At 47.6% G+C, this 140,046-nt stretch overlaps 2 protein-coding genes across 2 annotated transcripts; one reads left to right on the forward strand and one right to left on the reverse strand.

The window, feature by feature from the left end:
• Positions 1-29,913: 29,913 nt before the first annotated feature.
• LOC119466640 (uncharacterized) lies at positions 29,914-119,265 on the reverse strand. The gene is made up of 11 exons (XM_037727158.2): positions 119,163-119,265; positions 99,135-99,278; positions 96,918-97,125; positions 83,186-83,292; positions 77,729-77,928; positions 65,874-66,042; positions 50,405-50,576; positions 40,355-40,455; positions 37,634-37,778; positions 34,547-34,819; positions 29,914-30,214 (listed from the first exon to the last, which is right to left on the reverse strand). Exons 1-11 carry the CDS (start codon positions 119,169-119,171, stop codon positions 30,075-30,077), a joined length of 1,668 nt encoding a protein of 555 aa, XP_037583086.1. The 5' UTR covers positions 119,172-119,265; the 3' UTR covers positions 29,914-30,074.
• LOC125940634 (uncharacterized) lies at positions 55,484-56,895 on the forward strand. Its single transcript, XM_049657039.1, is given in 2 exon segments — positions 55,484-55,786; positions 55,789-56,895. Coding segments are annotated over 2 exon segments (1,248 nt in total). The 5' UTR covers positions 55,484-55,584; the 3' UTR covers positions 56,835-56,895.
• Positions 119,266-140,046: the final 20,781 nt, after the last annotated feature.

Below are 140,046 nucleotides of genomic sequence, written 5' to 3' on the forward strand. Positions count from 1 at the left end.
GTGCACCCGACTCGCCTTCAGCGTTTTTACATCAACTGTGTGAACACGTAGCTTCATTTAAAAATGGAAAATATATTTTGGCTGGGGACTTTAATCTGCCAGGTGTTGACTGGAATCAGCCGTTTTCTAATCGTGAAATGAGCTCGCATGTCGCATACCTGACTGATATAATGCTTACGGCTGACGTCCAACAAGTAGTTGATCAGCCTACCCGCATTCATGGCAACTGCGCTTCCACGCTTGACCTTATTTTTATCAGCCGTTGTATTAAGGATTACTCTGTGTCTGTGCAGCCTGGTCTATCCGATCATGAAATGGTGCTTCTTTCATGCTCTCTTGGGGCGTGCAAAACCCAGCCTCTTGTTTCTATAATGACCAAGGACTTTTCGCGGGCAAACGATGAAAGTGTCCTTGACTTTCTTGACTTTCACATTGGTAGCTTTCAAGGCACAGATGCTGCTGATCTTTGGGAACGGTTTAAACATTTGTGCAGTTACAGCCTTGAAAACTTTGTTCCAAACAAAATTAAGAAAACACACCGTAAAACCCTTGGATTACAAGACATATATTACAGATAAAAAGAAAAATTAAAAGGCTTAAACGACAGTGCGCCAGCAAGAGCACAGTACAGAATAATCAGAAAATTCTAAACCAAGATATCAGTAGCGCGAAGCAGCACTACTTTAATCACACACTGCCTGGTTTCATTTCTGGTTCACCACAAAAGTTCTGGCAATTTCTTTCGAAAAGTAAGAAGTCGATCGACCGCATTGTACAGGATGACGTTGTCATCGTTGATAAACAAGACATTGCTGAAAAGTTCAATGCCTATTTTTACGGTGTCTTTTCCAACCCTACTGAACCCTTACACCAGAATCATGTCAGTTATGACGAAACAAATCTTGTATCATTATCCGGTGTTATATCAATGTTACTAAACCTTAAGGCAAAAGCATCGCCTGGCCCTGACAATATACCCAATCTTTTTCTTCGCCGATATGCTGAAATGCTTGCTCCATATCTAGTAGTTATTTTTAACAAATCATTGACGACAGCTATCATTCCTGAGGACTGGAGAACGGCAAGAATTGTACCAGTGTTAAAAAGGGCGACTCTGCATTGCTAACAAATTATAGACCGATATCTTTAACCTCGTCTTGCTGTAAGCTCCTTGAACATATTATCGCAACTTATATTACGAAATTTCTTAATGATAACAGTGTACTGTCTCCATTTCAGCATGGTTTTAGGAAAGGTCTTTCCACAGTAACTCAACTAACCACAGTCATACATAATTTTGCCTCTATTCTAGATAAATCAGGCCAGGTAGACGTAATATTTTTAGATTTTAGGAAGGCTTTTGATCTTGTTTGCCACACAAAACTAATTTTAAAGTTAAAAACCATGGGACTACCAGAGTTCATCGTTGCTTGGGTTTCCGCATACCTTGCAAACCGCACACAGTTTGTAAGTATTGACAATAATTTTTCACGACATTTGCCTGTTAGCTCAGGAGTCCCACAAGGAAGCGTACTAGGCCCGCTTTTGTTTCTCATATATATCAACGACATTGTCCAGGTCATGAATGAACCAGTTCAGATTAGACTTTTTGCAGATGATTGCTTACTTTTTGAAGAAATTAAATCTTCGGATGATCAGGCCTTGCTGAATACCAACCTGCAAAACATACATGCATGGTGTCAAGAGTGGGAAATGCAACTTAACGCTGACAAAACGGTTTTCATGAATATGAGTAGAAAAAGAAACATTTTACCTTTTTCGTATAGTCTCCCTTCACAACAGCTAACGAAGGTCCCTCACTACAAATACCTCGGCGTCACAATAACTAGTACACTCAGTTGGAATACCCATATTTCGAACATTTGCACATCCGCCTTCCGTAAACTATGCTTTTTGCGACATAAGTTAAAACACACACCACCTGATGTCAAACTACTCGCATATTCATCCCTTATAAGACCAAAACTTGAATACGCATCCATTGTCTGGGACCCTCATACGAAAAAGAATGTCGAAGCATTGGAGATGATCCAACGAAAATCAGTTAGATTTATTTATTCTAAATACCGCCAATCTGACTCTCCGACTCAACTAATGAATCTTTATGGCATAAAATCATTGCAATTACGAAGAAAAATTGACAGAATAAAATTTCTCTTTCATTTGAAGAGTCGCCATTTGCTACTCCCCCCTGAGCCATACGTGACACCACTGGTGTCACGAACTACAAGGCATCGACATGAAGAATCACTAACCCCATACAGCACCAAAACTAACCTATTCAAGTTTTCATTTTTCCCGCGCACAATTAACGAGTGGAACTCGCTGCCAATATCATCAGTGCAAAGTATAAAAATGATTGAAAGTCTTCAGGATTGATGTTGATTATTTCACTTATACTCCTTTTTGTGTGAATATTGAGATATTCAAGGTATTATTACTTTCGTACTTTCCTGTACAAATTAAACACTGTATGACCTACACTGTATGTAAATGTGACTATGTATTGCCTTCACGTCTACACTTTTGCCCCTCCTGCTAGGGCCCAAGTCGGGCCTGCAGTATTTTGTAAATAAAATAAAAATAAATAAAAAAACTGCTACAATAAACGGCTAAAATTTCTGCGATTTTAAAAGCCAACGAACAGTCATACGTTTGCATAATTACGAGCTTATGTACCTGAAAGAATAGAGCTTTTTACTTGCATTTATTTGCTGCTTCGCTATCTAAAGGACAAACTTCTCTCGGCGGGGAAGTTGAGCGAAGCGGTCAATGACTTCGGACACGTTGATGTCGACGTCTCTGTGGGTGTATAGAAGCACCAGTCTAACCATGCGTTCCACAGACATTGTAGAGCGCAAGTAATGTTTTAGTAAACTCTTGTAAAAAAATATTCTCTCTGCGCTGGCAGTGGTCACTGGAAGGGTGACTAGAATCTGGAACGGTTTGTACACATTTACATAGAACCTGCAGTCGCAATGAGAGATGGGCGTCTATTCCGGTGCTAAAACCTAAAACACTCCCTCGATGTCGTTGGCATCCTTGTTTAGGTACTTTGAACAAACAGTAGGCTGTTCGTTTCCAGCAATATACGTCGTTTCGCCAGGAAGTATGGAGAAGCAGCCTGCTTATGCAACTAGGCTTTCTTTGATAATTTCGCCACAAATTCCTATAATTTGGTTTTGTGCATCTGGGCTTAAATACGAGGCATTACTGGGGCAACTTTCGAAATGGTTCTTCAGATATGTATCTCCACAATCAGCTCGCATGCGAAGAAGCGCTCTGAAAATACCCGTATTTTCAGGGGGCCTATGCTTGAATCCATAGGGCCACTGTCCCTGTGGCCAATGAGAGCCAGACCTTGTAGCCCGCAAAAAGAATTTCCTCAATAATAGGACATTTCCTTTCGCCTGTTTTCTCAAATTGTACTTTAACTGCCCTGGTCCAGCTGATCGATCACATTGGGCACGCGTCCTGAAAATGTTTGGAGAAAATTATCAGCTTCTAGCTCACAGTCACGGTAATATTTACTATTTTCGTGTGTGTGGAAGATTGCAAGCGCGTGCTTTCATTTCTGGAACGGCTTGGACATGAGGGCTCCAGTGCACGCATGTTGGTCCAAGTTTATAACAGCATTAACCCCATAAAGTTCCAGAATTAAAAATCTTTTGAAGCACGCCTTTGGAAATGTCAGTGCACCTTTCGCGTCAAAAGTTTATGAGAACTTTACACCCATAAAATTTCGGAATTGAAATCCATGCACTCCGTAGATTCCGCGGCCGCTGCGAGATGCCGGAACGCGCCCGCTCGCTATCGAAAAGCCCTTGAAAGTTTGTGCTCGGATGGGGCTCCTTGCGTTACGTGACCCCAGGTGCCACGAAATCCACCACAGGTGCCACGAAATCCAGCCCGAGTTCGCAATGTTCGTGCCGAAATGACTTCGAGCATGAAAAAGACATTGTAGACAGAATGCAGAATGATTGAACATAGCTTGCCTACACGAACATGTCGCAGCCTATGACACTAGGACACCTGAACAATGGAACATTGTGCACTCAAGAACGAATTATGGTCAACAAATGCTTCGACATACACTTCCGACTTTACTCAATAACCTCGCCTTACGAGAAACAGACCTTCTGTCCTGATGCAGCCTGCACAACTACTTTCAGTCAAACTAATCCGTGTTGTTTAATGAGTTTGTTCATATGCAATACTGTATGACTTTCCCCCCTTTATTTGCTTTAGTTTATGCTGCACTGAATATAGTGCTATGTTATGTTTTTTTTCCTATTTTCGTATAATAAGATTTTCTTTATGTAATGTATAATGCTCATGTATAAGCTCAATATTTCCTTGTTAATGCAGACTACTTGTTTTTCTAATTGTTAAAGTGTATTACTACCTGTTTCGTATACACATGTTTTTTTTAATTGACACCTTCCCATCTGTTTACTCACATGTGAGCGCCCGCCGCCCTCTGTTGCCTTGGATGGGTTTTTGGGCTGGTCAAGTTGCCTGCGTGCAACTTTTTATCCAGAACCCCACCATGTCATTCTTTTCTTGGGAAGTAAGTTATTATTATTATTATTATTATTATTATTATTATTATTATTATTATTATTATTATTCCCGGCGTCGGTGGTAGTTTTGGTCGGCGGAGCATGCCGGCACGAAAAAATTTCGGGGGGGGGGGGGGCTGAAGCCCCATCAGCCCCCCCCCCCCCTGGCTACGCGCCTGGTTGGTGGTTTTCAAGGATTTGACAATTCACTTCACAGATCCTCACAGATCCTTGGAACTTGACTCGGGTTGGGGTCGCTTCCCGTTTCTGCTGCACTGGTGAAACTTCCTCCAGCTGAGGAGCAGTGGTGCGTTGCTTGTACAAACTTCCCTCCCTTCTAGGATGGAGTTGCGGTAGTGATTTCGAGGGCGTCATTCCCACTGTGGTCATGACGCTGCAGTCGTGTTCCGCTCTGTATCCACAATTGCAGGATAAGGGACAGTACCGCGATGTCTAGCTTGCTCACTGGTGTTCCAGCTTCCTGAGAGGCTCCAGTGTTCCTGAGCGGCTTCCAATGACGTGGGGTTATCTGCTCGTATCCCAAATGTACATGGGAGTGGCACGCTGCTCATGATAAGCGTACAGCTGTTATCCTATATCGCTCAGTCTTCTATGTTGTGTCTCAAAGTGCTGGGCTTGATGTGATCGCAATGTTGTCGTACTAACTTGTTAGGACCTTTAATAAGCCGCAATCTGTGCCCTAGCTTTCTCAAAACTGTTCCCTCCGTCCAGATAGAGTTCCCGCCGAAGTTTCAAAAGAAAACTGCTTGTCCGACAGTGAGTGCTTTCTACACTGTGTCCCTGTGGCAGTTTGTATAGGTTTTGTTCTTGCTTTGGGCTGAATGTGCAGCTGGTGTTTGACCGCGGTGTGAAAGGAACAGTGTGAAAGGGTTAAGTGGCCTTAGCTCTTGCTTTATGTCTACTGGTTGTTCTACTCATTGGTTGCTAACCACGTGCCACTTGTGCTCTCGGCCTTGGCAAAGACAGCATAGCTTTGTTGCATTGGTGGACAAAAGCAGCTGCTTTAAAAAAAATTAAAGATGCCTTTTATCAGTTTTGCTGCTTTTGTGGTATGAAAGTTTAATAGGCCATGACTGGATGCTGTGTAAATGACAGTGAGGGAGAATATTAAAAAATAAATATTAAGAAAATAGGACTGCTTCATTTTTGTAACATGCATTTGTGAGCCTCGACTTGCTTAGAGCATGCATGGCAGAAAACCAAGAGGGTTGACTCCTATTAGAAGAAAGGGGACTGTAGCAGCGATCCAAATTCCCTTCTGTTAGTCAGTTATTTTAATGTTCGCTTCCTGTATACTACGCATTTTTTTCGGTTTGTTTTTTCATGGTGCCGTCAACTGTGTCTTGCACACTAGCACAAAGGGAACTTTTACTGCAAGTATGTATGGTTGTAATACTAAGTCATGCACGTCTTAGCACTGCGCTTCACTTGGTGGCTATTGTGCACAGTGCTAGGAAGTGACATTGTCATTTTACAAGCACTTTTTTCCTATGCATTTGCTTTTGTGCAATGTGGTCAAACTTTTTCATGTCTGTAATCAACAAGGAACATGTATGGCATAAATCTATGCTGTTCCAGCAGCAAACATTTGGGCAGTGTTGTGTGATGCTTTCTACAGCTGCTTCTACGTGTAGCAGTCTTTTACATTGAGACCCTGGTGTAATTAACCTATGATGCACCAATAAAGTGATTGATTTATTATATGACAAAAAATGAAATTAAATTTTTATTCATTCCTACAAGAGGGGGAATATCCATACACAAAAAAGATATGTGTAAAATAGTTTGAATGCACTGCTACCGTACACGCAGAGTGGGCACGACAGCTACGCTCGAAGTGAAAGTTAAGCATAATACAATCTCCCTGCGGTAATCGACTTGCACGGAAGGAAACATTGATACGCTTCCGATAACATCGAGCGCGCATACGATCAGCTGTTTTAGCTGAGCGCTTGCTGTCTGCCCCGCTCAGAGCGGCATATGCTAGCAAATGCCACACAACCGCTTAGCGGGGACGATATAATTGCGCTTGCGCACGACGCTCATACCGGCAGCGGAACGAAGACCGCATCCCTCGCTCCGCTACAAAGCCGACTGAGCGGAGCGTGATAGCGTGTCCAAGGTAAAATTGGCGTGTCTACTTGGCCTCTTCGTCGTTTTGCAGCCGAGTTGATAGCGCGTCGCTCGCGTCTCGGCAAGACGCGCTTATGAAATGCGAAATCTACGCAGTTCACTGCAGTATCTCAGAGCGTAAAGTCTTAGTGGCGCGGATAAAACCCCTATATTTATAAAAGTAGCGCCATTCTTAGATCTTGCCGCCACCGCGCTCACCCCGGCGCTTCCTCCTCGCCCTCTCTTAGCCGCCTCCTGTCGCCCCAGCCTCCTCCGCTCCCCCATTGGCCAATCCGTGTCACGTGGAAGTTCGCGTCGCGCTTTTGTATATTAACACGAAAGTGTTTTATGCCGGGGTCCACCAAGACTTCACTGACGTATTTCCGTCACGGAAATACGTCATAGAACATAATACAAAGAAAGAAACCAGAAGAAAAAGTTCCACAAACATGCAAAATTTGGAAATCGAACCCACGACCTCTCGGTCCGCGACGATAGATCGCCGAGCGTTTAACCCATTGCGCCACAAACGCATTTGCAGAGAGCTACACAGACGCGCCTTATATATCTAACACTCCTCCGTGTACCCGCGCTCTTGCTCGGGGCGGTGCCGCCGCCTACGAGCAGAAAAGAGAAGTACTGCATTATGACACTAACGCGCACCGACAGTGAACGCTTCGGTGGTCTCAGCACTACGACGCCTCGATGCCAGCATTCGAAGGGACGCTGGCATCAAGAAGCACTACCAACGCCACCTAGGTGGCGTTCACCGTACTCAGCACAGCGGAGCGTGGCCTCCGCAATTAGCTCTGAAAATGTTTCTGAAGTTGATCGCGGAGGCTGCAATTACGACGCGCTGTACGCGCTGATTTGACTCGGTGACGATTCACTTACGTGCTTTGTCTTGCGCGTTGTATTAGTGTGTCAGTTACGTGCTTCGTCTTTCGCGTTGTGCTAGCGTGTGCAGCGTAGTGCAGCTTCCATATGCACGACGGTTGCTCATGGTCATCGACGTTGGTAGTCGTGATGGAGGAGACGTGCCACCAGGCGTCAGCGTGGGTGCATCAACGCCTAAGGGCGCTTTAGCCACAAAACACCAATAGACATTATATATCAATGTGCAATAAACATTACACTACTTCTGTGAAGACACGTTTCACTTTCGTGTTCTATACCGATTCCTATATAAGAGGGATCAACCACATTTTTTTTTCTTTCCAGCGCGCTCCGACTGCCATTCTCGGGCCTGTGCGACGAAAGTGCTGTACGCACAAACGGATCAAACGTGTTAGGGACAAGAACTTCGTTGTGATGGCATGCTGCTGCGCCTTAAGTAGCCGCAACCGACAAGGCGAGGGCAAAAGGCTTTTTTTGTTTACCATCCGGCGTGCGCAAACGCTTGCTGCACACTTGATATTTGCGCCGTCTAGCATCGTCGCGTTGCTACTTCCAAAACGGCATTATTAAGACCAGTTACTGACTGACGAAGCAAAATCGCGCCTCAAAAACGTCTCCGCAGGGCGCGATCGAAGTTTTCCTAGGATTCCCTCTGGTAGCGCGTTAGCTGTTGTCTGCCACGGCAGGCCCGACGCAGGCGGCGCCACTGTCGATATCGCGCCTCGATCGCGCTGGTCGCGCCGAGCGCGATAGTGGAACGGAGGAGGAGGGAAGTGGATGGCGCTACTTTTTATATATAGGGGTTTTAGGCGCGGAGCGTAAGCAGCGCTCTTTACCGGTGCTCGCATATAGTTGCCGCGCGCGTAGCTCAAATCTTCTGAAATACGCCGGCATGCAGGCCAACTGAGAAGGCAACTTTGGCCATGTGCGCATGCACCCGTAGACTCGCTCTTGCCTTCACGCAGCTGACACGCGTGGACGACTGTTTTCAGCGTTTACAAATAATGCCGGAGCCATGCAGAAGAGAGGGCTTCCTTGGCAACTCATCGCGACATCTTTCCTTCTTCATTGATGGCTCACCATACCAATCTAATTGCATCGATCTTTCATGAAGATACACTTTATCGAATACATGTGGTTTGGTGTCGCCTCGTGCCTTAATAAATGCGTGCATTAGCTAACACGCGTCGACGCCGCGACGCATTTCGCAGTGCCCATCTAATCGCGGGCGCCATATTGGCGCTCTGTCGTTAGTGTCGATCTGCTAGTCAATCATGCACACAGCATTGCTGTCGGTGTTGTAAGGCAGCAAACAGGCTTGCTGTCGTTGCAAACAGCATTGCTGTCGATGTCGGAAGGCAGCAAACAGGAATGCTGCCGTTGCAAACAGCATTGCTGTCGGTGTCGGAAGGCAGCAAACAGGCATGCTGTCGTTGCAAATAGCATTGCTGTCGGTGTCGGAAGGCTGCAAACAGACATGCTGTCGTTGCAAACAGCATTGCTGTCGGTGTCGGAAGGCAGCAAACAGGAATTCTGTCGTTGCAAACAAGAATCTTGTCGTTGCCGACAAGAATGCTGTCGTTCCGACAAGAACGCTTTGACGGATTTTTTGACTGGGAAGCAAATGCGTATTGTCCCTAGTAACTCGCTTACTCTCGTGGACCGCCACGAAACATTCAGCTTCGACCATTCGTTCGCTATCGGTGTAATATACCGTCAGTTATTGTGCGTATATAGTGCGCATATATTTAAGTGTTCGCCCATTCACTTATTCTTGACACGTTGGCGAAAGAGTGGGTGCAAGTGTCCGTGCTGGTTGGGGTAGATGTGTGTAGATACTGTGCGCGAAACCTCGTACGACAGAATGCGGCGCTACTCCCGTTATCATTGTTTAACGAGCGGTACTCACTTTTGCAGATGTACCGGGGCTGAAGCGCTTTCTTTGAAGGTTAGCAACACAACGCTGGAGGATGAGCAAATTTGTGTATCCTCGACAAAAGCCGTTTATCTGGAAGTGCCGGGAACATGTACGGGCAGTTGCAGCAGCGGTCCGCGAACTTGGCCTCACATTTTCATTGCATTCCTTAATATGCCACTCACTATTTTTGCAGCCAACTGCTGCACACGCCTTCAATCAACATGATTCAAACCAGCATGATTGGAGCACAGTGCGTTAGCGAAAAATCAGTTGCATTTCCGACAGCTAATTGCACAGAAGCAAGGTAGAAGCGGTAATGGTTTCGTATTCGTGCGCGGTCGCTGAGGAGACGTATGGCGCACCGCCGTAAGCGCCATCTCGTTTCTCTAGAACAAACTGCTCCGCGAAAAGGGTCAATAGCTGTCATGACAATTTTTAAAACGTCCTCCCACGAGTTTGCGTCTCCGAACGCATTAATTGATTAATTGCGACCACTTTACGTAGAAAGCATCTTCGTTCTTGCGAAAGTGCTTGCGCTGTGTGTGCTAAGCCGCTGTGTGTGCAGAGCCGGTGTGTCGCCAGAGCAGATACTCGCACTAGGTTACTCTACTCGCACTCGCGGCACCCGAGTTGTTTGGCTGCCTCGCTCGCCGCGCTGGCGCGCTCCGCTCAGCAAGCTTTCTAGCGGAAAGGAGGCGCCCCTCCGCTCACACGCTCGCGCCTAAGCGTGCGGTGCATGCGCGCTGCACCCGCGCTCGCTGGCAATGCGGAGCGGAGAGAAGAAAACATTCTGCTAAAACTGTCTATTACTGTAAAGCGAGCGTAGGCAGCGCAGGCGCCGCTAGCTGATAGCTTTCTTCCCCCTCTTTGGACGCTCTCACGACCGCCGGCGACGCAGACGCGTAGCAACTGGCGCCATCTTGTGCAATCTGCACCAACTAGCGATGCTCTCCGTGGCTTTCGTTTGCAATCGGTAGAGTACCAACTTAATCTCGCGCACGCCAGAGAGTGAGGCTGCCGGACGCACATGGTCTTCGTTCATGCGCGAGGCACGGGGAGGAGGCGACGGTGACGAGAGGGGGGGGGGGGAGGGTGCGTTCTGCTTACGCGGCTGCAGCTCACGGAGCTATCTTGAAAGCGATCTGCGACGTGGCCGAAGGGTGCGCCCGCGGGTGCCTCATCTTCAAAGCAATCTGCGATGGGCCAAAGTGCATTCACCGAGTGCCCGTAGCGTCTTATGCGCTGCGCTTTCGACGTTTTGTTCGCGTTGAAGCGAGAGCCAGCGTGAAGGTCAATTTGCTCGCTGCCGCTAACACGCTTTCTCACTCCAGCGTTCTCACGAGCTCCCGCGGTCATGGATGCGAGATGTGTTCATGTTTACCTGTGCGCGCATGACGCCGTGCTTGTTTATATAGTTGGTAAGCGAATATTTACAACTTTATACGGTCGTTAAAACTACTATCCTTATTTCGTATAGCTGTCTATTAATTTGCAAACGCAGGAAGGAATTAAGGAAGGAAAATAAGAGGTGAAGGGCAGAGAGGTTAACCAGGTTAAGTGTCCGGTTGTCTACTCTGCACAGGGGGATGGGGTAAGAGCAGAAAAGATTAGAAAACATGAGAAGAATAAAAAGAAGAAAAAAAAACAAAAAAAAACACATCAGTCCGCACAATTCTATAGTTTCTCACGAAGTCCTGTTTCTTTTAAAATGCGTACTAGCGCTTTTAAAGCAGTTCGTTCCGACGTCGGCTGGGACCGATTTTTGGCAGCAGTGACAGTGGTGTACGCACGTTTTTTACAAGCATCCACTGCATTTTCCAGAACGTGACAATGAGGGATATCGAGACCTACCGAGCACTGCTGAACGGCTGCGGAAACCACTATCTTATTGACGCATGCGAAAGAGCACGACGACGGACCACAAGCGACGACTGGCGGACGAGGCTTCAACTGGACACGGCGTCTGGTCCTCATATATCCGGCACCGCCCCACGGATCGGCATTTTGGCAGCAGTGACAGCGGTGTACGCACGTTTTTTACAAGCATCCACTGCATTTTCCAGAACGTGACAATGAGGGATATCGAGACCTACCGAGCACTGCTGAACGGCTGCGGAAACCACTATCTTATCGACGCATGCGAAAGAGCACGACGACTGATCACAAGCGACGACTGGCGGACGAGGCTTCAACTGGCCACGGCGTCTGGTTCTCATATATCCGGCACCGCCCCACGGATCGGAATTTTGGCAGCAGTGACAGAGGTGTACGGCTGTACGCACGTTTTTTTACAAGCATGCACTGCATTTTCCAGGTTGGTGCACATGTTTTTGCATTGATCTGGCATAGCTAGTATAAATTTAGCCGCTGTCGCTGCTGCCCTGTGCCCATTTGGTTTTCCTGTGTTTTTTTTTTCTTTTTCTTATTTTGGGTTTTTGTTGTACCTATCATGTCAAAAGAGTTCGCAAAGCTGTTGCAAGATTTTAAAGAAGAAATGAGAGCCGAGTGGAAAAGCACAAAAGATGATGTCGAACGAAGCATGCGCACAGACGAGCGAAAAATGCGTGCAGAATTTGAGGAAATAAAATCGAGCTTGAATTATGTTAGTACAAGTCTCGATGATGCGACCCGTCGACTTCACTTTGTTTTGAACAAGAACAAAGGTATTAAGAAAGAAAATGATGCTCTCAAGCTTAGGATTCAAGCTCTCGAAAAAGATCTTGCAAACAGTCAAATCAGCATGTTAAAATCGGAGCAATACTCGAGAAATCGAAACATTGAAATCAAGGGAATTGTAAAGGCAGATAATGAGAACCTTGCGCAGCTCCTGATGAAAGTTGGCGTAGCTATCGGAGAACCCATATCGGCCTGTGACGTCGATGTGTGCCACAGGGTGCAGACTAAAGATAAAGATAAACCAAACATCCTTGTCCAGTTTCAACGTCTCGAAAAACGTGACAAGGTTCTCAAGGTCGCTCGAAAAAAGAAGATAACGAATGCTACCATCGGATTGCACAACGACGCTCCAATCTATATAAATGAGCACTTGTGCCCGGCAATGAAAAGCATCCTGGGGATGGCAATTTCCCGAAAGTGCGAAAACGGTTGGAAGTTTGTTTGGACAAGGAACGGGAACGTCTTTGCCCGTCGCACGGAGACGTCACCAATCATTGCTATCTGTCGGGAAAGTGATGTCGAAAAAATTAGCAGCAGTTAACAATTGTAGTTTCAGAAGCATTCGATGATGTCTATTCGCAACGTGATGTCGGCTAGTTATATTGCCCCTGAGGACATTCAGAACGTTGTGAAATCGAGAGCAAACGTCATTAAGTTGTTCAAAGTGATGCACTTAAACGCACGGTCACTCGAACCAAAAAAAGATGTCACTTTGCTGTTGGAATCATGTGGCATAAACTTTGACCTTTTAATGTTCACGGAAACGTGGTATACTAGTGAGTCAGAACATTTGATGCTGCCGGGGTTCAACCATTTTTTTTTTCAAACCACACGGAGAGTAGAGGGGGTGGCATTGCCATTCTAACAACGCACGAGTTTTGTGAAGTCATTGAATAATATAGCCTTATCACAAAAAACTACGAAGCCTTATGTATCAAGAAGGGTACAAATGTATTCGCCGTTCTGTATCGCCCTCCTAGCGGTTCTTTGGCTGATTTCCTAAAATTTATTGATCGTCTTTTGTCCCATGCAAATGCTAAGAATTATATGCTTACTGTCGGGGGGGATTTAGTGCAGATGTCTTAAAGAACACAGTTACAAGTAATAAATTTTTATCAGTGCTTGAGTGAAACTCATTTAAAAATGTCATTACTATGCCAACACGTGTTACTGAATCAACAATGTCATTGCTGGACATGTTTGTTACCAATTCTATCGCAGAAGAAACAATTTCATAGGTGCAAAGTTGCGACTTAAGCGATCACTTGCCTATATTTATTTTCCTAAAAATGCACACTAACCCGCCGTACGTGAAACCAGAGGAATCCACGTACCGCTCAGTGACACCTGCAACATTGGAGCACTTTAGGCACCGTATCAAGCAATTGGATTGGAATGATATTTTGGCTGATGGAGATGCAAACAACGCGTATAATAACTTTATAAGAACCTTTAAAGAACTTTACTTTGAATCGTTTCCTCTTAAGACATATCACAGACCAAGGAAATCGCCGAAACCATGGATAACAAACTACCTACAGCGACAGATAAACCATAAAAATAAACTTTACCAGCAGTTCGTTAAAACACGTAATGCGGACTTATGGACTGAATACAAGAGTGTTAGAAATAAGTTGAATAAAGAAAAAGAAAGCGCGAAAAGAGACTACTACTACCACATATTTGATCCACAACGTCCAGAGCGACGTAATACCATGTGGAAAAAAACTGAACGAAATACTGAGTAAAGGAGCCACTCCCACTAAAATCGATAATCTGGAAATAGACTGAAAAGCGTTGAACGGAATTGAGCTCGCAGAACAATTTAATGATTTCTTCGAGAAAATAGGAAATACCAGCCACAGCGCAGAAACAACAACCGGCATAAATACGATACCAAACACGCTTTTTCTTAAACCAACTTCCAGTTCTGAAGTAATTACACTATTCAGTACAATAAAAAATAGTCGCAGCTGTGATCCTGACGGTTTATAAATGCGACCAATAAAGTATGTATTAGACGTCATAGCAGAAGTACTAACACATATCTATAACTTGGTGTTATCAACAGGTACTTTTGCTACACTCATGCAACTAGCAAAAGTTACCGCAATATACAAAACAGGAGATAAAAACAATTTAAGCAATTATCGGCCAATATCTGTACTCCCCATTTTCTCGAAATGTCTTGAAAAAATAATGAACGATAGAATTGATATCTTCTCGAGAAAGTACAATCTTATTACCGAGTGTCAATATGGTTTCAGAAAGAAACGTTCCACTGAAAGTGCTCTATTAGCACAGAAAGAATCATATTATAAAAATATCGAAAATAGTCTTTTAACACTTGCATTATATTTAGACTTCAGTAAGGCCTTTGATCGCGTAAGTCATAAGTTGTTATTACATAAATTAAAATGCTATGGATTTAGAGGAATCTCACTAAAACTTATCCAGTCGTATTTGAGTGCGCGATCTCAGTATGTTGAAATAAATGGCTTTAAATCGCGCACACAACCAATTGAAACCGGGGTGCCACAAGGCAGCATTCTAGGGTCTGTATTATTTTTATTTTACATCAACGACATAATCAACATTGATGAAGATTGTAAATTTTATGCTGATGATTGCACACTATTTTTTACTGGGAAAAAGTTAGGTACTCTCGAGGCGCTAGCAGTAAACAACTGTTATAAGCTTCGCGATTGGTGTACTGAAAAGAATTTAACGCTAAGTGAAACAAAAACAAAATGTGTCCTTTTTCGAGCCCTTGGCACATCCCTACAGCTACCTAACCAAATTACCCTAGGCCCATACAAAATTACAGTTACCAAATCAATTAAGACGCTTAGAATAATTTTTAATGAACATGTATCCTGGAATGAGCAAATAGATAAGGTTAGTTTAAAGCTGAGGCGCGTGGTTGGTGCCTTAAATTGTTGTCGATGTCGTTTGCCTCTTTCCATAAAGCGACTTATTTATCAAGCTCTCTTCCATGCCCACTTGAACTACTGTGCTTTAATATGGGGAAACACTACATTAACGAATTTGAATAAGCTAAAAACACTTCAGAAATGAGCTATTAGGGCAATAGAGAACATACCATACCTTGAACACACCAGACATCTTTTTGTTCAACATAAAATTGTTATGGAGAACGATATATACAAATGCAGGCTGCTACAATCCTACATTAGTGCAAATCGCGGGAAGCTTGACACACTTCTTACACTTGCAAATCTTGAACATACTCAAAGTATTTACTTCCGTCGATATAAACCCCGCTGGAAAACTCCATTCTCACGCACTATTTACGGAACGCAAAGGCTTAGCCACACATTACCAAGCATTCTTAACGCATATGAACAGAAAGACATCGATATCAAAACACTAAACCCCACCAATGTAATTAGTTTGTTTTTGTAACAGCGCATTCCTTAAATTGTATTGCTTTATATAATTATTTTTCACTAAGCATAGAACTACGATGCCATTTGTCTTCTCTTGCTTTATTATGTGCGAAAATGATGCTATATGTACTATTAATATTTTTCGTACTAGTGTATAATAATTACTTGTTTTCGCTTGTGCATTTATCCTGCTACTTTATTTATTCACTTTTGCTTCTATAATTATTCGCTTTTTGCTTGTATATTAACCCTGTCATTGCTCCTCCAAGGTGGACGGCGCTTAGTCAAGCTGCAGTATCCGCAGCTTTTTCGCCGTCTCCCCCTTTTTCACTGGTGTTTTTGTTCTGGTGAAAAATAAACAATGACTGACTGATTGACTGACTGACCAGGGACCAAAAATTGTGGCTTCCGTAAGGGGACGGCTGTCTATCTGGTTCTGAGGACTTTCCTTTGTACACTAAAACGATGACAATCACACAGAAGATGTGCTATCGTCTCTTTGCACCCGCAAGTTTCACAATCTGGACTTGTGGCCATTCCGATAAGGTAGGAGTACGCGTTGGGGAAAGCTACTCCAAGTCTTAGGCGACAAATGAGAGTTACCTCCCGTCGTGGTAAGCCATGTGGAAGGCGGAGCTTCAGATTAGGATCCGGGGAACAGAGGCGCTGGTTTTTAAAGTCCGTTGAATTCAAGTGGGCTAACGTAAGCTCGTGAGCAAACGCACGGAGCTTTCGTGCTGCGTCTGTTCTGGACAGAGGGATAGCGACGCAATCGGTACTGGTATGTGAAGATCGAGCGGCTGCGTCCGCTTGCTCGTTTCTGAAAATACCACAGTGACTTGGTAGCCATTGAAAGACGATGTCATGTCCTTTGTCAACTGCCTGATGGTAAATTTCGCGTGTGTCCGCGATTGCTTGGCAACGAAGCATCAATTGCTATCGCAATCGATGCTTCGCCTTTCGGGCGAAACTGACACTTTTTTTCTGAAGTAACTACTGCAGTCAATATTTAATGTAATACATAAATGGAAAGCAAAACGAATGCACTTTTGACTCATAAAAGATTAATTAACGGGGTCTATGTCATAAAAAGATATAAATTGGTAAATATAAAGTTGTGCGATAAAATTGAACAAAGTTTGTAAAGACACACTTCTGTCTACTAAGAAAAAAACATCACGAACATTATGAGACATACAAAATGTATTGCCGTCTATTAGGCACTATCTCCAAAAAAATTAATATTTTTCATCCAACAGGTATTCTGCTACAAAAATTTAACTGCGAGCACTGCAGTTGGGCGTGCCGGGCTGCGGCCGCCGATGTTCCAGGCTGGTTGGCGTCGTCGTCACTTTCAGACTCAAAGTCCGACGAAAAGTTAGCGTCCTCTTACTCACTGCTATTCGACGTATCGACAAAATGAGCCACAGAGACAGCGGAATCTCGAAATATGCGATCTCCCGAAGCGCGCGCGCCCTTTCCGGAGCCGGATATTCTTGCGTTCTGATCTGACGATCGCTAAACTTCGGAGTGCGTTGAAAAATCACCGCCTGGCGGGGAAAAAGCGAACTGATAGAAGACAAAAATATGGTTTCTCCTCTTTCACGTTCCATGGCGCAGTGAGTCCATAGCGCAAAGTCTCGAGAGCGGCGTTTGAAACCATCGATAGCGGGCAGCCATTTTTTCGTTCTCCTTTGACGATCGCGAAACATCGGAGCGTGTTTAAACATCACCGCCTCCCGGGTAAAAAGCCAACTGCTTAGAAATCTAAAATATGGTTCTCCTACTTCACGTCCTATAGCGCAGTATGACCGTGAGAAGCGCGGAAGATCTTGAAAGCGGCGTTTCAAACAATTGATAGAGAGCTGATGATGCCCAATGGGCGCAGTACGGAAAGAGCTAAGCTTCGCCTTTAAGAGTGGATTGCGACAGCATTGAAAGATCCCTGGCTGCTTATCGGGCTTTTTTTTCGTATATTCAAATTACAATCCGACGCTATCACGCCTGTAGGTTGTGGTTAAGTGGTACTTTACGATTTTTCAGACGGATTTTACTTTGAGAAATTCCATTTTCGTTCACCAACACCTTACGTCACGTGAAGGGCCCACCCGGTCGGGGTGGTTCTAGATGATGTGGTTCGGCATGATTATTTCCCACAGACGCCGATGCTTACGCCGACACCGACGCCGGATTTTCTGCGACACGGAGCCCTTAACGCCATCGCGTTAATACACGGAGGCCTGACAACTTGTCAGTTCTAGGCTTTTCAATCTCGTTTCCTTCTGTAATCCCTTTTGTAAGCTGATTCTTGCTTCGGCCAACAATTCTGCAGGTGTAAAACAACAATGACAGCCCCAAGTCTTAGAATGCATCGCAAGAAACCCACCAGCCACTTTTGTAACTTTTTTTTCATTTTAAGAGTGCTCTCGCAACAGATTGATCAGGCAACGACCAGACCACCCAACATAACAGCGACCACATGACGAGGTTATCGTTGTATAATATTGTATACTTCGCACTTGCAGAATAAAGAAAGTAAAAAATGCTTGTGGTAACCGCTGAAGTGCAGTTAGGAGGCTGTCAGGAGGCGTATTGTTAGGAACAGAAAAGTAATGTCAGCTGGATTCCCGTAAGTACTACTAGAATTTGAGAGCTCATTTATTTGCGGCTCCTTTGAGTACTTGCTCAAAAAGGAATTAATGAGTTTCCATTATTGGATTGTGTTACTTCCAGCTTGATTGGTTTTGTCATCGTAGTACTTTTGTCTGGCATCCTTTAATAATTTTATTTCTAAAATTTTAAATTATGAGGTTTTTACGTGCGAAAACCACGATCTCATTATGACGTATGCCGTAGTGGGGGAATCCGGAAACTTGGACCACCTGGGGTTCTTTAACGTGCACCTAAATCTAAGTACACGGGTGTTTTCGCATATCGCCCCCATCGAAATGCGGCCGCCGTGGCCGGGAGACGATCCCGCGACCTCGTGCTTAGTTGCTTAACACTACAGCCACTAAGCAACCACGGCGGTTCCTTTAATAATTTATTTGAGTTGTCAGCACATTGAGATATTGCTGATAAGAAAGCTTAAAATGCTAGCTGTTCAAATACGAAATTGCTAGCTGATTCAAATACGAAATTGAATCAATCGAAGTTTGTTAAATACAGATTTTTGGAAGGTGCAGGCTTTGGTGAAGCGGTTGTCAAACGCTGAAAATAGGGATAGTGATCTGTAAGGTTGGGTGCACTTACGTGAAAGTCATCGCATTATATGTAGCCAGAGAAAGTGTGATCGCTGAGTGTATTTAAGTCACATGTGACACACCTTCTCGGCACTGTATGTAGCTTTTGATAACCAAAAACTGCGTAGCCATTTGAGTACTCAACAGAGTTAAGGTTGAATTCATCTGGATGTCTAATATTTATGTCCTCCATAATTACAACGTTTTGTATTTCGCGTGATATCTCGTCTAAACTTTGTATAGCTCAAAATTCTGAGGAGGAAGATAACTGCGAGCGATATATGAAAACTGAAATGCTTTTTTTTTACATCGGATGGTCTTGATGCTTCATCGATTTTGAATCCGAACCGCTTCAGTGTTGTCAGCTAGGAGGGTGAAGTCATCCCGGCATTTGTATTGTAATGAATATAATATAAAAATAGCAGATGCAGCCCGGCTGTTTGAATGTCGATGCATTTATCGAGGCGTGTAATGCATCATCAGGCCATGCAAGTTCCTATCATCGAATGATTACAGTGCAACCGAACAACGAAGGCCAAATAACATATGGCTTGCTACAATGCATGCAAATGAGTGATCTACGGTTAATGCAGTGAGGTTTGGAAGTGTAAAGGACGAACCTAGCGAAATGGGATGTGCAAGCAACAAAAAATACACAAGTCAACCCCAGAGGAATGAGATGGCAGGTACGTGGTATCTCAAGTAGGGGTAGCCAATATCTTCAGTAGACGGCATTGCATTGTGGTCAATCCTTTAATTCCAGATAAATTGGCTGAAGGTCGATCAGGCGAATTTCGTTAGAAATTCGAGTATTTAATCCGCAAAAACATCAAATCATATGACCTTCAGCACCGGGCGCGGGGTAAACCATCTGCCGTACGAACGAAATATCGGCGCGAAGCGTAACGGTGCGCCAACCGCAGCGAGGTTACGTAAGCTGTAAAACAATTATAATGAAAAAAAAATGAACGTGTCAGCCAGCGGGTGAAGGAACGAGCACGAAAGAACGAGCAAGGGAGTCAGCGAAAGAACGAGATTGAATGAATGAACTGGCCCGCTCCGAGGGAGTGGGCAAGGCATCAGCAGCAGATTGCCAGGTTCGGCAAAGAAATGTTGAACAGTGTCGGCACCCCTACCCTGATTAAATGCATTAACTCAACCTCTCGTCCCTGCGACGAATATTGGTGTCGAGCGGCCAAAAACGACGCCAGTTCTTGAAGCTGTTGCTGAAGTAACTGCGACAATTCAGACGTTTGAAAAAATGACCGTCGAAATGTGAAATTGTAGCGTAGCTTTATACGTGTTTTTATTTCATGATATATTCGGGCAAATTTTTTGAGACCGATATGACCGCACCGACTGGCAGTGAGCCATAGCCGTCAGCGCCTTGGCAGAGGAAGGGGGGAACTCCGGTATGATGAGCTGCATCGGAGCGTGTTGAAGACGACGACGACAAACGCGCGATCAGTGGCACGAGCGCGGTTGCCGAGGGAAGCCGACAGTGAAGAACGGGCGCTTAAGAAATGCGCCCTAAGTCCCAGTGCCCACAGCGGGCATGATCGGGCGTGACTCCATTCATCGGAGTCGGTGCGTGTGCGGGAGAGTATTCCCGCGGGAAGCTATAAAATGTGACCATCGCGAACAACAGCGACGTAACCTGTCATCTGCAATTGTACAGTTTAGCCCACGACGACAGTTGTGTACTTTATGTATTGGTGGCATAACAGCGAATTTTACGCCTAAATGAACAGAAAGTCCTACATAGCGGTAGCACTGCGAAAATATGAACCCAATTGTTCGCGCCGTGTTTCGCCGTCTGCGATACGCTATTAACACGCGCAAGTTCCCAAGCGGCGAGGGCTCCCACCATCACATATTTGCTAATGATAACTAGCAACACAAAATTTCGCACCTACCTGACAAAAGGCTCAACGAGGGTGGAGAATCGCCTCAATAATTCAAATTCCTTCTTCCTGTTGGAGTACTATTGCGCCGCATAGGGGCGAGAACAAAAAAAAAAAGGCGCATGAGAAACACGGCGCTCCTTGTTTTGTCATGTGCACGGCATACAAAAAACCGCACTATTTCATGTGCCTTCTCGTGTCCTCGTCTGTATGAACTACAAAATGCCACGCAAACAAGCATGCATTGTAACACAATTTCTTTTATCGTCTTGGCGCAATCGGCTATATGGTGCATCGGCACTCTGGCAGTTCTGCCTGCCACGCTGTCACATCTTGCCGGCCCTCTGACGGCAGCAGAGCAAATTTGGCGAGCTTCGCTCCGCTGCCCCTAGGGCGACGATGAAGAAGTGACGTAAAATTACTGAAAGCTGGGCGAGTTGCTAGCTATTCATTATGAAACTGCAGCAAACGAGGTAACACACAAGTGCTAGCGCTTGTGTGTTACCTTTGCCTTGAGTCCTCGTTTGTTGTGTGTGCGCTGCAGTTCCATAATGAAAGAAGTGACGTATTACATCGGAAACTTGGTCTCAAAACGGTTTCGAAACGGGAAAGATATAACTAGTATTTTGAATACGACTTGTAAACGTAATAAGAAAACCAGAATGAATCCGTCTGCTCGGAAATGCCTCTAAAACGGCCAAACAGGTAAGAAATCTGCTTATCCCAGTGTATTCCTTAAAACGACGTTTTTACGACCTTGTGCGCTACCAGGATAATTGTGTACGAATGCATGTGCAGAAGCCCCAACCCCGTAGCTTTAACTTCTTAGCCAAGAAATGGTTTCCGCGACTATAGCAGACTCGCGAAAGACAGTGCTAAGTACGTGGCCGGATGTAAAGTGGAGCGCGTTGACGAGCTATCGCTCATGTTACGCGATGTCATGAAAGCGCCAGTTTGGAAGAGCTCATTCGCTTTAGTGCGAGAGAAGTATGCGTGCAGTCAATAGCTTCAATAAAGAAAAGAGAATTCAAACCTAATGGTTAGAGCAACAAGCTCATGTGCTGGCAGACTGATGTTCGATACCCACCATGCATCCGTCATGTATTTGTTTTTATTTACCAGCTGACCATATGCACTTTTGATGCTTAGGGGGTGTTGGTGATGGTGGTCCTGCCCTTTGTATTGGCCGTGTCCACGGTGGTAGAATAGGAGAGGTGGCCAAACGAGCGCGACAAGCGCGTTGCCGAACCTCTCGAGTTTCTACAGCGGTTGCCAGGTGGCGAGAGGGGTTTTATAGGCTCAAAGGCGCGCATCGCAAGCTTTCGCTGTGCTGTAAAAGATCGGTTATTATCGCAAATGTGTGGCTTGAAAACGTTGTTTCTGGTTTCAATAGCTTGTAGAGGTTGTCTGTCGGCCTGGCCCACAAAAATGAGAGTATCAGGATCTATGGAGCATAAAAATTTCTAATCGGCGCGGGTAATCTCGACAAGACTGACAAAAAGCGCCAATGGCAAGGGACGCGCGTTTATTTTTTTTATTTTTATTTGTACATACTGCAGCCCTATCGGGCTATGGCAGGAGTAGGTGTGAAAAACAGAGGGATGATAAATAATAAATAATAAAGGCAATACAAACAATACAAACCAAAACTATTCAATGGCCGCCAAGAATAAGTTTAAAGGAAGAGAACGAGTAGGACCAGGCAAACAATTCCAGTATTCAATTACACAGGGAAATAAACTGTATTTAAAAGTGTCCGTACGGGCAAAATAAGGCGCAACATTTAGGTGATAGTAACTTCTAGTATTCGCTGGTTTTAAGGAGTTAGGTAATTATCTGAAGCTATGCGGCAAGAGGAGTTAATAATGCAATGCAAAAACTTCAGTGATTCCGTGCGTCGGTGATCTGAGAGCGGTTGTAAGCCTAGGGATGAAAGAGCTGCAGAAGGTGAAAAATCCCTGTCGTACCTACGGCGTATGAAGCGGATCGCTTTCTTTTGGATGGCCTCAATCTGATTAATGTGGCATTGTTTCTGTGAATTCCAGACAGGAGAAGCATACTCTAGTATAGGCCGGATTAGCGATTTATACATGAGTAGTTTAGTATCCCTTGGGGCTGTGGTCAATGTGTGGCGCAGATAGCCTAACTTTTTCAATGCCTTTGAGGGTATTAAATCTATGTGCTTCGACCAAGACATACTTGGTGTGAAAACCAAGTTGTCTGGAAGTGCCAAAAATCTTGCCGGTTAGTGTACAATGTAAAAGAATATTTGCTTTTCAGGTCATTGTGGGTAGCATTGAGCTTATGGGCGTAGTTGATTTGTGATCGCCTGGCTGTAACTAAAGTTCACTGTTGCGCGGTCACCAATTGTTTAATTACTGTTCAGCTACCTTCACGTGCCGTTCAGGCGCCTTCAGCAGTAGCGTCAGATGGCGAGTGTAAACGTGCATGCGCCTACGAAATGCTGGAGGCTGTAAACGACGGGAGTAGACGCCGTTCTATCTAGACAGAGCGGCGCCGCCGCGCCTTCGTGTTCGCGGCCGACCTTGGCCGGCCACTCTGAGCAACAACGAACAGAAACGACGTGAAACACGCCCGTTGTAGACGCGGCGCAGTGGACTTCACGTGGGATGCACACTGCAGACAGATCGCGCACGCTGAAGCTTCTACAAGGATTATCCCGGTGGCTCAGAAAACGTCGATGAAATTCGCTTTTTAAATCAGCCGGTCCTCCCAGTAATTCATTCTTTCAGTGAACTGCTACCCAACATTTTTCATTGATAATAATATTACCAATCGAGTGCGTTACACCAACAGTAGTTTTGAACTGACAGTAAATACTGTTTCTGCATAGTCGTATATGCTAATGAAGGAGTGTTTCGCAATATTGTAATGAAGAAGAGGAAACCAATGTACTCGATCGTGAACATATAAAAAAGATATTCGTTTCAAGCGTGGTTCATTGGTCAGTGACCCATTAGTCACCATATAGTTCTCGGAACAAATCTGTATCCGGCAAAATAAAGAAATAAAATAATCCAATAAACAAGGAATAAACGACGCGTCTGAAGTCACGCTGCATGCGTAAATGCGCGCGACAAGTTCGTTTTAAGCTACGATAACTATTCAGTGGTATTGAAGGCCTCCCCGGTGTACGACAGTACGACACGAAGCTTTTTCTAAAATGTCGGAGGCATAAACATACCGTTTGAAAGCTCGCGACACCCGCCGGCTACGTACTTGCAAGTACGGCGGGGCGGAGAAGTGAGCCGAAACAACCCCTGCTGCCGGGTCACGCAAAGCCGCGGCAACTCGAGAGCCGTCGCGTCATGCGCGGCGCATTGGCGGAGCGGCGCCGTTTGGCCACCTCTGCGATTCTACCACCGTGGCCGTGTCCAAACCGGCGTGACCACATAAATAAAGCACACACGCTCACACACAAACGGAAAAATCTTTTCGCGAACTTCAAAAAAAAAAAAAAAACAATATGCCAGCCCTTCCTCTGGGATGGAGATGGAAGACCAGCGAAGCTGTACTATAGCGGGAATTATGTATTTCCAATTATGACTATTAAGATGTGATGGTGTGATTGGTTATTTCAAGTATTAAAGAATGAGAAATATATATGGTCCGGTGGTTTTCATTCATTTAGTGACCACAGGGACCATGGCCTCATGGTGGCTACTGTACACCGCCATAGGGTGTACAGCAAAGGTTGGCACGTTCTTCAACACGTCATAAATGCCGCGCGCGTTCGGTGCGAACGCGGGCAATACGCCGCCACCGTCGACAACTGTTCTGGGCGTTGTTTGTGGGACCGCACACAATCGCTATCAAAACGCTGGCGTGAGCAAGCGTGCCAGCAGCAGCGGGCCAAGGTTCATGCGGTCTATCGCTTCAACGGAAACTGAGCGGCGAAAGCACAGCGCATACAAAGGTACGAGCCGTGTTGTAGATCTCTTTCAAGATACGGTGCGCGCGACCACCTGGCGCTAGGCAAAGTACAAGTTGTTCGCAGAGCAGAATCCGCAACCCGTCACTCCAGCGCTGCCTTCCCGCTGTCCCGCTTTCGCGTGGGAGATTGAGTCGGCAGTTCCCCGTCGCTCGTTGCGTTGTTCCTCCGAACGAACGGCACGCGGCCGGGCCATGGCGAGCCGTAAGGGCTCATGATAGCGCTAGAGCGATGTTACGGAGCGATGTCTACCTGACGGAACAGCTACACGCCGTTGTCGACACTGTTTTGGGAGAGGCGGGCGAGAGCCCAGAGTCTGCGGCACTGGCGGCAGAGGCTGGCAGGGCTGCGCGTATGCGCCGCAGTGGGAGAGCGGGTACGCACACGCACAGTCTAGGGTGCCTCGATGCCCTCCTCGCCCACCGCTCCCCTGCCACTGGGAAGTCGCGTTTGCTCTCCGCCGTGCGTTGTCTACCCGTGAAAGCGCACGTCCCTCGCCCTCGCGCGCTTTCGCTCGCACATACAGCATACGGCCAATGAGATTTTTTCTACATCCGGAAGCAACCATCGAAGAGTGAGCCCTTAACAGCTTCGCTGCAAAATATGTTCGCATAGTCATCAGCGCAGCGCTCCATGCTGCCACTAAAGCTCGAGGCGTTTTTTATTCACCTCCACAGTCCCGACCTCCTCCTTCTTGAAACTATGAGCGGTAGGCAGCGCCTGTGTGCCGGTTGGTGGAAAGATGCCACCGTACTCCAGTACCACGTGACACAGTGTCTCATCGGACTTCCCACAGAGAGCGCACGTTGTAGAAACCACCTCAGTGAAGCGCGCTCTCCAAAGGCGTTTGCGCAGCACCCCAGCTCTCGCCTCCGCGCTTCCCTTCGAGTTGTCGTAGAAGCACTCGGTGAGGATTTCGAGCTTCTCACTCCGATACAACTCAGGGGCGACTTTTCTTCTGCGGCTTTCCGCAACGCAGCTGCCTCTCTTTGTCGCACCTGGAGCCGTGTTCCCTTGCCCATTGGGTCCCTCGGCTTCTACGCCGCCTCCTCCAGACAGATCGTCGGTAACCCAAAACGCCGACGCAGTGCAGCCCTCCTTCTCGTCCATTTCGTCGACTTGTCGGCGAGAATGGTGTGAACCATTACCTGTCATGTGACATTCTCCCCCGGAAGCCTCAGTAGCCGATTCTCGTATGTCGCCTTTGTCACCGCCTCTCTAGCCGTGAAGGAGGACCATCCCATCTCCCCCTCTATCGCCCCCACGGATGTGAGCCTGTGCACTCCCGCACAAGCCTGCCTATCTCCCTCTGGCGCCTTTCCAGGATCTCCCGCACTCCCGAGGAGAGGCATAGTACGGCATTAGCGTAGCTATGCCCCGGCACTGCTACCATCTTCCACAGCGCTCGCATCTCCTCATATCTACTATATGACCACAATGACCTTTGGCGCAGAACTCCCTTATGCCTGGCTGTTTTGCCTCTCATGTCTCTCTCATATGCCGAGAGGTAGTCTGAGCTCGTTATCAGTCGGATGCCCGAATATTTTGTGCTGGTGCTCCTGAGGATTGGGTTGCCCTGTAGGCTCCATGTTGTGTCGAGACACGCATCTTGTGCCCCCCCCCCCCCCAACCAACACCACACACTTTGCGGCGCTGAACCTCAGTCCCAGTCCCGTCATCTTTCTACCACATAAGTCTAACAGCTTTTGCAGCTCCTCCGGAGAGCCAGCAAGGAGTGCAAAATCGTCGACGTACACCAGCGCTGGGATCCGCCTCTGCACCAGCTGCCCGCTTTCCCTGTGCCTGAAAGTGAAAACACAATCCAAGGCCGCGAGACGTTGGACCACCCCTGCAACATATACCATAAACAGGAGTGGGGACAGCGAACAACCGTGCCGGAGGCCTCGAGGCATTTCTACCTGTGCAATCTTATGGCCATCCCACTCCAGCTCTGCCACCACATCGCTGTAGATGGCCTGAAGCAGTACGCGATCCTCGTCATGCAGGCCTATCCCTGCCATTATCCTCCAGAGGATCTCTCGGTCCACATAATCATAGGTCTTAGTCATATCCAGGAAAGCCACATACAATGAGCCCCCTGCCTGGAGCGCCAGCTCAATGCTTTGCGTGATGACAAAGAGGCTGTCCTCTATACAACGTCCCTACCGGAAACCCATCTGAAGCTCTCCAAGGATTTCCGTGGCCTCCACCCACCGCTGGAGTCGTGCCTTCACCACTCGCATGGTGACTCGATATAGGACCGGGGTTAGGGCGATCAGTCTGTAGCTTGTGAGGTCTCGTTTATCACCTGACCCTTTGTACAGAGGTCTCAGCTTGCTTCTCTTCCAATCCCCGGGTACCTCCGCTGATCCCAGCGCCTTCGCCACAAACTCTTGGACCCTCGCCTGTCCTTTGGGCCTCAGCGTCTTGCTCAGTCTCATCGGCATCCCGTCGCACCCTGCTGCTGTCCCTGCGTCCACTCTGCTCACCGCACTCAAAATTCTCTCTCAGTTGGTGCCTACCGTAGATCGGCATCGGCTTGTTCCCCAGGTGTAAGCATCAGATACGAGCCAGCCATGTCTTCAGACAGGGTGTCCGGAGCGTCCTGCCGTTGCAGTGATTGCAGTCACTCCTCCAGCAATGGGATACATTCCTCCCCTATCACTTCCTCCCCGTCCGGTGACCCCCACAGTGTCACTTGTGATATCTGCGGGTTCGACTTCTGTATGTATCGCCAGAAGCGCTGTGGTGCCTGCCTTCCTGCCTCCTGCAAATCATCCTTGAACTTCCTGTTCATGCTCCAAACATGTCCATGTATCAGCACAGCTGCATCCTGTTTCAGCCTCCTCTAGGTCTCCCAGGCAACCAGAACCGCTTCTGGATCCCCGTATTTGCTCAGATGCCTGTGGGCACGGCTCGTTTCTTGCTTTCACTGTATAGCTTCTGCCACTTCTCTGCTCCACCATGGCTTAATTCCACGCCGACCTCGCGTCCGCTAAGCCCACTGCCTCATGACCCCTTTCATTCCTGATACCACGTGATCGTAGGATTCGAGCATATCGGCCTTCGTTTCCAGCTTGGCTGCCATCTCTGGTAGGGCCTTTTCATTTGGGCGAGTCACAGCCACAAAGAGTTGCTGTCGCTTGCGCTGAAAACCGGTTTGGAACACCAGGCGTAATCGGTTGTGGTCACTTGCCAAATTGCCTGCTCCACGTTAATCTACCACCATATTGTTGAGGCCTCCGTACATTAGTTCGGTCATGAGGCAGTAATCTATGCAGGACCGGCGATCCCACGTGGACCAGGTTGTTGCCCCACAGCACTTCTCCGTCAAATTAGTGATCACTAGTCCAGCCGATTCCGCCAGCTCCAGGAACAGCCTATCATTGGCATCTGTGCAGCCGTCCAGGTTCTCCACATGTGCATTGAAGTCCCCCACTACTATGATCTCTGCCCTCTAGCGAAAGTCCTCTATTTCCTTGGTGAGACAGCGGCATACCTCCGCATTTTTCTCTTTCTGTCCGGTAGTCCACATGTACAAAATGGCCACGACGACGACCTGTGTACCCGCTATGTTTCCGGCCAACCACAGATGCTCAAACATCCTTCCCGCAGCCTCGTCCATCGCTGTGTGGTTTACCACATGCACCCAATTCCACCTCCTCGGCCCTCACTGCCCTATCTGTTGCACCCCTCCCAGACGAAACCGGATTCACATGGCGGAACCTCCTGGTCGCGTAGGTGACTCTCCACGCCTGCGATCAGTGCAAACTTTTCCTCCCGCATTGTTTTCTTGAGTTCTCCCCATTTTTGCTCCGTCCGGCCACCTTGCCTATTGACGAATTCCACCAATACAACGCTCGCCCTGGTTGACTTCGTTCTTTCGAGGTCCCCTGTATTTCCGGCGTCCCTGGGATACAGCCCCCCTCAGTTTTCTCTGGACTGCTAGAGTTCTGTCGTCCGGACTCCATTCCTTCTTCTGTATCTCTGTTGTGCCTACAAGTGCTTGAGATTCATGGACTTTCTTCCCCTTCTTTGCTTCCACTGCTCTTCGACCATGTGGACTAAGGCTTGGCTGAGAGTCTCCATCATCGAGTTGGCTTGCTGAAAGCCCCTCCAATTTCCTCTCCAGTGCCTTCCCAGTGGCAGCACCTCTAAAGAAGCACACAACATTCGTCCAAGGCGTTTTCCCAGCTCCTGTGCCATGTTCTCCTTGTACATCATGTGGTCCGGCACATTTCCTGAAACCAGTTCGTGGGCACAAACTCAACCCATGGGCCCAATTCATTACACATAGTTCTCAGGCTTTCATGCCACTGTCTGCAGATGCAGAGAAGCTGGTCCATGCCCCTCCGGAGTGCTGGCACGGCATAAACAATAAACCGATGATTTGGAGCCCTCTCTTTCCACAGGTGCAAGTGAGCGCGTAGTGCCGCTAATGTTCTGTCTGGCACTGTGTTGTCCATCACGTACTTTTGACCTGCATGTAATACCGCCATGGCTTCTGATGTTCACCACACGTCCGGGGATTCTTCTACTGCCGCAACCACATCCTTCATATTGGTGACCGTCTCCGCTCTCAATTGCAGGTTCCGGTTCCAACTGACCATCTTCAGCAACGTTCGCTTCATTTGGACGGCGTTGCCCTCTCCGAACACAAATACGCGCCGCCTGTTTTTTTCTGCCGAGTCTCCCTCGGACTGCTGTCCGCTGTGCTCTCAGGTCTGACCATCTCTCTCCGGTTTCTTTCCTCCCCACTGTGGCGTTCTTAGGCTTACTCCTCACTGTTTTGCCCTGCTGTGCGCCGATATGCGTGTCCAATTGCCTCTCGTCCCATTGTACCAGCCCTGCCGTGACATCGGGTGTACTCCTTAGCCTGCCGCCGTGTGTGTGCTCTTCACCGCGCGACTATCCCCACCGCAGCTTCCGTCGCTGCACTGCACCTGTCCTCTCTCGCAGGCCGTCGTGAGCAGTACCACCAGAGCTTCTCCTGGCGGCTTCTGCGCCTCCGTGAATGTGTGATGACACCGCGTCACCTCTTCCAACTTCTCCTTCAGGTGCTCCCGTTTACACGAGGAGTGGCTGGGACAGTGTGGCCCCTCAGATGTTGCCGTTGCAAGCAGCATGGATGTAAACTATTATCGCCTTGACCTCGGTTCGTCAATTCATACAAATAAAAAAATTTGCACGCACACATATTTCCACAATATAAAAGTCAGGCTGTTTATAATATTTATTTTTATGTAGGTTACATCGTCAAACCCAACAGATATCTCGTCATCCAAAGTTTGAAGATGGGACAAGCACAGCTAATGAGCCTCATTGCATGACTCAGCCTTCCCGGCATTGTTTTCCGAGTTCAAGGTACGGTTGCAGCCTCTTTCCGCTGTAGGTATGTATCTCTCAACTGGCGTCGGTGCGGCTTTCCTGTCTCGGTCTGTGGTATGGCATCCACGAACTCAATTCCGCCATGCAGTTGCTTGTGAGGTGCCACCAGACCTGCGAACAGCGAGTGCGAGCGGTCAACTGCGGAAAAGGTACGTCCGCGCGCAGCTGTCCGCATTGCAGTAATCAGCGGCGTCCTTTAGGATGTGGCCTATCCATCAACCATGTGCTATTTCCGATATTTCTAGTATGTGGCTTGGAAGTAAGTGCTCCTTATCCAACAAAATGTACGGTGCACCTAAATACCTCCACGTAGTATCGTGTAGAAATAATGAACAAAATATCTAGATATGCAGATAGCCCATACTACGCGGTGAAGCTCTGCATATAGCGGATAAATTGAAATACCTCGGCGTCACACTGACCGATAGAATAGGCTAGTCAACATTTGTAATCGTAGGTAAAAGCGGAGCAGTTTCATTCTGTTTTTCTTCCAGCGAAATTTCATACGTGCTGTATAGCAATAAAAAGCCATACATATCCAATGCACATGTTCGATTCAATTTTACGCGATGGTTTCGTGAAACGGTGACTAAAAGGTTAAAAGATTAGGTTCAGAGCAAGCATTTGCCTTTATTTTCATCCAATTCAACGTGCAATATCATGTGATGTTTGTGTTCATGATGATGTTTATTTTAGGCACTACAGCGCTTACTATAAATGGATGGAGAAATCGAATCACAGTTGATAAGGATGAAGAATGTGAAACGTCAGCGTAGCGATGTAAACAAGACGAAGGTAATGTTGCTTGTCTATGGAAGAATGATGCGGATAGCTTAAAGCACAAAGAAATACGACACATATGTACATAAACGTAAGACTTGTATAACCATGCGGCCTCATTTCGATGGGGGTGAAATGCTAGAATACCCGTGTACTTAGATTTAGGTGCACAAATAAAGAACCCCAGTTGACCCAAATTATTTCAGAGTCCCCCACTACGGCGTGCCTCATAATCAGATCGTGGTTTTGGCACGTAATACCCCATAACTTTAATTCCGTCACAAGGCCCCATAACCATTCTTGTCAGGAATGGGAACATACGTCTGTGGTCCCGGAATAGGGTGGTCCAAATATCAAAATAGTTAATGAACTCAAAGGAGTTGATATCCAACGCCTCCTTTGAGTTCATCAAATATTTTTATATTGGGTTATTCATCGGTTATTTCATCAAGAGGTTGTCTTGATCTAATGATACCTATGAGCCGACATCACATACATTTTTGCTATTTATAAACATGGGCTCTGGACGACTTTCGGTTTCTGACACTGACGTAGCCCACAAATTTTAACAGAAGAAATTGAATGGCGAGTAGCAGCACTGTGTTAAAAGAGAAGCACGCCGATTTTCAACACTTTGCTGCTGTACATAACCACAGTTTTAGAAATAAGAATAGCTGTAACATATACAAAATGTACCGGTATAATTCTTGCGGTATTATGGGCCTTCCTATCATCTAGAAACGTATTTTGTGCTCAGTACGCACAAAATTGCGTGTACTGCGCGAGAAGATGCATCATTACGTTTTACAATGATTTTGAGCATCACGACGCCAGGGGCGAGGTTTTGTAACCATGCACGGCCCGACACATCACTTTCGCGCACCAATATTGTAATATAAAGTAGCTCAGTCGACTTCTCAAGTATATTTGATAAGTGTATTAGCTAATTAGGACTAATTATGCAATTAGGCGGAAGGACAAAAAATCATGCGCCATTCCTCTTCTGTGACGGTGGGATACCAGCGAAGCAGTTTGGCACACGAAGCAGTTTGGCACAAGACATAGAGGTGACACAGATTTTAGATCATAGGTATGAGGCAATTTTATCTCTTGAGCGGCGACGGCGGTCATCCCGAAATAAGCAGACGCTCACACACTTATTTTTTTATCAGCGGTCTTGATTGGCGGCATACATTCGCGTGGAAGACTACCGCCACCCCGGGGAACCGCAGGAAACCAGACACGCGCGACGGACACGCAAGCGCTTGGACACGCAAACTGGGCACGCGCGACGGACACGCAAACTGGGCACGCAAGCGCTTGGAACGATGAAGAGATGGCAGTGCGAGCGTGCACATGGCCGACGCGATTCGCACAGTGGCACATCTTTAAGAAGCACATATTATCTACCCGAGAGTCTACTGATCTTGAAAATGGTGCCTATTGATAACTAATCTACTGAAAATGCATATCCTAGTGATGAGACGTATAAGCTTTTTCATAGGAGGAAGCGATTTTGCATCAAAATCGGCAGCTGAGTTTTTACACACGCAGATCTGTTGACGGACATAGAAAAAATGCATAGAACCCTAGTCATTGACAGCTTCGCTGTAATAATCTGAGTATCCCCAAGCGATGGCAGACAAGATTACATTGGTTCTGTCCAGATACATGGCATTTCCATATTTTTCAAATTTTGTTCAAGTTGCGTGGGACACCCTGTATACATGGTACGCTCTTCCCGCACCGCCGGGTCGGCGGCGCGACGTAGACGCTTGCTCGCCGCGTCGCGGGACGTTCTTTTTCTCGGGACAACGAGTAGGCGGCGCGACGCCGATGGTCACACTCCCGCCACTGCCCTTGGCGTCATTCCTCGTAAAATCGCTGTTCTTCTGGCGTACGCAGCCCTCGCGGCCGTCCCTCCCATAGCGAAGGTGGGGCTAAAATGAGCCCACCACTTTATCTGCCCGAACGGAATGACATTGCCTCAGGGAAGTTGGCGTTAGCGTTTCCGAGCCGTGCACCACCGTTGTCGGGTACCCGGAGCGCAAGTCAGAGCTGACGTTTGGCCTCAACATCGCGCTCCCGCAACTCGGGGTCGGCGGCTCTTCGCTGACGTTTCGACTGGTCTTCAGAAGCCCTCACGCTAGAATAGGCACGTCGACGACAAGCCCTTTCCCGAGCGCGTTCGCGGCACCGTTGCTCAAACGCAGCCTGCTCCTTGGCGGAACGCACCACCGCCCGGGCCTTCCCATGCGGACATCAAAGTTGATCTGAAGTGAGGGAAGCCTGGCGGAGCACGCGTCAACCCCCTTTCCATCCCTTTCCTTCCCCTCTACACACCAAACGACCGTGATTGGTCACGAGCGTCACGTGATCCGGCGCCGGCACAGCTTTCCCCACACCTGCCTTTCTTTCTTGCTTTCCTTCATTCATTTTTCTCTGTTTTTCTTTCTTGCCGCTGCCTAACACCCGCATACACCTGGCTCATCCCCGCATATGCAATGCGGGTTTGCGCCACCCGTCAGTTTTTGCGTCACTACAACACCACTGAATCTTCTGAGCCAATACAAGTTTCGCTTGAAAAACTACAACGTAGTCGTCTTGGCAAGGGAAGCTTTTAGCAACATGATCATAGCAAAAAAGCCGTTTTTCTTATTGTGTCGATGTAATAAGAAAAACGGCTTTTTGTTTTTTAATTGTTTACAAATAAAAATGGTTAGCTACTTTCAAAAGTACACTGAGGGCTCATGGGCATAAGTAACTCGTGGACCATAAGGCAAACTTCAAAATAAGTAAAGGCCTGGAAAACATCACTAAGAGCTTCCTTTGCCTTGCCTCACCACGCCGCATTTAGCGTAAGCGACATAGGTGCACAATTTATTGGCACTTGTAATGCTGTTAGTTATTAATGTTTTGTGGGGTTTTTTTCAAATACAAGCCTGGTTGGAGCTCTCGCAACTATTGAGTCAGCACAAATTAGGATTCATAATATACTGTGCAAAACTGCGGTCATTGCCAACGTACTGCGCGAAGATTCCCAAATTGTATACCATAGGGTCTTCATCATCAACCTATTTTATGTCCACTGCAAGATGAAGGCTGCGGTCTCCACTTACCCTAGTCTTGCGCTACTTGATTTAAACTTTCAAGTTCCAATTTCCTAACTTCATCGCCCCACCTATTTTTCTTCCCTTCCCTTGGCACCCATTCTGTAACTCCACTGGCTATCTACCCTACGCATTACATGGCCTGCCGAGCTGCGTTTTATTTTTCCCCTAATGCCAACAAGATTAGTCATAAGTTATCGATAGTGTAATTTGTTCAGTTGCCTATAAAGTTCACAGGTATACATGCCTTCACTCGTGTTAGTTATAATGGATTCCGTAGTTTCACACTTGTTATGGTGCTAATATGTACTGTTTGTATTTCAGTTTCTAAGAGCGTAAGCAAGTGCGCTTAAGGTACCAAACTGAAATTATTCCCGAGCTTTCAAAAGAGCATTGACACCACGTAAAATGTATTTCCACAAGAACTGTATGTCCAAGTTAAATTTTACCAGTACCTGAAAGTAGATATTTACGATGATACGGCGATAAAAATGCAAAATGGCTCCACGTTTCTTCTTTAATTTCGGTACGCTGTGTTTAATTGTTGGCCCACCTTTCATGTAAGCAGCGAGAGCCGCTTTCTTAGCTTCTTCCTCTTGTTTGGTGGCAGGTCGCTGTCCTTCCTCGAGCACCACGAACGCCCTGGGCGCTTCGCCGTACTCGGGGTGCGGCACGCCAGCAACCGCGGCCTGCGTTACATCCGGGTGCTCCTGGAGCAGTTCCTCAAGCTCTGCTGGGGCCACCTGTTGGTCCATGCACCTGACAATGTCCTTGATCCTGTCCAACACGTAAAGCTCGCCGCGCGATGTGTAGTAGCCCGTGTCGCCTACGAAGGCAGCCACCAAAATAGAGCATGCTGAATTTGTAACTCATTACCATTGACCAAACACTGTTTCGTAGGGAATTTTAGGTCCACCAATGCACCGAACCGCCCTGTCCCGACTCATGTGTTTGAGCGTACTCAGCTATGGGAAGTAGGTCGAGAAAAATAAAATGAACTGCCAAAGGTAGGAGGCGTAGAGGAAGAGGAGGTGATTGAACATGTACTGTACATGACCTGGTCCGAATGAAACCAGAAATAAGTAACAGTCGGGCTCGGGCTCCTCGACATTTCAACATATAAACGAATACCGCCATTTCCAAAGCCACCTCTCATGCAATGCTTTGTTACAGGCCCCTTCATTTACCCTAATTATATATGCACCGAATAACTGACCTGTATTTATTAACAGGCAGAACAGCTGCAGAACGCAATAGAGAAAGAGAAAGCGGGAGACTAGCGCCATTTATGCCAGCTGCCGCGTTTATGGTATGAACCAATTTATGTGCTATAGAGTAGGACTGCTTTGAAATAATATAAAACTTTGTTTTTCCTTCTAGTGACTTAAAAACGGTTTTATACCGATAACCAGGAAGCTCCTTGAAATTCTATCTCACATGCCAGCCGTGCATTGATATGTCTATTGTACTGATCACGTAGCATTTTCTGGTATTATTTTTCAAAATTAAAAATTACTGCTACTTCGCGGTTCTGTTAAAGCTTCAAAATAGTAGTAATAAAACTGTGGTGTGATTTGCTTCACTTGGTTCACTGTAACTACGCAATACTACTTTTTTGCATTGGACCATTTACTAGCCAACTGGCTATCGTTCCAAATATATTTATTCTAAGCACTTAAAATGTGTAAATAAAGCATCTTCAAGCAATAAAGCTTCACGAGGTCAGTCATGCTGCTATTTGATCACAGATAAGCCTTCTTATGCTCATGCTCCTATCATAAATATTGGTTTCGCATAATGTTGGTTCGACCCCAACACATCGAATCATCAAAACACGCGAAGCTGCCGAACAAACTAGACAAGCTACGAGTAAACGCTGGTGTTTCAAACCTTACAATGAAGAAACGCAGATACAAGCCGCGTCATTTAGGATTGAGATCCCTGTCAGTTGAAGCGTATTCTTCTCATATATTACTGCAAGTTCGAGCTAATATCATAATTAGGCAGCTAAAAAATAACACTCGCTAAGAGGAAGCTTTAGCTCGAGCCCAACTTCGACGCGGCCAATTCAAATGGATGTAAACCCCAGAAACGCTTTTCTGAGATAACCCCTCGGCCAATTCTAATGAAATTTGTTGCATTTTAGAAATAACATTAAATTCTAGTGAGTGTAACAAGCGGACTTTCGATTTAGGGCCTCAATGTTTTAAAATAATTTTCAAAAATCGGAAAGTTCGAAACAAATAGGGGAGGAAGTTTACAAATTATTATGTCTGCATCAAAGATAGACATCGCGGTTCATTAAACGACAATCATGAGCTCATTCAAAGCGGACACATCTTATATGCCAATTTTTACCTTACGTGAATTTATTACGTTGTGTACACGGATTCTGCAAAAGCTGTATTTCATATTACTAGATTTTCGAAATTCATCTGCAACACAGTAATTTTATCTACTTAAGATGTACTATTAGCTGCAATTATTAGAATTGTGATATCAAAATTTATTGCTGAGTTATAAAATGGTAAATTTCATAGTTTCGTTTTCTCAAAATGTTTGATAATTGTCAATTTTTAATAAAAACGTTGACGCCTAAATCAAAAATTTGAAAGTAATGGTCACTAGATTTTAAAGTTTTATTTTAAATGCACCAAACATCATCAAATTTGGTGCAGTGGTTGCCGAGAAAAACGAATTCTCCTTTTACATGTCTTGAGATAGCAGCACCCGAGATAAAGCTTCTTCTCAAGTGCGGATCGAGTACGTACGTGTGTCTGAATTCTTAAAGGAACGTGATTTCAGGCAGCCTTAGTTGACTGAGCGTAATATTTTTAGCTATACCAACGAAAGCTCGCTATAATGCTTTGAGCACTACACGGGCCTTCAAAAAGTAATGGGAATGCTTGTGGTGCTAAAATGTATAGTTTGGGGACAAGACAGCGCATCACGTGAGCGCTTGCTCCCATTCCCTATTGACCCTTTTGTGCCTTTTTTTCAGAAATTAGCTCCTGGTATAAAGGCGTTCTTGACAAGCACAGAGAATGCTTCCCTGGCTACCAACAAATATATTGCGCTTATGGCGTGTGAGATGCGAGACATGACGTATGAGTAGTTGCGGTAGGATGTCTGCGGAAAACAGGCGTACACGTGCTGTAATGGCCAAGCCAGGAAAGTAGTCCTCAAGGCTCAGAGGAGCCCCACTGTGGAGAAAGAGGCTCTGTTGAATTATGATGCATCATTTATAATAAACTGACACTACAGATTACAGGAAAATCACGTATGATTCGACATCGTATATTGTGATAAACTTCATGCTCTTCCAGGATGCTGAAATACCACCATCACATTAACGCGTTTCAAACTATTTAGCACAGGGCATATAAGATCATAATTGCTCTCATGCACCCTACGGTTCAGCAATATGGAATGCGCAGAAACTGTACTACTGTATATTATTTTGACAGTATTGTGCTCACGTGATTAGACCTCGGCGAAAAGAATAGCGTTAATTGGCTCATGTCCTCTCGACAGTTGGTCACTTCATGTTCCTTTAATTCGGTGTTTTTTACTGCGAACTGACTCGTCATTCGCCCCGCAATTGCTGTGCACCATAATTCTTAACTGCCCAGCCACTTGCCTGTTCTGACAAATCCTTCGTCGTCGAAGACAGAAGCGGTAGCTTCAGGCGCATCGAGATAGCCTTTGAAGCAAGTGGGCCCCTTGACGCAGATCTCGCCGCACTCCTCAGGGCCGAGCTTCTTTCCCGTGTGTACGTCCACCACCTGGAGGGAAAATACATAACAGCAAATGTTCAGTTTCTAGACACAATCGAAGCAGGGGCGCTTGTGGGCGTTCTGTGTTCTGGGAGTATATTGAACTGAGCTAGTTGTTACCGATTTGTTTCCAAATACAGCTTCCAGCAGACGACAAAACACAGACAAAACGCGGGGACAAAACTGACACACAAGCGCTGACTAGCAGCTGCTCTCACATCCTGCTTTTTTTAATCATCTCAGTGTCGTCTTTTGTTCGCTATGTACTAGGTAAATGATTCTGTCTCCTGACTAGTGCATAGCGTGCATGTCATGGGCTTGAACGAAGCTCCACCTGAGTTTCATCGATGTTCCTTGCAGATCACTTATTAAACAGTGAAGAACATGAAATTCAGCACCACCTTACCGCGCCAGTAATCTACCCGTCAGCCGCTTCATTGCATTATCATTATCATATTCATCGTCATCTTGTTTACTTCCAATGCAGTATGAAGGCCTCTCCCAGCGATCTCTATTACCCTAGTTTAGCGCGGGCTCACTGTATCCTGTGCCTGCAAATTTGCACATTTATTCGAACTACGTAGTTCTTATTTATATTCAAGTGTACTGACCTTATCTTGTCATTCATTCTGCAGCCATAGTATAGCAGCGATTACCCACCCTATGCATAACGTAGCCTGCCTAGCTCCTTTTATATCTATTTGATGCACGTCAAAATATGGGCTACACCCAATTGGTGTCCTATCCACACCACTGTTTTCATTTTTCGTTTCATCGCTCGTTGCGTTGTCAAGCTTCTTTGTTATCCTACCAGTACAGAGACCTAGAATTACAGAGTGCGCGAAACGACCTCCCAAATAGTAAAGCAAAAAGGGAGTAACAGGAGTAATGCCATTTGGCTTGCTGCAACTGCTAACACACACGCTACCATTGTGCAGAGGTAGAATGCTTTCTTGCCACTCAAAAGACCCAGGTTTGAGTCTCATCATAGTGTATTTTTAGGGGCGAAGCTCCTGAGGGTCGAACCTTGTCCCCCGTCGCGCCGTTGTAGCCACGCTGGTACTCACTGCTCCCACTGGAGGCGCAGCTGTGCTCTCATTTGATTTGAATGGCGCCCACTAGATGGCGCGGCGGCGCTCGCTCCACTCGCTTTTGGCGCGCTTATTTTCTGTTTCGCCGGTCGACACTCAATGCGCTGTTCAAGGGAAACATCGTCACGTACATCGAGAAGGCCATGCTGCAATATGAAACTCAATACAAACACGGCCCCTTCGTGCTCACCAGAGACCTTAACGTGGACATCATGAACGACGACTGGTCGATCCAACACATGATGTTCTGCCACGATCCCTGGTGCATTTCATATGAATACAAACGTCCCACCACCATCAGGGGAACTTGTATAGACATCACCTTCTCGAACTTTAGAATACATCCAATTCACGATCCCTTGGCTTTGTACATTACGGAACACAATGCCGTTATACTCAAAGGGAAACGTTCTCCTGAGCTTAACGTCATATATGACTAAAACAGAATCGGGGGAAGCCCCTCCTTGTGGTCCGTAAAGCTCTTGAACAAAAACATTATCTACCCCATGTGTAAATAATGAAACATTGTGTATATAGTATATCAATATCTAAATAACAAAACATTGTGTATATACTGTGTATATAATCACACCCAACCCCGGTGTTTCTGTGTCACATATTTGTATGATGATCGAGTGGGCTAAATCTACAGCGGATTCACGGTCATGCACTTCGTGGATATGGCGATCATTTTTTATTTCTGTGTACATTTATCATTGTAACCTTGTACTGCTGCTTGATACTTGCTTCCGTTGCTACGTCGTTCCAGAAAAAGTCGAGCACTAACTGTAGAAAAAACACCAAAACAAAGATTTTTTTGCACCAAACGCATGACTGCACGTGGAGCCATCATTGCACTGTCTTTGCTGCCACTGGTCATCGCCATTATCTGTCGTAGTCACCAATTTGCAGTGGCATATATAAAGTTTATATTATTGGCCGAGCATTTTCATTTTCTTGATACGAAATGTATTTGTAATGTTACAAACAAAGCACTTTGTGAAGGCCGAATATGTGACAACATCCAGGTGCATACTTCGGTGGCGTAGTTATCGGTGCCACTACTTTTCTATAACTAGATGATTGGCTCCTGTCCACAGAGGTAATAAAAATTAAACACGGGCAACAGCAGCCTTTTTTCAAATACATTCCACGCGCATGCTGTTTGCATACCACTATTTTCTTTCGAAAGTAAAATAGCTGAAGTATCCTTTCTGTTCCACCACTACTAATAATAAGTGCGTGACATACCTTTAAGTGATCATGGCCTTTGCAGTTACAAACGTTGCATGTATTCAAATTTTCTTGTCAGAGTTTGACGAATGCCCTTAAAATAATTATGATTTACATTTCACCGTTCACTAGCCCAATATTAACCAAATATTGTGGCATTCACAAAAAAATACTACATGAGTAAGGCTGATACTCATTCTGTAAGAAAATCACTGCAATGACGTTTTAAGCATAGTAATACTTTTTGTCCATTTCATTTACCTTAATGCTCACGTAAGGCATAGGGATTCCGGCCGTCTTGAAGTCATGGCATTGCCCTCGTGTGTGGGCAATGGCACAGCAAGCTTCCGTGAGGCCGTAACCTGTGCAGTCCAGGATATGGGGAAACATTAGAAGCGTGAACATTGCTTTGAGAACTGTTACTGTGACTGCTTATCGCACTCACATAAAGAATCGCAGAAATGTTCGACGTTGTTACGTGCTTGTAACACAAGAAGTCGAAAGCCTGCTGCACATTTGGTAATAGATGACTTTACACAATTGGGGTTAGACTTCTTTGTCATACACATTGGTAATGAATTAAGTTATACAATCGGGGCTTGACTTCTTGCAAGACATAACGAGCCGCAATGGGAAGTACACATGGGGCACTCAGGGCGACCTCCTGAATGCCACATATGAACACTTAACGTAGTACCTAAAGTGCAGCATGTTAGTGCCCGCACTAGGCCACACCTTTAGTCAGCGAGATGGCTGCGACGTGACGTGTGCAATCACGCACGTTCTAGGCACACCAGAACCGCGGAGCAGCCGTGGCTTCTATTATAACAAACGGTGTTGCCAAGGGGTACAGAGGTTGCACAATTCGGATTATTGTTCATAAAATGGTGGGAGAGCGCGTAGCAGTGCACCGCTCAGTGCGGAATGGATTTCCCCTCTCGTCACTACTTTTTTGCTTGTATATTGAGTCATTTCGTCTAAACGTAATCAAAAGCATCAGCATTAGAGGTTTCCGTCCGCACGCGACTGAAGTACGGCTGCTCGCATACGCTGACAATGTTGCTGTATTCTGTTCGAACCAAGAAAGCGTTCTTAGAGTTGTGAACACTTCAAAACATTTTTTAGAGTCAGCGGCAGCACTATAAACTAAGCAAAGAGCTTGGGGCTCTGGCATGGCTACTGGCTATCAACCCCAAGTATTTTCGCTAATATTTCTTCGGTCACTACTCCAGTTAAAAGCTTAGGTGTACCTTTGCAGCATTATAAAGACAGTGAGGTATTGACGTGAGGAAGTGGCCACAGTGCGGGAAAGCTCCGAGCGTTTTAAAGGCTTCAAACTATCTATAGGTGCACGCGCCACCATTTACAACTTGTTCCTCATTAGCATGCTGTGGTACGTGCTGCAAGTACTAAATTTCTCGCGTGTTATCATTCAGAAATTACATCGCGTTCTTGCTGTTTTTGTCAGGAGATCAACGTGGGAAAGAACGAAACGAAAAATTATATTTAGACTTGTCCGCCTAGAAGGACTTGGCGTGTCACATCTGTATCTCGGAAAGCTCGTGAATCGTTTCATGTTTTTCCGCAATGTTACTGACCCCTTTTTAGGAACTATGTGTCAAATGAGGTTAGGTACATAGGTGCCAAACTTAGTTTTGCGGTCGGAGTTTGTGTCAGGTAGCATTTCTGGTTATATGAGAGAAGTGTACCTTTCGTGTCGTATTTTACAAGCCCATTTCTCGCTCGAATAGCTCTGTGGCGTGTCTCGCAAAAACTACAAAGACTTATGTGATCGGCTTCTTCCCATTGCCATCTATAGAACCCAATACAATGCTCGCCCAGGTCAACAAGTCTTAAAAAGTGCAAAAAACATGCCTATTAGAGGAGGTGTTAAAAGTTTCTTTTTCAAACTACGTACTAATACGTTATATGTACAGACGTATGCGAAAGAAAAAGGAATGTTCTTATCTTGGGGCACTCGTTGTTTTATTTGTAGGAAACCTGAGACACTTTAACACGTTTTTCTGGACTGTTGGGGAGGTTACTTCTTTTGGGATATTCTTCAAATAAGCAAGCTATCTTTCCCACCTTCTGAATTATCGCCGTCGGCGCTGTTACACAGGCGAGTCATTTCTTTCATAAAAATGGTGATGTTCTCTTTAGGCAGCTACACTTCGGCTGCAAAAAAACTTCAGCCATTTCTCATTAGACAAAGATTGTTAAGGTTGTAATGAAGAAGAGTGACCTGTGCCTCAGCAGCATCGCCACCGGCATGAGCTCGTGGTTGCTGTCCTTGGCCGAACGCTTGTGACTGCTACCCGTTCGCCTGCATCCGTTGCTATTAAACCTCTTAGCAAGTGGTGGAGGTGCGGGGTAGAGTGCGACTCCGCAGTTCCAGGGTGGTCGAAACCCATCATGCCCGAGGACGCAAGCGGCACTCCTCCAACCCCTCCACCGGCGCCGCCCACCCTGGTTTGTGCCGGCGCCTTGCATCTGCGAGATCCCCCTATCTTCTCCGGCACAGATGAAAAAGACGTTGAAGATTGGATCTCCTCATACGAGCGAGTGAGTGCCAATAACCATTGGGACGATGCTACCAAGTTGAGAACCGTAGAATTCTATCTCTCGGACGTTGCGAAACTATGGTTTCTCAACCATGAAGGCGACCTCACTACGTGGTTGGTCTTCAAGACCATGTTTACCCAAGTTTTCGGTCGGCCAGCAGTACGAAAGCTCCGTGCAGAACACCGTTTGCGCACACGATCCCAAGAGAGCGGAGAGAATTTCACGAGCTACATTGAGGACATTCTTGACCTTTGCAAACGGGTGAACGCGTCGATGTCGGAGGAGGAGAAGATCAAACATATAATGAAGGGTATTGAGGACGACGCATTCCAAATGTTATTATCGAAGAGTCCTCGCACTGTCGTTGAAGTGATCGAATTGTGTCAGAGTTACGACGAGTTGCGCAGGCAACGGCTTCACACCAGACGTCCCCCTGCGCCCGCCGACTCTGTGTCCAGCCTTGGTGTCAGCGACGACCATGCTGCCCTGTTTCTGAAGATTCAGGAATTCGTTCGCGCAGAGGTTGCTCGCCAGCTATCTTTGATGTCTTGCGTCCCGGAACCACCACCCGCTTTGGCACCTACGATCCGCGACTTCATCCAGGAGCAAGTTTCGCAAGCCATTCCTCCAGCACGTGATCCGACGCCAGTCAATGCACCTCTCACGTACGCAGAAGCAGTTGCCCGACCTCGCCCACAAACGCTCTCGCCGCCCGCTATGCATCGACCACCGACCTTTTCGCCGCATCCTATGCCGTTACCAGATCGACAGCATTTTCCGACTTCTCCTCCACGAGTCGGAGCTTACCCCCAACAATGGCGCACCTTCGATGACCGTCCAATATGTTTTGCTTGTGGTGGTGCTGGTCATGTGGCGCGCCATTGCCGTCGTCGCATGCTTCCTTTCCCGAACATCTGGCGAGCGCCACCGTTCCCCGCTCAATTTTCATCGTCGCCTTCCAGCCTTCCTACCTCTTCATTTTGTCCTGATCGCTCACCCGCGCCTACCCGCCGCTCACCATCTCCACGTCGTCGCTCGCTTTCTCCGATGCGTCGCCGTGCCGGACCCACCGAGCAGGAAAACTGAAGGCCGCAGTTCCCGAGGCACGAACTGCGTCTACGTCGAAATGCTCAAGTCCTCGTCCCTCTCCAGCCAACGTAATTGAAGTGTATGTCGAAGGAGTCGCCGTCCTGGCACTTGTTGATACAGGAGCCGCAGTATCTGTAATTTCTGCCAAACTCTGTCGCATACTAAAAAAAGTTCTGACGCCTTTATCCGACCTCTCCCTTCGAACCGCAACCGCTGAAAACATTACGCCTCTCGCTGCATGTACTGCTCGAGTCTTCATTCGAGGAGTTCTGTATACCGTCGAATTCGTCGTCCTGCCCTCGTGTTCCCATGACATTATATTAGGCTGGGACTTCCTTGCAAATAATAACGCCGTTATTGACTGTTGCCACGCCGAACTTGAACTTTCTGCGCTTCACGATTTTGAGACAATCGACGACCACCCTTCTAGTGATAAACTTTTTGTGTCCGAAGACAATGCCGTTCCTCCGTGCTCTTCCCTGCTTGTCCCTGTGTCGTGCGCCGCTATTTCTGAGGGCACTGTTCTCTTTACGCCCTCTAAAGTGTTCCTTCGCCGCAAATGCTCTCCGCTGCCCTTTGCTCTCCTTACTCTTCGCAGTGGCGCCACGAAGATGCTCGTCGACAATCCCACGGCGTGCCCTTTACCTTTATTTCATGGCGAATGCCTAGGCCTTGTTCAGCCGGTCGACACCTTTTGCATCTTTGACGCTCCTGCGGCTTCTACTCCTACAGACCTTAGCGCACTTTCTTGTGACCCTGCGGTTGATCAGTCCCTGCGCGACGCTTTCAACCGCTCCATCGACGATGAAACGTCATCTTCACAAAGAAGCCAGCTGCTCGCTCTGCTTCAGAAGTTCCGCGCCTCTTTTGACAGCCCTGCTTCCGGTTTGGGTCGCACATCAACCGTTTTTCACCAGATAGATACCGGCAGTCATGCACCTCTACGGCAACGCCCTTATCGGGTATCCGCCTCGGAGCGCCGTGTAATTGATGACCAGGTAGATGACATGCTCAAGCGCGGGGTTGTACAGCCTTCGAACAGTCCCTGGGCGTCACCGGTCGTTCTTGTTAAGAAAAAGGATGGCTCTATTCGGTTCTGCGTCGACTACCGACGCCTGAACAAGATAACGCGCAAGGACGTTTACCCGTTACCGCGCATCGACGACGCCCTCGACTGTTTGCAGGGAGCGGAGTTCTTTTCTTCGCTGGATTTACGTTCCGGATACTGGCAAGTCCCTATGGCACCATCTGATCAGCATAAAACAGCATTTGTGACGCCTGACGGATTATATGAATTTACCGTGATGCCTTTCGGCCTGTGTAACGCTCCAGCCACTTTTGAGAGGATGATGGACAATATTTTGCGCGGCCTCAAATGGAACACATGTCTCTGCTACCTGGACGACGTCGTTGTCTTTTCCGCTGATTTCCATGCACATCTCAGCCGTCTCGAGCACGTTCTGAAATGTCTCACTGACGCGGGACTTCAACTCAACTTAAAAAAATGTCGTTTTGGTGCCCGAAAGCTCACCATTCTTGGCCATGTTGTCTCGCGAGACGGCATTCTTCCGGACCCAGCCAAGCTCCGCGCCGTCTCTGACTTTCCAAAACCGAAGAAGTTAAAGGAGCTTCGAAGTTTCGTTGGTTTATGCTCGTATTTCCGACGTTTCATTCGAAATTTCGCATCCATAATTGCACCCCTGACAGACCTTCTAAGCGGCAACAACGAACTTTCAGCTTGGTCGCCCGCCTGCGATGACGCCTTCACGAAATTACGCCGCCCGCTAACCTCGCCACCTATCCTCCGCCACTTCGACCCTGCCGCCCCCACCGAGGTCCACACCGATGCCAGCGGCGTAGGACTCGGTGCCGTGCTCGCGCAACGGAAGGCGGGGTTCGATGAATATGTCGTCGCCTACGCGAGCCGAACTCTGACAAAAGCCGAGGCTAATTACTCGGTTACAGAGAAAGAGTGTTTAGCCATTATTTGGGCCCTTGGGAAATTCCGCCCTTATTTGTATGGTCACACTTTCGACGTCATCACTGACCACCACGCCCTTTGTTGGCTGTCCACCCTCAAGGACCCCTCTGGCCGACTTGCTCGCTGGGCCCTTAAGCTACAGGAGTACGACATCCGCGTTCTTTACCGTTCTGGCCGCAAACACACGGACACTGACGCCCTTTCTCGCTCACCGGTCGCAGCTGACAACGCTTGCCTATCCGCCCTTGAGCCCGCATTTGAATCACATGCACTGCACAACATGCTGTCGGAGCAGCGCAAGGATCCCTGGATCAGTGCTCTCATCATCATCCTTTCTGATCCATCCACCTCTTCACCATCTCGCGCTCTTCGCCGCCAGGCTACCCACTTCTGCATTCGCGATGGCCTTCTTTATCGTCGTAATTACCTTTCTGACGGACGCAAGTGGCTTCTTGTGATACCCCGACATCTCCGTGACCTTATCTGCGACGCTTTCCACGCCGACCCACAGTGCGCGCATGCCGGCCTCTTCAAGACTTACGCTCGACTACGCCTCCGATTTTATTGGCGCGGCATGTATAACTACGTGCGAAAGTTCGTTCGCTCCTGTACTCAGTGCCAACGCCGAAAATTACCTCCCGGACAAGTCTACCCGTCACAACCCCTTCCCTGCCCTAGTCGTCCCTTTGATCGTGTTGGTATTGACATATACGGACCGCTACCATCCACTCCAGCAGGGAACCGCTGGATTATTGTTGCCGTGGATCACTTGACCCGTTATGCTGAAACCGCCGCTCTGCCGACTGCCACCGCCCGCGACGTTGCATCGTTTCTGTTAGACCATTTCGTTCTGCGCCACGGTGCCCCTCGCGAACTTCTGAGCGATAGAGGCCGAGCCTTTCTTGCCGATGCTTTGAAGGCACTACTCGACGAATGCCGAATCATTCACCGCACAAGTACAGCGTACCATCCGCAAACTAACGGCATGACAGAACGCTTCAACCGTACTCTTGGTGATATGCTATCAATGTACGTCGCCTCTGATCATTCAAATTGGGACCAAGTTCTCCCTTTCGTCACGTATGCGTACAATACTGCGGCCCAAGCAACTACTGGATTTTCCCCGTACTTTCTCCTATATGGCCGAGAACCATCTAATACGTTCGATACAATTCTTTCATATAAACCTGATGCGTCCGAAAGTACTCCGCTGTCTGAAGCTGCTCGACATGCTGAGGAATGCCGCCAGCTTGCCCGCTCTTTTTCCACCGAGGACCAGTGGCAGCAGCAATCCGTCAACCAGCCGACCGTTCTGCACCTACATTTTCCCCTGGCTCTCTGGTCTGGCTTCGGGTACCCGCTACCACACCCGGCCACTCTGCAAAACTTGTCGCGAAATACCTCGGACCCTACCGCGTTCTGGAGCAAACGTCATCCGTCAATTACCTCGTGGAGCCCCTCAAGCCACCGACAGACCTGCGCAATCGCGGCCGCGAACTTGTCCACGTCTGTCGCATTAAGCCGTACTACGACCCACTAGTAGTGTCTTCGCCTTAAGCCGCCAGGATGGCGCCTTTTTCGGCGGAGGGCGATTGTAATGAAGAAGAGTGACCTGTGCCTCAGCAGCATCGCCACCGGCATGAGCTCGTGGTTGCTGTCCTTGGCCGAACGCTTGTGACTGCTACCCGTTCGCCTGCATCCGTTGCTATTAAACCTCTTAGCAAGGTGTTTATGCTGCTTCATCGAGACAGCTCCCACGTCGTAGCGCAGACTTCCGGTTGTCACACCAAGTTATGGTGATTTCTTACAAGGAGAAGTGTACTTGGCGTAAATTGTCCGCATATTTCTAGTTTTTTGAAGGTTGAGACCCTTTGGAAGTTAAAAACGTCACAGGCCTGCGCGGCACACGCAGCACAGTCACAGTGTAAGCTGGTGGAGCGGCTCAAGAGTAGCTCCAATTTGGGCACCACGCACAACAGGGTCTTTGCGGCAGTCTGTTCACCTCGTTTTGGCGAGAACGATATGAACTGCCCCCCCCCCCCCCGGCGTCGACGGCGAGCTGCGGCTTATAATGCTCTCTTCACAGCAATCTGCTGAGTCCGATCAAGCCTTACAACTGAACATACATGTCGGGCACGCTACGTTTGCAGGCATCTTAACTAGATGGAGCCACCATACTAGCGGAGGCTGTGGATGTCGTTTTTTACAGAGTTTCTCACTATATTACCTAGAGGGAAAACTGGCGCTGCTGTGCTGTGGTATTCTTGGGAATACCGGTATATTGTGACTTCGGAGTGGCAGAAAGCCTTGAAGACGCGCCTGGCTAGCACCGTTCCGTCTGTCACAATAATTTATTTTCTGCTAAAACAGCATGCAAAAAGCTGCTTTAGCTTTATGATTACACAAAAGCATGTATTCCTTAATTTTGAGCACTTGCTATTGGATGTACAATTATATGAAACGTAAAAAGTATCACCCGGCCGCTAAAATTGGAGGGCAGACGACAAGATTATCGCTCGCTTCGGAACAACTTGTCTGTTCTTGCCTTTCTTCGCTTGGTTCTGAATTGTAGTTCAGTAAACTTTATTGAGAGATGTAATATGGGTGAATGAAAGAATTTTATGTAGATTTTATTTTAAGAACGCGTTATGTGTGTAGCCACATCCACGTTTTAGACGAAGCCTCGTATAACACCAGCCAACACAAGCCTCACAGACACATATCCCGTCATTCCCATGACGGCACATCGCTCTTTAAGAAACTCGCGTAGACGGTGGCGCCAGATTACCCTCTAGGTGTCAGAGTTAGAAACTCTATGTTTTTTTATTGCGCGCCTGGTGTGGCGGGTATCGCGTCGTCTGCGCCTGCGCACGATGCGTTTGCAGGCACCTTAACTAGATGGCGCCACCATACTGGCGGAGGCTCGGATCGTCTGCGCCTGCTTTAAAGGGCATTTTCCGGCTCCCGATAGGAAGCGCTTGCGTGGCTCAGTGGTAGAGTATCTGGCTCCCACTCAGCGGGCGTGGGCTTGATCCCGGCGGGAACCGAGTGCTTTTTTCGCATTTCCGGTGATAGCGGTTAGGTTCGCCGGACGCTGTCGGCGGAGGCGGAAGCGGCGGCGGACACCATCGCGAACCGAAACGGCTATTCGAGTGAGCCCAAAACATCTTCCGCTGTAAAACATTATCGCATTTTATGCGCCAAAACCACGATCTCATTATGAGGCACGCCGTATCTTGCCCCCATGGAAATGTGGCCGCCGTGGCCGGGATTCAATCCCGCGACCTCGTGCTCAGCATCTCAACATCATAGCCACTCAGAAACCACCGTGGGATTTTGTTCGATAGTGTGGAAGTTGATTTGGCCGCGAGCTTCATGTTTTTCGGAGATAAAAGGCCGTGCTCCCGCGCGAATCTTTGTATCCTATGGCTAGCTGGCTCATCCGTGTCGACGTGGGCATTGTCTTGGGGGTTTGGGCTTGCTTCACGCCTTTTCAGAGGTGTTCAGAACATGAACGCAGCAGCACTCCACCAGATGTCATGCTGTCCTGAAGGTTAAAAACATAACTTCAAAAAATTTCGTATTTACCCACTTTACTAGGTAAACATGAGCTCAGTACGGCAAACAGCTCACAAAGCAAAACGAATGTGGCTTGCATAGTCATCGATCGTCGAAAATCTGACCTACGTCAAGAGCGCCGGCTTCTTATACATAACTCATCGCACATTCCAGGATAACGGCCGGTGCTTGTCTTCTGTAGAGAACGAGCAGCATTATTCGCTCATCGCATGCAATTCGATTAAGCAAAGATTCTTTCGCCATAGAATCAGCGACAACATTCGAAAATGTACAGACATATGAATGTGCATCTTTCAACGAGCGATAACATTGTAACATTTGTTATCCTGTGAAAAGTGGCCACCAGAAAACCGTAAACAATATACTTGGGTAATATTGCTGGCTTCAGTGGTCAGTGCAAGATCCAAGAGAGCTTTCCACCGGGCTAGCAAGGAAACTATTTGGCTTAATGCAAGATAAGCGCAGACGTGAAGAATGTTTTGGAATTTAGCTTTGATTGTAATACCTTCAGCTAAGCGCGTCCGCTGTTTAATTCTAAAGTAATTAAAACCACTCACAGGCATGATAGGTGAACATAATTTTTTGTTCTAGATGGCAGATACAAAATTATGGACACGCAAAGCGCCATGTAGCAATGTAGAATGGCCTTCACTCACGTCATGTCTTGTGTATCGCGTGCGCGGAAATTGCAGGTTTGCTCGGTTTTTGCAGCAATAAATAAGTTGGGAGTCGGCACTGTATGTCTGGGCGCGTGTGTGTGCTTCTAGTTGTATGTTCAACATGCCCAAGAAAAGATTTATTAAAAATTAGAGGTGAGCTTGGCATGTGCTTGGCACTAAGGCTAGCGAGTCATCTAGTTTTCCTATGGACTATCCTTTATAAATGTACCATATTTCCCTTTCTGGAGCAGGAAGGCGCTGTGGGTCTCTCGGTGGTAGTTGCCAATTTTTTTCTTTCTTTCTGTCATGTCTTTCTGCCAGCTATTTCTTTCTTTCTGTCATGGTCTTTGCCCATGAAGACCTAATAATTCTCGCTGCGCCGAGTCTAAGAAGCAAGAGTCAAGCATGAGGGCCACGCCTCTGAGATGCTGAGCTCACCGTGAATTATCAGGCAGCCTTGGAACACCTGGCCGAGTTGCCTGAGCACCTGCTGTGGAATGGAGCTTCCGGCGATGTACACTGCTCGCAAACTGCTCACGTCGAGGGTGGGTGGCAGGCCCCGCTGAACGATGTGCAGGCCGTGCGTCGGGTATAGTATCAGCGTGGTCACCTGTAAGAAATATCATGAGGAGGCTTGTTGTAATTTAAATCAAACCCTGCAAGGTAATTTATGGAATCGCGAGATTTTACCCTTAGGTATGTTGGGAAACTGGGCGGGCAGGTTGATGTTCACTATAACGACAGCGCAAATGGAAAAGTGACAGCGATAATAAAAACACACAGGACAAGCGCTGAAATACCAACTGTTGTTAGTTCAGCGCTTGGCCTATGGGTTTCTGTTCTCTGTGTCACCTTCCCATTTGCGCTGCCGTTATAATTTCAGTAGATGGCCGGATCACGCTGGGGCTGCGATTGCCACTCGACGGTGCTCCTAGATGAAGCTTACGTGTTCGGCGTTCCATAATACTGTCTATCGGTGCTGTAGCGAATGTTTTAACTAGCAAAGAGAAACGCGAGGCATCGCAGATGAGTTGGCCTGCCATGAGGATTATCCAACGTCAGAACAGATGTGGCAGCAAAATGTCTGATTTTTAACATCTTGTGTGCACAACAAATAACACGCATTCATCTTCGACATGTCACTAAAACTGGGTAACACTTTCTTGGGCACATAGCTACTACTTTCGCACACGCTTTTGGAGAGCCGTCTGAGGAATTTCTGCACCATTCATTGCGCAAGGGCCGCAGGTGATTCCTGATAAATTTTTGGCTTGGACACTTTCTGCCTTACGAGTCCTATTTTACGCGTTCATTCCCAGTATCAGCACCAAGAAAACCATGGCTGGTGTCGTAATTCTACATGTCGTCATGGGTCATATCCCCAAGGAAAGCGCGGGTCTGACACATATGTTCACTGATTACTCTTACTCTTGACCGAGTTCATCGCGTGGTTTTTACGTATTGTCTTCTGGTCAGCACATCATTTGTTGTCTAATGTTTAACAGAAACCACGGCAGCTGAGTTTTATCTACAAAATAAGCCGTTCTGCACATGCTTTGGCAATCATCAGGGGCATTGGACATCTTCACAGAAACAAAAGGGGCCCTACATGATACAGTATACTACAAAATATTACGGACCATGAAATCTGCTAAAAAGCTGAATATCACCGCAGCCTCACAGCGCAGCCAGGTATTTGCATTTCGGGCGTCGACTATAATATGCTAACACCATTCTCATATGCACACTTACTGGCTACTCCTGCAGGCTACTTGGGAATTGAACGTTTTCTGAGATGGCGTGGGCCGTAAACATTCGTGGTTGACTATACAAGTTAGGAAATTTGCAGGCTCAAGTTGGAATCAGCTATAGCGCAAGACAGGGGTAATTTGAGATCGCGGCGAGAGGCCTTCTTCCTGCAGTGGATATAAATGTAGGCTGCTGCGGATGATGCTGATACATGCACCATGAGCTGAGCTAATAACCATTAACCCGGGGCATTGGTTACGCTCATCATATAGCCACTGTGGCTAGTCCCACTGTAATATTCTAGTTTCTAATTGATTGCTGGAAACTACCATATGTTAAAGAAGAGCGGACCTAACCGCTTGGAGACGCCTATATTTAAGAAAGTGGAGACGGATATGTTTACAAAAACTGGCTAATCAGCACCGCTTACGAAAGACAATTGCGTAAACGTTGAGTCTTTCGCTCCATCCCTGTCAATTTTTGCCATAAAATCACTATTTTCACATCAGCCTACCTGCAACCATAAGACAATGCATTATTGGCTTCGCCTGAAGGCTGTATCAAACAATACCTAAATGTGCTGTCTTCGACGGACCACCAATCCTTATTTTGATAAATGTGGTACATTATGAGCACAGGAACACATTTTGTTGCATTGGGCAGGTTACACGGGGGAGATAGGACAAGTTATTTCAGTAGAGTGGTGTCGGCTACCTGAAATTCACTAGATCTAGGAAGAATACTGGGTCTTCTGTCTTCTCCATCAAGGCAACGTCATAGTATCTATTTTATTCTTTTCATTCCTTCAAGATATTTACAGGAATATTGAAGCTCTAACCTGATTACATCAAAACCATAATCGTCAGCTCGGCCGTACATATCATGATCGCATATTTTGTTGCCTTTTTCCCCCTCCCCCCCTCTTCCTCTAAAATCTTTCTGAGCCTGATCCCTATGCATGGTAGCATGCAGGCACTTACACATATAACAGTGGAATTATCTGTATTTCATTAGAGAACTCTTCCTTCCAGGCTATGATACAATTGCGTATGGCTCATTGAATGTGAACCATGTTGGTCCGCGAAGTGCAGCCACCGAAGAAACAGGCAAGCACGCTTAGTAGTTGGCCCGCTAAGCGTAGCCACTGAAGAAGTAGGCCAAGCACACCTAGTCTTGAAGAACTCACATGTTTATTGCGTCTGAACCAGAACACCGACTACCGCGGCCCCTTATCACTTGCCCGCTAGGCATGGCGTGGTAGCAACACGAAAGGGCAGCGCTGCTTGGGGGTGCTGCATTCCGCCAACTAAACATTGTATCAGGCTATAAAAGCCGCGTCTATCGCAGCTGGATTAACCAAGAAACAAAAAACCACGTGCTACACAACATCTGTTTTATTTGCCTCTCCGATAAAGAGTTAAGCTGCTTGCTATGCCGTTTCTAATTCTATTTAATGTTCTTATTTTATTTGGTCGTAGGTGCTCCATCATCCATCATTCTTGGGGGCTCTGCGTTCCGGTAACTTAACATTGTATCACTCCTCCCCTCTTAAGATACATGCTACGGGGAGTACTTGATAACAGGTTTTCGAGTTCTTGTGCTACGCCGCTACTTTGGAGTTCAACTTGCAGCCATGGCAGGGTTGTCCACGGCACAGCTACTTCCAGATACACTTCCAGGCGATTGTTCCTCATGTAGCACGTCGGGTGCAGCTGGGAGATGTATGTCTGGTTCGTTCTCATGAAGCACATCCGGGATAGCTGGAGAATGGATGAGCGGCTGCTCCAGTTGAGGAAAAGCTTCTGCGCTAGCAGGACGAAATGGCACTGTCTGTGCAAGGCGCAAATGGTCATTGTGTAGGTTCCATGTCGAACCGTCTTGACAAAGGAAATGGGCCGACGGTGGATTGACGTCCAAAACACTGGCAGGTACCCATGGTGCACCTGTGCGGAAGTTTGTTGCATACACTTCATCTCCTGGTTGGAGTAATGGTGCCTGCCGTGACCCTCTGTCAGCATTCAACTTCTGTTTCAGTTGTTTTAAGAGCACCGATGCGTGTAGACTAGGCCGCAGGACATCCAACGGAGTCTTGAACACTCTCCCCATTAGGAGCTCATGTGGTGGCCGACCAGGTACTTCATGTGGGGTTGTCCGATAATGAAATAAGAACCTTGAAATCGGTGTTTTGAAATCGCAAGAGCCAGACTTCTTAAGTTTGTTCTTTACGGTCTGTACCACTCGTACTGTTGCACCGTTGAGGCGGGGTGATACGGTGGTACAAGCATGCGGCGTATTCCGTTTCGAGTTAGGTACTCTGCACTGGCCAACACAGGGCCATTGTCAGAGACTATTACGTCGATCAGGGAGGCCGTGCTGAGCGAATGCAATTCTCAAGGCAGAAATGGTAGCTTCTGCAGATGTGGATGACACAGGGAAAACTTCTATCCCCTTCCAGAAAGCATCCACGATGACTAAGAACGTGTGTCCAAGAAATGGTCCCCCAAAATCAATGTGAAGCCGTGACCAGGGTCGGTGCGGAAACGGCCATGGTATCCGTTGGACCGGCTGCGCAGCCCGTTGTTGATTGAGCCTGGCACGTAGCGCAGCTTTTCACACTGTTGGCAATCTCATTGTCTATGCCTGGTCCCCAGACATAGCTGCTGGCAATCATTTTGCTTTGTTCAATACCAGGGTGTCTGGCGTCAAGTATCCAAGTACTTGGGCCTGCAGTGATTTTGGAACCACGACGCTTGATCCCCATAGTAAGCAGCCTTCATGGAGACTGAGTTCTGTTGAAAGGGTTCTACTCTGGCCCAGCTGGGAGGCTCTCTCCTTTCAATAAAGAATGCACCACGTGACCCAGAACCGGATCGTTCCTGGTGGCTCGTGCCACCACAGAAGGTGCAAGAAGTTGTGCATAGGTCTCCTCCAACATGAAAATCTCGGTAGGGTCAGGCAGTGCGCTGCTGTCGTTCGGTAGTGGCAGTCTCCTAAAAGCATCAGCATGGCCAAGTTCTCTTCCAGGCTTGTATACAAGGGCGTACTTCTACGCGGATAGCTTGAGCGCCCACCTGACCAATCTTGGTGATGCTTGCACAGGGACAGGCTTGTTGGCACCCAGCAGTCCGAGAAGTGGCTTGTGGTCAGTGTATACTTCAAACGGTATGCCCCACAAGTACTGGTGGAACCGATCTATACCAAACACGAGTGCCAGGTCCTCCCTGCCAAGTTGACCATAGTTTCGTTCTGCTTTTGACAAGCTCCGTGAGACAAAAGCGATGGGATGTTCTCGGCCATCAGCATCTTCGTGCGCCAGAACTGCACCTATGCCAAAAGGTGACGCGTCACAGCTGAGACACACAGGCCTGTCAGGGCGGAAATGCACGAGAATTAGAGCTGAGGTCACCAGGTTCTTGCCAAGGAGGTTTTAAAAAATTACTGGAGTGGCAGCCCCCGCAGTTTCTTACCAGCACAGGTGAAGCCACAGTTTGCCTATACTTCTTCTCTGAAAGAGGACCGTGACAGCTGAAATCTGCCAGGAGCTCACGTTCTTTTGATCAGTTATTGCAAATCCTAGGCTAATTTGAAATTTAAAGCTCGAAACTTTCGCCTAAAATATTACCTTTGGCTGTGTATTATTATAATGATGTGCCACAAAATTTGAAAATAACTTAAGGATTTGCTCTGAAACCAGTGACAGAAAGGAAGATGTCCAATGATATCTGCACGGCTAAAATATCCACCTAAAAACAGAACGGAGTGGGAAGAAAGTGCTTCGGAAGATCTCGTTTTTTCTCGGCGCATCTTTTCATACGTGTCATCAGCCTGGGCACCACGCATTGCGTCGTGGTTGCTTAGGTGAAGCAGTCATGGACAGGCCAGCGCCCGTGCAACGCCCTACGAAAGCCCAGTGCTTTCTCTTCAATGTGCCCGTTTCAACGCCGGTTGACGCCATCATCGACTCCGTCGAAGAAGTCGTAGGTGCCGGAGGTTTGCAGTATCTGCAACATCACGGCGGCAACAAGTTCTTGGCAGCTGTCCGGTCCGCGGCTCAGGCAGCCAAGATGGCGGCAAAGGCTCTCTGCTACTCGCCAACAAGATCGTACCGCTGGAACGCATGGGCACTCCAGTGGTTTATGTGACGGTGTATCGTCTTCCACCCTGTGTCAGTGACGACGTCCTGACTGCTGCACTAGCACCGTATGGGAAGTGCCGAGGCATTTCCGATGTTGTTTTCAAGGACAGGACGGACATCAGCAATGGCAGCCGACTGGTCAAGCTCGAGATGGTAAAACCTCCACCGAATTTCATCACGGTGACTGGCTTTCGGGTAATGCTGGAATACAAAGGAATGAAGAGAGTGTGCTCCAAGTGCGGCGAAGAAGGTCATTTTGGAGCCTCCTGCACGTCATCTCGATGCGCCCGATGTGCCATTTTCGGCCATCCCACTGCAACGTGCAATGCACCATGCAGACGTTGCAATGGCGAGCACGCCACTGTTGACTGCGTGCAACCACGTTCGTATGCTGCTGCGGTGGCAACAGCAACGCCCGCACAACCAGCTCTGGAGGACAACGCACCTGAAGGAACAGCGCAGACGCAAACCACCGATCAACCAGGAGAAGAAGAAAGTGCACCAGAGGTGCCGACGCCAGCGTCCGCCGGTGCGAGCGACGCAGCGTCTTCTCCCTCTACTGACGCGGAGAGCAACGAGACGCTACCTGCCATAATGTCGTCGTCGGCAACGGAAGATGACGAGGAGCCTGCGTTAGACGCCCCGCTTACGCGATCACAGCGAGAACGGCTTCTTACATGTGCTACAACACCGAACGCTGGCGAGGACGCAGATGGACGCCATCTCGGCATCTCCGAAGTCTCGGCCGGTCCGTCGAGGATCACGCCGGTTGTCAAGACAACGACAGCGCTTGCAAGTAGTACCAGTGCGGCGGTGAAAGAGAGACGCACGCGCTCGCAAACGGCGTCTGAAGACGCCAAAAGAATTCTGTCTTCAGAGAGTTCTACGTCATCAGAACCAACTTCGACACCCTCCAAGAAATGCAAGAAAATGCCACGAGACACCACTACCATGGACGTTGTCTCCGATTCGGAGACGTACTAACGATGGCGCCTTACACCGCTCCTGCTGCCCGTAAGGGCTGCTTTTCCTCTACTCCCCACTACGAAGCTGACCCAGCGTTCACGGAACGATGCTTGGCGCAGAAATCGCGTTCCCGTCCCTGTGCGAGACTCTGCAACCTTGGTATTTTAGGAATCAGCTTGCTTCCGACTAACCTGTGTGAGGAACATAATCAGTGCCTGTTTCACGTTCGCTGCTGTGATGCTCCTATGCTCTTTTTTACTTGGCCGCGTTCTGGCTGTTGCAACGATGTACGACGCCCATTCAGTGCGCAACTTACCTATGGTAAGCCATTTGCCTTAGTCGATTTTGTACGCAACTTACTCATTCACCATGTATTTGCACATAATGACACTTAACGCACATCGATTTCGTAGCAGAGACAAACACAGAGAAGTAATTCATTTTGCCCGCGAGAAAAAAGTCGATTTCGTCTTTCTTCAGGAGTGTAACTTAAGGAACAAGCAGGAAGTTAAAAAGTTTTGTGATGAATTTTCTGTAAAAGCATATTTTTCATATAGCCCTGGGCGATGTCGAGGTGTAGGAGTTGTTGTTTTTCGTAGGGTGCTTCTACACGGTAGTCACCGCCTATTTGATTTAGAAGGTCGTGTGATCGCTTTTGATTTCTTTTGGGGCGAGAGGAAAGTTCGGGCATTGAATGTCTATGGGCCCGCCGTACGTCAAGATCGCAATGACTTCTTTGCTAGACTCTCCCCTTTTTTGTTAGACAACCATCCATTTTTCATGGTTGGCGATTTTAATTGTGTGATCGACCCTATGCGCGACTCGCGAGGGCCAAGGCAAAACGCTTCCAATGCGCATGCAGCTGAATTATCTCGTATAGTGAAAGAATACAATTTATCAGATGCCTGGGTACACATGCATGGCGAAAATTTTGGCGCCACATGGCAGCAAAGGCAAACGCAATGTCGTCTAGATCGAATGTATTTCCCCCCTGAATTAACATCGCAAATTGTCCAATGCAGCATCCTCGATCTTCCTGCAGACGCAGGATACATTTCAGATCATCGAGCTTTCACTGTCGTGCAGAACCTCGAAGGAAGGCCAGGTGAACGCACCGATATGTGGAAACTAGACATTGCTTCTTTGCGTGACCAGATGACTCTAAGCGAACTCAAAACCGCAATAGCTACATCAGTAAGCGATTATGAATGTAATATCAAAGCGTGGGATACTTTAAAAGAAAGGTGGAGGTCGGCATGCATAGCAGCTAGCAGGAAACAAAAAAGAAAAGAGACTGAGCAGCTTTGTGAGTGCCCGAGAAGGATAAGAATAGTACGAGATGGTGGCTCCCAAACACAGCTAATGTACGAGTACCTAGATCACCAACGCGAACGATACCATAGGCTTATGAGCTGGTACTCTCGTACCTCTGCAAAGGCGTGGATGACAAACAGGCCAATTTCTGATCCTGAGGTACTGCGGCTGGCTCGTACGTCCAGCAGGAGGCAAAATGGCAGCTCATATATTGAAAAAGTTATAATAGAGGATGGCACAGAGAGCGGTGCGAGACGAGATATCGAAAGAATATTTTGGAACTGGTTCTCAGACGCATTTTCATCGGAAAATATTTACAATGCCCAACTTTTAGGTGAAGAAATATATGATTTTTGTAATAATCTACCCCACGTGGACTACACAGAAGGCAAGAATTTATTGTCTCCAACAAATTCGCAAGAAGTTTTTGATGTTATCCGATCTATGAACAGTGGATCAACACCCGGTACAGATGGCTTACCAGTCGAATTTTACCGGTCCTGCTGTACAGAAGTAAGCACGGCCTTGGTATCTCTTCTTAACGGAATTCTTGCACGGGAAGGTATTTCTAAATCGTTTAATCGGGGCCGCGTGATACTCTTGCCAAAGCCAGACTCCAACCTTGCCGAACCCTCATCCTGGAGGCCCATAACGCTGCTCAACACAGACTATAAGATAATCACAACCCTTCTTGTAAATCGCATGAAGGTATTATTGCCTAAAATAGTCAGTGTGCATCAAACATGTTCCGTGCCTGGTCGGAGTATATTTTCATCTCTCCACTTAACACGTGATATCATACAATACACAACAGCACGTCAAGCTTCAGGTGTATTGGTAAGTTTAGACCAAGCCAAAGCGTTCGACCGCTTAGAACACCTGTACTTATTTGAGGTGTTACGATGCTGTAAGTTTCCCGAAGAGTTTGTAGATATCTTGCGGATGTTGTATTCGGGAACAACAGCCGAGATACTACTTAACAGCACTTTAACTCCTAGGTTTGATGTGACAAGGGGATTGCGGCAGGGCTGTCCTTTGTCACCTCTATTGTTTGTGCTTGCGATTGACCCATTGTTAAGGCGTTTTAGCAAGAGCTCGCTTATAAGGCGTCTTCCTATGCCGGGCAATGGGTGCATAAAAGTGTCAGCGTATGCGGATGACATTACTTTGTTCTTACGGGATGGGGACAGTCTTGTAGATGTATTTCGTATTTATAATCAGTATGCATCATTGTCAGGGGGTAAAATAAATATGAGGAAATGCGAAGCATTAAATTTAGGACGCAGTGCAATAACATTACCAGGAAATATTAAACAGACCGAGCATGTGCAAATATTAGGCATAAAATTTTCTACAAGTGGTGTTTCACCTCACACGTGGAGAGACATTATCAGCTGTATTAAAGCACAGTCGGAAGCAGTGACTGCGTCGCCACTGCCGCTAGCAGAAAGGGCTTTCTTTATTAAGAATGTATTGTGCAGTAAACTGTGGTTTGCTGCAAGAGTGGCTCTTCCGCCGTCACCAACAGTACGTGTAGTAAACAAAATTATTTTCTCATGGTTTTGGCTAAACAAGACACAATACGTAGCACAACAATTTTTGCGTCTTCCGAAAGCCAGCGGAGGATGGAGCTTGCCGTGTATAGTTACATTTGGTAGACTGCTGTGCACTAAGAGTACATGTGAGCTACTTGATGATGATGAGTACCCAGGTAGGCCACTTCTCCTTTATTGGCTGGGTCATTACCGTCGAACGCTCATGCCACAAAATTCAGGCAACTTGCTTCCGACAGCGGTAACGCCAGCACCGCAGTATGCGGCGGCTGCGCGCTTACAGAGCCAGCTTGTGCAAGTAAGGAATACAAAGTGGCGTACGACACCAGTTTCAAGGCTTTGTGAAATGTTGTGTGAGACGGCTGTGCCTTCAGGGACAGCTACTACAAGCACATGGACAGCCGTTTCCTCACCTTATTTGCATTCTAAAGTGAAGGATTTTCACTGGCAATATCAGTGGGGTATTCTACCTACAAGAGACAGGCTTGAACGCTGGAATATGGTAGCGAATGATTTATGCATACATTGCGCACAAACAGAAACCAACACGCATGTAGTAAAGGAGTGCGTTGTAGCGCGCACCTTCTGGAAGCTGGTTGGAAGATTATTTGGAATATCCATCGTGCGGGCACCACGGCGGCGAGATCGGTTTGCGAGTCTCGTCTACTACAGCGTTAGCTACGTTTTGTGGTGCTTCCGCAACATTGCAGAACGATCCCGGCAGCCAAATAGAGCAATGTACCCCAGAGTGCGCAAACTAAGGGTGATAATAGGGGGTCATCTTGAAGAACAGCTCTTCAAGCTCGGTGAAGCCGAGTTTCTTCGCCGCTGGTCTACGCGGTACCTAACCGTGTCTCGAGGCAAAGTTTTGCTGCAGCCAGAATAATGCCCAAACTTTGTTTGCCTGAGTAGAAACTGTACCAGTCTGTGCTTCGGATGTCATTCATGAATCCGAGGCTGACATTTATGATTTTGCATGTACACTGTCGTAGTGTTTGTGATGTGTGGCAAAGTTAATGTCAAGCAGACGCAATTTACTGTTTTGTTTGCTCATCTGTTCTGTTTATATGAAGTAGGATGTATTGCATGTGTGGTACGTTATATTGCATTGTATACGTTCATACAACAGTTGTACGCGTGCCTACGGGTAAATAAATTTCCTTGTCAGCTATTTCCTAACGTTATTGCTTGCCTGTGGTAAGATGGCGGCGGTCCGGCTTCACTTTTGAGACGGCAGCTCCAATCCAGCATTTTTTAAAACCTCCTTGGTTCTTGCAGGCTGTAAATGCATCCTGCTTATCTTGCCCCCACTCCCAATTTTTTCCATCACAAAGAAGAGAGTGCAGGGAGAAATAAGTGCAGAAAGATTAGGCAAAAAAGCCCGATAGAAATAGACAAGTCCCAAGAAACGCTGAAGTTCTTTGACGTCTTTTGGCACAGGGGCATGCAGAATAGCAACCACTTTGTCGACGTTCGGGGAAAGGCCTTCCTTGCTGATGATGTGCCCAAGATACTCCACTTGTGGATCGAAGAAATGACCTTTTGAGGCCAGATTCTTGAAGCTTGCGAAGCACAGCACGAAGGTTGTTGAAATGCTCAGCATCATTAGCACCTGTGACGAGTATGTCGTCGAAATAGGCGGCAACATGTGGTAGCCCTCTCAGCAAGTTTTCCATCTCACGTTGAAATATAGCAGGAGCTGACCACACTCCAAATGGCAAGCGGGTGTATTGAAACAACCCCATGTGTGTCGCAATTGTGACGTGCTCTCTGGAGGCCTCATCAAGCACTAGAGCACTGCACGGGCCGATTTTTGCGGCCCGGGCCCGGCCCGGGCCCGTTTTTACATTGGGCGGCCCGCCCGAGCCCGATCAAAACTTTTATGGCGAAACCCGAGCCCGGCCCGGGCCCGGAAGTAATCTACGTTACCCGCCCGGCCCGGCCCGCCACCCCTTTACCTTAAGCCCGAGCCCGGCCCGAGCCTCACTCGAAACCGGCCCGAACCCGGACCGAGAGCGAGAAATACAAGTTTTGCAGAGTTGAGAAGCCCGAGAATAACTCGCAGAAAGCAAGAGCCCGGCCCGGGCCCGCGTCAAAAAACCCGAGCCCGGCCCGGGCCCGGGTCAAATAGCACACGCCGTGCCCGAGCCCGGCCCGAGCCCGTGAAAAAACTCCTCTACCCGGGCCGGCCCGGCCCACGGGCCGGGCCGGGCCCGGGATTTCGGGTAAGCCCGAGCCCGTGCAGTGCTCTATCAAGCACTACTTGCTGATACGCGTCACGCAGATCCAATTTGCTGAATTTCTCACCCCCTGCAAGGACAGTCCACAGGTCCGGATGGAATTGGATATTTGTCCAGTGTCGCTAATGGGTTGATGGTGACACGAAAATCTCCACAGATTATGATGCACCCATTATTTTTTTACCACATGAACAATAGGTGCAGCGCACCTTGATGTTTTCACTGGAACAAGGATGGAATCTCTTCTTAATCGTTGTATTTCATGTGTGACTCCATCTGTCAAGGCATATGGCAGAAGGCATGGATTGAAGAAACGGATTGGGGCATCAGAAGGAACATGCAATGACGCTTTAGCACCTTTGAACGTACCAAGACCTTCTTCGAACACCTCTGCAAAGTCTTGGACTGGGTTTTTGACGTCAGAAAGTGCATGTGCACTTCATCATTGGAGAGGCCAGTGCCCAGCTCGCGCATCCAGTTGCTTCCTAGCAGAGTAGGTGAACTGTCGCCGGTCAGAAAAATGGGTAGGTCAGCCTCCTTGCCAGGAAACTTCACAAGGACATCAACCTTGCCTTCAACTTTTTACAGTTCCCCGTTATAGCTTCGCAGAAACACTTGCGACGGCTGCACATTAACTGAAGGCAGAACCTGTAGAAGCGGCGACTTTGCAATGATGGAGACGCTTGCCCCCGTGTTCACTTCCATGCGGAGTGGCTTGCCGCAAACGTCAACGGTGACGGTGATGGGCGGAGGCGGTTTGGCGTAGTTAATTTGCCATATGTCGTAGACTTCTGAAGGCGAAGCTGTAGCGGCATCTCCATCTTTTACAGTGTGCACGCGAAGGCGGTTGCTTGGCGACTGCGAACTTCGTTCAGTGGACGAACGCTGCTTGTGCGGACTGCTGCTTCGGGCTTGGTTGTCCTTTCGTTTCGTGTTGCAAACTTTCGCCAGATGACCCAGTTTGTGGCAGTAACTGCAGACGATGTTCATATGCTTGCATTCGGATGCAAGGTGTCCACCCCGCAGCGATAGCAGGTGACGGCCACGGAGCCTGACGAGACTCGGAGGGTCGAAAAGGCGCCGTCAGGGTTAGCTTGTGCCATCTCCCCGGCATCCTATTTTGCTCCTTCCATTGGTAGGGCTGTCTGCACGGCATCCTGGAATGTGAGGTCCGCTTTTTCCAGCAATCTTGTTTGAACGTCTGCGTTGTTCACACCACGCACAATGCGGTCGCGCATCGTGTTTTCTAGTTCGGCACCGAAGTTTCAATGCTCAGAGAGGCTTTTCAGCACAGCAATGAACTCGCTGATAGATTTGCCTTCCGCGCGAACGCGGGAGTTGAAACGGAAACGCTGCACGACTGCAGACGGCTTCGGGCAATAGTCGTTTCCAAGAACCAAAAGAATCTGTTCAAGGGTTTTGTCACCCGGCTTGTCAGGTTTTACCAAGTTGCGAAGTAACGCATACGTCTTCTGCCCGCAACAACTGATAAATACGGACGTTTGCTTGTCTTCGGCGATATCGTTCGCCGCGAAAAATGCTTCGAGTCTGTCCACATAGCAGGGCCAGATGTTTCCTACCCCCTCGAATGGTTCGAGACTGCCGAAATTTGGCATGTTGATCAGGTGGACGAGCCGTCCGGGAACACAGACTCACTTGAACCTGCCGTGCAGGAACGCCGACTAACTTGGAACTTTTCACCTCGTCGCCAGATGATACAACTGCGTATGGCTCATTGAAGGTGAACCATGTTGGTCTGCGAAGTGCAGCCACCGAAGAAACTGGCAAAACATGCCTAGTAGTTGGCCAGCTAAGCGCAGCCACTGAAGAAGCAGGCCAAGCACTCCTGGTCTTGAAGAACTCACATGTTTATTGCGTCTGAATGAGAACGCCGACTACCGCGGCCACTTATCACTAGCCCGCTAGGCATGGCGCGGTAGCAACACGAAAGGGCAGCGCTGCTTGGGGGTGCTGCATTCCGGCTACTTAAACATTGTATCAGGCTATAAAAGCCTCGTGTATCGCAGCTGGATTAACGAAGAAAGAAAAAACCACATGCTACACAACATCCGTTTTATTTGCCTCTCCGATAAAGAGTTAAGCTGTTTGCTACGCCGTTTCTAATTCTATTAAATGTTCTTATTTTATTTGGTCGTAGGTGCTCCATCATCCAGGAGCCCGAGTACTATGCGAGGATGGCGCTTACTGGAGGGGGGTACATATATGCACTGTTTCAAATTCAGGTTATATTTGCAATTTTTACAATGATTTCTACCTCATTCAAATCGATACTGAAGGTTACTTTATCGTACTCCAACCGACATGTTGGGTTCTTTACATGGGCCAATTCCAAAGGATGCGCACTGGGTGGACTGGGCCAATCCCAAAGGCTGTGAAAAGTAGGTACTTACTTACCACAATGTGGACGGTTGAAGTAAAGAATCATTTTTTATTTATATATTTATTTACATATTTAGTTATTTACTTTTTATTTTTAGTTATTTATTTATTGAGCATTTTGAGACGTAAAGTACAGATGATTGTAATGACCGACATTCCACATATTGCAGTTTAATTTAGACATTGGAGATTTCCGTTGGTCGACAGTGACGATACTCGGGAGGATCTCTGAGCTCATTGTGGCACTCTATACAAATTTTGGTCGTCCACAAACAGACACCTACATGTTACCTCGTCTGCACTCATGCTTCTCTTGAATGTCATTCCTCTGTCTTTTTCACAATCCTATGCATCACTTTGACATGCCGATTCACAATAAACGTCGCCTTTGGAGCCAAAAAAAAACTATTCTCGTCAAGGCAGAAATAATGAATTGTGCTCTGACATTAGGGGCACTAATGTTCAACAACACGGCTTATCTATGGAGAGGAGCTGCCAACGGGACTACGACAAATGTGAAAGAGTGATAAAATAACGCACTATTATTACCACCACGCTGCCAAGAACGGCACTCGATACACCAATTCCACACTGCCTTCGCCGTTGCGTTTGTTCGCACCATGCTTGTGTGAAGGTGATAAACGATAGCTAAACACTGTTTTGATACGAGTAGTCACCGAGCACTCACTCTCCTAACTGGTAGCTCCAGGAGCTTGCGTTGCTTTGACATTCTTTGCTTTCATCAAAATACTGCAGACTTTTTTGCAATAATGTAACTTTTATATGGTGTTGTTTCTGCTGCCATGGTCATGCTGGCATGATCTGACACTGAATATTTCGTAATTTCATACTTTTCTGGAAGCGGAACACGAACTAGCAATACAGTTGCGCTTAATCATGACGAGTGAAAGGGCTCTATTGTGCACACGAGGAAGAAAATGCAGTAATATTTCACTCTTGCTTTGCTTAGTATCTGCGAAGCACTGGTACGGTGAAGTTATTAACTTATCATAGCATATATAACCCAATAACGAAGATGCGCTGCTCTCACCAACGTCACAAGATGATGAATAAGAGAGCGTGTTGACGTTAAAGAGAGCTTAATGGAGTTAAGTGAACTCGGTCGCCAAAAAAAATCATACGCTATTCATTGGTACAGTTTCATATCACAAGGTAGATTGAAATAAGTGGCGAAAGAGCTGAAACCGTTTAACCGGTGAAGTGCAACTTAGCCCTTAAACCCTGTAACTATAGTTGATGTGCTTTCACGTTCAACGGTTTCAACTAGAGAAGTGCAGAAGCCGGAAACTGCAGTAGAAGCGCATTCACATACCGCGTTTTTGCTAGGTAAATTTTGTTCGCTGGTCGGTAAATGCCAAATAAATGGGTCAGAAGTTGAAAATAGCTTGAAGACTGGGAAGTATATTCGACAAGATGTGAGACTATGAGACCCACAAATAAAAAAAACATGAAAATCTTTTGATACGGCTACAGTTATGAATTATTCCATTAGCGTTCTATCTTCCCGCGAATACAACAATCTTTCTCACCTTGTATTTTGCAATGGGTGCAAGCACTGAGCCCAGGTCCTTGGCGGCCACCAGTACAAGTTGAACGTGGTGGGTGAGCATTGTGAAGAGAAGCCACAGAGGGGCGGCGTGCATCAGCGGCAAGTACCCTAGGAATATGTCTCCCTTGCCGAATCCTTCATTCTTGTAGCTGCATGCGAAGAGCATTGACAAGGGTATGAAATTGAGCGCACGACTGTATCGACAATTGCTCGAGAATTTCCGCAATGTTCTTACGCTTTATGGCATGCATTCATGCAGACTATACTCAGAATAGAAAATAAACATTACGAATACTTGTAATCAGGCCCAAAAATTTCAGGACACAATATGCGGCATTGCAACTGGAAGTAGCGCACCCCACAGCTCTCTAAAAATTTTGAATAGGGAAACTTGTGATGTTAATATAGTTGGTGAGCTTATATAGACTGATCTACATTCATGTGTAACGGAAAAAGTCCTTTCCAAGTGGCCGAATTCACAAAAGTGGATAACACAAGTGCTGCAGCTAAGCTTCCTAGGTATGAATAACTGGTCTCGGTAAATAAATAGTTATGGCAAGAAGCCGTCAGAACTGGAAGGCACAATATAATTCAGTGAAAAAGAATGCGCACATTTTCTTTGTTGCATATGCATCACTAAAACAATTCTCTACCATCGATCAATACTGCCGCTGTTGATATACGTTAAATACTGTGCACTGAGGCAGAACTGGCGTATGTACCACTTGAAAGAGCGTAAGATTGGGAGAGTTGGTATTCCATGTCTTGTACTTAATAGCGCATAAAAAGGGGACGAGGCACAGATGGACGACGCGGACACAGCGCTAACTTCCAACAATCGTTTATTCTACGAAGCACTTCACATATATATAGTTAACAGATAGCAGCGCACGCAAGCGCATAAGTACTGGTTTTTTAACACATGACGGTAACGTGGCATGTGTAATAGAAAAGATGAGATCGAAGATGAAACAGGTAAAAAAACGATTAAAAAAGATTTAAAAAAAATTTTTTCTTGTAGCGACAGATTAGGATGCTATCTTCATCACGCCGCCCTCTGTACCTTGTTTAAAAAATCTAATTCGTTTTTCGAAAGATCAATTGAAGGCGTGCTAACACAAGCATCCCCCAAACTAGCGATCTTCGCCGCTTCAATGATCTCACGTGTTGTTTGCATTGGGCTTCTTTCTATCGCTGTGCACTGCTTATAAATGGGACTGCACCCATGCTTTCTACAGTGGAAAGCCAGATGGCCCACTCCTCCAGTTCGCACGTTATTTGCGTGTTCACGCAGCCTATCATTTATACACCTTCCTGTTTGGCCGATGTATTTTTTGCCACATGACAAGGGTAGTTCATACACGATATTGTTCTCACAATGAACATGGCTTTCCTTGTGCTTTGTCTGGCAACGGGGTTTTCCAGAACCACAATAACTGGCCTTGCACAAGTTGGACAGCTTGTTTGGCGCTGAAAAGATGACGCTTACATTTGCGTTGTTGCCAATCTTTTTCAGCCTGTGTGAGATATCGTGGATGTACGGTATTATTGAGCGTTTCTGCTTCCTTTGAACGATGTCCGGAGAAGCGAACTGCTCATTTTGCCCGCGCTTCACGGTCTTAAGGAGGCCTTCGGCCACCGCTGTGATAATATACTGCGGAAAACCAGCCTGTTTGAGGCGTTCCTCTTGCGCAAGGAAACTGGAAAAACACTTATGAGGGCATGAGCGGCGAAGCGCATTCATTAGGGTAGACTTTGCGATGCCTCTTTTAACCAACTTAGAGTGGCCTGAAGAAAATGGCAGTAGTGGCTTGTTCGCCCTTGGTTCATATGCCCAGCACACTTGGTCTCCCTCAAAAAACATTCTTATGTCGAGGAATCGTAAAGTACCGTTTTGAGGCATTTCATGCGTGATAGTGAGCGGGTGCAAACACTTATCAAAAAGGTCTAGCACTTGCGTAAACATCAGGAAAAACCCTCCCGCTTGAACTTGAATCAAGAAGTACAAGGTAGTCGTCAACATACCTATATACCTTCTTTACATTTGGGTTATCTAATCTGGCATCCAGTGTCCTGTTTACACGAGCAAGATAAAGGTCACTTAAAATTGGCGCAATACAGGAACCAATGCAAATTCCTTGTTTTTGGAGATAAAAATTTCCATCCCACTTGAGAACGTTCTCCAAGTGGGATTTTAATAAGTGTTTGCACCCGCTCACTATCACGCATGAAATGCCTCAAAACGGTACTTTACGATTCCTCGACATAAGAATGTTTTTTGAGGGAGACCAAGTGTGCTGGGCATATGAACCAAGGGCGAACAAGCCACTACTGCCATTTTCGTCAGGCCACTCTAAGTTGGTTAAAAGAGGCATCGCAAAGTCTACCCTAATGAATGCGCTTCGCCGCTCATGCCCTCATAAGTGTTTTTCCAGTTTCCTTGCGCAAGAGGAACGCCTCAAACAGGCTGGTTTTCCGCAGTATATTATCAAAGCGGTGTCCGAAGGCCTCCTTAAGACCGTGAAGCGCGGGCAAAATGAGCAGTTCGCTTCTCCGGATATCGTTCAAAGGAAGCAGATACGCTCAATAATACCGTACATCCACGATATCTCACATAGGCTGAAAAAGATTGGCAACAACGCAAATGTAAGCGTCATCTTTTCAGCGCCAAACAAGCTGTCCAACTTGTGCAAGGCCAGCTATTGTGGTTCTGGAAAACCCCGTTGCCAGACAAAGCACAAGGAAAGCCATGTTCATTGTGAGAACAATATCGTGTATGAACTACCCTTGTCATGTGGCAAAAAATACATCGGCCAAACAGGAAGGTGTATAAATGATAGGCTGCGTGAACACGCAAATAACGTGCGAACTGGAGGAGTGGGCCATCTGGCTTTCCACTGTAGAAAGCATGGGTGCAGTCCCATTTATAAGCAGTGCACAGCGATAGGAAGAAGCCCAATGCAAACAACACGTGAGATCATTGAAGCGGCGAAGATCGCTAGTTTGGGGGATGCTTGTGTTAGCGCGCCTTCAATTGATCTTTCGAAAAAAGAATTAGATTTTTTAAACAAGGTACAGAGGGTGGCGTGATGAAGATAGCATCCTAATCTGTCGCTACAAGAAAAAAATTTTTTAAATCTTTTTTAATCGTTTTTTCACCTTTTTCATCTTCGATCTCATCTTTTCCATTACACATGCCACGTTACCGTCATGTGTTAAAAAACCAGTACTTATGTGCTTGCGTGCGCTGCTATCTGTTAACTATATATATGTGAAGTGCTTCGTAGAATAAACGATTGTTGGAAGTTAGCGCTGTGTCCGCGTCGTCCATCTGTGCCTCGTCCCCTTTTTATGCGCTATTAAGTACAAGGTATGTACCACTGTTCGCCTCGTATATACCACACACCCCGGGACAGTATAATGGACATTGTATCGGTTGTACTTCAGAGTGACATTATTGTACAATACACTAGTGAGAATTTGTAAGTACCATTTGTTTCATGAAAAAATGTGACCCGATGCCGAAGGCTGTGCTGTATAACGCAGGTTCTTAAAGTACTACCTGTCACGAGGGAAAAAAATCCTGGAAGCTGGCTGGTGACGCACGCGTAAGACGTCCAAATGGTGACTTTGGCACGACAGAAGCATGCGTGCCTTTGTGGCCTGGTGGTTAGAGCTTGGGCTGCTGTGCTGCATGACAGGGTCGATCCCACCGTAGGTCACACCGCTCTTTATAGCTTATAGGCTGCCAAACTGAAGTTTATCGCGACAAGCCAGCGCCACTGCTTTTCCTAGCGAAGAGCCGCGTCACCATCTATCAGCGCGGGTACAATAAACTGGCGACCATTGGAAATGCCAAAGTTTGCCGTTTTCCCGAAGCCTTGCTCTCATTCGCGGGGACAATGTTGCTTAGCCATAGCTCAGTCATGACGATATCCTCGGGACGATGAGAATATCGCTGCAGCCCTACTTCGACGCATTAAGCGGCGGCTGATTGGCGTGTGCGAGGTACATTGTGCGTTCTCGTGTTTGTTTGAAAACGTGCGTCGACTGTTTCGACAAGCATCTTGAACGGTAACACTTATTTAGTTGGAAATTGCTAGTAGTTGAGCGTTTATTCCGGGCTTAAGATTGGGTAGCCCATCTGTCAAAAGAATCCGCACAGTACTGTATGACATATTCAAAGCGCGAAATCAGTTCAGTTCAATGCAATTTTATTAATAAGTATATTAGTACAAGAACAGTACTATACAGGAAGGGGTCCTAAAGTAAAAACTGCAGGCGGGAACCCTTACAATAAATTACATATCGAGCAATAAAACGAACCTAGCATTGCATAGGTGAAAAATTAATAAGCACATGATTAATTGAGGAGAGGAGAGCAGCGGCTGTTTGAATCGCTTTCACTGTCGGTCATTCTTTAATACCGCTGCAACCCGGCGCTTTTAGTTGCGATCAAGTCGGAAGCCGAGCAATTTTCTGGACTGCAATCAAGAATGGTCGCTGCCACACGGTCCAACACTCCAGATCAATATTTAGCAGCCAAAAAGCTCGAAATAAACGCTAACAGTGAGAGACGAGTGCTCACTGTTATCTTTTGTTTTGAGTGTTTTTTTGTGTTGCTAAGCATCACGTTAAGTAAACACCAACTCGCCCAAGAAGTTATTCCGGATAGAGTTCGTTGAGATCAGTCAGCGTGACGGCGCTTACGACAGTCTACGACCGCGATCTACTCGGTTCAGATCGTGAAACATCGTGGTCGAAAGTGCCCGTGTAGAAGCCCTATCTAGATTAGACTAGATCGCTATCCAAAGTACCTGTGTGACACTGGTAGTAATTCGTCATGAGTTTCGGGACCTCAGTGAAGTCGCCGTCGTTGTGTCGCGCGACTCGATGGCAAACGCTTCTCCCTTGGTACTTGTAAGGCGTCCGCCAGAATTTCTTAACACTTTATTACTACGTGACAAATTATTTGCCTCTTTGTTTTTAAGATTGTGATCGCATCACATCACTCGCTCCACCTGCACGATGCTGCCTCTGCTGCCGGCGCTCAGCGGTGGCGGAAGATGAGGCTACGAGCCCCAGTGTCTCATATAATAATAGGCGCCGGTTACCCGCGAGAGCCCCCTCGACTGAGTACACGACACAGATAAAGACTGGGCATGCAAAAGCAAACAATGGCGACTTATTTGACTCAACAACATCAGTAGTTCACGCTTGTCTCCTCTATTTCAGCCAGGAAATAAGTAAGATTTCACGGGTTGCTGTAGGCCCTTCGGGTTTTCAAGGCTGTTTTGGCACTGAACGGCAGGCTCGTGCGAACAGGCGCTCGAGAGGCAAAACCTTGCAGGCCATACTCCCGTACACAACACGTTGACGCGACACGCGCGCTGGCTACTTACGTGGGTCAGCAGCGTTCATAGCACTGCCTGGCCCAGGTTTGGGAGTCTATAGGTGGATTGCATCCACTTTAGAGGCATCAAGTTTCTTTAACGAAAAATATAAACTCATCCGGAAAGCCATGCAGTCAAACGCCCCATCTCTAAGCGCCAGGTGTCCCGAGAACACAGAAGTCTGAGCGTGTTGCGCACACGGGTGATCACCTCACATTGTAAGTCGCATACATCGCATGCCTCGAAACTTAGCGGTGCTAACTTCTGGCCTTTCTTATCATCAGCCCCTCCCGGCTGGCCGATACCGGCGATAATGTAACCGAACGCAACTCGGACCACTGACGAAGCGAGAAAAGAATGAGAGCAGATTCTTGTCAATATTCTGACCAAGCATTATTGTTTCCTTGCCAAAAGAATGTGAAATCAAGACAAATTTTGCAGCATTTTCTGACCGTACGGTTTGACATACGGCTGACTACTGAAAATAAGTACATGCAATTCTCATGCAGGCTCTGCATATGCGGTCTGGGACACTTACCATCCACAATAAACCGTTAGTAGCCTGTAGGACCCGCCGGGGTTGCTTAGTGGCATTGGTGTTGAGCTGTTAAGCACCGGGTCGCGGGAATGAATCGCGGCCACGGCGGCCGCATTTAGACGGGGACGAATTGCGAAAACACACGTGTACTTAGATTTAAGTGCACGCTAAAACACCAGGTGGCTCAAATTATTCTGGAGTTCTCCACTACGGTGTTCTTCATGATCCGATCGTGGTTTTGCCACGTAAACCCCATAATTTATTATTTTTATTTAGTGTGTAGGTTAGTTTGTCGGTATCCCTGTACTTCATAGCACTTTCTCTCTTGTGGCTTTGCCGCTGGGCACGACGCCGTGGTGGAGCAAATCAAGTCAACTTCACAGGGTCTTCAGGTGCCAGTTTCCGGGTCAAGGTCACAGAAGGAGGAAGTGTCGCCCCAGCCCCAAGTTCCAGGAGAGAGACTTCGTTCAGCCAATTTATATTGTTAGCAAGAGAGCAGACCCACGCGGGAAGTATAGCTTGCGTGTCCATGGGTAAATGTGATGTTAGGCTGATGGAGAAGGGGTCAGAGGGAAGGAAATAACAAGCTGTGCTGTCGGGTGAAAGAGATTGGGTGAGCCGGTTGTCTAAATAATATAGTGGTTCTGACAATTACACTGCTACAAGTTGACTTCGATGGTTAAATGGAATCACGTTAGATGTCATATGAATCCTGCCATGAAGCGGGACACTCATTAGGGTAGTTAGAATTTTAATACAGGTTAAGGCCGAAAAGCTGGTGTCCATAGAGTCAGCCACCTTTAAGAAGCGTGGCAGTGCAGTTCCTCGATGCAATATCTGTACCACTGCAAGTTGCATGAAAATATTTGGTTTCTTGTTCATATTCTAGGATGCCAGATTGATTATGATTTGTTTACACTCTCTCAAATGAACTGTTTTGTGTATTTGCTGACGCAATAGAGAATCAGGGAGAGTAAATAGAGTAAATGCGTCAAATTGACGGCTGCGGAGACAGTTTCTGCAAGAACACGCCACGGCAGGCACAACAAAACAAAACGCCACGTTCGAGAATTAGGTTCGTTGTTACACTGAGCGGCCCGCAACGTGCCAGTGCGCGTTCCGAAGGGCCTCAATAAAATTTTTCTATTAGACAGCCAATGAACGAAGGCCTCTTCTTTCTCTTAACGTTGGAAAGGCAAACAAAAAGCCCTTAGTGAAAGGCAGTTGTGCATAAACACAGAAACACTGTTACCTTACAGATCGGCTGAAGAGATAGGGAGCGATATCCAACAAAATACATTGTTTTGATATCATCATGTATTGTGATTGCTCATCGCCACCTGCTTTGGTGGCCAGAAGACATGGTTTAATTGTTCTTGAAGAGAACACAGATGGTGGGGTAAAAAGGCTGCATGGTCAATTTGAAATGCCTCACTTTCTAAAATTCATGCGTGCTTTACTCCGACATGTATGCTCGTAAAATTACTTCCGTTACACAACAATGCTTTATACATTCTTCAATGTCAGACGCCGTCGGACAATTCGTAGTGCGACGCTTGCGTATTGCGAAGGTGGTGCGTTAAACCCCAACCGCGGCAAGTTGTTCTCCCGGCCAAGTTCATTCCCATTTCGCTTATCACCTCTACACTTAAAGTGAAAACTGCCAATACTCCCTGTGATCACTAATTGGCTTAATCTTTTGTTGGCTTAGTAGGGTTGCGATTAACGTAAAGTGATTGTGACTAACCTCCATTCCGCTTCTTCTGGTTCATCTGTCTCTTAACTTCAGTCGGATTTACATTTTGTTTGGTAACAGTGATCTTCTTTTCTAAAATACGAGAGCGAATCAGAGTTTCCTTCTCCCATTTTTTATTAGCCAGAATAACGTACATACAGGTAATTGCAAATATACGTACTGCTCTACGTACCTTACACTTTGCTTTTATATAGTCCCCACAGCGGTTCACACATTTGTCCCATCGCAGCACTAAATTTAGTGAATGCTGTCCTCAGTCAGCGACGCACGTGGCCTCCCCGAAAGCTCATTGTCATTCAAGTCTTCACGACCTTTTGCGAACTCACAACACCACCACCTAACACTTCTCATGATCACCATCAGCCTATTTGTCCATTGCAGGACAAAGGCCTCTCCCTGCGATCCCCAATTACCCCTGTATTGCGCTAGCTGATTCCAACTTGCACCTGGGAATTTCCTAACTTCATCACTCCACCTAGTTTTTTGGCGTCCTCGATTGCGCTTCCCTTCTCTTCGCACCCATTCTGTAACTCTATTGGTCCACCGGTTACACATCCTACGCATTACATGGCCTGCCCAGTTCCATTTCTTTCTCTTAATGTCAGCTAGAATACCGGTTATCCCTTGCTTGCTCTCTAATACACACCGCTCTCTTCCTGCCTCTTAGCGTTAGGCCTAACATTTTTCATTCCATCGCTATTTGTGCGGTGCGTAACTTGTTCTCGAGCTGATTTGTTCACCTCTAAGTCTCTGCCCCAAATGTTAGCACCGGTAGAATGCAACGACTCTACACTTTTCTTTTCAGCGATAGTGGTAAGCTCCCAGTCAGGATTTCCTAATACCTGCCCATCCACGCAGAAATTTCCTTCTCATGATCAGGGTCCCCTGTGAGTAACTGACCTAGATAAACGTAGTCCTTCACAGACTCTAGGAGGTGACTGGTGATCCTGAACTTTTGTTCCCTTGCCATTCTATTGAACATTATCTTTGTATTCTGCATATTATTATTCAATCACACTCTTACACTTTCTAGGTTAAGGTCCTCAACCATTTGTCGTGGTTTGTCCCCATTGTTGCTGAATAGGACAATGTCATCTGCAAACCGAAGGTTACTGAGATATTTGCCGTTGATTCTCACTCCTAACCCTTCCCAGTCTAAGAGCTGGAATACTTCTATGCATGCAGTGAATAGCATTGGAGAGATTGTGTCTCCTTGCCTGACCCCTTTCTTTGATAGGTAAACTGCTACTTTTCTTCTGGAGAACCACGGTAGCTGGGGAATCACTGTAGATATTTGCCAAGATATCCATGTATGCCTCCTGTACTCCTTAATTACGCAATGCCTCTATGACTGCTGGTATCTGTACTGAATCAAAGGCCTTTTGATAATGTATGAAAGCCATATAGAGAGGTTGACTGCACTTCGTAGATTTCTCGATTACCTGATTGATGACATGGATATGATACGTCGTAGAATATTGTCACGTAGTACTGACAGTGAACACATGTATACGTGTCAATATCCCTTCCTGAAGTCCGCCTGTTCTCTTGGTTGACTGGAGTTAAGTGTTGCCCTGACTTTATTGGAAATTATCTTGGTGAATATTTTATACGACACTGAAAGGAAGCAATGGGCCCATAATTCTTCACTTCTTTGACACCCCCTTCTTATGGATTAGTATAATATTGGCGGTCTTCCAGATCTCTGGTACACTTAGTCGTCAGGCATTGCGTATAAAGGGCCGGAAGCTTTTCAAGCATAATACCTCCTTCATCTTTGATCAAATCGACTGTTATTCCATCTTCCCCAACAGCTTTTCCCCTGGTCATGTCTTTCAATGCCCTTCTAACTTCATCGCTAGTTATAGAAGGAGCCTCTGTATCCGGTTCATCACTACTTCGAATGAGAGTAGCTTGGCTGTTCTGGGTCAGTACAGAATTCTATAGCTGCTTTTAGTGTGTCAAAGGAATTGCGGATGATATTACCCTGCTTATGTTTCACTGTATACATCTTGTCCTTGTCCTATGCTAAGTTTTCTTCTCACTGATTTCATGTCGTGTTCATATTTTGCTGGTACCTCAATTTTTTCCATGTTATATTTTCGAATATCCCTTCTTGTTGATCAGTTTTGACAGTTCAGCGAATTCTCTTTGATTTCTCGAGTTTGACACTTTCATGTTTCGTAGTTTCTTTATAAGGTCCTTTGATACTTGGGAGAGCTTACCTACTGGCTGCCTTGGTGCCTTGCCTCCCACTTCAATTGCTGCTTCTAAAATGAGCCTAGGTACAGTTTAATTCATTACCTCTATGCTGTCGTCATCAGCCTGTTATAAGCTGCATATTTGTTTGCGTGCACCAGCCTCAATTGGTCTGCCTTTACCCTTGCTGCGTCTAGGTTGACCTGTTTCTTCTTAACTGTTTTTATTCTTTCTCTCTTCAAATTAAGAGAAATCCCAGACCTCACTAACCTATGGTCACTTCACTTTACCCTACCTAACACTTACCTACCTACCTACCTACCTACCTACCTACCTACCTACCTACCTACCTACCTACCTACCTACCTACCTACCTACCTACCTAACATCGGCAGAGAGTATGAAATGTATTTCATTACTTGTTTCTCATGTTAGGGCTTTTCCAGGTTCACTTCCTGTTACCGCGTTTCCTGAAGAAGGTATTCATTATACAGAGCCCATTCCTTTCCGCGAATTCTACCAACATCTCACCTCTAGTGTTCCTAGAACCGATGCCGTAGTTCCCAATTGCTTGCTCACGTCTGCTTTTGCATTTAAGTCGGCTATGACTGCAGTATGCTGAGCTTGCAATTTTCTCAGTGCTAATTCAACATCTTCATAAAACTGTTCTATTTCTTCATCACCGCGACTGGAGGTTCGACGTAGGCTTATACTACTTTCATTCTATACCTCCTGTTCAGCTTCATTACGACGACTGCTAGCTTATCACTAATGCTGTAGAAGGCATCAATGTTACCCGCTATGGCCTTATGAACTAGAAATCCTACCCAGAATTCGCTTATCTATAAGACCTCTGTAGCAGAAGACGGGGCTTTGCACTCTATAAGCCTCACCAGTTTCTAACATCATTAAGGCCAATAATATCCCAGGCAATGCGTGTTAATTCTTCAAATAGCCCTGCTAAGCTAGCTTCAGCTCGATAGAGTGTGCATGTTGAATGTTGCCAGGTTCAGTTTCCAGTGGCGGCCTGTCCTGACCCCGAGATTTTTAGCACCCTCTGCCGCGTTGCAGGTCTGACCGCCGCCTTGAGCAGGCGCGCCGCAGCCGCTGAGGACTGAGGGCCATGCGATAATTGTAAGAATCATGAGGGAGGTAGCGGCCGAATACTGTACCAGGGAGGCCAATTCCTGTTATGTTAAGTTAGTGACTTTGTTGAAGCTTAGTGGCCTTCCTAATTTGGTTGCACCTGGACTAGTATAGCCCCACTAGCTCTTGGCGATATTTTTACCGCTGTCAGGCGCCACTCCATGCCTGAAAATGTAGTGGACTGGAGGAGGTTTCGAACTTACGATCTTCAGATGAGAAGCCGGGTGTTCTACCTTCTCATAGCGAGAGACATACGTTGGCTGCATTTCCTTGTAAATTTCAATGGGCGTTCGGCCCTTGATCTATAGAAAACGAATCGCACTTCGTTGCTCGATCGTTTTTTTCTGCCGGCATCTTCAACAAATGAAACCAGCGCCGTACCGCGCTACTCGTAGATAAGGACGGGCCAGTCCAAGAAAGGTCCACTGCGGGGAATAGATGTGTTGACTTCGCATTTACAGCCGTAATTTGGCTAAAATAATTAGGGGCGAAGACTTTCTGATTCGCCTTCGTATAAAGCTACATGTATGAATGTGCTACGGCTGTTACTTCTGCTATGCAGCCTATAGTCTTGTGACTGCCTGTGTTTGGCTTGCAGTGTCGGCAACCGCATTCTGAGAAAAGATGTAAATAGTTCGGACGTTCTAGTGCACGGAAAAAGAAACCTAGGGGACGGGTTTATTCATTGTCCCTGACATCCCTAAGTCCATAGAATATCCATGCCTGCGCGGATGTTACAAACTCACGTGTATTTTTAAAGTCATACCAGTGACAAATCTTTTGCTGAGTGCACGAGTTCTCACCCAAAAGTCACAAGTTCTGCGATGAAGTTGCGATGACTTATGAGGCCAGCCTTAGGTAAACCGGTAGACCCACTGGAGTGGAACACAATGACAACGTCCTCTGGGTCAGCGGGCACTGGTCGCTTGAAAAGGTTCCGAGGAGTCTCCCTAAGCTTCGCGATGTTCGCCATGCCTTCACGCTCACCAGCTGTCACCAGGGCCTGCACTCCACGAAAACGATGAGATACCGGTTTTAGTCAAATAGAGAAGCTTAACTTGGATAGTATGACACTTCAATATCTTCGCTGGTTACATCTAGTACAGAGTCTCACTCTACAAGAGTGAGATTCCTTTGCAGAGTCTCACTCTACATGTGAGGCTCTGCAAAATATAATATCGCCTGAATTGTTGATGTCACTTCTTTTTCCATTATTGTAAAACGTCTTGTTACTATCAATCCCAAGTTTCCCTCTTGTTTGTTTTTTGTTTCATACGCTCATTAGTGTTTTTGTATTCCTTCCTATGTTGTAGTTTTGAACGGTACTTACTGCTTAAAATCAGTTTTGGAAGCTATGTTACTCCTACACATCCAAATAAAGTTTATATATATATATATATATATATATATATATATATATATATATATATATACATACATACATGTCACTCCTACCTCATCGTTGCAACTCGTCGTGAGAAGTACAGCGTTTCACGGCTTGAAGATGTGGCTTTAAAAAAGGTAAAATATAAAGCACTCACCGAAGTATCACAGTTAAGAGAGCATAGATAGCCGACCTAGGAATTCAGCTGCAACGGCCTCTAACGTTGCACATTTTCAGGCAATGTTTTTTCAGACTATTTGTAATAAGTAAATTCATTGCAATATTGTGCTTAGCTTGGCACAAAAATATTGGATGTGTTTGAAACTAATAAACTATATCTTTTGGCATTTCCTTCTTTCTCTGAAGAACATTTCTGAAAATCTTTATGCAGACAAATAGCTGTACTGAAACTGCACTTCTCGTCCAAAAGGAAATATTCTGGAACATTTCGAAAATACGACCATGACATTAGGTATCTTCTTAGACTTCAGCAAGGCCTTTGATCGAGTCAACCATCAAATACTACTGGATAAATTAGAACGCTATGGTTTTAGAGGAACGGCCTTGCAACTAATCCAAAGCTATTTAAACTCTCGCCTTCAATACGCCGAAATAAACAAACAGAAATTCGGGCTGATGCCCCTTGAGTCGGGAGTTCCTCAGGGAAGTATACGGGGACCGATATTCTTCCTTTTTTACATAAATGATATCGTACAAATTTATAATAAATGCCAATACCTTATATATGCAGACGATTGCTCAGTCCTTATAGATGGCATCAATATGAAGGAAATAGTACCTAAGGCTACGGCCTTCTGTCAGCTACTTTACCTGTGGTGTAAAATAAATCAGCTTAACCAAAATGAATCAAAAACGAAGTGCGTCCTGTTTCGTCCACTGGGAACTGCGGAAACAGTAACTGGATTCATAACCCTAGGTCCTTACGAAATCACCATTGAAAAGTCGGTAAAATTACTCGGAGTCATTTTTACGGAGCACATGTCTTGGAATGAGCACACAAAAAACCTACTAACGAAGTTAAGCAAAGCTGCTGGTGTGCTAAGTCGTTGTCGCCACATACTTCCAGCGAATGTGAAAAGGGCTTTAAATTGCGCCTTGTTGAATTCCCACTTGTATTACTGCGTATCATTCTGGGGAAACACCACACTTACAAACCTACACAAACTTACAATAATGCAGAAAAAGGCAGTGCGGTGCATACATAACGCCTCGTTTCTAGAACATACAGATCCTCTATTTCGTAAGCATAGAATAATAAAGGCGGGCAAAATGTACCTCCACAAATTAGTACTAATATATAAAAATGCTCAACTTGGCAAAATTGAAAAGCTTTTAGACCTAGCAAATTTAAAAGAAAACATAGCGTTGTACCCTTTTAGGTACAAGCCACCTTTTGAAATTCCTTTCTCCCGTACACATTATGGCACAGAAAGGATTCGACACAGAATGCCACTTACATTGAACGAATACTATGCAGGAGATATAGACATACTAACACGTACTAACAAAAAAGGAAATATTTGATCTTTCTGTACTTCCTAGTATCTAGTATCTTGAATAGATCTTTCTTGATTTACTTATGCTAAAACGTTTGAATAATGTTTATGGTGATATCTTATACCTGTCCTCATGTAGTATCTCTTTGTATTTTGTTTTCAATACTTCATATTATGCTGCTCGTACATTCTCTAAGACGGTTGATCTTCATTTAAAGCTGCAAAAGAAAAATGAAAAACTTCTCTGTATGCTCATTTCCTGCATGCATATTGGCTGCTGTACGGGTGGCAAGAGCTCAGTCAAGCTGCGACAAAGCAGCTTTTTTTCTTGCCACCTATTTTCGTTGTATCGTGTACATGAAAGACGGAAATAAACTGATTGATTGACATACCCCATGTCAATCGTCACCTAAAATAATGTAGTTCCTTCACCAAAGCGGTTCTCTGTAACGATACCTATCACTCAGAAGTAAAATGGATGCAATTTAGGTTAGCATAATGTTCAATAACCCTAAGCTTAACGTTTGTGCTCTACTCCTTGCTACCGCCGTACAAAAATGGGAAAAATAGGACGCGTCCTCAAACGTGGATGTCGTGAGTAAAGGGGATAGTCAAAAAAAGGTTAGATACAAAGGGCACAAATTTTAAATCATTTCCGTATGCAAAGCTTTTAATAGTTCTGATGACAAAACATTTCATTTCCTTCAGTAGGTGGCACAAGTATTTCTCAACAATTCACACAAGAGAAAGCTTATTCGGAAAATGGAGCGGTTGCAGAGGAAATGTTCGTTTTCTCAGCAAAAGTGGTGTTTTGAGAAAACGTGATTTAAACTTGTAATTTCGGACAAGTTTGCGTAAAATTCTCCTGTTGCGTAATTTTCGCGGTTGTTTTCTTCTGGTCTCGTTTAATTATTATTTATTTCACTCGCCTTGATCTTCCGCCTTTTTTGGTGTTGTCTAGCTGTGTTACAAAGAATGAGGCAACACCACATTGCAGCACCCTTCCTTAAACAACCTGGCCGAAAAAAAAAAGCTTTCTCGTTCTCATCTCATACGAATATGCTTAAGGATCCTTCAACCTTTTTTTCTTTCTTTCTTCGTCGTAGTTGGTGAATTGGTGTAGGGCGTACGCGTTTCAATTCACGCTCTTCCCCTGAGTCCTCCTCGACGAGGGAGCGCTTCGTCGACGAGTCATCTGCCGACGTCGACACTAAGCCGAAAACCTCGACATCAGACTAACTGCCGCTACTTGTTGCAGAATCACTATCCATGCTGCTGCGACAGTACATACACAGAAGCTGAAGGCAAACTGAGACGGCGGGCGAGGGCGCGCTCCTTTTGTAGATGCTACGTCTGCGGCCACATGTTTACCGCGCCGACTATTCAAATCCGCTTTCCTTCTCCCTTTCGAGTCGGGGCTTCCCCTTCTGCTGCGGGGATTTCCCTCTCCTTCGCCGCGACTGCTGGCGGTTGCTGCGGCGAAGTGGAGCGCGCGTGGAGTGTTGCAGTGGAAGGCGTCGGCACCGGCGTCAATTCCGGTGGGAAAGGTCACGTGCTTTCCGGGCACGGCTTTGGCTGACGCCTTTTGCGGACGCCAGCCGGGTGCGCGTTTTCGCCAACATAGCCAAGAAACGCTTTCGCGTTAAAAGGATTATTTTACAGCGAAGCTGTAATCGGAGAGGTTCCAGGAGATCGCGTCCGGTGACAAATGGATGTGGATCAACAATTTCAGACGCGTTGCGCCACCTTGTGGCTGCGTATAAAAATGGCGGGATCGTAACAAAACTTTGCACCACGCCGCGCTTTTCGCAGGACCTTATGTTTGCTTCTTCATTACTTGACGTAGCTCACCCTGGCGGCCACATGAGCGCGTCAGCCTAGCACGTGCGCTGCGATTGGCGTATCGGTCTTTAAGAAAAATACGTTGTAATCTCTCCTATATCGTGTGTAGGTTTTTGTCGGTGCGTTAGCGGACATCGCTCTGGAGGGTCGCGCCCCTTGCGGTGCCGGCTGAAAGTTACATCGCTCCAAAGCGTACCTTCACCTTGTGACGCCCACTGAAATATTCGGGGTTTTCGTATGACGTCGCGTAGCTTCTGCCCCGGCGGCCACGCGCGTGTCGCGCTAGTACGCGCGCCGCGATTGGGCAGTCGCACTCTAAAATAAAACTTAGTCTCTCTTCTACAATCGTGTGCACCTTTGTATGTGAAGTTTGCGTTTAGTGCCGTTGTACATCGCTCCGGAGCATAGCCCCACCTTGCGGCGTGGGCTGAAACGTACATCGCTTCAAAGCGTAGCGCTACCTTGTAGCGCCCACTGAAATCACCGGGGTTTCGCGGAGAAAAGTGATTGAGCGCGGCGGCGAGGGAAAGAGACCACCGACGAGTAGCGGGCCGCGGACGCCAAGCGCAAGCGAGCTGCCCGCCTCGACAGCGAGGCGGAAAGAAATACGAACCATCCAGGTGGCTCTGATCCCGCAAACTTGGGACGTTTCACCGGAGCAACGGTCAATCACCACATACACAGCTTCTCTGGTCAGCCATGTTCTTATAGCGGAATGACACTGAATTTTTGTCATTGTTACCATCGCTGTAACTAATTGCATTGTAACCAACGGTTCTTACAAGCGTCGTTCTTGGGCCTTCACATAAAATCAAGTGCTTGCGCGGGAACAATCGCGACAATTATGGTGCCTTTGGGGTGTAAACTTAACAAGTGAAAACCTAAGCGAACTACAGGCACTATATTTGTTACCGATTATACAAGTAAACGTATTGATACATTTTAAATCTAGAATAACAAAGTAAACGGCACAGCCCGTTGCCCAAACTTGTTTGGGGAGAAGGTAGGGTCAGGGCGGAGCGACGTTCATGGCGCCATACTTAAGTACCTCCCGGTGCGCATCTGACGATGCCACTTGGTGCAAGTATTTGTCAAGGATGCTGTCATATTTTGGCGTTGATATTTAAAAAAATTGAATTTTCAGTCAAGTTGGCTATCTAGCCCCCTTACGGAATAAAATTTTATGCTCACGTGAGCGGGCCCAAGTTCCCTTCAAAAGGTCCATACAACTACTATAAAAGAGAAGGCCTCATAAGGCACAACTAAATGAGAGAAGTTTGAGACGTTTAGAAATAGCATACGAAAGCGATTTACCTTCCCGAGCTTTAGGCTCAGTTTTGTGCATACAGATCCAAAATTGGCTTTGGGTATGTTTCTATGCGAGGCCTATAGCAAGCAGTTAGTTTTGTTCCATCATTTCCAATGTCATTTAACCTCTCGACGTGCTCTGTCATCGCTGGCAAACTAATTTACGTGCCTAAATTAAGTAGGATGCGCTGCGAAGACATCTGGCATACCTTGACGGAAGGCACGTGTTGGCACACGTCTTGAACTTTGTCAGCGCTTTCCATGTCGCAGTAGATCACACTCGGTTTCGTCGTCATGAGAACTCGCGTCATCTCCCCTGCGGCGAGAACGACAAATAGAAAGGTGATTTTGATGATGGTTTTAGTAACGTGCTCATGCCCTGAGATAACGGGGCATGAACTCGCACAGCATCGGCCTGGTCACGCTTCTAGTACACATTTTTTTTCGGCGCTGATTCTTCTTTTTAAGTATGCCAATGCTTAAATATTACCCTGAAAATTCAAGCAGAATCCCGGCAGAGCTCATATGCCTCTAGCCTGATCATCCAAGGCAGTGCATACCGTATATCCCAGACAACGTTAGCCACGTGGTGCAACGACAAATCAAAACAAAAAGAAACATGGTCCAAGATACAATCTGATGACCTAAGGCGTTCGTTCGTCAGGCCACTGCTTAGTTACCTGTGTACGTACTTATTTATTTTGCCCGGTGACCATCTTTCACCGGCCAACAGATGTTAAAAATTGTCGCCTAGTGCAAGACACGCCCATCTGTATAGGAAGTTTCTAGAATGTTCTTTTACCTGTTCTTAAGGTTGTCGCCGGGCCTTGTGAAATCAAATTGCGTGTACTAAGAGGACAGTGTGTACATTCTGGAACTCACTGGAGCACCAGTGATTACGCTTTAAAGTTCATTGAGTCATGTAAGAATTCGTTGGCCCAATAAAGCGGTAACTTGCTTAAGTTACGCTTTTGACGGTGTCCTATTCGATGCTGGAACGACAGCGTGACGATATCTTAATAACAAGCAAATAAAAGGTTTGGCAGTTTTATCCGAAGGGCAAAGCAATGACAGCGAAAGCCATGTTTAGCATTGAGCGCGAACTACTTAGTCGGTGTTTTAACGATACGCGGTGGCGACATGGCGCGACGGAGCACAGCAGGCGATTGTTGCTGGACTGTAGGAGCAGTGCGTTTGCAGCTAGCGCAAATGTCGCCACGCTGGCTTGATGAAAAGCGTCGCTGTGGCTGTTTAGGCGTCCAACATCAATGCGGCACGAGATGCGACCGGCCATCGGCGAGCACCCAGTGAACTATGTTATAGCGAGGCTCTATATATGGCTAGGTTCTGGCGGATCGCGTCCGCGGACAAAACGACGCGTACAGCAACAATTAGGAAAACGTCGGCCGATCCTAGTGATAGTGCCGAAAGGGTCCAAGCTCAATGGCACATATCCCACTGGGATCGGCGACCTGTAACGCGCCCTTGAACTACCCTTGTCACACGTGGGACCCAAAGAGACAAAAACAATGCCCCGGAGCGATGAACGCTGTTGCCCAAACGCTAGCCTATGATGATACGTGTCGAAACGTCAGTGATACAACGCAATACTCTAGCAACCAATAACTGTGTCCCATTCTCTCTTGACATAGCCATTCTCCTACCGACGTCATCAGTGGCCCCTTAGACTTGGTATGGGTAAGACCCGTGACGCTCGCTCCGAAGAGGAAGAGCGCCCCTTCAAGAGCGCCGGCGCGCTCAACAGAGCGAATGGAGGCGAAAGCGACGAGAAGACGAACGCGCAGCGGCCCAACGTGCTGCGGCCGATGGTGCAAGGTGGGGTGAAGGTAGCCGCCTAAACTCGCTTTCACTCACACGTTAAACATACGGCGAGCGGCGAACCGACAAAGTTATATGTTGTGTCTTTTCTACTATTTCACATAACCAATATATATATATATATATATATATATATATATATATATATATACAAACAAAACTAACATCGCTGGTCCTCCATCTTCAACTAGCGGGAGGGCTCAGTATTTTTTGATAATCTTACGCTTACATTCCGTTACGCTCATACCAGCAACGTACACAGTAGCTCAGAAGGAAAGCTATTGTCCCTGCAGTATGCCGGAGGCACAAGGCAAAACGGCGCCTTGGCTCCGTCAGAAAGCCGAATTAACACCCCGTTCCCAGTATGTACTAATGACCTAAAAAGTTTACGGACCATGGGATCTCAGAAAACGCTAAATATCCGAGCAGCCTTTAAAAGTAGCCAGTATAACCGTACATCACAATGTTATTCGCATATACCAGTAGAGGCTTGAAATGGGAATACGAGGCTGCGTGTTGATGCTGTGGAGATATTCAGCTTTTTGTCAGATCTCTTGGTCCGTAAACTTACTTGGTCGATAGTACGTCCCGCTTGCCTCGTCGTTTTTGCACCGAGACGCACTATGCGTCTCTAGAGACAGTCACCACACGAGCGGCACATGCACTGTCAAAAGCGGGACAACACGACAACTTCGATGGCGGCGGCAATGGCGAACGTGCCTCGAGTGTTCGTATAATTGCTATCGCAGTAAAAAGGAATCCAGAGCAACAAGCTTGCCTGAAGGTAGGTATGGTGCTTCTGGAATGCTTTGGGGAATACATTTTGTTAGCCGTTTTAATTTGACCTTTTTAAAGCACGAGATGCTTTTGAAGCGAAAGCTTCATTACGCTACCTCGGGCAGCCGTCCGCGACTCAACAGCTTTCACCTTGAGAGCTAGAGGTCAAACCACAAGGGAGCATTAGGGCGCGTTTATAAGGCCTCCATGATTGTTCTGGTTAACTTGCGTGTTTTCCAACTATATCAAGCTAGTGTTGCGGACAAGTTCAATATGCAGACTGAGCTTTTAAGTACCTTAACCTTGCTTCATATCTTTGAGGCTAACGTCTTAAAGCAATATAAATGTACGCCTCAACCTGTGCTGTACAAGTCAGTGGCGTAGCCAGAAATTTTGTCCGGGGGGGGGGGGCTCAGGTTGCAGCGCGGCCTCCTCCTTATGGAATTTGTCGAGGGATCAAATGCGTGAATACTAACTGCATTGCCAATGCCATTGTATATTAGTTGCTGCAAAAGAATTATTGAACGCTATGCACTGTCAAGTAAAATATGTGTTTTTTTTTCAAAAAAGAATATATTCGTATGCCCAAAAAATTGTGGCAGAACTAACTGATATCAATGCGTCCGCGTTTTTTTGTCTATTTAATAAGTAAAGAAAGTATCACACGAACTTTAGAACTACATCAGTTCAAAACCGTCAAGGTAGTGCATGCAGCTGATATGAAACACGTTAAGGCCATGAAATGAATAAGTTGAGGACAAATTTTTTGATGAATCTTTGTCATTCAAGAACCCTGTTTACATTTTTGTACATATGAAATGACCAGGGAAAAACCTCAATGACGCTGCCCTTCGTTGCAATATATGTATTGCGCAGCAGCAGCTGTTACCGGTCGTGTATTGCGAGTAATTGCACCGAAATTATAGTCTCAATAGAGAGTACACATAAAAAACAGGAGTTCTACAAAATATACATTATATACAAACGCGAAGATACAACTCGCTAAAGGGCAAGAAAGAGTCGCTGGAAACAAAGTTCACTCCTTCTATACACAAAACCTCGCAACGAGACATTTAAAGATACGTATATGTCTCCAATAAATCTACGTATTTAAGCAAACGTCACTGTGTATAATGCGTCAAACAAGACAAATAAACATGTTGCGCAGTCACAGATAGTAAACTTTGCGCACAGAAAGACAGATGATCCAGGCAAGAACAAAACTACGATCACATAAATCGTGATACTGTACTCCGGCCATGCGGCGGTCGCGACAGTACCATATGTGTAGAATAATAGAGGAATAATGCAGAAATCAGTACAATAATGTGTAATTTAACTGCCTGCACAGCGCCAACAATTCTTGTGCACGCAAAATTAAAGGAGGGTATTGCTTCATTTCAAAAAATAAATAAAAGCAGGTAGCTAAAAAGGAAAGAAAACGACAAACGAAAGCCACAGATGGTGCGGCAAGTTGAACTACCCAATATCCGAGTGTGTTTTTGACAAACGCCACGTGGGCTGAGCTTTCAATGAGCAAGGTCGGTCAAAATTGGTTATTTATGTCCTCGTAATTTTCGTATTCGCATAATTTTGATCATGATGCTCACTGCTAGAATAAACGGCGAAAATTTCTGCGGTTTTAACAGCCAATGAACAGTCATACGTTTTTATAATTAAGAGCTTATGGACCTGAAGGAACAGATCTTTTTACTTACATTAATTTTTGCTGCTTCGCTATGTAAAGGACAAACTTCTCTCGGCAGCGAAGTTGAGCGAAGCGATCAATGACTTCGGACACGTTGATGCCGACGTCTTTGGGGGTGTATTGAAGCGCCAGCCTAACCATGCATTCCACAGACATTGTAGAGCGCAAGTAGTTTTTTTAGTAAACTTAATAAAAAATATTCTCTCTGCTCTGGCAGTGGTGACTGGAAGGGTGACTAGAATCTGCAGCAGTATTTACACATTTACATAAAATCTGAAGTCGTAACGAGAGATGAGAGAATCCGGTGCTAAAACCTAAAACACTCTCTCGATGTCGTTGGCATATTTGTTTAGGTACCTTGCCCAAACAGTAGGATGTTTGATTCCAGCAATGTCCGTCGTTTCGTCAGGAAGTGTGGAGAAGCAGCCTGCTTTTGCATCTAGGCTTTCTTTGATAATTTCACCACAAATTTCTATAATTTGGTTTTGTGCAACTGGGCTTAAATACGAGGCATTACAGGGGCAACTTTCCAAATGGTTCTTCAGATATATGTATCTCCACAATCTGCTCGCGTGCGAATAAGCGCTCTAAAAATACCTGTATTTTCACGGGGGGGGGGGGCTATGCTTAAATCCACAGGGCCACTGAAGGTCTGGCCACGGAGAGCCAGACCTTGTCGCCCGCAAAAGAAAAAAAAATCCTCAATAAGAAGCCGTTTACTTTCTTCTGTTTTCTGATATTCTTCACCTGCCCTGGTCCAGCTGATCGATCACACTGGGCACGCTTCCTGAAAACGTTTGGAGTAAATAATCAGCTGCTAGCTGATAGTCATGGTGATATTTAGTATTTTCGTGTGTGCGGAAGATTGCGAGCGCGTGCTTCAATTTCTGGAAAGGCTAGAACACGAGGGCTCCAGTTCGCGCATGTTGGCCCAATTTTATAAGAACACAAACCCCATAAGGTTCCAGAATTGAAAATCTGTTAAAGTACGCCTTTGGAAATGTCAGTGCACCTTTCACGCCAAAAGTTTATTCGAACTTTATACCCATAAAGTTTCGTAGTTGAAATCCATGCGTTCCGTAGATTCCGCGGCCGCGACAAGATGCCGCAACGCGCCCGCTCGCTATCGAAAAGCCCTTGAAAGTTTGTGCTCGGATTTGGCTCCTTGCTTTACGTGACTCCAGGTGCAAGGGCGTTGCCACGAAATCCGGCCCGAGTTCGTAAGTTTCATGCCGAAATGTCTTTTCGAGCGTGAAAAAGACATTGTCGAAAAATCCAGACTGATTCCTGGCGTCGGTGGTAGTTTTGGTCAGCGGTGCATGCCAGCGCGAAAAAAAATGTTTCTTTTTTTTTGGGGGGGGGGGTGGAGGGCCTGAAGCCCACCAGCCTCCTACCCCCCCCCCCCCCCCCTGGCTACGCCCCTGATACAAGTGTTCGCTTCTAATGGATCCAGAAAGAAGCTGTTGTGATGTCGAAGGTGGTACTTGCTTTAACACGAAAGTGTTTTGAAGCGAGAGCTTCATTACGCTACCTCGGGCAGCCGTCGGCGACTCAAGAGTTTTCACCTTGAGAGCTAGAGGTCAAACCACAAGAGAGCATTATGGCCCGTGTATAGGCCATCGGCACGCGGGCGAGCTTCATCAGACGCCGGGCGCGTCAGAGCGCATTGGCCGGGCGTCCGGTTACGTAGACGCAGGACGCGTTGGAGCACATTGGCCGCGCGTCCGGTTACGTTGGCGGCGCCAGTGCATCGAACCATCGGTCGAACTATAGCCGCTGTTGTTCTCGCCAACATGGCATAACATGGGCGCGCGTTCACGCTACGTCAATCTATATTTCGGCCTTTATGGAGCCCTAAAAGGAGACATTGCTGCCGTTGCCCGAGTAGAGTTGGGCGAAACCATACCTCGGCCACAGCTCGACAATGGGCCTAGCTAGGGCAGTGAAGCTTTCGCTATCAACCAGGGTTAACCAAAGCTAAACCACATCAATTTTTAGCTCCCGTTGTCGGCGACCTTCAAGGGCCCAGAGCCAGAGCCGTTATCCTGGCACTAAAACGAGAACATTCTCGCATCGTTTCGAGAAAAAAAGCGAGATACGGGCAACCAGTCAAAAGTTAGGAAAAAGTGGTCTGTGGCCCCCAACCCTTTATACAGGACAGGATTAAATACGTTAGATACTTCACAAACAAGTTAGAAAAAACAGTGCTTCAGATTTCCTCCTAATGTTTGTTCACAATATCACTCAAGCTATAACCTTTAGTACGCCGAAGTTTTATTTGTCATTTCCAATAGCGACGTTCAACAGGCAGATAGGTTGCCTGTGCTCTTTTGGACACCACCGTTCCGTGAGTCGTGAGTGGTGTGCCACAAGAAGAAAAAGTAGTGACAGACGCTGAGCGCGTTACACTGTTGGAAGAAGGAAAGCGGTTGAAGGCAGCGGCACCACAGGCAGCAAAAAACGCCATATGGTAGTGAGTCCATGCTTACATCTACTCTCGATCACGGGAGAGCCGGCATTTTTTATTGCGATAGCAATTATATGGACACTCAAAAGCAGATTTCTGCCGTCGGCGTCGCCGTCGCCGTCGGCGTCGCCGTCGCCGTCGCCGTCGCCGTCGCCGTGAGGTTCCGTATGACGTCATTTGGAGATGAAATCGTCGCCGCGCGCCGAACGCTGTATGTGCGAGTGAAAGGGCGCGAGGGGCGCGTCTTTCACGGGGAGTGAACGCACGGCGGAGAACAAACGCGCGTTCTGCGCCGTGCTCGCTTAAGGGCTGCAGAAGTAGGCGTCTCTTTTCTCCTTTACAATCACCATATATGTAGAGCAAACGCGCCTTCTTCGGACGCGCGAGAGGCCGTGGGGGAGGGGGAGGGAAGGGAGGCGACGTTTAGCTGCGGCACCAAGTGCCTATTTATATCAGAGGCTCCAGCAACAGTCACCAACGCCGCACGCATTTTGAGCTAACGCGGGCAAAACGCCGATGGCGTCGACAACAGTTCTGCGTGTTGTTGCTACCAAAGCCGCTCACCTTACTTCGTATGACATTGCTGTGTTGCTATCGCATTCATTGCTTCGCCCTTAGGGCGAAACTGTGACATTTTTAACTTACCATGTCTTTATGTAACGTAACTTTTTTCTTCTTGTTCAATAGAACTACTGTCTTGTCCAGCAGCTAGTGCAGCTCAGTGTCAGGCATAGAATTTCCTACAATAATTACTGGACGGAACTCCAGCGCATCAATTGTTCAGCCACCATGGGAATGATGGAAAGTACATGGATTTGTCTTATTTTCGTGCTTGTGGATTAGGACATTCTTGTGGTTTTGTTTATAACGCCTTATATGGCTTCCTTACCCTAAATTTCAGAGCAATCTTCGAAGTGCAGATGATGCTGCGAACACGCACAATCGCTACTAGTTGCAACAGTTCTGCTTGCCGAGGTGCCGAAATCGAAACGCGCCAACCGTCTCAAGGCACTGGCTTGCCCGCGATAAATAAGGGCGTTTTATGTCGCTTGTCGACGCATGCGTCTGTGACGTAGTGGTTTCAATGTCGGTCTTCTGGCTAGAGGTCCTGTGTTGAAATCCTGCCATTGGAAAATTTTGATCGTGTTTATTGAAATATTTCTTACGCAGTCCTTCGGTGAAAATACGAGTTTACAAAATCACGAAACCGTTTTCAGCCAGAAGGACGAAGTTTACGTAAATCCATGTATGTCCCATGTCATTCTCATGCTGACTAGACCGCCCCCATTGCAGCTCCTGTAGACAGTAGCGCCAGAATTTACTCTAGTGATTATTGTATGAACCTCTATGGTTTAGGGCACATGCTTACAATCGCTCCTTTCTGATAGCTGTAGTGGGCCGTGTTATGCCCACTGACTAGTGATTAGGTCTCTGAGTGGCATCGAGGTGACCTTTATTGCGATAGCAATTATATGGACACTCAAAAGCAGATTTCTGCCGTCGGCGTCGCCGTCGCCGTGAGGTTCCGTACGACGTCAATGGAGATGAAAGCGTCGCCGCGCGCCGAACGCTGTATGTGCGAGTGAAAGGGCGCGAGGGGCGCGCGCTTTCACGGGGAGTGAACGCACGGCGGAGAACAAACGCGCGTTCTGCGCCGTGCTCCCTTAAGGGCTGCAGAATTAAGCGTCTCTTTCCTCCTTTGCAATCACCATATATGTAGAGCAAACGCGCCTTCTTCCGACGCGCGAGAGGCCGTGGGGGAGGGCGGGAGGGGGAGGGGGAGAGAAGGGAGGCGACGTTTAACTGCGGCACCAAGTGCCTATTTATATAAGATGCTCCGGCAACAGTCACCAACACCGCACGCATTTTGAGCGAACGGGGGCAAAACGCCGACGGCGTTGACAGCAGTTCTGCGTGTTGCCGGTGCTGCTGCATGTCCAAGTTTATACAGCTGATAAAGCTAATATCATTACTCTGTATAGCTCTCTACAAATTGGCTATCGCAATTGATGCTTCGCCTTTTAGGTGAAACTGCGACAACTTTTTTAAAACGTTGTCGCAGTTTTTTTTGTGTAGTGGCGCAGCGATGGACGCAAAGTTCCGTATAAAGCGACGGAAATAAGAAGCGAGGCCAAGGAAGCTTCACAAGTCTTTAGGCTTTTCTGGGCGAGGGAAGCGAAGGACCGCAGCAATCTTGTCAGGGTCAGGACGTATGCCCTCCTTGCTCACGACATGCCCCAGGACCTTAATAGATCTGCTGGCGAAATGGCATTTCTTCGTGTTGAGCTGAAGACCAGCGTCGGCAAGGCACGTCAGAATTTCATCTAAGCGTTGCAGGTGCTGAGGAAACGTGGATGAAAAGACGACAATGTCATCCAGGTAGCAGAGGCAAGTTTTCCATTTCAGGCCACGCAGCACGGTATCAATCATGCGTTCAAAAGTCGCAGGTGCATTGCATAGCCCGAAAGGCATGACGTTGAATTCGTAAAGTCCATCAGGGGTGGCAAACGCTGTTTTTCTTTATCGTCTTCGTGCATGGGAATTTGCCAATAGCCAGAACGCAGATCGAGGCTCGAAAAGTATTCTGCACCTTGTAGTGAATCAAGGGCGTCGTCAATGCGAGGCATAGGGTATACGTCCTTTCGAGTGATCTTATTGAGGGCCCGGTAATCGACGCAAAAACTCACGGAACCGTCTTTTTTTCGCACCAAAACAACCGGAGATGACCAAGGGCTAGCTGAGGGCCGGATGACCTTCTGTTGTAACATGTCCGCGACATTTTCTTCTATGATTTTCCGCTCGGCTATGGACACGCGGTACGGGCGTCGGCGCACTATCGACGCTTCGTCTGTCTGAATGCGATGCGCTGCCGCTGTGGTTTGGCCCAGAGTCGACGAATGGACATCAAATAAATTTGCGTGTTTGTTCAACAAAGCAAGCAGCTGCTGCATATGTGAAGGTGGCAAGTCACTGCTGATGGCTGCAGTAAGGGCGGAGGGAGAAGCAGTAGCACAAGTAGAAGGGTCTTTGGAAGACATAGTCGTAAGGGGCACGACGCATACAGGCCCTGGGTCGGCCGCGCAAGCCACTGTGGTGCTTTGCGGAAGGAGAATTTTCTCCGATGTCGCGTTCGTGGCGGTGACAAGCGCCGAGCCATTGTAAAATCGAACCACACCTGGCGCAAAAGCGATGCCTTTATGAAGGCAACGGGAAGAGGGCAAGACCAAGACGTCACCATGGTCGATATCGGTCGACATAATGGTAATAATGCGCTGTCGGCCGGGAGGCAGTTCGGTATCTTCCGCAGCGAGCAGGCGCAACGGCGTGTACCTGTCTTCCCCAAGTAAGTAGTCAGTGTCCGTAAGATGGACGACACGTTGGCCACAACAAATAGCCGCGGAAGCAGAAGAGAGAAAATCCCACCCTAAAATAAGTTGATGAGCGCACGGGGACAGCACAGCTAATTGTATATGGTGCAGGATATCATCGATCAGGACACGGGCAGTGCAAAGAGCGGAAGGTCGAACAGGGTCTCCTTGGGCTGCAACTAGGGTCGGTCCATCGTATGGCGTCGTGACTTTTCTGAGACGGGAACATAAATCAGCGTGAATAACAGAAGTTGTCGCACCTGTGTCCACCAAAGCATCGACGGGCACTCCTTGGACAAACACCGAGAGCATATTGGACGGGCGCGCTGGAGGAATATCAGTCCTGGTGTCGTATGCAGTTTGTCCTCCAAAAACTGCATCGCTTAGTTTTCCGGACGAATGTTAGAGTTGAGGGAGACGGGCCGTAGTGGTGACGTGGAGCGGCGGAACGGCGAAGGGGACCGGCGTTTGGCTGAACGGTAAGTGCTTCGGTCTTCAGTCGATTCGGGCGGAGAAGTAGAGCGGAGCGGAGGTGAAGAGAAACGCCGGCGTTGGGAAGAGACTCCACCGGAAAAGTTGCGTTCGGAGATGTCGTATCCCCGACGCTCGTCCTGCTGGCGCTTGCGGCAGAAACGTGAAATATGGCCGCGATAGCCGCAGTAATAGCACGTGGGACGTGACGGACGCCATGGCGGATAGTACAGGGGGCTAGGTGATCCGGGAGTCAGTGCAGTCAAATGGGCTGATGAAAGCTCGGGCGGCATCGTCGAAATGTTTACTGGAGGCGCGGCAGCAACCGACGCGTACGTGCGCAGCGGCACCGTGGAGTTGACGTTGCCTGGAGGCGTGGCAGCAACTTCCGCGTACGTTGGCAGGGACGAGAGACGGAGGGTTGCACGTGCGTGGAGCAGGTCAAGGACGCCAGTTCATCCCTGATGATGTCACGCAAGGCTGCGCTAGAAGGCGCGCTGGGGCACACGGATGGTGACGACAAGCCCATTGACTGTAATTCTTCGCGTATCATTGCTCGTATCACGACACGCAGATGTGGGTCCGCCGTAGAAGAATAGTCACCAACGTCCGGCTGAAGGCGAACAGACTCGAGTTCGTCCAGGCGCTGACACGTTGTAACAACGTCAGCGATTGTAGCGGGGTTCTTAATGGCAAGGGCATTGAAGGCGACTGATCTAATGCCTTTCAGAATGTGGCGCACTTTGTCTGACTCTGGCATAGATGAACTCATACGGCGGCAAAGCGCAAGAACATCCTCTATGTATGATGTGTAAAACTCGCCTGGCTGTTGTTGGCGAGTATCGAGGGTTTTCTTTGCGATGGTAGAACGAACGGCCGGTGTACCAAATACTTGGCGCAGCCGCTGCTTGAAGGCAGCCCAGTCAGTAAAGTCGATCTCGTGGTTGAAGAACCATGTCTTCGCCACACCCGCCAGGTAGAAGGAGACGTGGCGGAGCTTGTTAAGGTCGTCCCAACGATTAGCGGAACTGACTCGCTCGTAGTCGTCGAGCCAGTCCTCCACATCTTCTTCACGAAGACCAGCGAAGAGATGGGGGTCACGCTGGTGGCTGCTGAGGATGTAAGGGGTGGCTGGTGGTGTCAGAACGGTAGCGGTAGAAGTGGAAGGTGGTGCGTCCTCAGACATGCTAGCGGACAGTGGGCCCAAGCGGCGGCCTGAACGTAGCTCCAGGGGGTATAGACTGAGCGGGCAGAGGACTGAGGATCGAAGAGCAACTCCACCACTTATGGCGTCTCTATTGGCACGACGTTTATTCGGCCCGAGTACTCGGCAGCGAACCAGCAAAAGCACACACCCGATGATGATGATCACACATAACTGAAGATGAGGATCGCGCAACGTAGAATGATGATGATAATATACAGATGAAGAAGACGTGCGTAATAAACGCCCACAATATCATTACTCCGTATAGCTCTCTACAAATTTGCTATCGCAATTGATGCTTCGCCTTTCAGGTGAAACTGCGACAACTTTTTTATACAAATACGCATTTGGTGCCGCAGCTAAACGTCGCCTCCCCTCCCTCCATCCGATTCCCCCCACGGCCTTTCGCGCGATAGAATAGGTCGCGTTTGCTCTCTGCCGTGCGTTCGCTCCCCGTGAAAGCGCGCCACGGACGCGCGCTTTCACTCGCACATAAAGCATACGGCGAGCGGCGACGATTTGATCGCCGTTGGACTCTATACGGAACCTCACGGCGACGACGCCGACGGCAGAAATCCGCTTGGAGTGTCCATATAATTGCTATCGCAATAAAAAGAGGAGAGTAACGGTGGGTGGCAGAGTAGAAGGAATCAAATCTGTAGCTGCATTGTTTTCTGTGTGGATGTTATTTCATGCATTCTAAGAAATATACTACCCATTAACAAGGAGTTCAAAATCATAATGCGAAATATAACGTTGCTGCTGTGATGTGTAAGAGTGATAGCCCTCAGCGCTGATTCCAGTTTCAGTTACTGTTTTTCTTGAAGGGTACTTTCACTTTCATGTGTTGTCTTGAAGCAAGTCCCAGACTTTAAGACTGCAGCGGTGATCTCTTCTTATAAGGTACATAAGACTTCTTTCTTCGTCTTTCTGGGGTCTTAGGTGCCAAAACCAGTTCTGATTATGAGGCATACCGTAGTGGAGGGATTCGGATTAATTTTCACCACCTGGGGTTCTTTAACATAAGACTACATGGATATAAAGAAGCACCAATTTTAACTATAAGGCTACAAAAACAATGTAACATGTTATACGTTATTAGTCACATAGTTCTATATTAGTTATATGTTATTGATCACAAACAACGTGACATGCTCATTGTAAGTTAGCAGAAAAACTTGCATAGAATGAGTACCCACTCAATAGAAATACACACCAACTCAAATTTCAACTTTAATACTTCTAATGTTTCCTCTCAGTCAGATCTCGTATGCAGATAATGTTGGTGCAGTTTTCATTACAGCTAGTCGTAAGTTTTCCAGATTTTTAGAGCAGCAAAACGAACTACTTCTTTTGTGCGGTTGCACAAAATAATATTTGCAAACTATAAAAGTAGTAACAGAATACGCGTATTCCCAGAGTGAAAAATATTGGCAGGTAATGTTTACTGGTTTCAACTGTTGATTTTTCATTAGACTGTACTTAACGAGGCGATAGTTCAACCTCATAATTTTCTTTAAAGAAGGGATGTTTCAATCACAAATGGTGCTAACACGAGCATTTAAGGATTACTTGAATTTGAATTTTTTGGTAGGCTTCATGGCGAAAAAAAAAAAAAAACATAGAGCAAAGCAGGACATGCATTCTCCTATGTTCTTCTTGCTGTTTAGTTTCCTGTTTTGCTTTTTGCTGTCTAGGTTTTCGCACTCGTTTCTTTTACATTACCCGGAGAGTTATTGGCACAGATTGCGCTGGCTATGTAGGAACTTTTTTATACAGCAATAATGGAGGTGCTACACAAAAAGAAGGTGCGGTTTCTCCTATCATGTAGGGACATTTTTATACAGCATTAATGGAGGTGCTATACAAAAAGAAGGCGCGGTTTCTCCTACCAAGTAGGGACATTTTTATACAGCAATAATTGAGGTGCTAAACAAAAAGAACGTGCGGCTTCTCCTACCAGGTCGTCATGCTTTCGGTCCTACGAAGCTCATCCTATAATATTTGAGGGAAATGTGATAAACGATTCAGACGAATCTTGTGACAGGAACATAAGGGGCAATTAATACATCAAATGCCAGAGCTGTGATCAGTGTTTACTCACTCTCATTAAACGCGGTCTTCACGCAGGTGATCTTTGCGCCGGCGAAGATGGCAGCGATGAACGCCATCACCAGGTCGATGCTGTTGACGGACGCAAATGCTACTGTGTCTCCTGGTTCGAGGCCGATAGCTTGGAATCCAGCGGCAATACGCTCGCAAGCATCCACGATTTCCATTCCGGTGTAGCGATGCCCGGTGGCCGCATCAATCTGCATCAAGCGTTCTAATGAGTTCACCCTTGAGTAAATTATGTATATATTTTGCTTATAACTTTCTTGTAGGCTTAAGAAAATGGCGTCCCTTTATTATTTATTCGAATGCTTATGAGAGCCAAGAATAAACTAGCAATTTCTCTCGTTTATGTTATCCTCAAGTTCAGAGGACATTACAGTGGTGAGCGGTGAAACGGGAAGCGTAACAATGGAATACTAGAATTAAAGTATACACGAAAGCTGTTAGGTAATATCTCTCTTATTAGTTTGCAAGCATGACTAATAAAGCAAACAAATTAACATCTTAATAATTCCTATTTATGCAGTGTTTGCTGGCTTACTAATGTCTTCCTTAATAGTTTACAAGTACAGCAAACAAAATACATGAAATAACATATTTATATTTTCTAATTATGCAATGTTAGATAATGCCTTTCGAAATATTTTTATTGACGTCGTCTGTAAGCATTCGTTACGCTGTACTTACATCTTAGAAAGACGCTAGCCAGCCTAACTTACCGCTTATTGCATAATGTAACAACGAAGTTCTGCACGACGACTTCAACCGCATTTGTGAGTGGTGTGAAAAGTGTACATATATTTGAACGCCACCAAATGTTAATATGTTCAATTGACGCGCAACCGTTCCGCAATTATAGCTACCTACAGTTACGATCGAGTGACACTAGGGTTTCAGTTTACGGGTATCCCGGTGTGCATTTTTCTTCCAACCTCACCTGGAACACGCAAACTGAATACGTATCCCTCAAGGCAAATAGGACGGTGAATTATAAGAAACGAAACTTCCGCAAAGCACCAGTTGCCGTGAAAAATGTGCTTTAGCTTACTAACGTCCGATCTATACTGGAGTACGCTTGTCTGGTCTGGGGCTTTCATTCTGCAAATTTACGCGATTTGCTTGAACGTGTTCAAGCTAGAACTGCCAGGTTTGTTTCAAGCGAATATTTTTGTCGCGGTGTTGCATCTATAAAAGCTTTTCTAGGCTGAACGCCTTTGAGCGAGTGATGACTCAGGGAAACATTGCTGGTTCTGTGCAAAATAAACCTTGAAAAGATCGGGATAAGAAAAAGCACTACATGCTGCGTGCACATTATTCTCTTGCCGACGAGATCATGCCTGGACGGTCTGTGAAATACAGTGCCACATCAGTGGGTTTACATACTTGTTTTTTTTTCACATGTAAGTTCTACATGGAACAATTTGACTAAAACGTTTACCTATCCCGATTCTGAGAGTGTGCTACGTGCATTGCTATCCCAGTAGAATTATTGCTGTTCACAGATTTTTTGTTTACTTTACGTTGGTTTGTTTGTATTTATTTGCTTTACGCTCGCTTCCCTTTTCTTCAATTTCAATATAAAGCGTGACCTCCTATCCTATAATGCCTTCTTAGCACCGCAGGTAATTGTGAATAAATTAAAAATAAAAATGTAATGTAATGACAACACTCGCGCCCTGTCAGTGAACGTACAGTGCCGCAGTTGGTTCACACTGGGAGCACAACTATTTCATCATTGTAGTTGGTAACGTGTACGCCGCTACAGGCTGCGGTAGCTTCTCTCCATAGTCAAGGAATACTGGCAGCAAGGCAGGTGGATTGCATTTAACAACGTTTTGAGCACCGACAAAATAGGATATAACCTTTCGTAAGCGTTTTTTTAGATGGCAAAAAACATGATTCATGCCATTTTTCTCTCACTAAACGGCTTTATATTGTCTTGGTTTTAGCACTGTTCTTTACTTTCTGTCTGTAAAGTTACCGTAGCCACTGCTTGATGTACATCTCGTGTTTTTTTTTTTTGTTAATATAGGAAAGTCCCCCCTGACAGCTTCTAACTTTGGGGCTCCCTGTGTAGTACAAATTTCGTATGCACTTCTGTGCAAAACTGACATCGCTGATGAATAAACTTCAACTTGATAGGCAATTTCACAATAGTTCATTTGCCGCTACAATAAAGACCATACGCAAAACATTTTGAACCCACAAGCGCCGTTGCGTCGGGCTCCTTATTCCACACATTTAGGAGAAAAGCAGCAAAGTCTCCGTCCGGAATCTCGAGGTCTTGAACTGTAGATTTGACGACGCGGTCCTCGATGGTCACATCTTCAGCGAAGCCTTGCGTGCTTTCCTGCACATACAGGAGGCTACTATGAGAACTTTTGTGCGTAAGTGGCTAACAGGCTTTCAAGTAATTGAGCATCGACCTCACTTTATGTAACTAAAGACGCTGCGTCGAGTGAAGACGCTGAGTCGGGAAGAAGAGCATTTGCGGCAACCGATATTGCCTTACTACGTAATTATGCACCATAAATAAACACAGTTGAAGGAATGATTGCCGGTAAGGGTTTCTCCTTAGCTTTTAGTGCAATCTACTTTCAAGGTCACCGTCTAGTCACCTCCAGCTGCTATTATTGGATTGCCCTGCGTGTGCACTGAACGTAGCAGTGGGAGATAGAGAGTGTTTCGACACCCCGACTTCACATCAATGACATATACTGCACCTTTTAGACACACGCAAAAGGTAATGCTATATTAGTTGCCCTGTGCGCATGTAAGAAGACTCCGATCTGTAGAAATATTACAGGGTAAGCGCGACAAGTGCAGCCAACTTTTAGAAAAGTTGACCCATGAGTTCAAAGCATGGCAACCGTCCTGCTCGTTAAAGACAAAGCGACCAAATTCCCGGAGGAAAAACTCGTAAAAGATATTTCTGGCGGATCTTCTTCTTCTTTCTGGGGTTTTACGTGCCAAAACCAGTTCTGTTAATGAGGCTCGCCGTAGTAGAGGGCTCCTGATTAATTTTGACCACCTAGGAAGGCGCCGAGCAGGATGGTCGGGCGAACATCGGCTCCCGATTTTTGAACAGTATTCAGCCGTTTTTCGTACGTTTTCCGAGTGAATTTTTTATACCAACGGACGCATAAAGACGAGAGGATTACGCCGACACCGAATGTTTGCAGGTGGGTGGATTTTCGCCTTTTTATCGGTGTTTCTCGTCTGGACCACGCCATCGAGTGATCAGCCTAACGGCACTAGGCCTAACCCCGGAGCGGCGCCGCTCTGGGTGGCCACCTGCTACCGAGGAAGGGGTTCCGGATTACTCTAGACGAAATGGAAGTGAGTGTTGTGGGGGAAGATATACCCCCGGAGCTGTTTACGGAAGATATGGGCTGGCAGACGACCGTGGTTAGGCGCCCGGCCAACAAGGATACCCGTGCCAGGAGCTTGGTGACCAAGATGGAAAGTGTTAGACCTAAGGCTGAGGTGTCTGCCGGAGTGCGGAAAAGTGGAGATAGAGTAAAGAGACAGTTAATCAAGGCCGGGCGAATGCCCCCGCTCCCCAAAGAAGACGCCAAGATCATAATTCGTCCCAGGGGCGGGCTGGCCGTAGCCAGGGTCCGAGCAACGACCGTTGGCAGAGCAATAATGAAGGCGGCAGGGATCGAGGATGCCATGGCTGTAGCCTACGTCATCTGCCCGGGCTTGCAGCAGAACATCGTGGTAGTCAGCACTCCGGATTGAGAGCATGCAACGAGGTACACAAGAATCAAGGCGATCAAAGTGGCAAACAAGCCCTACGAAGTCAACGCATACGAGGCGGCTACGCATTCTACGTGCAAGGGAGTGACAAGGGGCATTTCGTTGGGCGACGGTCCGGGGGCCCTAGAGAGGAACATCGTTAACGAAAGGAACCCCCTGGCGTTGGGTGCCAAGAGGATTAAGAACACGGGAACAGTCATCGTGGCTTTCGACGGCTTGAAAGTGCCAAACTTTCTGGGTTACGAACCAGTGTTGGTGCGATGCTTTTTATACCGCAAACAGGTGGACAATTGCTAAGCGTGTGGCAAGCTGGGTCATCGAGCCGACGTATGCCCGACCCCGGAGGCCGTGACATGCCGGGGTTTTGGTGTCTCGAACCCGGACGATCAGCACCAATGTACCCTGAAATATAAGCTGTGCGGGGGATCACACGTGGCAGCAGACAAAGTGTGCTCGCAGCGATATCAAATCCCGTACTTCGTGAGGAGAAGAAGGTGGCAGAAGGCCCGACAGAAGCTTTTGGAAAGCAGGCGTTAAACACGGCAGTTGGCAGCGCCGGCGGGGCTGGCCGGGAAAGCCAGGCTTCGGCACGAGGAAGTAGGGGACGCTCCCGTTCCAAGGGGCGCTCGCACTCTATGGGACGCTCCCGTTCCACAACCGGATCCAGATCCCGATCTAGGGGGCGCTCCAGCTCCCAGCGCCGAGGAGGAGGAGGACGTGTCCGGTTCGAGAGGTACCGGTCTCAGGATCGCCATCTTGTGGGCCAGCCAACCTGGGCCGATCAAGTTCGCAAAGGTACTACAGAACAGGTAACGCGGGGTTCGCCGCCAGAGCACAGCAAAGAAAGCGAGAGGCTTGCACAACTTGAACGTGAGAATAGGATTATGAGAGACACGATAGCTAGCCTCATGGCTGAGATAGCGGAAATTAAGAAGGGAGGAGGTACACAACCTGCCGCGGAAGATAGGCAGACGCCACAGCCGGCAGATACACCTATGGCTGAGGAATGCGAGACGGAGAGGTCCGCCGAAAAAAGGGCCATAGTTAGAGAGCAGGACACGCCTTCGGGTAGGCCTAAATCGGAAATTCGCGATATGCTCTCTTCCCTCAGCGAGAGCATGAAGCAGCTAAGCGAGACGGTCTCGCACATTCAGGGCAGTATGTTGGCGATGGAGGAGAGATATAACCAGCGATTTTGCAAGATTGAGGCGTTCTTAGAGAATGTGGTAGCTCCAACCGTGTGGTCGAGGGCGCTGTCACTCCCGTCGACGGCTTCGGCGGGTCAGAACGTGAGTGTTCCTCACAGGACCAATTCAGCAACGCAGCTGCAACAGCCACACGATGGCTGGGCAAACTAATTAATTCAGAATATGGCAGTGGAACTGCAGGGGGTTTCTGCACAAAAGGCCCCCTTGCAGCAATTTATTCGCTCGCACTCGGAAAAGCCTCACCTAGTACTCCTGCAGGAAACTTTAACAGCGTCGTGCTTCCCGGCTACGGGTATGTCGCAAAGCACGTAGAAGGAAGAGGAGTGGGTGTACTGATCAGCAACAAGCTTACCCACGTCGTTCATGACCTCAGGCTGGCGTCGAGCAAGGTCGAACACGTCATGATAGAAATTATTCCCGGCCCGGCGAACAGAGAGAGTATCTTTGTTTTCAATGTGTACAGCAGTCCCAGGGATCTGAGGCAATGCTTCAGAGTTCTTGTCTCCAAAGCTGCACAGCTCGCCAGAGGCGCTCCCCTGGTCGTGGCGGGTGACTTCAATGCTCCGTATCATACGTGGGGCTACCCGTATGACACCCCTAAAGGGGAGGACCCATGGAGAGAGGCAATAAATCTGGACCTAATGTTGGTCAGGGACCCTGCCTTCCCTACCAGGTGCGGTACGTCATCCAGCCGGGACACGACTCCGGACCTCACTTTCGTCAGGGGAGTGGCAGAGGTGAAATGGACAAACCTTAACGTGGAATTTGGCAGCGACTACTACGTCTTGGCCACCGTCCTTCGGAGCGAGCAGAACAGACAACGCAAGTTCCGATTCACCAACTGGGACAAGTTCCGCAAGCTGAGAGAGGAGCGGACCGGGGAAGGGAGGCCCGACCTAGAGTGATGGGTTGCAGAGATTTGTAAGGACATTGAGGGCGCGACCAAAGAGGTTATTACAGACCTCCCGGTACAGAAGATGGACAGCAGGCTGGCGCACCTACTCGAGGCTAAGCAGTCCCTTTTGGCCAGATGGAAGGGTCAGCGGCTCAATCGAAGGCTCCGCAAGAAGATTGCTGAGGTCAACAGAAGCATCGAAGAGCACTACAAGGTCCTTTCCAGACAGCAATGGGATGAAGTTTGCAACTCGATTGATGGCCAGATGGGGAGAGGGGGGTCCTGGAACCTCCTAAAGCATCTGCTGGACGAGACCAACACCAATTCGAACCAGCGGAGCACGCTGGTAAGAGCGGTGCACGGGGCCAGGCAAGAATCCTCGGACGAGGAGGTGATGGGAAAGTTGATCGAGAAGTACTTGCCGGTAGCCTCCGGTCCGGCATCCCCCGTCCCAGAATATGGGGACGTCGCGAACCTGGAGCTGGATGCGGAGTTTGGTGTCGAGAAGATCCGGCGGGCCCTTGCACGATTTAAACGGCAGGTCGGCCCCTGGTCCGGATAGAGTTACAAACAAGGCACTGAGGAACTTGGACAACAAGTCGGTGGGGTACCTGACGGACGTTATCAACCAAATGGGGAACGACGAAAAAGTACCAGAGATGTGGAGGAGGGCTGCCACCATCCTCATCCACAAGCCGGGCAAGACCCCTAGTCTCGATAACCTCCGACCGATTTCACTCACTTGGTGCATTGGCCCGGTCGCCAAACATGCTAACTTAAACAGGGTCTCGCGATACTTGGAAGACCGGGATATTTACCCACACAATATGATATGCTTCAGGGCAGGGCTGTCAACGCAGGATGCCATGAAGCTGATCAAATATCAAGTCATTGACCGTACCACGAGGGACACGGGAGCCATACTTGGATTAGACCTGGCGAAGGCCTTTGACAGCATCTTGCATTCCTTTGTATTGAGCCAGATATCTAACCTCGGGTTGGGCAAGCACTTCCACGACTACACACGATCATTCCTTGCGGACCGAGACGCCACTCTCAGGGTGGGAGACCTCGTTTCGGACTCGGTTAGGCTGGGTTTCAGAGGGACGCCACAGGGATCTGTCATATCCCCGACCCTGTTTAACCTAACCATGATCGGTCTGTCGAGGAGACTCTCCGAAGTCGAGGGTATTAATCACACAATATATGCAGACGACGTCACCATTTGGTGTACCGGAGGCAGTGATGAACGGGTGGAGGCTGCGTTGCAGGAAGCCATCGAGATCACGGAGGAATATCTTAAGCCGACCGGCCTTCGGTGTTCCCCTCGGAAATCAGAACTGCTCATTTACAGGCCCAGGCGAAGGGGGCCCAAGCCGAAAGGTTGGAAGCCTGTAGAGGACGTCGACATCACTCTACGGACAAGTGAGGACGGGGTCATTCCCAGGGTGGACTCCCTCCGGGTCCTAGGCATGACGATAGAATCAAACGGCTCCAATAACCTGACGGTGTCTAAGCTAGCCAAGAAAGCGGACAATGTCATCAGACTCATACGGAGAGTTGCCAACCGGCAGCAGCATCTTGTAGAGGACAATCTTGTGAGACGGGTGCACGCCTTTGTGATGTGTCATTTTACCTACGTGGCGGCCATGCACAATTGGCAAAGATCGGAGAGGGACAAGCTCAACACGTTGATCAGGAAGACTATCAAGAGGGCCCTCGGCCTCCCCATGTACACAAGCTCGGAAAACTGATGTGTCTCGGCATGCACAACACGCTGGAAGAGATCGCGGAAGCGCAGGAGAGGGCGCAGTACGCCAGGCTGTCCACCACCCAAGCGGGTAGGAGCATCCTGCGGGAGCTGGGGGTTCCTCCGGCGGAAATCGAGTCCCGCTTCTGCGGTCTCCCTCGGGAACAGCGGGAACGCATTGTCGTCGCTCCAGTTCTACGCAACGTTCATCCCGAACCCAATGTAAATCGGAGACGAGCTAGGGCAAGGCTCTCCTGGGCAAGGCTCGGGAAGAGGCTTCGGATTGCTGTTTTGTTGATGCTGCCCGGTACCCCGGCGGGACGGCGTTCGTAGCGGTGGGCATTGATCACGATGGGAATACTCGAACCTCGCGACTGTTCGAACGAATTCGGCCTAGGTGGCGGAGCAGGTGGCCATAGCCCTGACCCTGCTTGACGACAAAAGGACCCCGATCTACCACGTGCTTTCGTTCCCAGCAGGCTGCGACATGGCTTCGGAGCAACGCGAGGATGCCTGGATTAGTGATCTTATCCGCTTCCTTTTAAACCCTTCGACTGTTCCTCCACCTTCTCGAGCTTTGCGCCGTCAAGCATCTCACTTCGAAATTCGGGATGGACTTCTCTATCGCCGGAATTACGCCTCTGACGTCCGCAAGTGGTTGCTGGTCATACCTCGACATCTTCGTGGTGAAATATGTTCTGCCTTCCATACTGACCCGCAGTGTGCACACGCGGGTGTCTTCAAGACGTACACCCGGCTTCGCTCCAGGTTTTATTGGCGTGGCATGTACACCTTTGTGTGCAAATACATTCGGTCGTGCCCTCAGTGCCAACGCCGCAAAGTTCCTGCTCAGCATGCCTCTGGTCCGCTCCAGCCAATCCCGTGTCCGGTCAGGCCCTTCGATCGCATTGGCATTGACCTGTATGGACCCCTTCCGAGCACGGCTTCCGGAAACCGATGGATAGTCGTCGCCATCGACCATTTGACGCGCTACGCAGAAACAGCCGCTCTGCCTGCTGCCACCGCTCGTGAAATAGCATCCTTCCTCCTGAAAAACTTTATTCTCCGTCATGGTGCACCTCGAGAACTTTTGAGTGATAGAGGACGTGCCTTCCTCTCCGAAGTCGTAAACGCGCTCCTTGCTCAATGTCGCATCGTTCATCGCACCACCACCGCCTACCATCCTCAAACTAATGGTTTGACGGAAAGATTTAACCGCACCCTTGGCGACATGCTCTCCAAATACGTCGCCTCTGATTACACTGATTGGGACCTCATTTCGTCATTCATCACGTTCGCCTACAGCACTGCACCACAGGCGACCACAAACTTGTCCCCATTCTTTCTCTTATATGGCCGCGAACCTTCGACTACCCTCGACACCCTTGTTCCGTACAGACCCGACTCATCCGAATGTACGCCCATCTCTGAAGCTGCCCGCCGCGCAGAGGATTGCCGTCAGCTCGCCCGTTCCTTTACAGCCGTCGACCAATGGCAACAAAAATCTCGACGTGACGATGATCACCCGCATTGTCACTTTCTTCCGGATTCCCTTGTGTGGCTTTGGGTTCCTGCCGTTCCTGCTGGACTCTCATCGAAGCTTGTTTCCAAATATCAAGGACCCGACCATGTTGTAGCACAGACATTGCCTGTGAACTATATTGTGGAGCCTGTCACGCCACCTACGGACCAACGCTGCGGTGGTCGTGAAACCGTCCACTTACAACGCCTGAAGCCGTATTACGACCCAATGTTTCTATGTTCACCATGAGTCGCCAGGATGGCTCCTTTTCCGATGGGGGGCGATTGTAGTGAAGAGGAATACCCGGCGCTGCAGCCACATCGCCAGTCGTCCGGGAGGCGCGAGCTAGAGATTGCCTGAGCTGTTCTGGTTGAGACACGCTGCCTGCTGTTCTCTTGTCCTGTATTCATATTAGAGGTCTAACGTTTTTCGTTCCATCGCTCTTTGTGCGGTCCTTAACTTGTTCTCGAGCTTCTTTGTTAACCTCCAAGTTTCTGCCCCATATGTTAGCACCGGTAGAATGCAATGATTGTACACTTTTCTTTGCGACGAGAGTGGTTAAGCTCCCAGTCAGGATTTTCAATGCTTGCCGTATGCACTACAACCCAATTTTATTCTTCTGTAAATTTCTTTATCATGATCAGGGCCCCCTGTGGGTAATTACACCTAGATAACACCGCGGTCATATAAGAGGAAGAATGGGGAGAAGTTTGTGGTCGCCTGTGGTGCAGAGTGGGCTTGGCAACAGCGCTGGCGGAAACACGCTTAGAAACCCGCTTTGCTTCGCTATCCAGGACTACGCTCCTGGGCACGACACGGCAACATCGGCACTTATCGACATCTGTGGTGGTCCCAATGAACCCTGCGTCATGATGCCCGCTCCAATGCCGACGTCGATTACGTCATGTCACGTGGTCCATTGTCCGGCTATAGGAAACCCATCGAGCCAGCTCTTCATCAGTGGGCTTAGCAACAGCGCTGGCGGCAACATGCTTAGAAACCCGCTTTGCTTCGCTATCCAGGTTAGTGGCTATTTGCCTATGAGTTGTTACCGAAGCGACAACCGTTTCGTGGTGCTGTGCCTTGCCCACTGTGCGTGAAAAGGTTTTCAAATTGTGTTTTGCCGGCCAGCAATGATGTGTTATCTTGTGGTGACATCGAGGCCAATCCTGGGCCTTCTGAGCTGGAAAAAAATGTTATCCGAATTATTGCAAAGTCAAAAAATTATCAGTTCGACTGTTGAGGGCATTGAGTGTGCGCAGAAGGAAGTAGAAAAAAAGCTGACCGGAAGAAATGAACGCATTGATGGTATTGATGAGCAGTTACAAAAATTGAATGGTGTAGCCGGGAGGGTTCAGAATATGGAATCAATAGTCTCGAAACATTAATCTCAGGTGTTGGCGCTTCGGGACCAGATGGATCACATAGAGAACAGAGGTCGCAGAAACAATTTAGTAATATATGGTCTGGACGAGCGAAATACTGAGTCAAACGATTAAATAGTTAAAAAAGTACAAGAAGACATTTTTGTGAAACATTTCGGCAGGGAGGTAGTTGACATTGAAAGATGTCATAGAATAGGAAAAAGAGAAACAGGCAGGTCACGTCCTGTTATATTAAAAATTCTCGACTATCGCGAAAAAATGGCCATATTGAAATCGGCGCATAAACTAAAGGGGACACATATATTCTTATCTGAAGACTTTTCCAAACAGCTTCGAGACATAAGGCAGAAGTTATGGAAGAGTGCGGCAGGAGAGAAAGCAAATGGCGCGAAAGTAAAACTCGTTTATGATAAGTTGAGCATCAATAATATCTTGTTCGGTTGGGATGAAGGGAAAAATGTACGATTTTAGATAACCAAGGCAAGGACTGACTGACACCAGAACCCTAACATCCGGTCTCTAAAGATAATAAATATTAATTGTAGGAGCGTAATTAACAAGGTCGCGGAGTTGGAGGCTCTTGTCCTTTCACATGATCCTGCCGTCACAATTCTAACAGAGACCTGGCTAAATGACTCGATATATGATAGCGAGCTTGTCCCATCTCGATACAGTGCGTTTAGGAAAGATGGAGACGGTAGAGGTGGAGGCGTCAGTATCATTTTCAAGTCGTCACTTAACATCCTACGAATGCTGAATATACCCAATGTTGAAGGTATCTTTTGTAAAGCGTATTACAATGGCATCAGGTACATTATAGGTGCTATATACAGACCACCGAACACTCCAGTTTCCATGTTTGTTGAACTAGATAAATATTTGCGAGCAAATATAAAGACTAATGACCGAATTATCCTTTCAGAGGATTTTAATCTGCCTAACATACACTGGCCAACATTCACGCTCACAAAGCACGATCTTGTTGGAGAAGCCATGCTAAACATTTGCTATACATATGATCTGCTTCAAGTTGTGCAGGACTATACCAGAATTCAGGGACCTTCTAAGTCTGTTTTAGACTTATTCTTTGTCAGCGGATCCATTGATTCTCGAACAAGCTGCGAGGTATTTCCAGGAATTTCTCACCACCAAGCCGTGCTACTAACCCTAAGCAATACTGCACTTGATAAAAAATTGCAACGTTTATCTTTCCCCGATTTCTCTCGGGCAGATGACGTTTCAATTATTGATACTCTTGCGTTTCATTTTAATGAGTTTGAAAACAGCAGATGCGATGTAAATGAGCTTTGGATCAGGTTTAAAAATATTATAAATGACTGTATTAACTCTTTCGTACGGGATTACAAAAAAGAGGAAACATAAAAACCCCTGGATTTCTCGTAAAGCGCCCCAGTTGAAAAGACGGCTAAAACAATTAAAGAAAACAATGAAGAACACAAATTTGCATTGCAATGGTAACGAAGTCAGTGAATTAACTTCAAAGCTTAAGCACCAAGTCAGTAGCGATAGGCAGCGCTATTATGGCGACTTATTGCCAAGTTACATCGCATCGGCTCCTGAGAAATTTTGGAGGAGCATTAGTCCTAAATCAGAAGAGTGTGATGTATTTGACGTGAATGGCAAGTTGACTCATGATAACAAGGAAATTGCAAACCTATTTAATGCACACTTTAAGTCTGTCTTCACTCGAGGTAATAACATTTTACCGTACTACGACGCAGTCCTGCCTCCTATACCTGATGTTAAGATAACTGAACAGGGCATTTTTAATATGCTACTTAATCTAGATATTAGAAAATCTTCTGGCCCAGATGACATTCCGAATGGTTTTCTTAAACGCTATGCGGAATGGGTGTCCAAATATTTACATGTTTTGTTTGTGAAATCCTTGCAATTAGGCCAAGTGCCGAGCGACTGGAAGACCGCCAGAGTCAAGCCACTCCACAAAACCGGGAATAAGCAGCACATTCAGAACTACCGCCCTATTTCATTAACTTCAACTGCATGCAAACTCTTGGAACACATCATTCACAAGCACATTTCGGAATTCCTTGAGAAACATAACGTTCTAACAACCCATCAGCATGGATTCCGAAAAGGCTATTCAACAATAACCCAATTGGTAGAAACAGTGCATGACTTCGCAAATAATATAAACAACGCTAAACAGACAGACGCCATATTTATGGATTTTCCAAAGCTTTTGATAAAGTCTCTCATCATAAACTACTCCATAAATTAAACAAAATTCTTAAAAATCATAAGCTGATTAACTGGATTTCAGATTACCTCAGTGCCCGTAAACAATTCGTTACTTTTAAGAATCAGGACTCTAATCATCTCTCCGTTGACTCTGGCGTTCCCCAGGGCTCGGTTCTTGGGCCGCTCCTCTTCCTGTTGTATATAAACGATCTTGTAAATGATCTTCCTGTTAAAATCAAATTATATGCAGACGACTGTGTTTTATATTCAGAAATAGACAACGCCTCGGATCAATTATTACTAAATGATGCGTTTCAGAAGGTAGTTGTCTGGTGTGAAGATAGGCAGATGTCAGTGAACTTTGAGAAAACTGTTTTTATGTGCATTACTCACAAAAAGAAAAAGCTTAGTTTCAATTACTCGGCTAACAATATTTTTCTATCTGAAGTAACAGAATACAAGTACCTTGGCCTGTGGATAACTAACAACCTCAAATGGAATCGGCACATCGATAAGGTAACCACTAATGCCTATCGTAAATTGTTTTTTCTTAGGAGAGCATTAAAGCTGTCCACGTGTCCCGTTCGCTTATTAGCGTATAAAACAATTATACGCCCAGTACTAGATTATGCAGCTATTATCTGGGATCCGTTTACGCAAACTAACATCAAAAAGCTCGAACGGGTGCAGAGAAAGGCAGTTCGCTTCATTTATAATAACTTCTCCCGTACCTCAGTAACAGAACTCCTAAAACAAGCCAACTTGCCTGCACTAACAGAGCGCAATCGAGTTTCCCGACTAAAATTCTTCTATCAGCTTGTAAATGGACACTACGACATTAACATCACTGATATAATTACATTTTCTTCCGGGTATGCCACAAGACAAAGGCATCAACTAACAGTGATACCATCCGCGTAAAAAATAATTGTTTTAAATATTCCTTTTTTCCTAGGACTGTGATAGAATGGAATAATTTGACTAATATAGAAGTTACTCAGCCTTCGTTGTCTTTATTTTCTGCTAACATCTGTTGAGTAGTCTACAAGATCAAATGTGACCTCGTTCATTTCTTTTTGCCGCGTTTATTTAAACCGATGTTGTTTTTATAGGCAATGTACTCCGTATTGGTTTGTTTTGTTGCCTGCATTTGTACGCTGATATATTGTACTTCCACCCTGCTAAAATCCCTTTGAGGATTGCAGTATCTGTAAATAAAAAAAACCTACTCCTTTACTTCATACCTGGGTATATTTCGAAGAGAGACCGGTTGCATTGGAACGACCTGACAGCCACCCAAGAGGCCCGGAAAGGAAAATTGGTGCGCCGATGTTGTCAGCTCAGCTGCTCCTCTGGCGCTCTTTACCAGATGGATTTAAGGCCCGTACGAGTACGCGGCACTGCTTATCATGTCTGTAGCGGCAGAAACGGGCGCACACTCGGATGCATCCACCCGGTACGGGAGAATTGTGGCGACAGTGTACGACGGGTGGCGGCCGTACAATAAGAAAGAGGGCGAGAAAACAAGGGTACTCCGAGTGGTGGTTTTGTATGCGTAGATAAAAAAGGGCAGGATCAGGACCCAATTTGTGTGGTCAGAGGCCACATACATTGCAAGCATGTCGCCAAGGGTACAGTTGAAGCGTTCAATAAGCCCGCTGGTTTGAGGGTAGTATGCAGTAATTGTTTGATGAACAATGCGTAACTGATCGAGGATGACCTCAACGACTTCGGACAAGAAAATGAGCCCGTGATCATTGAATAGTTGCTGCGGTCGACCACGACCGAACGAGGCAACATCGCGTGCTGTATCTGCTGGTAGGCCGGCGGTTTCGGCGCATTGCGTGATCTGGTCAACTGCGATGATGGCCTAGCGGTTACCAGAAATTGTTGTGAGATAAGCCCTCACAAGTTACTGCGAAACCCACAAACGCCCAGACAGGGCAACGTTGAGGCCACAGACCACCTGGGGACCAGGGGGCTGGATATTTGTGGCGTTGGCAATTGGGTTACTGTACATCCCTCGCCAGTAGTACCGCTGTCGAAGACGTTGGTATGTTATGGAAACTCCTGATTGCGTACACTGTGGATCAGCATAGAAGGATGCACAGATTTCGGAACGCGTACTTAGAGTATTACAAGTAAGCAATGGCGGCCATCTGAGGAATAATTGCGTCAGGGAAGCAGGTCGTCGCGAAGTGGTCTGTTGTGTTGAACAGAGAGAAAATATATAAGAAAAGCAATCCAGTGGTCTTTGTGCTGCTCTGAAGCGATGATGTCAATGTCAAGAAGAACTGGTGGACTGAGACGGTGAGGAACAGGACATGTCATCGGGCAAGGAAGAGCGGGACGACCAATTCGGTACACGACGTAGATTTCGTAGTCTTGGAGAGGAAGTGCCCAGTGAACATGGTGGCCTGGGGGATCTTTCAGTGATGAGACCCAACAGAGTGCATAATGACCTGTGACGACATTGAATGGGCAGCCATACATATAATAAGGACGTCACTTAGTAAGGGCGCAGACGATGGCTAAGTATTCATTCTCTGTCACACTGTAGGTGGCCTCGGCTTTTCTCAGTGTTCGACTGGCATATGTAAACGTATTTAGTGAATGAAGACTTAGGTTCCGCAAGGACAGCGCCGAGGCGACCACCTCTGACGTCCCTGTGCACTTCCGTAGGGCTGTCGGGTGGTAATGGCGCAAAATGTAGGTTTAAGTAAGAAGACGACGTGGATTTGTGAAAGCGTCCCCGCACTCCCATGACCACTAGGAGAAAGTACCACTGTTTCGAGCAGCTTAGTCAGGGTTGATATGATGGTGGCAAAATTTCTAATGAACTGTCTGAAGTAAGGACTGTGTCCAACAAAACTGCGCAGTTCTTTTATCGACGCTGGTTTAGAGTATTCAGCGACGGTGCAAGTTTTTGCCGAATCGGGCAGGACGCCATCCTTGGGTACAAGATAACCGAGTATTTTAAGCTCTCTGGCTGTGGAGCAGCACTTTTTCGAGTTCAATTGTATGCCGGCATTCGTTAATCATGTCAGGACGCATTTGACACCCTGAAGGTGTTCCGCGAAGTTCGGAGCAAAGACAACAACGTCATCAAGATAGCATAGGCGTGTGCCCAACTTCAAGTCGTGTAGCACAGTGCCCATCATGCGCTCAAACTTTGCGTTCGCATTGCAAAAGTTCAAAGAGCATAACATAAATTCCTGTAAGCCATCAGGTTAAACAAATACTGTCTTCTGTCCGTCACTTTCTGTCACTTGCACCGGACGCCTGACCGCAAATCTAATAAAAAAGAATTATGCTCCTTGCAGATAAGCAGCGACGTCATTCATTCGCGGTAGGCAATAGACGTCCTTGCGAGTGATCTTGTTAAGGCGCCAGTAATCTACATAGAAGCAAACAGAGCCATCCTTCTCTGAGGCAAGGACAACAGGATACTCCCACGGACTATATGAAGGTCGAATCACTTGGCGGCGAAGGATGTCGTCGAATTTCCCGTTGATAACATGAAACTCTGGGGCAGACACACGAAATGGGCGTTGTTGCTATGGCGCGTGAGAGCCGGTGTTATGTTGTGCGGAGCGGTGGACTTGCGGGCCCAAAAACGTTTGTGTGATATCGGCAGAAGAACGAAATTTTTTTAAGACACATAAAAGCTGGGTACACTGAATCGGCCTAAGGTCTTCAGCAATGCAGGGCCCAAACACATCCGTGAACAATGCTTCATACTCAGACAAAGCACTAAGTGTACGGTAGGTGGCCGAGGCTTTGTCATCTGACATGTCGACAACTTGCATCTCGTCAATGACTTCCACATCGCCCATGCATTCTCTTCGAAGCAGTGTCGCCGGGTATGGAAGTGGGTATGGTCGCAGGGTATGGAACAAACAGAGAGATTACTGTAGCCTTCCGTAATGTAAACAGCAGCAAAAGCAGCACAACAGCCTTCGGTATAAGAAACAGGCTAGATGAAGAAAGCAATGCGATTGTGTCAGAGCGGCCGCTGGGGTACACTGGCAGAAGCGCTGAGGCGTTGTAGGAATGTTGGCAAAATATCTTTCACGAGCAGTTTACAGAAAATGGAAGAAACGTGAGGTCCCATTTACCATCGGTCATAGTTCAACTTCAGCACGTGAGCAATGAATGTTGTCGGTATGGCGCGACAGAAAGTCCCAACCAAGGATGACGTCATGAGAGCAAGAAGGAATAAAAATGAACTCGATGGTATACAGGACAGTGCTCTGGGACTGCACACGCCGTACACGCCGCTACAGAGTAAACATCCTGAGCGCTTTCTGCTTGATGGGACAACCCCGAAAGTAGCGTCGTAACTTTCCGATGCGAGTGACAGCTTTGCGTCCATGACAGAAACGGCGGCTCCAGTGGCCATGAACGTGAATGTGCGAGCACCTTCAACACAATCTTGTATACCATTTGATGGGCGACGGTGAGGACTTTTGCAGCTCGATCGTGCGGTAGTCTTTGCGATACAAATAGCATAGCGCAGCAGCAAGGACAAGGAAGAAGCCGATACAGGAGAAGAGCTAGCGCTTCTCCTGTTCCTCTTCCTTGCTGCGCTAGGTTATTTGTATCGCAAAGACTAAACAAAATGCCCAAACTTATTCTGTTCCATAGTCTTTGCCTTGTGGAGTGCCACAATCAGTTTTTATCCTCTCGAGGCACAGGACGAGCTCGCATCGGCGATGGTGAATGGCGACGCGGAGAACGGTCGGGTAACAGGCATGCGTCTAACAGCTGCCAGGGCTGAAAATGGCTCGTAGGAGAAGGAAAATGGCCTTGGCACGCTTGTATCACGCGATACCAAGGATAATTCGGCACCAGGTGATTGAGCGCGTCGGCAGTGGCCGGCAATATGACCGGCGTTGCCTCACACAAGGCATCTTGGCGGATCGTCGGACCTACGCCACGAGTCTGCGACGGCAACTCTACTCCAGGACACAGGACGAGATTGACGAAGCGTCTGGTGAAACAATAGGACGGCGACTTGTGGTAGGCGCTTATAGGTAAAACGTCGGCTTAAATGAGGGTTGGAGCTGCAGGAAGCAATCGGGGCCATGATGACGACTTCAGCATAACTGAGGGGCGCCATCGCAAGTATCTGTTGGCGGAGCACGTGCCATACTTGGGTAATTTCTTGCTGAAAATTTAAATTTTGTGCGTGGGCACAAAATTTAAAGCGGGCTGCTGTATATGCTGCGGCTGAGGAAAAGGTACTAAGGAGAGCACAAATGCCTTTATTTCTGTGAGCAGTGTTGACTTATCGGAAGCGGCAGCCGCTAGAGCGAGATGTTCCTCGTGCTAAGGAGGGCGGCGGGTCTGAGATCGCTGGCTGCACTGCGCCTTTAACCAGATTTGGCAAACAGTAACGTCTACTGACATAATGCGTGGATTCTTCGCAAGCAGCATATGAAAGACGTCGTCCTCTACGTCCTCTACAACATTCTTGATTCTGTCCGACTTGACATGGTCGCGGTGAATATCTTATACAAGCCTAGAACATCTTCGATGTAGCGCGTGAATGATTCACTCGGTTGCTGTCCTCGTTCCCGCAAACGCTGCTGGGCGTGCGGCTTGCGAACACCAGGCCACGGAAAAAATTCTACGAAATAGGTCTTACACGCTGACCACATCTGTAAATCTGTCTCATAGCTCTTCTTTCACAGGCTTGCAGCACCCGCTAGATATCACGTCACTGTGTTCAGTTTTCTTTCTTTGTTCCATTTGTTGGGCACGCTAACCCTCTCGTACGGCAAAGGCCATTTCTCCACGTCGTTGTCATCCGCGCCGCTGAAAACAACCTGGACTTTTGGCGGACCGCACCGGATACCACGACCGATGGAGAAGGAGGCACCTGCTGAGATGCGTCGTCAGGCATGGTGGACGGTAGCGTGCGGGATCGAAGTTCCAGGTTTGACGTTTTCAAACTACCGTACACCTTCTACCAATGGTAAAGAGGTTTACTGACAGAAATAAGAGCCGCTAACGCGGAGGTAGAACAGAACCAAGAGTTCCAGCACGAGCGGCGTGCTGGAACTCATACTCGTAAACACAAACATACACACAAATATAGATAGATAGTTGAGCCCCGGAGAGAGCTTTAAAGTACCCAAAGAATGCATTAAATATATTTAAGAGGACCGTCATAGGTATGACAGCATACAGAAGGAGAGCACCAACAAAGCGCAGGACGGCGCCCGCACTGTAGCAAACGAGATGTGCGATTCCTTGCCCTCACCTCGCATGAGTGGTGCTCGCAGTGCCTCTTTAGGTGGTTCTTGGGGCCAATACCACGGCAAGAAAAAAGATTCTGGGATTTTACATGCGAGAGTCAGGATCTGATTATGAGCCATGTAATAGTGGGATTAACTTTCACCAGCGGGTGTTTCACAACCGTGCACCCAATTCATGGTACACCAGCGGTTCTTTATTCCGTCCCCATGGAAATGCGGCCTCCCCAACCACGACAGAACCTACGACCTCCATCTCAGCAGCGCTGCGTCATAGAAGTTGGGCTATTTGCGGTGAGTCCGTGGCCGTAAACCGGTAGCTTTCGACTCTCCGAACGTTCGGGTGTGCCAGAAGCGTTTTCACAAACATTTCACATTCAAACAAATTGTGATTCTGGGGTTCTCGTGCCAAAATTCTGGTATGATTATGAGGCATACTATAGTGGGAACTCTGGATTAACTTTGAGCCGCGGAAAACTGCCGATTTCCTCGCAAAGTTTCCGATATCATTGCGGTAGATGAGAAATTGGCAAGTTTACTCACGCTAGTGCGACGTCGTAGCTAGCATTTATTTTTTACATTTTTTTACTATTTATCGTCGGGATTTGTATTTGGGTGCTGTCACGAATAATTAAAGTATCATTGCATTTGTGTTCGAATACCAAACGTCCTATATGTCAGCTTCGAAACATTGTTATTCTGTGTATTGCGCGTGACCTGAGTGTTGAAGAGCAGTATATTCAGTTATGCAGCATGTTTCAGCGCTAAAAAATTGGTGAACCAGATATTCATCGCAAGTAACTGGTAACTTCGGCCCAAAGTATTATGCACAAAAAAAGACCACGGTGAAATTTCCCGTGAAAGAAACTATTTGCCAGAAACTGGATGGTGTGACTAAAGAGCAATGTCATCAATGTCGCGTCAACTAATGAGAGTCACCGTTGACCAACAATTGCCACCTGCGTCGGTCCTCGTTAAAAATAAACCTTACGTGGGTTTGTTCTGGTTAAGATCAATTCTATACTCACACTTTTCATTCGCAGCATCTCCTGTGCACTGTGGGAACTAATCGTCATGATCTGCGATCCTTAGTGTCAATCGTGGGGACAGAAGAACACAATGGATGCCCAAGGACACGCCTGGCGCCGGCGTAACCACTTCGCAACAACACTGGTTAATTAAAGAACACCGCGGCACAGTCAAGACACACAAACAACGCGAACACGAGCACAGATGATGAATCGCTTCTACGTCGTTGCTCGTGTTCAGGCTGTGCGTGTGTCTTAGCTCTACAGCACTGTTCCCTAATAATGTCATTCCATCTAGCCCCAACGCAAGCCGTGACACTCGATTTACAGACGGTAATTCACAGAATAAATTCGGACAGAGCAAATACAAAACGTTCCAAGGTTACGTGTGTGTCATAAAAAGTTTTCTACTTAAAATATCTTCAAAATAAAATTTTGTAGGACAGTCGGGGCAGTAAATTTAAGCAACATGCGAGCATAGAAATGAGGACGCGCAGAAACAAAAGGTGCAGTCATTCCTGAGATTCACCAAACTAATGCAATATTTCCTGGATGCACTTTGAGCTTACGTCAAATTACAATGCGTGAGTGAGCCTAAAGATATTTAGTGGCTATGAAGGACGTGAATGTGAGGGATCCCAAACTACGTTGACAACCTTTCTGACATGCTTCCAATGCTTGGCGCACAAGGAATTTGGAATTCTCCGCCAATCGGAATTCAGCCATCGCTACCGGAAATCGAAGCCTGCGATGGAACGCTCCGCCGTAGCGTGTGACCGTCAGTGAGCCGATATTGTGAGTGTACTTGTTCGTAGCTGTTCCCAACATAAGTGTGCTACATTGGGGCAAATAATAACGCGATAGCGTTAAGGGCCCCGTGTCGCAGAAAATTCGGCGTCGGCGTTAAGCACCGGCATCTGGCGGAAATAATCATGCCGAACCAAATGATCCCGAAGCACCCCGACCACACAGGCCCTCCGCGTGGCGGAAGGCGTTAGTGACCAAAAATGGAATTTCTTAAAGTAAAATCTCTCAGAAAAACCGTAAAGTATGTTTTAACCACAACCCGCGGCCGTGATAGCGTCTGATTGTGATTTCAATATACGAGTAAAAAGCCTGATTAACAGCCAGGGATCTTTGAATGCTATCGCGTTCCTCTCTTAAAGCCGAAACTTAAGTGTGCTCCAATTCTAATGGTCTTTCGCTGTACTTCGGTTCTAGGCAACATTGAGGGGAATGTTGAAAACCGAGCCTTTCTAAATTTTGGACGCGCGCGCCTCCAGGCATCAGAAAACAATTAATAAAATAAAAAAAGGTTCTAGCGCCTTCACATTTTGATATAAGACGGCTTAAATTGCTCCTGTAAAAATGCCTTCGCAACAATGCATCTGTGTTTAAAAGTGAAGCCGACTTAAGGGGATCAGTGTAAGCTTGGTCTTTGTAAGCCGGCTTTCGCGCGTCGTGTTGCAGTGTAGCCTACTCATAAAGAGAAAAAAATGTGATGCGAACGGAGCCCGATCCACTCTTAAAGCCGTAGCTTATGCGTCCTCCAATTTTCACAGAAGAGTTTACGATCAACTGTGATTAAAAGTACGCTCTTTGCACAAACATTAGTTTCCCCCAGATTAAAAACACTGGTAGTCCATTCTCTTCAAATGACGTTGGTATGTAGACTCCTCCATTCTTGCTATTGGCTTCTTCTCTACACAGCAAAATTAACAGGTTGAGTGTGCAGCCTCCTGCGCAGCTATATTAAACTAATAAAATTCGTCAGTACAGCCCGGATTAAACTGGACTCAAATTTACTCTGGCATTACATCCTATAAGCAGACACAAGAGTGTGTTATATACAATACATAGGGAGTTGTCACCCTATTCTTTGTTAGTTCAGGGGCCTTCACTGTCCTTTGCTAGAATGAGAATGACGTGTACGTTCCGTAATGCATAACGAGCCATTTAAAAAACACGCATACCAATGCCAGGTTTACGAAACCTAAGACGATGACGTATAAAAAAATTTGCCATTTAGAATTCCAGCATCAGTGACGCCTACATGTGCGCAGAATTATATCACTATGTTTTGAAGAGGTAGCTGTTGTGTCATACTAGAAACTTTCCAAGAAATTGTTAGCTTCATGGAAGTATTCGACACTTTCGCAATGTTCCTTATATTTCTAAAACACATGGAAGTTGCATATTACCTGAGCCATTATTTCTTGTTGCACCGGCAAACGTGTCTCTTCGTATCAGATGCCACTAACTGTGTGCCCGACGGAGTCGTCGCTTTAAATGCAAAAAAATAAATAAATAATGAAGTTACGCGACGCAGCTGCGCAACGTTCCACTTCTGTCGCTTCGCTCGGTTCATGCGCACCTGGCCGACGGAGCCGACCGGATGGCGCCAACGCAACATGTCACTCCGGTCTGCCCGAGTGACACAACTCATTACACATCCGGCGCATGAACGCCGAATAGACGTCAACAGGTCGCGGACCTGTACAGCTTTAACACTCGAAGCCTGCTCGAATGGCCCTTCAGGAGACTGGAAAAACGACATGGATTTTGAGAGAACATTATCTGGCTGTTGTTTATTACTCCTCTGCCACACTGAGGCAAAAAAAAAAGAAATTCTTGGATGTTCGTCGAAGTCAATAACAAAATGCTAGTCAAGAAAGCGGAAACGTGTAGAAATGAAGATATGTGTATCCGTTTATTTTCTTTTTGCACATTATTTTTGTTGAGCATCAATATTCGTGGATAAAACTGGCACTTAGGTTGGCAGTACCGCACAAATAAATAAATAAAATATGGAGGACAATATGAATATGTGGACAACGGCCGCGCGCGTTTGATTAGCTCTGGATACGAGACTTTATTATCATGACGTTTAGACAGACACATGTGGAGGTGCTCGCAATAGGAGATAACGTGTGATTTTATAACGTAGCGGTACTTTTCTAGAAAGACGGGCCCATCGCGTATGGATTTGTATAGTGCTGCTTCATGGCCGAATTGGAAATGCATATACTGTGCTGGGGTGCACCGTTCAAACGTCAACGGAGTAGGGTTGCTTATGGATTATTCTGCACGTTCTAGAATTTACATCGTCACCGCGAGCGCATGTGTAAGTTTTGATGCGGCATGTATAAAAGCCGTTGTCATTCTCTTTCACGACCTCGGTGGTTGTGTCAACTTTACCAAGCTCTACCTTAGTTAACAGGTATGCGTTTGGCAAATACGCTGTATAAGTTTATTCCGTCTCTGCCTCCCTGCCTACGTGGCCGCCGTTAGAGCCACGTGGCAGAATTACTGGGCTATAAAAATTATGCATGTCCAAATGAGAACTTGGAACTCATGCGAAGCAAAGATTTCGTGAAGCGGTCAGTAAAAAGCCAACGCAAAAAAAACAACCGTGTATACTGTTCATTGGGCGCACGTTGAAGAACCACAGGTGGTCGAAATTTATCCGGAACCCCCACTACGGTGAGCCTCATAATCAAGTTGTGGTTTTGGCACGTACAAAAACCCAGAATTTATTTTTTCAGTCAACAGCTCTAAATTTGCCCGTTCAACTCCTGCGTCTTTGCCGTAAAGGCAACTGGCACGTGCACACGTAATGTGCAATGTGAACCACGCGGCGATGACCCGAAAGAGCTAGTTGGCATGGTAAAATTTTAAGTGTGATTGTGGCTTAATCCCGTAATTGAAATTATTTTTCATATTATTATGAGCTTTTCGGCACGACAGCAGCAGCAGCACCAACGCCCAGCAGCCACACTGGGAAAGGTCTGGGAGGGTTCGCTAAGAAAACGTTGCTTTAAAGCATCAGCGACAGTGAAAGATGTCAGCTCTGTACCAGTGCTGCCAGTACTACGATTTCGTACGTGGGAACATCACAAATTTAATGTAGCATTCTTTGTTTTATTTTTTGTATTAATAGCAGCGAAAACCATCGTATCTGATATAAGTGTGTTGTCACATGTGTCAATATTCAGAGCAAACATTCATTACGTCCTCACAAAGAGTCCATTGCTAGCATACTTAGAAAGAGACTCGTGCGGTTTTTGCTGAATACGTTCCCATAGTACGCAATGACAATGCATTATCAATGCCGTGTTCATAAAAAGATGAAAACGTAATTGGAGTGAGCGGCCACAAGCTTTCCATGAGGTCCCTACCCACTCCAGGCCTAAAATTAATGCGCCACGTGCACAGGCTACGTTCATTCACGGCAAAAAAAGCTAAGAAAATGTGCTTCAGTCTAATAGGAATACTGCTGCATATCAGGCTAGAGCTGAATGATGAGGAAGAAAAAAATTTGCTTGAAAACTTTCAATAAACGAACGTTTAGCAGCGTCACATAGTAGTGAACAGCTGCCAGTATTGCCTAACTTCATCTCGTTTCACTTTTGCGACTACTCACTGTGACGGCAGGGGTCTCGCGTGCTGCACTGCTTTCCTTCTAGCAAGGTATTTCAGCGTTTCCATGTGTAGATGCGCAAAGATGTCATCTGGTTTTTTAATGAGCTTATATTTTTCCAATATACTGTTATCATTACTTGAACCAGAAGAAAAAACGAGAGAACTGAAACCTTACTTTTGATTGCATATTATGAGCCGAAAATCGGTCAGATTTTAGAACATTCGGGTGCTGTCATTATCCTTTCATGCAAGTAGGGAGGAAGAGAGAACAGCTTTATTTTACAAACCGCGTATAGTGCGCGCCAAGGTTACTGCTAACACGTAATCTGTTGTGGAGTTCGCTGACTTCTGGTGCAGCGAACATGCTGAACGCGGGGTTACCAGTGCATGGATCGGATATGTTTTGTGGGTATAAAACAGTGTTGATAGCACTTTTATCGGTCACCCGACATCTTTCTTAAACTGCACAGGGCCGTCCAAGCTGTGAGCTAGCTGCTCTTAGAAATGTGATTTTCTTATTTTTAGGGTAGACTGTTGTGTGTGTTGAGTTTATCTATCTTAGCTAATGAATATCTTACACCTGCTTTGTTTTGCTTTGGCCAGCCACTGTTTTTAAGGAATTGTCACTTTTAGCATGGTATCAATCCTGCAAGATGTGCTTGCTCTATCCGATACTTCGGAAACGTTGTCGCCAACTTGATAGGAAAACAGGCCTCTCTATTCTGAGTCTACGCGCGAGGCTGTGTGCGGCACATTTCGGAATCTATGTGAACACCGACGCACCAACTGCCCGGTGCTTTACGATGTCCAGTGCAGACACACTTATGGAGTGTGATTTGACTCACGGCCACCGACCGCGTACATCGCATTATTGCTGATCTTTTGTACGCTCCTGAGCAGAATTTAGCAGGTTAAAGAGGATTTTTTTTTCAAATGTACTGTCCTTCACGATGTGCCTGCCTAAGCCTCAGTATTGGCCCGGGATAATACTGACGCATATTCGTGAAGTGTAGAGATAGAGAGCGAGAGCCTTTTATTTGAAAGCACGGAGGAGTAGCTTGTAGGCGAATATTTCTACCTGCGTAGGAATATTCGCCTACATGCTACTCCGAAAGAGAGGCGATGAAAATGTAGAGAAGAAGGGCAGAAGAATGTACATAAAGAGTAACATCAGTTGATGTCTTTTCGCTCTGGAGTCTTGCTTGTCTGAGTATATGAGTCGCCTCCCTTGACTCAGTGCTAGCATTTTATACGATGTACGAAGTTCGGATAACATTTAGTGTTAGGAGAGGAGGCGATTTGATTGAAAGAACTGGAACAAGAAATCGAACGCGGAACGTTACATTGACGGAGTTGGCCGGGAACCTAATATTGCCGGCATTTCATCGAAAATGTTTCGAAGATGGCGGATCCGCTGACTCGCCACACGAGGGACGATGTATCGTTCGTCTGGGCGTCAGAGCAAGAGACTGCTTTCACCGAGCTTCGACAGAGTCTGGTGTCAGCACCAGTTTTGGCCCACTTTGACGAGGAGGCAGACACGGAAGTTCATGCAGACACCAGTAACGTTGGTCTTGGTGCGGTGCTTGTACAACGGCAGGAAGGTATTGAAAGAGTGATCGCCTACGCAAGTCGCATGCTATCCCGTGCAGAGACCAACTACACCACCACGAAGAAAGAGTGTCTTGCCGTCGTATGGGCGCTGGCCAAATTTCGACCTTATCTCTACGGCCGCCCGATCAAAGTTGTAACCGATCATCACTCGTTATGCTGGCTTGCAAATCTGCGAGACCCTTCTGGACATCTGGCACGGTGGAGTCTACGTTTGCAGGAGTACGACGTGGCCATCGTGTACAAGTCCGGCCGCATACACGAAGACGCTGACGCACTCTCGCGCGCCCCTATCGACACTGCCGACCAAGACATTGAGGCCGACGGCGCTTTCTTTGGGGCCGTAAGCGTTACTGATTTTTCCACACGGCAGGGCGCTGCCGACGCACTATGGCCTATATTCAAACATCTGGAAGGACGAAACCCATCAATGCCGCGGCATATCGCTCGAGGATTGTCGTCTTTTTGTTTACGACATGGCGTCTTGTATAAGAACTCCGCTGCCACTAACAAGACCTACCTTTTGGTCGTTCCAGCAGACCTCCGTGCCGAAGTTTTGTTCACCTGTCATGACGAGCCTCCGTCTGGCCATTTGGGTTTTACGCGAACGCTTGATAGAGTGCGCACATCCTACTACTGGCCGAAACTTGCCGAGTGTGTTAAGCGGTACATCCAAGCCTGCCATGAATGCCAGCGCTGAAAGTGGCCAGCTGTGAAGTGAAGTGAAGTGGAGTTTATTCTTCTTTTTAGGGAAAAGAGTGGACCGGGACATAAGGCGGTAAGGCGTGACGAGGCCTCTTAAGCCTGCGCCTGCAGCCTGACAGCCTGCGGGATTTCTGAATCCGATTGACCCACCTGGCAAACCTTTCAACCAGGTCGGCATGGATCTTCTGGGCCCGTTTCCACTGTCATCTTCTGGCAACAGGTGGATAATCGTCGCCACAGATTATTTAACGCGGTATGCTGAAACAAAGGCGCTGCCTCGAGGCACAGCTTCCGAGGTTACCCAGTTTTTCATACAGAGCATCGTCCTACGGCAGGGTGCCCCATCGCACGTCATCACAGACCGAGGCAAAGCCTTTACAGCACAGCTCATTGAAGACGTTTTTAAACTTAGCTGCACGACCCACCGAAGGTCAACTGCCTATCATCCGCAGACAAACGGCTTGACCGAACGACTGAACAAAACGATGACTGACATGATGTCTATGTACGTAGACGTACAGCACAAGACATGGGATGAGATAATGGCCAAATTATGGCCGAGATACTGCTACGCAAGAAACAACACGCTTCACACCGTTTTACTTCGTTTACGACCGTGAAGTGCAGACTATGTTAGAAGCAATGGTGCCGTGCGACGACATCGATCATCTGAATCTCGCCCAAGATGCCAAACATTTCGTACAGCGCGCGGAAGAAGCCCTTGAGCTTGCCCGAGTGCACATAAAGAAACAACAGAGCATCGATGCGCACCGTTACAATCTCTGCCATCGACAAGTCGAGTTCCAACCTGGCGATCAAGTCTTGGTCTCGACTCCCGTGCGCCGAAAAGAACTATCTGAGAAGCTTTTGAGTTGCTACTTCGGACCTTACAGAGTGTTGCAGCGAATGGAACGAAAAATCTTAGAACTAACTTTGAGAGACAGGAAGAGAGCGGTGTGGATCAGAGAACAAACGGGGATAGCCGATATTCTAGTTGACATTAAGCGGCAGAAATGGAGCTGGGCAGGCCATGTAATGCGTGGGATGGATAACCGGTGGACCATTAGGGTTACAGAATGGATACCAAGAGAAGGGAAGCGCAGTCGAGGTCGGCAGAAAACCAGACGGGATGATGACGTTAGGAAATTTGCAGGCGCAAGTTGGAATACGCTGGCGCAATACAGGGGCAATTGGAGATCGCAGGGAGAGGCCTTCGTCCTGCAGTGGACAAAAAATATAGGCGGATGATGATGATTATACGCGACAATATGCACCGAAGCGTCGAAGGGCATTGACGGATTATTGTGTATTAGTCTTGTATGCGGCCCTTTAATCACTGTACGCGCTACAGTCTAATAGAATAACTATATCTGGTTGATTACACGTAGCCACAGTTGTCCCAACTGGCGATTGTAGTATGACAAAGAGGGTAGGGAAGGCTGTTTGTGTACACCACGTTATGTCGCAATCGATGGTAGGGTCTTTCTAATTCTCGGCATAGTTAGCTTGGAAACCATCATTGACGTTAAGGTTCAATATAGTACGGAAATGCAGTGTTTGAAGGAGCAAGACCGGAACTTCGTCCGTTCCTTCAGAACATACTACTGTACCAGTGCCGATACCTCAGTTTTGTGAAAAATTATCTTCCGTGAATGTCTTTGGACGTGGCTGCTGCAAGTCACCCTATCCGCTTTTTTTTATTTCCTGATATGCAGCAGTCCCAATCAAATCACTAATATTTTTCGAGAGGACTAGCTTTACGTGCCAAGAGATTTCAGTATGTAATGCTGTTAATGCCCAGGTGGTCGTTCGAATTGTTTTTCTCATGTGCAGACTTTGGAAAGCTGCCCTCCAGTTAGTAAACATGGTACAATATCCTGGAAGATGTGCTCTTAGGTATCTGATCGCTTCTTTTGTCACAGAAAGCTCGGATACTGTCGATGATATTCTTACGGATGAGATGGATTTATTGACAAAATAATCGAGGGCAATAGAGACGAGATCGCAGGCAGTCAGGGATTTGCTGACACGCCCGCAGTTCTTCAATCTCCTCTTCTTCGGCTCCACCGCGCAGCGTAACATCTTCCTCCGGCGCAGACAAAGCTCGCCGAGCGAGTTAGGGAACCACATGGTTGGTAACGCTTCACTCGGGATCCCTATGATTGTGTCGACCACTTGTGTCTTCCACAACCGGTGATTACTGGAGGTCCGTTTTGCTATGATGTAGTTGAGGTCACTTAATCGGTTGAGTATCACGAATGGACCGCTATACGTTGAGATAAACTTACGATACAAGCATTTCTTCTGTAGAGGTATCCACAGTAAAACGTGATCGGCTTAATCGAAAGTGACAGGTATAATCCGGGCGTCTAGCGTGCCTTGCTTGAAACTTGCGAAGAAAGTGTTCGTAGGCGAGCAAGCCGATGCGCTTCTTCGGCACGGCACAATGTCTGTGCAATGGACGTTTCTTCGTTCAGTGTGAATGGCAAAATTGTGTTCAAGACAGATTGGGGACGGCGAGCATACCACAGATAGAAAGGCGCATACCAGGTGCTTGGCTGTATTGTATGCGTAGGTCACGAAGGGCAGCACGGCATCCCAATTCTTGTGATCAGCCGAGACGTACAGTGACATCTTGGTAAGAGTAGGATTCGTGCGTTCGGTGAGGGCATTTTTTTGTGGGTGGTATGGCGCTGAATGGCGATTATTAGAACCGCAAAGGCGCAGCAGATCTTCTACAACATCGGCGGTAAATGGCCGTCCATGGTCATTTATCAGAACACGTGAAGCGCCTTGGAGCAGGCTGACAGAATCAAAGTGAAAGCACGACACACCGGCGGCAGTAGCAGGGGTAAGCGCCGCCGTCTCAGTATAGCGCGTCAAGTGGTCGACGCACACAATAATCCAGCGACGGCCGGTAGAGGAGAGAAGAAGCCATTTTCCCTCTCGCATCGGCTCTCGCTATGCACCAATTTTTCTTGTGTTTTTTCATTGAGTGCTCACGAACTGTTGGTCGCTTCGGATCAGTGAAGGCATCACGATTCTATCGATACCATATTGGACCACAGTGGGTGATTTCCCGCCAATTTATGGTCATTTTCTTCTCCTGAGGGGCGGCGCTCTCGCTAACCATAGCGAGCGGCTCGGGAGACCGCGCCTACGCTAGGCTTACTTTTGCGTGCGCCCGGCCCTTGGGAGGCTCGGTACGCTTGATTTCTTAGTCAAGATCGGTCTTCACACGAGAAGACTGTGGTGATAGCGCCTATGCGCGTCAAGTGTCCGCGTTATCTGGCGCTGTCGCCCACAATTGTGTAATGTTGCTTGCACGTGACGTCACTGGTCACATGAGTGTCTGCTATATATGTATGCTGGTTGCATGGAATAAAGGTTGGACGTTATCTCGTGCGCATTGGAAGTGGCTCAGTCTCTTTCTCTGCTCCTGCGGTCAGCCCGGATGCGCATGGCCTTTCGCTAGGCCGCAACACGGCATGGTGTCAGAAGCGGCCGTCTTCTGATATTCGAGGGGCGTTGCACCAGTCTTCGTCAAGCGGCGCCATGTCAGAAGACAAAGAAGTCAAGCCAGTTCACGGCAAGTTCGCTGTTCCAGCTCCGCCAACGTTTGACTTCGACCGGACGTCTGAATGGCCTTCCTGGATCCAACTATTCGACGACTACCGCTTTGCCTCTGGCTTAAATGAGCGAACTGAAGAAGCGCAAGTCCGGACTCTACTCTACACAATGGGAAAGCAAGCGAGAGAGATCTTTTCGACCTTCGCACTATCTGAACAACAGCAGAAGCAGTATGAAGTCGTCAGAAAAAAGTTCGACGATCACTTCGTGGCCGCACGGAACCTCGTTTACGAGAGCGCATGTTTTCACCGACGCATACAACAACCTGGAGAGTCAGTCGACCAATTCATCACCGCGTTGCACACACTGGCGGACCGGTGCGACTACAAGGAAAAGGAACGCATGATCCGCGACCGGTTTGTAGTCGGCCCTCAGCGATGCCAAGCTCTCGGAGTCTCTGCAAATGGATGCAAATTTGACACTCGCCAGCGCTTTGGCAAAAGCTCGCTTGAAGGAGACCGTCCAACGACAGCAGCAACAGCTGCGAGAAACCAGCGACGAACCTTCGGCAGCGCCAGCCAGCAACCTGGACGCGATCAACAAACAACGGCAGCCCCGGAAGAATTCTTCAGGACAGCGTTCCGGCACCTCGTCAAGGACCACTGCACCTGTCACACAAGGTCAACGCACCAGACCACAGTCCTACCGACCTCTCACCCCCAAATCATGCCCCAACTGTGGTCAAGGAGAGCACCCGAGGACCTCCTGCCCGGCACGAGCTGCGAAATGCAACTACTGCGGTTGTTCCGGACATTTCGCAGTGGTGTGTCGGAAAAAGGCTGCAGGCGAGCGAAAGAAGGTACAGCTTTCTTCTCTCCATGTGGACAAGGGGGCGTATTTCGTAGGCGCGGTAAATGGGGAGCACTCTAATTCTCGGTATGCTCAAGTTGTCATTAACGGCACTCCGGTGTTCGCTAAACTTGATTCGGGTGCAGAAGTGTCCGTTGTACCCTCAACGTTTCCGGGATTGCCTACCAAATTAGAGAACTGCGACATAACCTTAACTGGCCCTGCGAATGAGCCACTGCATGTTCTCGGAAAGTTTCTTGCCACTATCCAGTGGAAACAACGCATTGTCCGACAAACGGTGTACGTGGTCTCGCCCTTGCGCTCGATACTTTTGGGTCTCCCGGCGCTCGAAGCCCTTGAGCTGATCAAGTTCGCTGACTCGGTCAGTAGCGCGACAGCCATCGAAGCTTCCTACCCTCAGCTTTTCGGTAGTCTGGGAGCTATGAAAGGGGAATACAATATCAGACTGAAGCCGAACTCTGTACCCTTTGCTATTCAGGTTGCTCGTCGCATTGCCTTACCCCTGCGGGACCGAGTTAAGGAGGAGCTCGAGCGTATGGAGCGAGACGACGTAATCCGCAAGGTAGACGAATCAACAGAATGGTGCGCGGGTATCGTACCAGTACTCAAACCTTCTGGAGACGTTCGTATTTGCGTGGACTTGACGCAACTAAATAAAAGTGTACTTCGCGAGCGCTATGTTATGCCAACTGTTGAAGATAGCCTTGGTCTGTTAAGCGGGGCATCGGTTTTTTCGAAGCTGGACGCTAATTCTGGATTTTATCAGATCAAGTTGTCGCCGGAAAGCCAGTTGTTAACTACCTTCATTACGCCATTTGGGCGATACTGTTTTCAGAGGCTACCGTTTGGAATAACGTCAGCACCTGAGTTTTTTCAAAAGAAAATGTCGCAGATTCTGGAAGGAATCCCAGGCGTGGTAAACATGATGGATGATGTGCTCATTTATGGCTGCGACCAAGCTCAACATGATGAGCGTCTGCGTCTTACTTTAGACCGTCTCATGAGTGCTGGCGTTACGCTAAACAAAGAAAAGTGTTGTTTTGGAGTAACCGAGATCAATTTTCTTGGTTGTGTTCTAAGTCGTGACGGAATCAGGCCGGACCCTGAAAAGGTCCGGGCCATCAAAGAACTGCCGACGCCAAATAACGTGTCTGACGTTCGACGGCTGCTCGGTATGACTAATCATCTGGCAAGATTCATACCAGATTTGGCTTCAAAAACGGCGCCGTTACGTCACTTGCTTTTGAAGAGTTCTGAATGGACGTGGGGACCAGCCCAAGAGCAAGCGCTGTCGTACATTAGAGACGTTATCGGTTCGGCGCGGGTCAATTCTAACTATGATGCAAAGTACCCTACGATTCTTTCCGCCGATGCGTCATCATTCGGTTTAGGGGCGGTACTGATGCAAGTTCAACCAAACAACGAAAAACGACCCGTTGCCTTTGCATCGCGCTCGTTGACGCCTGCCGAAACCCGATATTCCCAGATTGAAAAAGAGGCACTAGCAATGACGTGGGCGGCAGAACGATTCGAAGGGTACATCAAAGGTCTTGAAATTGTGTGTGAAACCGACCACAAACCTCTTGTAACCTTGCTGGGAAAATCTCCTTTAGATGTTTTACCACCTCGCATTCAGCGTTTTCGCATGAGGCTCATGCGGTTCAGCTATGAAGTTGTACATGTCCCGGGCAAGAGCCTAGTTACTGCAGATGTGTTGTCGAGGGCCCCGATTCGGGGAAAAGAAAGTGATAATGCACTGTCTGTTAGTGACGTCAGCAAGCACGTTTCAGGGTGCCTGTCAAACGCGGTCGAGGTCAGCCTCTTCGAGAGAGTGAAAGCAGAACAAGCCGCTGACGAAGTTTGTCAAGCACTCGTAAAATTCAGTCGGAAAGGGTGGCCAAAATTCTCATCTCTTCCGATGGTCTTGCGTCCATATTGGCAGGAAAGAGCCACGCTTACAGTTGCTGAAGGCGTGCTACTTAAAGGTGTGAGGTTGGTCATTCCTCAAAAATTGCGCTCAGAGGTCTTGATACGCTTGCACGAGAGTCACCTGGGAATCGAAAAATGCAGAGCTCGAGCCAAAGTGTCGGTATGGTGGCCAGGGTTGAGTTGCCAGCTGAAAGCTTTGGTTACCGATTGCCGTGTATGCGCCGAGCACAGACACCAAAAGTCAGAACCAATGATCCCGACAACCACTCCACAGCGTCCTTGGCAAAAACTAGGCGCTGATCTCTGCCATATTCAAGGAAAATGGTATTTGGTAGTCGTGGATTATTTTTCTAGGTACCCAGAGATTGCTTTGTTATCATCTACAACGTGTGCCACTGTCATTACGCACCTTAAAAGTTTCTTTGCAAGACATGGCATACCAGAAGTTGTTATGTCTGATAACGGAGCGCAATTTGTGTCGCAGGAATACAAGTCGTTTGCTCGCAACTACGGTTTTCGCGCTGTGACGTCTAGCCCCAGGTACCCCCAGGCTAATGGTGAAGTGGAGAGGATGGTCCAGACAATTAAAGGTCTTATTACAAAAGCGAAGGACCCATATCTTTCTCTCCTAGCGTACAGGGACACTCCGGGGCTACTTGGGAAAAGCCCTGCAGAACTTCTAATGGGCAGGCGGCTACGCACAACGGTGCCTGTCCGTCCCACCAGCCTTCGGCCTCAGACGGTGAACCTGAGGAAGTTCAGAAGCCATGATACGACTGCCCGACAGCGGCAGCGTAGGAACTTCAACCGTCGTCATAGGGCTACTTCGTTGCGACCACTCGAACCGGGCGCGGAAGTCAGGGTGACGGACTGCAAAGCAAAAGCGCGAGTCTTGCGACTTGCTGAGCGGCCGAGGTCTTATGTGGTTAGAACTTCCACTGGTATAGTTCTAGAAAGAAACAGGAAATCCTTGGTTCGCTTTGTTTCACAGCCAAAACAAGGTGAGGATGACGGAGGTAGCTATGATTTTCCTCAGGCAAATGATAGTCGGGTAGAAACGGAACAGAAATCTAATCGCGTTACAGACAGCATGGCACCTGACGATCTATCTAGCCCTTCCTTGCCGGGAACTGACCTTCCTGAATACCGAACGCGATCTGGTCGTCTTGTTCGACAGCCGGACCGCTACGGGTTCAGCAATTGACTATATTGTTTCTTGCGCATTGTTTGTTTCTGCAAAGTGTTCTTTCACTGGCAGTGCTGCTAAGTTGGTTGCAACTGTCAGCGTATTATTAAAGAAGGGGAGATGTGGTGATAGCGCCTATGCGCGTCAAGTGTCCGCGTTATCTGGCGCTGTCGCCCACAATTGTGTAATGTTGTTTGTACGTGACGTCATTGGTCACATGAGTGTCTGCTATATATGTATGCTGATTGCATGGAATAAAGGTTGGACGTTATCTCGCGCGCATCGGAAGCGGCTCAGTCTCTTTCTCTGCTCCTGCGGCCAGCCCGGATGCGCATGGCCTTTCGCTAGGCCGCTACACGGCAAAGACGATGAGCGCGCTGCTGCGGTTCCTCCAGACATCCGACCTGCTTGAACGACTGTGACACTCCTGAGTTCCTTTGTGTGTGTGTGTTTTGTCTAATCTCCCGCTCTTTCTATGTGTCCATTTTTCGTTATCTTTCTGTCTCCCCTTAACCCTTCCCCAGTGCAGGGTAGCTAACTAGATATTTACCTTCCGGTTATAACCTTCCTGCCTTTCCCATCTCATTTATCTCTATCTCTCTCTTACTTAAGATGCCGCATCATGTGTATCGGGAGGATATCTCCCCGGAAGAGGTTACTCTAAAGAACAAGGATGGCGGTCCGCGGGGGTCGAAAAAGTTGACGCCAAAACGCGCACGGTTGACTCTAAGGCGCCATCGCCACAGCCGGGAGCGCGCCGCGGCAAATCAAGCGGTGCTGCGCTAAAATTCAAAGTGCAATGAGCGGGAAGGATGCCCTCACTTCCTCGAGATGGTATCAAGATTGTGATTAGGCCGCGAGGTGGACTGGATATCTCCAAGATTGACGCGGTACGGTGAATGACGCAATACTCGGCGCCACTGGCATCAGCCAGGAAGATCTATGCCAAGGTACTCAATGCCCGAATCTACAGCAAAATATTATGGTTGCTAGTACTCCCAAGCGCGAGAATGTGAGCCGCTGCGTCCGGATGAGGCAGATACTCATCTCGGGCAGGGTACATAAGATCAGTGCCTACGAGACGGCCCCGCACTCCACGTGCAAGGGGTGATCCGCAACATTCCCCCCCCCCCCCCCCCCCAAGACGGCTCTGGCGTCATTGGTGCCAAGATTGTCAACACGAATAATCCACTCGCCTTAGCAGCCAAGAGAACAGCCCAAACCGGCACGGTCATCGTCGCGTTCGACGGGCATCGCGTACCGAACTTTGTCAGGTATGGACCGTTGCTCATGCAGTGCTCGCTCAACCGCAAGTAAATCGACGTGTGCTATACGTGCGGCCACCTCGGCCATCGCGCCGACTTGTGCCCCAGTCCGGGTGACGCGATTTGCCGCGGCTGTGGTGCCCCTAGCCCCCATGAGCAGCATCAGTGTACCCCCAGGTGTTAACTCTGTGGTGGCCAACATCTCACGGCTAATAAGGAATGTGCTCAAAGGTTCAAACTCCCATACATCGTGCGTCGTCGTCGCAGTGAGCGCGCCAAGATGGCCTGTGCTGACACCGCGTACGAGTTCCAGGCTTCGTCCACCCTGAGTGCTCGCTCCGGTTACAGGGGCCACTCGAGAGGTCTTTCCGGATCTAGGGGCCGCTCCGCCTCCCGGAGACGTTCCGGCTCCCACTCCCGGTTCAGAGGACAGACCTGTTCCCGAGGACGCTCCGGTTCTCGGCCTCGCTCCAGCTCCAGGTAAGGGCACGACACGTCGGGGCGGATCAGGTCCCTCTCCAGCACGCCCACCGCCCTTAGAAGCAAGAAGCCGACGCTATCCTGGGCCGACATGGCCCGAGGGGGACGTGAGGCCCCCAGATGCGACGACCTGCCTCGCAATTCGCACCACGCGAACGAGCTCGAGGAGTTGCGCCAGATTAACGAGCAGTTGAGGAAAGAAAACGCGCGGGTTAAGCAAGAAATGAGCAGGCTAGCTGCGGATATTGCGGAGATTAGGAAGCTCGCGGTTTCACCCTCCCCGGCGCAACCCGCCTCGATCCCAATCCCTGTCACCATGGATACGTCCGAGGCATCCCACTGGTCTAGCGCGCAATCGTCGAGCGGTACAGAAGACACAGGAAGACGAGACAACAAAATTACTCTCGGAACTGAATAATGTCGTCGCCAGCATGCAGGCTAGCTTAGTGGTGGTGGTCCAGGCAGCTATAGCGCACCCCGAAATGGTATTAGGTGCCCTCAGTCAACGAATAAGCAAGTTGGAGGAGGTGAATGCCAGGAGTGAGCCCAGGCCGGCTCCTTCACAGGTCGCGGCACAATGCAATTTACTGGCACCACCAAAGGAAGGCGCAATTCTGAGAGCCGCCTTATTCGCTCAACCCTCCCCTCAGTCTAGACAGATAGTGCGGACCACAACTTTAACATCTGGCAATGGAACTGCGAAGGGTTTCCCAACAAGAAGCCGCTTCTGCAACAATATTTACGAACCCTCGCCGCTAAACCCCAAATCAATGCTATTCAGCAAGTTACATCTAGAACCGCCATAAAACTCGCGGGTATAAACCAGAAGAAAAAGTTCCACAAACATGCAAAATTTGGGAATCGAACCCACGACCTCTCGGTCCGCGACGATAGATCGCCGAGCGTTTAACCCATTGCGCCACAAACGCATTTGCAGAGAGCTACACAGACGCGCCTTATATATCTAACACTCCTCCGTGTACCCGCGCTCTTGCTCGGGGCGGTGCCGCCGCCTACGAGCAGAAAAGAGAAGTACTGCATTATGACACTAACGCGCACCGACAGTGAACGCTTCGGTGGTCTCAGCACTACGACGCCTCGATGCCAGCATTCGAAGGGACGCTGGCATCAAGAAGCACTACCAACGCCACCGTACTCAGCACAGCGGAGCGTGGCCTCCGCAATTAGCTCTGAAAATGTTTCTGAAGTTGATCGCGGAGGCTGCAATTACGACGCGCTGTACGCGCTGATTTGACTCGGTGACGATTCAGTTACGTGCTTTGTCTTGCGCGTTGTATTAGTGTGTCAGTTACGTGCTTCGTCTTTCGCGTTGTGCTAGCGTGTGCAGCGTAGTGCAGCTTCCATATGCACGACGGTTGCTCATGGTCATCGACGTTGGTAGTCGTGATGGAGGAGACGTGCCACCAGGCGTCAGCGTGGGTGCATCAACGCCTAAGGGCGCTTTAGCCACAAAACACCAATAGACATTATATATCAATGTGCAATAAACATTACACTACTTCTGTGAAGACACGTTTCACTTGGTATTATCATCACATTCAGGATGTAGGGGAGTTGCTACCCTAGTTAATAAAAGGTTCAATGGCCCATCAGGCGACCTCGACTCAGTTGGTGATGGCATCGAGTATGTCATGACCGAAATCCTCATGGACCCACCCAGAAGGGGCCTCAGAAGAAACAGCCTTTTTATCCTTAACGTATACTGCCGTCCTAGCTACCGCAGAGCGAGAGCGAACTTTGTCCTCAAGAGGGCCGTCAGCCTGGCCGGTGGGCACCCCCTTGTCGTTGTCGGGGATATCAACACCACACACAGGATATGGGGGTACACCCATGACACGCCCAAGGGACGCGAGCTGCGGCAGACTGCGATGGAAGCGGACTTGACCCTTTTCACCGATAAGGATTTCCCTACTGGGAGAGGCAACTCCACATCCCTGGACACTACTCCAGAACTCTGTTTTGTCAAGTGCGTTAAGTGGTCAAGTGGGTCAAGGAGGTCAAGTGGGTCAACACGGCTCTGGACCTCGAAGTGACCACTACGTCATCGAGGTCTCCCTCACGGTTGCCCGCTGTAGGACGAGGAAATTGAAGATGATCCACTGGGACGTTTTCCGCGAGATCAGAGCTCAACGTGCACCAACGGTCGAGACAGATTTTGAAAGTTGGTGCAAATGAATCAGGGATGATGCCACGGCGACGACAAAGCAGTTCGTCACTCACCTCGACATTGACACAATGGATAGCAGGTTGGCCCACCTGCTGGAAGCCAAGCAAACCCTCCTGACGAGTTGGAAGGGGCATAAGCATAACAGGCGGATCCGCAAGAACGTTTCCGGTGTTAACATGGAGATCGAAGGGCACTGCAAGAACCTATGTAAACAACAATGGGAGGAGCTCTGCTCAGATCCGGCAAGAGCTGGGGTCTGCTCAAACACCTTCTCGATGAGGGCAGCACCAGGTCCAGCCAGAGACGATCTCTCACGCGCGACATCCACCTCGTTTCCGACTCTACCCCGGACGAGTTGATTGTCGACAGGCTCATAAAAAAGTACCTGTCAGTCGTGGATAACTATGCCCTCACCAAGTTCCCGGACTACGCGCGGTGTGAGGTCCCGGAGTTGGAGCAGGACTTTACTGCGGTAGAGATCCGACAGCTCCTCTTCTCCCTCAACAGCGAATCCTCCCCTGGCCCAGATGGCGTCACCAACAAAATGCTCAAGAATCTCGATGATGAGTCTATTGACTTTCTCACCGAAAGGAGAGAGAGAGAGAAAAAACATTTATTTAGACCATCGAGATCTTGAGGACGAGTGGGTGGTGTCCTCATTCCAGGACTCCACTGGCCATGGCTGCTCGACGTACTTGCTGGACGAGAGCTTCTTGACCCGCCAGGGTATCGCCGGTCAGCTGTACCTCCCACCGCTCAAATGACGTGTTAGGCGTCTTTAAATGTTCAGGTTTGCCCCCGCACCCCCACGAGATGTGAAAGAGCGTAGGGCGTGTGTCGCCGCACCAGGGGCAGATGCCGCTATATGTTTGTGGGTATATTTTGCTGTATCTGTGTAGGTTTGGGAATGTGTTTGTTTGGATAAGTCTGAGGGCTATTGCGTCTTCAGTGCTGAGCTTTTTGTGAGGGGGAGGATAAATCCTGCGGTTGAGTCGCTGGATCTCGAGTCGGTCGCAGTAATTTGATGGCAGGGGCACAAAGGTAAAGGGTGGGGATTGATCAGACGATTCGTTTTGTCCCGCTCGGTTAATTAGCGCTCGAGCTAAGGCGTTCGCCCTTTCGTTCCCCTCCAGTCCCGCGTGACCCGGCGTCCACGTGATTTGATGGAATTCTTGCAGCCTCGGGCCTAGAATCTTAGCCGCCAGCACCGGTGTTCGTCCGTTGGTAAAGTTGCGGCAGGCCTGTTGCGAGTCGGTAACGACATGAACTTCCCTGCCCACCCTGTCATGTTGCTTTATTACTAGCGCCGCGGCTATGGTCTCAGCCGCAGCTGGGGTCTCTGCCCTGACGGAGGCCGCGAGGGTTAAGGAGTTGTCTCTCCCGTTCACGGCAGCTACCGCGAAGAGGCCCCCTGCAGGGTATGCCGCCACGTCCACGTACGTTACGTTCGGGTCATCCTTGAATTGTCGGCGCTGTCTGTTGACCCGCGCCTTGCGTCGTCCTTCGTGGAGTTCATGACTCATGTGCTTTGGTATGGGGTTCGCCGTGATCTTGCTTCTGACCTCGGGCGGGAGTGATCGTTGCCCATCGAGGGCACGAAGCTCCGTTGCCGTTCCGGTCCGGTGGAGGATGGCTCTGCCCGCCGCCGTGTTCTGTAGTCTGGCTTTTTGCGAAGCCATAACCGCGTCCGACAGCTCAGCGAAGGTGTTGTGGATCCCGAGAGCCGCTAACTTCTCGTTTGAGGTGGTAACAGGGAGACCCAGGGCCGTTTTGTACGCGCCTCTGATGATGGCATCGACTTGTTCTTGGTCGCGTTTGTTTAGCGAGTCGTAGTGATACGGCATGCTAAACGTTACTCTGCTGATCACCAGAGCCTGGACGAGGTGGAGCGTGTCCTCTTCTCGCATGCCCTTGCGGCTTCTTGTTATTCGCTTGATAATCCGCGAGATCTGGTTGGTGGTGGACCTTAGGGTTTGGATGGTGTGGGTGGCTTTCAAGTTGCTCTGGATCCAAAAACCCAGTATCCTAGTCTTTTTGCTTTCGGTGATCTTGTGGTCCTCGAGATAGAGTTCGATAGGGCCGGGTGACTTGTAGATTCCTCCTCCATGCACCCGGATCACCTCGGACTTCTCGGGCGCACAACGCATCCCGCTCGCTGCCGCAAATCTCTCCACGGCCGTCGCGGCCTCCTGAAGGGTCGCCTCCTTTTGCGCGAGGGAGCCCTTGGTGGCCCAGAGCGTGATGTCATCTGCGTATAGGGCGTAACCTAGGTCCGGGATCTTCCGCAGCTCTTTGGTCAGCGCTAGCATCGCGATGTTGAAGAGAATTGGGGAGACTATCGCTCCTTGCGGCGTTCCTTTGTTCGGCACGTCGATCGTATCCGATCGAGTCTGGCCTATTCCGATGGTTGCCGTCCGGCCCGTCAGGAACGATTTGACGTAATTAAAGATGCGCTCTCCGCAGCTGATGTTGTTCAGTCCCTTGAGAATGGCCTCATGAGAGATGTTATCGAAGGCCCCTTTCAGGTCGAGTGCGAGCAGGAGGTGTTCTCCTCCCTTCGGGATGCCCTTGAGAACTTCTTCCCTCAGGATTAGGAAAGCATCTTGCGCAGATAGTCCCGGCCTGAAGCCAAGTATGGTGTGCGGGAAGAGGTCACCGTCCTCTATGTAGTGTTGGAGGCGGGCTCCGATGACCCTCTCGTACAGCTTGCCGAGGCACGAAGTCAGCGAGATGGGACGTAGGGCGTCGATCGCAGGCTTCTTGCCTGGTTTGGGAATGGTCACGACTTCCGCGTGTTTCCACTCGTTAGGTACGTGGCCCTTGCTCCAGAGTTCCTCGTTTAGGTATTCGGTCAAGTCCAGGATGTGCTTCGGGCTCAGGTTTCTAATCATGGCATTGGTGATTTTGTCGGCCCCGGGAGCAGTGTTGCGCTGTGAGGCTCGTGCCGCGGCATACACCTCTTCCTCCGTGATCGGAGCGTCCAGTTCTGGTCTTGGTTCCCCTTCGTATTTTAGGAGGCAGGGTCGTATGGGGTCGCTACCCAGGTATCTGCTTTTTAGGGTGTCAATCAGATCCTGGTCATTCCCAGGGAATTTGTGAGCGATTTCTTGAAGCGTCCGACTGGTTGTCGATTTCGCCTTGTCGGGCTCGATCAGGCAACGCAGGATGGCCCACGTCTTCGCCGTGCTCAGGGTACCCTTGAGTGAGGTGCAAAACTGGACCCACCGAAAGGAATAATGAAGTCTGGCGCAGTGGATATGACCCCACACAGTGGAAGACGGCCTGCACGGTACTCATCCCCAAACCCGGTAAAGCACCAGAAATCGACAATCTCAGACCAATTTCCTTGACGTCCTGTGTCGGAGAAGTCGAAGAGCATGCCCTGCTCAGCCGGCTCACGGTGCACCTCGAGACAAATGACATATACACCCACAATTTTATTCGCTTCAGAGGCGGCCTCTCGACACAGGACGCCATGAAGCTGATAAAGCATCAAATCGTCGACCGGAGCAAGGGACATACCAGGGCCATCCTTGGAATAGACCTAGAGAAGGCCTTCTAGAATATCTCACACGAATTCATTCTCCAGTGTACTGCCGGCCTCGGGCTTGGGGAAGAGGGTCTACGACTTCGGCTGGTCCTTCCTTAGCCAGAGAACTTCCAGGCTCAAGATCGAAGGATACCTCTCGCAAGAGATCACCGTCGGTTCACGCGGCACTCCCAAGGGCTCAGTCATCTCGGCAACATTATTCAACATCGCAATCATCGGGCTTTCCATGAAGACGCCAAAATTTAAGGAATCAACCATACCATCTACGCAGACGACATCACCGTCTGGTGCCGCCGGCGGGAGCGACGGCCAAGTTGAGGACGCCATGCAGAGCACAATCGATGCTGCTGAGCGCTTCCTCCGCCCGACTGGGCTCAGATGTTCTCCATCCAAGTCCGCACTACTTCTCTTCAAGAAAAGACCCAGAGGTGGTGGTGGCCATTGTGATTGGAAACCGGCATCCGAAAGCGAAATACAGCTTTTCACTGGTGACCGGTCCCCGGTGCCCAGAGTGGACTCGCACCGTATGTTTATTTATTTAGTTATTTATTTCAGTACTCTCAATGCCACGTGGGGCGCTGCAGAGAGGAGTGGGTCTCAATAAAATAAGTGGAAATCACTCTTTTGAAGGATGATGAAACGGGGTTGCTGACAATGGAGGCGGGGAGGCGGTTCCAACTGGTCGATGTCCTTAGAAAGGATGAAACGGGCGGCTCGGTTTTGAATAGCTTCGAGAGAGGAGGTAAGCAAGGCAGAATGAGGATTCCAAATACAGGCGGCATATAAGAGTTTCGACCTTACAAGTGTTTCATAAGATAACAGTATTAAAGAGATAGGAGCCAATGAAAAGTTTCGGCGAAAGAAACCTAACATGCGATTAGCATTGTTACCCACAAAATCTATGTGAGTTTGCCATGTCAAGGTATTAGATATATGAACGACGAGGTATTCATATGAGCTAACAGCTTCTAAGATAGCATTATTGAGAAAGTAAGAAAAAAGGGCAGGAGGGAATCAGTGTTACGATATACTCTCATTACTTTGCATTTATTTACGTTTAGTTTCATTAGCCACTGACTACACCACCGCACTCAGAAAGATCATCGTCAAAACGGAGAGTGCTCTCGGCCTCATCCGGAGGATCTCCAACAGGCACGGGGAATCATGGAAGTCTATCTCATCCGCATTACACATGTTTTTGCGCTCTTCCACCTTTCATACTCGTAGCCATGCATAATTAGCATGTTGCAGATCGCAATAAGCTCAATTCCTTCATCAGAAAGGTCTTCAAGCCCGGGTAGAGCTCTAC

The sequence above is a fragment of the Dermacentor silvarum genome, chromosome 10 (genome assembly GCF_013339745.2).
Source record: "Dermacentor silvarum isolate Dsil-2018 chromosome 10, BIME_Dsil_1.4, whole genome shotgun sequence".
In the NCBI taxonomy this organism is placed as follows: Eukaryota; Metazoa; Arthropoda; class Arachnida; order Ixodida; family Ixodidae; genus Dermacentor; species Dermacentor silvarum.

Coding starts and splice junctions, on each gene's coding strand:
- LOC119466640 (XM_037727158.2), bottom strand. Junction 97,126..99,134: donor AGCCCGACGCAACGGCGCTT/GTGGGTTCAAAA, acceptor CGCTTGATGCAG/ATTGATGCGGCCACCGGGCA. Junction 77,929..83,185: donor AACACGTGCCTTCCGTCAAG/GTATGCCAGATG, acceptor CGTGGAGTGCAG/GCCCTGGTGACAGCTGGTGA.